Source organism: Dromiciops gliroides, chromosome 3, assembly GCF_019393635.1.
Source record: "Dromiciops gliroides isolate mDroGli1 chromosome 3, mDroGli1.pri, whole genome shotgun sequence".
NCBI lineage: Eukaryota > Metazoa > Chordata > Mammalia > Microbiotheria > Microbiotheriidae > Dromiciops > Dromiciops gliroides.
This window is the reverse complement of record NC_057863.1, coordinates 651,635,957-651,778,350: the sequence shown is the minus strand read 5'-3', so window position 1 is coordinate 651,778,350 and position 142,394 is coordinate 651,635,957. Positions and strand designations below refer to the sequence as shown.

The following is a 142,394-nucleotide window of genomic DNA, read 5'->3' as shown; positions in this document are numbered from 1 at the left end:
ACCAACCAGCTCCACAGGGTGTCTACATCCCCTTGCTTTGGACCTGCCAGGGTCACCCCAAATGGGGTGGTGGGGGGGAGGAGGTGGAGGAAGACTCCTACCAAAGGACCCACATGCCCCAGTGCTCTCATGCCATGCTGGCTCTAACCACCAGGCCTGGCTTCATTTCCTCTTCCAGTTCTCTTGTCACAGAGCCCACAGAAGAGGGGCTATCCATGCGGCAGAGTGGAGAGACTATGTGCAGGGTGTGTTGTTTAAAAATCTAAATGTGGGTTCTGATATGTCCCCCCCCCCAGTTTTGGGGAGTAACTGACTAAAATCACTGATAAATTCACCAAGAGTTTAGGCTTTTAAGGGTTTATTAAAAGATATAAGATAGTAAAGAGAGAGAAAGATTGAGAACAGATTTCTAATAGCATGGAAATCTTAGCCTTCCTAAACCTCCCACGTGAAGTCCTGCCACCAAGCTGACGTCTCAACCAAAAGAAGAAGAAGCCCTCTGCCAGGGTCTGCTTCCTACTTCATGTTTGCCTCCCAGCAATGGGAGACTTCTCAAGTTGATTGGCTGGTAGCTTTGATAGTATCCACGAGCAAACAGCACTTCCTGACTCCAAGGAAAAGCCGCATAGCTTGCCCTCAGACGCCTTCTCCTCATGGCGGAGCTTTCCTACAGTAACCCTCCATCAGGTGGTGTCACTCCAATAGTTACAAGGGTGAGAAAGGAACAACTAACTATTCCAGGGTAAGAGAGGAGCAGCTATTCCAGGCGTCAGAGAGAAGAAATTATCTCAGAAGCAAGAGATGAGGGTCCAGGGTCCCAGAGGAGGGGGCTACTCTAAAGGGTCAAAGGGGGGGCTCAGAGCTACAATGTTAGAGGAGGGATTTTCATGTGGGTCTGGGGGCAGTCCTTGGGTAGAGGTCACTGAAAGCAGTGCTCAGAAGCCCAGCTACAGTGACACCTGGCCGACCAGGGGCCTCCACCTGAGCCAGCCTCCTTCCCACTTACAGGCTTCCTTACCAGACATACTTTGGGGGTGTGACAGCACTGAGACCCACTCACTATGTGAAGATCAATGGCTTCCCCAATAACTACTGGGGCTGGGGACATGAGGATGATGATACTGCATCCCGGTGAGTAGTTCCTGCCTAGGTCTCATGGGGAGGAGGCTGGGAGCAGGGGAGAAGAGGCGATGGGGGCTCTCTATTCCATTCCTTCCCACAGACTTTTCCTGAATAAGCTGCTCATCTCCCGGCCTCCCGCAGTATTTGGCCACTACCACATGCTGAAGCACAGTCATGACAAAGGAAATGAGGCCAACCCCGAAAGGTGAGGGAGATGGAGGGGCCCAAGGGCGGGGCCACTGCCACACTCCCCATCCTTGACTGAGGGCTGAGCCCCACCCTTGGACCACCTCCAGAAGACGACCCCATTGTGGAGGACTCCTGCGCAGGAGAACACTCCGGTATCCTCAGTGTGACTCTCTGAGGTCGGTATCCTCAGTGTGACTCTCTTAGGTCCGCTTGGGCTCCTTCCCCATTGTCGGCATAGTGAGGGGCAGTGCCTTTGGAGAAGGATCTTGCCCAGTCATTTGTACTTGAAAGCAGAGGTTCATCCTAATGGGAGGGACAAAGCCTCAGAGGTCAATCTGGAGTCATTCTCCTGGAGGGAGGAGTGGTTGCCCCCTGGTCACTCTTAGAAGGGACTCTCGCATTTTCAGGGGTCTCATGCCCTGGTTATTCTCCTTGGGCCATGGCACAGAACCCTCTCTTAAGTGGGGGAGAGGGGGCAATACATGGCTGGTTGTGTGCATCCAAGCCCTCAGGATGCTGATCTATAAAATGGGCCTTGCAGGTGGCTGTGAGGAAGAAGCTTCAGGAACTGAAACCCCAAAGAAGTAGGCAGGATAAGAAGGGCAGTGAGGGGGGAAGGGCTGCAGGCCACCATAGGGCGCATCAGGACACACCTTCCTTCTCCTTGCCCCCTCAGGTTTAACCTCCTCTCCAGCACCCATCTGAGGTGGCATTACAACGGGATGAATACTCTGATCTACAGGTTGCTATCCAAGGAGCAGACCCCACTCTACACCAACCTCAATGACCATTAATTGCAGCCCTTCCCATAGGACCCCTGGTCCCACCTCTTCTGCCTAGAATGCTGGATCTCCTGCTGCTTCTCCCACCACATGCCTCATCTCTCCCATTCATTAAGCACCAAAGCCAGTCACTCAAGACAAAGAACAGAACGGGGAGAAAATGTGGAAGGAGGCAGAGAGGATTAGCTTTCTCCCTCACCCCAATTTCTAATTAAAGTGTAATTTGTTTTATATGATGCATGTGCCCTCCTGTACACCATGTGGGTCCCCTCTGGCTGCAGAAGGTCCCATCATCTAGATCTATATGGGGATGAGGGCTGGGAGAAAAGACCCCATCTGAGGCAGGAGACACCATTTCTGCCCTGGAGCCATTAATCTCTGAAGGAAACTTGGCTCTGCTTCTAGGGAGGTCTAAGGGGTAGCTGGTGTTTAAGCCCTTTTGCTCAAACACAGCCACAGGTGACCCCATTAAAAACAAACCAAAAACCCCACCTCATATCAAGCACAAATGTATTTCCAAGTGAGCATGTGATCTCTGGGCAAGAAGGGTCAGAGAAATGAGCTAGGATTCATCTCCCAAGGTATCCTGAGGGCGGAGAGAGATTTTGAGGTCCACTTGGAAGTATTCCCAAAGAAAAGGTTCCTGGATGGGTTGGGGAGATGTGAAATGTGACTGACATTCCTTAGAGACCCTGGCAGGGGACCCTTTGCTCCTATGATTCTATCATTGGAGAAAGCATAAATCACTGTTCTCCATTGGTGACTGGCTGAGTCCCAGACAGAAAGCCACCAGGGTCTGTTCCAGATGCTAGACTGAAAGTAGAGGCCCAGGGCCAGCTGCTGGACAGGGAAGAAGGGAGGATGGGGAGGGATGAATGAAAAGAGGGGAATGAGGATATGGACAAGGGGTGGGAGGATCAGGGGCCTTCATTCTGCATGTAAGGGACTGCCTTGTCTTTGAATAGAACACGGGTTCTTGGGGTCTTTCCCTATCTGAGAGAAATCAATGGACCAGTCCTCAAAATAAAAAGCCCTCCAGTCTGGGTAGTTGGGAGGGGAGGATGAAAGGGTCTGGGAGACTCAGACTCAGGGAAGCCCAGGGGAATATGCAGCCTAGGGTCCCGCAGCTGGTGTCACAGGGAGGATTTGAACCTGCCTTGGACTCAGGCTCCCACAGTTCCCTGAGTCACTCACTCGTAGCACACGTGTGATATGTTGCCACAGCTCTCACCTACAGCCCCTTCTGTCTAAGCATCAACCCCCCTAGGTCAATCACTGATGCAAAACCTCCCGGACTTGTCTCTCCCCACTCCATGCTCCACTCCTCGGCCAAAGACATTTTCCTCATGTCTAGGAACGACCACGCCCGCCGTCCTGTCTTCAGCGAAGTCCAGTGGCGCTCACTCACCTCTGGGATCACAGAAACTCCTGTTTGGCGTTTAAAGGTCCTCATACCCCGGCCTCTTCCTCCCTTGCCAGTCTTCTTACACTTCCCCTGCCTCCCCAAAGTCTTTAATAGTGCTCCCCCCTCCCCCCCACGGTCTCTTGCACTGGACTCTCCTTGTCCTGTCTTTGTCCCTCGGTGCCGGCTGCACCCCGCGCTGGGAACGCGGACTTCCCTGCCTTTCCCGGAGGTTCAGATCCCATCCCGGTTACGTCAGGGGGCCTTTCCTGCCCCCTCCCCCCCTGTAGTGGCCGCCCTTTCAGTTTATCTTTCACGTACCTGTGTCTTGTGTGCCTAGTGACATAGATAGCGTCTTCCCCTATAGAGGGGTAGCTTCCCTTTCTCTGTATTCTAGCGCTCGCCTGGGAGCCTGACATAGGTGTGCACGACCTCCTTATAAGCTCCCTTCTCTCCTGCCACACTGCCCTGCTCTAGGGCAGAGCCTCCCGATCTCACTCACGCCTGGACTATTGCAGGGGTCTGCTCGCAGGCCTCCTTGCCTCTGTTCCCTGCCCACGCAGACCGTCCTCCCCTCAGCGGTCAGAGTGGTCTTCCCGAAGCACAGGCGACCACATCAGCCCCCTATGCAAGAAACTGAGGGGCTGCTTCTTACCTGCAGGATCCAATAGGAAATCTGCGTTGAATGCCCTTTTTTGTTGGTGGTGGGTTTTTTTTTTGTTTTGTTTTGTTTGTTGTTGTTGTTGTTGTTGTTGTTGTTGTTTTTGGTGAGGCAATTGGCTTAAGTGACTTGCCCAAGGTCACACAGCTAGTAAGTGTCAAGTGTCTGAGGTGGTATTTGAAGTCAGGTCCTCCTGAATCCAGCGCCGGTGATCTATCCACTGCGCCACCTAGCTGCCCTGAATGCCTTTTGTAAGCTGGCGTCTGCCTAGCTTTGCAGCCTTAAGGTAGTGATAATAAATAGTAATAAGCTAGTAAGGTAATAAGGTAGGGAATGCCCTACCACACACTCTGTGATCAGGTATCATTGGCCTCTTCAAACCAGACCTGCCATGTCACATCCCTGGGCATGTTCACAAGTTGTCCTCCAGGGATGGAATAATCTCTCTCCTGCTCTGTCTCTTCTGTCTGTCTCTCTGCTCCCAGCCCCCCCCCCCTCTTCTTTCTCCTCCCCTCCCTTCCTTTCTCTGTCTCTCTGTCTTTCACTCTCCTCTCTTTCTCCTCTCCCCCCCCCCCACCAATCATTTTTGCCTCCTTTCTTCAAGGCCCTACTAAAATTCCATCTTCAACAAGAAGCCTTTCCCAGTCCTCCCACCACCCCTTTTTGGTAGTTCTAGCACTTAGCACAGTTCCAGACACATAGAAATGCTTGCTGACTGACTCAGGAGCACACACTCTACACTCATCATCTGGTGTCTTGCTAATAAAAGGGACTACCATGATAAATTCATTGAAGTCTTGTCAATCCCCCCCTTTTTTTCTCTCTTTTCTTTTCACTGTTGACCAATGTCCTCTCTTGGTTCTGTTTCCACCTGTTATAATATTGTTTTTTGGTCTCCTTTGCAGGTTCATCATTTGTGCTCTTATGTGTGGCTGTACCCAGGTTCTGCCCTTGGTCTCTTCTCTATACTGTCTTTTAGTGACCTCACCAATTACCATGCATTCAATTGGCACCTTTAACCTGATGATTCCCAGTCCTTTTCTGTTTCTGATCTGCATCTCTAACTGACTTCTCAATATCTCCACTGGAGCTCCTTGGGAACCTCAAACTCAGCATGTCCAAAACAACTCATTATGCCATTCTCCAAACTTGCCCTCTTCCCAACTTCCCAATTTGCATTCATGACTCTGTCATCCTTATAGCCTAGGAATCATCCTTGACCCTTTACTGTCTCTCACCCTTATATACAAGTCTATATTATATATATATATATATATATATATATGTATGTATGTTATTTCTATATCCTCAACACCTCTCAGACATGTTCCCTTCACACCTATGATGTAGTCACTTTCCTTGTTCAAGGCTGATTAAGCATTAACAACCAATTAATAACCATCATTCAATTTACACTCTAGCCAAGCTAGACTGCTGGCTGTTCCCCTTAAACAATAATTCATCTACTGTTCTTTGCCTTTTTACAACCTGAGCCCATGCCCAGAATGCTCTCCCATCTCACCTCTACCCCTTTGTAAAGAATTAATTATTATTTGAGGTTTTTATGACCCCATCTTTTGGCTAGAATTAAAAAACAAATCTTGTTGTGCGCATTGGCCTCTGGGGCTCCACAAACAGCACGGTGCTCCACCGACTGGTTGTAGCCATCGCCATGGTGCTGGCACCTCATGTCATCATTATTTGCCGACACCTACATGGGCCTGGTAAAATTATAATGATTGGAAGCCTAATGAGGGCAGTCATGTGACTGTCAGAGCAGCCAGCCAATTGGCTGGGGGCTGTGTGTGGTCAGACTGGGGTCTGCTGGGAAGAAGGGAGGAGATTCGCCATTTTAGCTTGAAGCTAGAAGATGACAGGACGCTGCTGTGTGTTCTCAGCTGATTCCTGGGCAGTAGTGTTATTCAGGTTGTATAATTTCCCTTTTCCCCATTTTATTTCCTTTCCCTTGATCCTACTAATCCTGTTTGTGTTTTTTTTTAAGTTTGTTCTTGTTAAATAAATCCTGCTCTGTTTTGAGGGAGGCTGCCAGTCTCCTTCCTTGCCCCAATATTGCAGTGAGCCACTTAGCTAACACTCCCCAATTAAAAATTGGTCCCTACACCTTGTAGCCCATAACTCCCCTCAAGGGTAAGCCTGAGAACAGGAGACCTTTAGGAGGCCTTTTTACTTTCCCTGGTTAGTGGTATCTCCCAAGTCATTGTGTTTTCATCTTGTATGTATCCAATGTAAGGAGGCAGTAGAAACAACTTCACCACCATTTTCTTTTTTCTTTTTTTTTTTATGTTACCAGACCTTTATTTTTTTCAAATTACATGTAAAGATAGTTTTTAACATTCACTTTTTAAAGATTTTAAGCTCCAATTTTTTCTTCCCCCTTACCTCCCCCTTTCTGAATCCAGCTAGCAATCTTATATAGGTTATACATTATAATCATGTTAAACATATTTCCACATTAGTCATGTCGTGAGAGAAAAATCAGAACAAAAGGGAAAAAACACAAGAAAGAAGAAACAAACAAAAAAATCCCAACAAAAGTGAAAATAGTATGCTTCAATCTGCATTCAGACTCCATACTTCTTTTTCTGGATCTTGAGAGCATTTTCCATCATGAGTCTTTTGGCATTGTCTTGGATCATTGTATTGCTGAGAAGAGCTAAGTCTATCACAGTTGATCATCACACAATGTAGTTGATACTGTGTACAATGTTCTCTTGGTTCTGCTCCTTTCACTCAGCATCAGTTCATGTAAGTCTTTCAAGGTTTTTCTGAAATCCATCTGCTTATCATTTCTTACAGTAGAGTGGTATTCCATTACATTCAAATATCACAACTTGTTTAACCATTCCACAGTTGATGGGCATCTCCTCAATTTCCAATTCTTTGCCAACACAAAAAAGTAGCTATAAATATTTTTGTATATTTGGGTCCTGTCCCTTTTTTTATGATCTCTTTTGGATATAGACCTAGTAGTGGTATTGCTGGGTCAAAGGATATGCACTATTTTATAGCCTTTTGTCCATGGTTCCAAATTACTCTCCAGAATGGTTGGATGAATTCACACCCACTACCATTTTAACCTTGATACCTTAACTAGCTAAGAATACATATCAATCAATTCGTAGGCCAAAAAACTAAGTTCAAAAATCTTTGAAAGTCATTTGATGAAATGAAATGATACCAGGCAAGATGTCTCTTCCAACTTGCTAGGGGGTTTTCCTTACATCCTGTATAAAAGCACTGAGTTAACTGGAAAAGAGAATTTCAGAAATCAAAAGATGTTGCTTCCCAGTACCTCCCTAAAGAGAAGTCATCTGAGGGGGAAGGAGAGGTCTGAACTCCAGCTTTGGTCAGGTCTCCTTCCCCCACATTCCCTTTTACTGGGGAAGGACTTTCCAGCTTTGAGGATATTGGATTTCCTACTGGGACTGGCAGAGAGTGGTATTTGCATCAGAAGCAAAGACAGCACTTCCCCATGCTTAAGGGGAACTACCTCAACATCCCACAAATGGAAGAAAAGGATTTCTAGCAATCAAAAGCTGTGAAATCCCTTTGTTGCTTGTGCTTTTTAAGCTTGAGCCCACTTTCTCTTGGATTCTCTATGTAATGGGGGAAGTGAGTTTCCCAGATAGGATATTTCGTACCAATTACTCTCATTGTATAAATGAAACAAACAAGATTCCCAATGATTGTGAAAAAATTGTAGCAAAGGAATGGAATGGAATGATTGTGAGAAATGACAAAAATGAAGAATTCGGAGGAATCCTTGAGGATTCCTGTGGAACCGAGCACGGAGATCAAAGGACAACAGACCCATGGAGCAGCTGCAGACCCACATCAAAGAGCTCACAGTTCCTTTCTTGTGACCTTTAACCTCTCTGTATCTGTTTCCACATCTGTAAAACTATGAGACTGGACCAGATAAAGTTTGAGGTTACCTCCTTCTCTACACCTATGAGGTGATGATATGAGACTTTTTATAGTTTGAATATATTTTTCCATTCCTATCTGTATACTTGTTCTATCTACCCCTGTGCCTTGCAAACTCCTTGAGGAGATTGTCCCTTCTTGTTTATGTCCCCCATCCCCGATCCTAGTATGAAGTAGGCACTTAATGTTTGTTCAGTTGAATTGAATGTAATTGAATAGAGTGGTAGACTGGGGAAGCATCACATCATATCAAGAACTCACAGGGGGCGGCTAGGTGGCGCAGTGGATAAAGCACTGGCCCTGGATTCAGGAGTACCTGAGTTCAAATACAGCCTCAGACAATTGACCCTTACTAGCTGTGTGACCCTGGGCAAGTCACTTAACCCCCATTGCCCGGCAAAAAAAAAAAATAATAATTCACAGGAATTTCAAGAGGTCACAGAATCAAGTAGCCCCATTGGGCCACTACAGAATGAAAGAATGAAAATCAATATGCAAAGCTTTTGTTTGGGGGAGAACAATTGTTCAGTAAATTTATGGACATGGGGGACAGCTAGGTGGCACAGTGGATAAAACACCGGCCCTGGATTCAGGAGTACCTGAGTTCAAATCTGGCCTCAGACACTTGACCCTTACTAGCTGTGTGACCCTGGGCAAGTCACTTAACCTCCATTGTCCTGCCAAAAAACTGAAAAAACAAAAAAACTGATAAAATTTATGGACATGCACAATTACTCAAAAGGCTATTTTGGTGTTTTTTTTTTGTCATTTTATCATACATTCTTTTGTTTGTTTGTTTGCTTGTTTTTGGTTTTTGGAGGGCAATGAGGGTTAAGTGACTTGCCCAGGGTCACACAGCTAGTAAGTGTCAAGTGTCTGAGGCCGGATTTGAACTCAGGTATTCCTGACTCCAGGGCCGGTGCTTTAACCACTGCGCCATCTAGCTGCCCCCCCTCCTGATCCATTCTTGACATTTTGTGTTGTAAGATCCTCCCCATGCCTGACATTCTAACTTCCTTCCCATTCCTGAAATTGTGTTCTAAGGTCCCTGTCAGCTTGGACAGGACACTCTGTCTTCTCCGGTCCCTCCCTGATATTCTTTGTTTAACTTCCCTCTCATCCCAGAAATTCCATGTACTAAGTTGTTTCTCAGTTCTGAAATTCTGTTTTCTAAGTTCCCTCCCAGTTCTCATATTCCATGTTCTAAGGGTCCTTCTAGCTCTGACATTCTGTGTCCTAAGTTCCTTCCCCTCTCTGATATTCCCTAATCTAAGGTTTCTCCCATGCCTGACATCTCCTGTTCTAAGGTCTCTTCATGTTCTGACATTCTGTGTTCCAAGGGCCCTTTTAGCTCTGACATTATGTATTCTAAGTTCCTTTCCATCTCTGATATTCCCTGATCTAAGGCCTCTCCCAGCTCTGACATTCCCTGTTCTGAGGTCTCCTCTGTGTTTCAAGGGCCCTCCCAACTCTGACATCCCATGTTGTCTTTTCTTTCCCAGCTCTGACATTATCTCTCCTAAGGGCCCTCCCAGCTCTGACAGTCTGTATTATGATCTTCTGTTTTCTGTTTTAAAAAAATAACATGAGCTTGTGAGAGTAAAGTTCTGTTCACACCGTATGTGGCTTTTCTTTCAGTAACAATACCATGCATCTCGTTCCTGTTCCACTCTCTTCCTCACAAAGGCTATTTCTGAAGTTTGATCTCAGCATACTCAGTGTCAGTATATGCAGACTCCTGGGGATTTCGGGGTTTCAGACTCTGGAAGTTGAGGTAGGCATAATGCAGCTCTGGTCCCTCCTCAGAGGTGGGGCACACTGTGTCATGGGTTTGAGGCCTCAGGGAACTTTTCAACTTCAAGATCTCATTTAAATTCTGTTGGGAGAAGGAATGGTGTCAGGGTGGGTAGTAGGGCTCTGGGGCAAGAGTGTGGTTGGAGAGATAGGAAGAGTTTGGGGAAGAAAAACTGGAAGATGGTTTCTGTTCTTGAATTGGCATTGACTGGCCTTTTCCCTCCTTACCACTAGATGGGACTGCCTTTTGCACATCTGAATTTAGGCCATCCTTTGAGATTTTTCATTCTTCCTCACAGGCCACATTAAGAACTCTTGAGGCATGACAGCTGACTTTCTAACCCTTCCACATTGTCAACTCTATACTGTCAGGCAAGAGAGGTCCAGTTCTACTATCTCAACTGCCAACTATGTATTTGATGGTTTCCTCCACTTTTTGTTTTTATTTTTGGTTTATTTATTTATTTTTGGTGAGGCAATTGGGGTTAAGTGACTTGTCCAGGGTCACTCAGCTGGTAAATGTTAAGTGTTTGAGGGGTTTCCTCCACTTTTAACCGGGCATGCTGGGGAGGGGGGGTTGGGGGTGGGGGTGGGTGGGGGGGTGGGGGTGGGTGGGGGGGTGGGTAGGGAAGGGGACTAGGGACAACCCTGTGGCTCTTCCTCTGATCCCATTCCTTCTATGACTGAGGAGGATTCCAAATCCTTGGTTGCTGTGATACTGACATGGGCAACTCTTTTCTTCTTTAGATCTCCATGTCACAGGTTAGATTTTTTTTTTCCCCAGAAAAGAACTTGACTAGTCATTAAGATAAAATAAAGCAAACTCACAATGTGCAGAATAATCATAACAACAATAACAAATTTCCACTGGAAATCATGGAAGGATTTCTTGAAGGCAGAGATGGCAACAGTTTTACCTGAGTTACTCACAATGAAGATGGTCTCTGAGGGATGGTGCCTATCATCCACACTGGCTTCAGACTCAGATGTTTTGGTCCTTAACTTTGCAGACTTCTTCTTAAGAGTCTTCACCCTGATTAGATGAATAAGATTAATTAGTGATCAGGGCTTAGGGCTTGTCCTCTATATACTCCCCCTTCCCCCCTCTTCATCCTACCTTTTGAGATCCCTGGTATGGCTGGGATTAAGACCATGATACTCACTTATGAGAAAAGATTGGGGGGGGGGGTAGCCAGATAATTAGTAAGTAGAAGGAAAGAGCTTTAGAAAGACTCTGAAGATAACCCCATTGAAAGTCAAAGTGGACTGAGAATTACGGAATTGGAGAATTGGAATGGATCTTCAGGTTGATCTAATCCAACTAATAGCTAAGCCAAAACCTTTCTCCCATATGCCCAAGAAAAGATCATTCAGCATTCAGTTGAAGATCCCAACGATGGGGAACTCACTCCCATACAAGGCAGTTCCTTCTACCTTTTTGAGAACCCCGATAATAAGGAAATTGCTTGTGATGTGAAGCTGAAATCAATCTCTTTGTTCTCCTTTATCTGGGGTCCAAATAGAATGAATCTAATTCCTTTCCTCCAGTGACAGACATCCCTTTAGATATTTGAAGACGGCTAATATGGACTCTCTATGTCTGTCTTTTATTCTTCAGGCTAAGCAGCCTCATTTCCTGGTGATTTCCTGGTTTCCAGGTCTGTCATCATTCTGATCCTCCTCCTCTAAACAGGCTCTAGCTTGCCACGGTCCCTCTTAAAATGTGGCAACCAAAATGGAATATAATACTCCAGCCGTGGGGCGACTGGGACTGAAGGAAAGGGGACTAGGATTTTCTTCATTCTGGATCCTGCTTCTGTTTATGTAGCCCTGAATCCCTTTAACTTTTCTAATGGCTATGTCACAATCTTAAATTTTAATGAGCTTAAAACTCCCTAAAAATCTCATGAGTTTTTTCCCAACACAAATTGCTGTCTAGTTTCTTCCCTCCCTGCCCCCTTAGGATGGACTGCTACAGTTGATTTTTTGGATCCATGCAGAACTTTACATTGATCATTATTCATTTTACTGTCACTGGACCAACTCATAACCCTTAGTGTTACCCATCTTAAAGTCTCAAAGCTCCTGATTGATGGACATAGCCCCAAGGAGATAAACCTTAGGGAAGAGGGGGACAACATTTGGCCTTGGAAAACATTCTCAAGAGATAAAACGATCTTTCTGTCATGTATTTTTTTTTTTTTTGGTGAGGCAATTGGGGTTAAGTGACTTGCCCAGGGTCACACAGCTAGTAAGTGTTAAGTGTCTGAGGTCGGATTTGAACTCAGGTACTCCTGACTTCAGTGCCACTGCACCACCTAGCTGCCCTTCATGTATTCTTTAGACTGGGAGTTCTTAACCTGGGAGTCTCTAGACAGATTTCAGGGGTCTAGAAATTTAGATGGGAAAAATAATATCTTTAATATAGAATTGTTTTCCTTAGTATTATATGCATTTAAAAACATTGCTCTAGGGGGCAGCTAGGTGGCACAATGGATAAAGCACCAGCCCTGGATTCAGGAGTATCTGAATTCAAATCCATCCTCAAACACTTGACACTTACTAGCTGTGTGACCCTGGGTAAGTCACTTAACCCTCATTGACCTACAAAAAACCAAACCAAACCCAAAACCAAAACAAACAAACAAACAGAAACATTGCTCTGAGAAGGGTCTTCACCAGATTATCAAAGGAATCAATGACACACAAAAAAGGTTAAGAATGCCTACTTTAAAACTGTTGATTGGCCAGTGAAGTCACATCAGTCACATAAGCTTTCATGGAGACAGAGACCCACAGTCATGGTCTTCCAGAAGCAAATAACTCATTACAGGGAACTCCTGAGCTATGGACTTTGAGGTTACAAATGCCCACTCTAACACTCCCATCATTCTTCAGCCCCAATACTCACACAATCATAAGGAGGCCAAGAGCCAAGAAGACAGTGACAGCAGCCCCACAGGCAGTTCCAATGATCAGCATTTTCATGCTCCTTTCAGTGTCTGGAGTAGTTTTATCTGAACACAGAGGGAGTTGGGTGGGGGGGTGTGAATTAATCAATAAACATATATTTGACACTTTCTAGGCACTGTTCGAGGCATAGGTCTTGCCTTCAAGAAACTTACACTCATTCTATCTGTGGAGCAACATGTTTACATATAAATAGATGCAAAATATCTGCAAAGTAAAGGCAAGGTTTTTTTTTTTTAATTCTTCTGTTTGTGGGGTTGATGGAAAGAGTTATTGTAGGGGGAGAGGTAGGGAAGTAGAGTGTGGGAAAAGTCATATGTAGAAGGTAATACCTAAACTGAGTTGTTTTTTTTGGGGGGGCGGGGTTTAAATATTTATTGGCAATGAATAATAATAATAATTAAAGACTGAATGGAGGTGTTAGAGTCAGTCTTGCCTCTGACACATTCTGGCTACATAATCCTGGGGAAATCTTTTTTTTTTTTTAGTAATAAACATTTTTATTTACAGTTTTGGGTTCCAATTATTTCCCTCCTTCCCTCCCTCCCCTTCCCCTTCCCTGAGGCAGTAAGCAATCAGATATGGGTTATACATGTATGATTATGTAAAATATTACTATATTAGTAATTTTGTATAAGAAAACTTGAAGAAAATAAAAAAGAATCAAAGAAATTAAAAAATAGCATGCTTCAGTCTGTGTACCATCAATATCAGTTCTTTCTTTGGAAATAGATAGTATGTTTCATCAATAGTCCTTCAGGCCCCAATTGAGAAATGGTCAAAGGATACGAACAGGCAATTTTCTGATAAAGAAATCAAAGCTATCTATTGCCATATGAAAAAAATGCTCCAAATCACTATTGATTAGAGAAATACAAATTAAAACAACTCTGAGGTACCACCTAAGATTGGCTAATATGACAAAAAAGGAAAATAATAAATGTTGGAGAAGCTGTGGAAAAATTGGAACACTAATGCATTGTTGGTGGAGCTGTGAACAGATCCAAACTTTCTGGAGAGCAATTTGGAACTATACCCAAAGGGCTATAAAGCTTTGCATACCCTTTGACCCAGAAAGACTATTAGGTCTTTTCCCCAAAGAGATCATAAAAAAGGGAAAGGGACCTACATGTACAAAAATATTTATAGCTGCTCATTTTGTGGTGGAAATTGAGGGGATGCCCATCAATTGGGGAATGGCTGAACAAGTTGTGGTATATGAATGTAATGGAATACTATTGTGCTGTAAGAAACGAGCAGGCAGATTTGAGAGAAACCTGGAAGGACTTACATGAAATGATGCTGTGAGTGAGAAGAACAGAACCAGGAGAACATTGTACACAGTATCAACAACATTGTGTGTTGATCAACTGTGGTAGACTTGACTCTTCTCAGCGATACAACGGTCTAAGATAGTTCCAAAAGACTCATGATGGAAAATGCTCTCCAAATCCAGAAAAAAAAAAAGAACTATGCAATCTAGATGCAAATTGAACCATCCTACTTTTACTTTTTTTGTTTTTGTTTTTTGAGACTTTTCCTTTTTGCTCTGATTCTTCTTTCAAAGCATGACTAATGCAGAAATATTTTAATGTGATTGTGTGTGTGTGTGTGTGTGTGTATATATATACACATATACATACACACGCGCACACACACACACACACACACATATATATATAAAACCTGTATCAGATTGCTTGCTGTCTTGGGGAGGGGGGAGGGAGGGAGAAAAATTTGAAATTAGAAATCATATAAAAACAAATGTTGAAAACTATCTCTATATGTAACTAGAATATAATAAAATACCTTTTTTTTTTTTTTTTTCAGGGCAATGGGGGTTAAGTGACTTGCCCAGAGTCACACAGCTAGTAAGTGTGAAGTGTCTGAGGCCGGATTTGAACTCAAGTACTCCTGAATCCAGGGCCAGTGCTTTATCCTCTTCACCACCTAGCTGCCTCAAAATACTTTCAAGATAAAATTAAAAAAAAAATAGTCCTTTGGGATTGTCTTGGATCATTGTGTTGTTGAGAATAGTTGTTATTCACAATTCTTCATCAAACAAAATTGCTGTCTCTGTGCACAATGTTCTCTTGGTTCTGCTCACTTCACTATACATCATTTCATACATGTCTTTCCAGGCCTTTCTGAAGCCATCCTGCTTGTCATTTCTTATAGCATGATAATATTCCATCACCCTCATATACCACAACTTGTTTAGTCATTCCCCAATTGATGGCCATTCCTTTGATTTCCAATTCTTTGAGCTGAGCTTTCTTAAGAAGCAGATCTGGGGAAGAAAGTGAATTCTCAAAATGGCAAACAGCCTGGCTAAAGACTTGGAGATAGAGATGGAATGTGGAATGTTAGTATGTAGGGCAGCTTGAATAGGTTGTGGGGTTTGGGACGGGGAGTGAGATGCAATAAGCCTGGAAAGGAAGACTGGAGTCAGATTGTGAAGAAGTGTCAGAACCAAAGAATAGGTTTTTGATTAAGATGATAGCTCAGACAAACAACTTGGAAAGAATTTAGAATTCTGTTCAGTGTAATGACTGGCCATGGTTGCAGAGAACTCACAATGAGGCATGCTTCCCACTTCCTGACTGAGGGGTGATTGTCTCAGAGAACAGATTGATACATTTCCCCCTTAGATATAGCCAATGAGGGAATTTGTTTTGATTGACTATACATGTCTATACCAGGAGTTTTGTTTTTCTTTCTCTTTCAATGGAAGGAGGAGATGGAAGAGAGAGAAGGTAGATTTTCATTTTTTAAAATGTAATTTAAAAACATTTGATTGCCTACTCTGAGGTGGTTGTAATCTTCCCCAACAATGATCTAAAAATACCACCAGACCAAATAATGACCAAGACGTTCAAAGAGAAACTTCTGGGAAAAATTTCTTCATCCAGCCTAGACCTGCATAAAAGAAAAGCCAGAAGCCCATGGGAAACAGGAAAAAGAACCTCACAGAAAAGCTAGCCTCATAGGGGATCTTAGAGACTGTCTCTGGGCACCTTAAACTTGCTTCACTCCATCTCCAGATATAGCAAGAGTAGAAGCCTTGTAATAAAAACAAAACAAAACCAAAAAAACCCCAAAACATAATAGTTAGAAATCCACATTCCTTTGACTTTGAAGTAGCCAAGAGTGGCAGACATCAATCCTTGATGGAAATATTTGGGTTTATGATAGCCCAGATCTAAGGACACTGGAGGCGAAAAGCCCTGCATATATAGCTTTATGAATCTCCCAGATCATTAAGTGAAGAAACACCCCAGAAGGTGGAGGTCAGTGCAGGAATACAAGTGATCCTGGTCAAGACCGCCATAGGTCAATTACCTCAATCAAAATTTTACCAGGGAACAGAGACTCATCCTGGCATGAAGCATCAATTCAGAAACTAAGGCTACAGCTATGAATAAGCAGAACACATTCACCACAATAAAGAAGTATGAATCCAGATATGGCCAAATATCCAGTTTAAAAGCAAAAAATAATTCCATACTGACTGCAAGCATAGACCCAAGGAAGAAAAATGGATTGTCCATGAGGTCTACAGGAGTCCCTCTAATAAATGAATCAAGCGATTTAAAAAAATGAAATAAGAGCTCAAGAGGGAAGAAATGGAAAGAGAAGAAAAGGTTTAGAACAGAAAACTGTATACCCCCCTTACATAATGGACTTCCTGAAAACTAGAATAGAACAAAATAACTCCATGAAACAACAAGTATCATAAAAGAAATAAAGATTGAACAATAGAAAAAAATGTAAGAGAAAAAATGCTGTAAAAAAACCAACTGACCTGGAAAATAGGTCAAGGAGAGATCACTTGAGAAAAATCAGGTTCCTTAAGAACATGACCCCCCTCCAACCAAAAAGAAGTTTATACACTATATTTCAAAAAATTATAAGCTTTCCAGATCCATTTGAACCATAAAGTGCAGTGAAAATAAAAAAAGAATCCACTCACCACTTCTTCATTTTTGTTTTGCGAGGCAATGGGGCTTAAGTGACTTGCCCAGAGTCACGCAACTAGTAAGTGTCAACTGTCTGAGGCTGGATTTGAACTCAGGTACTCCTGACTCCAGTGCCGGTGCTTTATCCACTGTGCCACCTAGCTGCCCCCACTCACCACTTCTTGAAAGAAATTCCAAGAGGAAAACCCCTAGGAATATCATAGTCCCAATGCAGAGATTAGAGATCAAAGAAAAAATATTGCAAACCCTCAAAGAATTCAGATACTAAAGAACTACAGTGAAAATCGCAGAAGCCTTGGAAGCTTCTGCCATGATTGAGAGCAGATCTTGTTATACAATACTCTAGAGGGCAAATGAGAAAGGTACATAAACCAGAATAATTTATCCCACAAAGCTAAGTGAATCAGATTATGGGGAGAAATAGAAAGCAAAATTATAATAACTGGAGACCTCAATGTATCTCTTTAAAAACTAGATATAATTAACTAAAACAAAAATAAAAGAGAAATTCAGATAACATATGGTGTGTGTGTTGGGGGGGGGGAAGGGAGTAAACTTTTAATGAGATAGAGGTTTTTCAAGTTTTCCTGATGACAAGACCAGAATTTTAGAGAAATTTTGAAGTGCAAATAAGAAAAATCTATAAAGGTAAATATGCAGCATATCCCAAAAGTCTTAGTGAAGTACCAAAATATATACAGGGACTGAATTGAAATATATAAGAAGGATCATTCCATAATAGATAATGTTCAAAGGATGCGAACAGGTAGTTCTCAAAGGAAGAATGAGATCAATGTCATCAATAGCCATATTTTAAAGTTTCAAATTACTAATATTAAGAAAAATGCAAATAAAAGCAATTCTGAGTCAACCCCAAATCCATCAAATTGGCAAAGATGACAGAAATCACCATTGTTGAAGGGAATATGGGAGGACAGGCACACTAATAATGCAAAATTGGTGGAGCTATAGATTGTGACCATCCATTTTGGAAGACAATTTAGAACTGTACCCCAAAGTCACTAGATGGTGCATACCTTGGACCCCATGATAATATCGCTAGGCTTATACACCTAAAAAGGGATCAAAGAAAGAGGGAAAGGTCCCAATAGCATTAAGAATATTCATAGCAGCTTTCCAGCATTCCAACACAGTATTGGAAACAGAGGAGGAAGAAACAGAATGGCTGAACAAATTATCGGCTAAGATTAATACAGTATGTGGGTAAACTCAAAGAAAGGACTTATTGATTGAATTACAACAGAAGTGACATTAGAAAAGAATCTGGTTGGTGGGTTGTTTTCCTTCTACAGGCAATTTGGACCCACAAGTCCTCCTGAACTGTCACAGAGTCAGGGGCATCCAGAATGATTCTTGCCTTCTCCTGGGAAGACTGGAGGGAAAGGGGAACTCGGTGCCCCCCAACTCCCTGCCCCGATCCTGAAGTCCTCAACTGTCAATGCTTGTCTACTGCGACTTATATTTCCTCTATCCACCAAACAGGGCTAGTAGAAGCAGGTAAACCAGCATCTCTGAAGAGGTGAGACTAGAGGAGAGATCCAGACTCTGGTCCAGGGCTTCCTGAAGCCCCAGCATCTTTGAATATGTCGGTCTCCCAGTGCAGGAAGAGAGAGGCCCAAGGAAACCACTATATGAGGAAAGAAGGGGTTTCTAAGAAACTTAATGGTCCTAGGAGTAGGGAAGGAAGTTTTTGGTGACTACTGCACCTGACTCAACTTTGGCAGACCCAGACACAGAGGGATAGGCATTGCAAAGCAGCCACATTGGGAAAGCTGGGGATGTTCTGACTTTGGGGAGGGAAACAAGGAGGAAGAAGTAAAATAATCAAGAAGGGCTGGCTTAGATTAGTGAGGGAGTTGTGTCTTAGACCTCCTACACAGACCAGGATGTATAGTATATGAATATGCCAAAAGAAATAAGAATATGATGGTAAAAGAGGATAAATGACTTCCCCAGGGTCACACAGCTAGTGTCTGGGTCTGGATTTGAATTCAGGTCTTCCTGATTCCTAGCACTCTATCCATTGTGCTGCCCCTTACAGAGGGACAGTGCACTCAAGATATGGAATGAGACACAAATATGTAGACAGGGGTGAGTATGTGGATTTCTTTTGGTGGACCATGCTTATTAATACAAAGTAATTTTTTGGACAGGCAATAGTAATATGTCCCCCAACTTCCCCTTCAAAAAAAAAAAGAGGGCACTTGAAGCCTTTTTTAGAATGTCAGGAAGAGAACAAAAAGGAAGAGAACAGATGGTCAGATAAGCAGAAAGGCTTTGAAAGTAACATGTTGAACTTATCATATTCTTTTTTTTTTTTTTTTAGTGAGGTGATTGGGGTTAGTGACTTGCCCAGGGTCACACAGCTGGTAAGTGTTAAGTATCTGAGGCTGGATTTGAACTCAGGTACTCCTGACTCCAGGGCCAGTGCTCTATCCACTGTGCCAACTAGCTGCCCCTATCATATTCTTTAAACAATCAAGGTGTAGGGAATAAAGATTTGTGCTTTTATATACTAGCCCTCTTTTTTGCAGTCTCCTACTCACACGGAAATGCTTTTTTAGGTGTCAATGAAGTTCATAATTAAAAAAAAATTAAGCACAAAATTTAAAGCCCACTTGAAAAAATAGTATTCTGTCCTTAAATGATAGGATGTCCTTGAAGCTTTTAAAGTAGGTGGTGACATGATCAGCCCAGAGATTTAGGAATATGTAGATTGGAGAGGAAAGAGATAGGGGCTGGGAGATGAATTAGGAGGCTCTAAATGAGGTCCTAGACTAGATGGTATCTGGGGACCCAGGTATCCAGCCTTCCAGCCCCATTCCTTGTCAGACCTAAGCCTCTTGATCAATTCCCTCTGCGAGAAATAATTATTAATGATCAATATCTTGGGGGACCCAGAGAGCTCCCTTTCTTTCTTAGCCCTCTCTTCCCTCCACTCAAAGGCAAGTTCTCCTTGAGAGATTTCATGAAATCTTTCCATTTGGGCCAAGCCAATGCCAAGCCCACAAAAGGAGCTTTGGGTGGAGACAGATTCTTTTGTCTAGATAAACTGAAGGGCTTTATTGATGAGATTTCGCCTGCATGAGCCAGTTCTAGATGGGCACCATTGTGCACCCATCACCTTGGGTGGGGGTCTCTACATTTTTCCCTGGTGTTATCTTTACTTTAATCAGTGTCCCCTGACTTCCCTTTAAGATAACACATCTCCAGTCAGGTCAGCCACTTAGATTTGAATAACACTTAGCAATTAGGTTTGAGTACTGTGGGATGGACCTCCTACAGGTGGGAGGATGTATTAACCAAGACCCAGCCACAAGGAAGAGGTCTTTTGGTCTGAGAGAGATAGCCATAGACCTGGTTTTATTAATAACCCTCCAGCCATATTAATAGAATGATTAAATTACCCAGAAGCTTTGTCTCATATTTTTAATCCTCATACCTCTCTGGGGTCCTACCTGGAACCAGCAAAATGCTGAGACTGTGGGTCCCGTGGAGGTTCTTCCCTTCAAAGCGAAGGCTGAGGACAGGATCTGGCTTTTGCCTCAAGATCAGGCTGCTGTTGGTCCAGACCCCTGAGGTAGTGGACACCACCAAGAGGCTACCATTGCTGCTGTTGCCATGCACAGGGTTCTCCCCCAACCACCATTGTAGGGAAGGGGCTGGTTCAGCCTGGACAGAACAGGTGCAGAGCAAGCCCTCCTCAGTCCAGGAGCAAGAGGAGCTCAGCAGCTTTGGGGGGTCTGTTAGGGAGGAGGGAAGAGAAGTGAGTTTGCTGTAGGATGCTCTTGCCCTCCTCACTTGCCCAGTTCCCAGTCCCACACCCATCTCCCAGCCAAGCCTTTCCTTCTCAGTCTCTCTCACTCACACTGCACGGAGAGCACTAGGGAGGCCTTCCTGGACATCAGTGGGTCCTGAGCTCTGCAGGTGTACTCTCCAGAGTCACTTAGTCCCACCTGCTGAAGCTGCAGGGTCACAACTCCGGCAGCAGCAAGTTTGGAAGAGGCTAGAGTTTGCTTCCCCTTGGTCCAATTCAGAGACACAACTGGATTACTGTCAACGGCACAGCTCAAATTCAAGGACTCACCCGCCAAGACTGGCAGATATGGCACATTTGTCAAGGACCATAAGCCTGGGGAGAAAGCAGCCCCAGAAAAGGTGATGACAGACATTGCATCCCCTGCATCTCTTCTCTCCAGGATGCACACTGCCCTCCTGCCCTGACTCCCAACACCTACCTGTCCTGTTTCCCTGGTGAACCATAATGGTTGGTTTCTTGGGAGGATCTGTAATGGAAAAATGTGACTCTGTCAAATGGTTAGATGTTGGCTAGAAAATAGAAGCCTTCTGTGTATACACCATGTTTCCTCCTCTGGGCGCTAGCCCTTGCCCCAGAACTTACAGGTGACATTGAGTTGGATAGTCTTCTCTGAGATCACGTTGGAGCTCTTAAAGGTTACTTGGCAAGTGATGTTGGTGCCATGGTCCTGGGGTTTGGGAGTGAAAGAGAGTTTTGAAGAGGTAAGGCTCTTGGTGCCAGAGCTCTGGGAGTAGAGGGCAGACCCTGTCCAGAGAAAGGTGAGGGAATGCCTGCTGTCACAGGCCCCCGGCATCTTGCAGATCAGGGTTTCTTGCTTCTCAGCTTTCAGGGTCTCTGGGCCTTGAATATCTGGTTTCTGTTTTAGGTCTGGAGGAAGAGAGAAGCAGTGAGTCCTACCCCAAGGGTGCAGTCTCTTAATGCCATCAGTGGGCCCTTCCTGTATTCACCTCCCTCTCCCCATCTCTGTACCTCCTTTTCTCTACATTCCCAGCTGCCCCCAAGCCTTGAGTCACTTACCTGACACATGGACAAATACCACCTTCTCAGACTTATGTGTTACATTTCCCTTCTTCACTTGGAGTATGTATTGCCCCGTATCGAATTTCTGAGCATTCTTGATGAACAGAGAACAATTATGAACACTGAAGCGGCTTTGATAGCTTCTATGTGTCTTTGAATGAGGATCATTGGTGGCCACTGGGTTTAATTCATTTTTGTTCTTCCGTAACCAAGAAAAAAAGATCGAGTTGTTGGCTTTGTCCTTCCTGGGGTAGGAGAAGGTACAAGGAACTTGTACACACAGGTTCTCCTGAACTGTGACATTTTCAGAGACTTTCAGACTGAATTCTGCCTCTTTTTGGAGAAGCCCTGTGGGGAGGGAGAAGCTTAGGGGTTTTCTCAGGCCCTGAGGACCCCCTCCCTCCATTATCCTATCTTCTGCCACCTTACTCACCCAATTTGAGCATCTGTCACTACTTACCCCCACAGGTGACCGGTAGCAGGAGCAGACATAACAGCATCCTTGAACAGGTAAGACTGGAGGAGGGATGCCAGCTCCATCCTGGGACCTCCTCCACTCCCAGCATCTGGGAAAATGTCAGTTTGCCTGTTCAGAAGGAAAGCCGCTGGATGAAAGGAGAAAGGGGCCCAGCTTCCAAGGAACCAAGCAGTTCTGAGAGCCAGGGAGGGGAGACTGCTGTATGAGGCTCATCTGTGACAGAGCCAGGGAAAGGGAATGGATTCCTCCAAGACAGCCACAAAGGGGAAGCTGGAGATGTTTTGCCTCCAGGATGACAAACAAGGAAGTAGAAGTAAATTGCTGATGTAGGCAATGCTGACCTAGACTGGTGAGGAGGCTCCATCTGGTCCTTGTTCATTGGTATGAACAAAATCCAAGTGCGTCTGGGGATGGCAATGAGAGAGACAAAAGATATCTTCAAGAAAAATGGAGATATCAAGGGAAAGTTTCATGCAAAAACAGGCACAGGAAAGACAAAATAGTAGAGATTTAACAAAAGAGGAAGAGATAAGAAGAGGAGGCAAGAATACACAGAAGAGCTATATGAGAAAGATCTTAACATTCCCAGGTAACACAATGGTGTAGTTACTGATCTAGAGCCAGACATCCTGGAGAATGAAGTCAAGTGGGCTTAGGAAGCATTGCTAACAATCAGGCTAGTAGAATTGATGGGATTCTCCTTGGAAGGAAATCTATGGCAAATATGGACAGAATACTAAAAAGCCAAGACATCACCTTGCTAAGGAAGGTCTGTATAGTCAGAACTGTGGTTTTTCCAGTAGGAAGGAAGTTTTTCTTTCCAGCAGCATCTGCAACTTCTTTTTAAAAAATAGTATTTTATTTAATTTTTCCAATTACATGTAAACAGTTTTCAATGTACATTTTTGTAAGATTTTGAGCTTCAAATTTTTCTCCCACTCTCCCTTCCTTCCCCACGAGGCCAGCTAGCAATCTGATGTAGGGTATACATTAAAATCATGTTAAACATTTCTCCACATTAGTTATGTTGTGAGAGAAGGATCAGAACAAAAGGGAAAAACCAAAAGAAAGAAGAAACAAAAAAAAAACCAACAAAAGTGAAAATATTATGTATGCTTTCATCTGCATTCAGACTCCATAGTTCTTTTTCTTGATGTGGAGAGCATTTTCCATCATGAGTCTTTTGGCATTGTCTTGGATCATTGTATTGCTGAGAAGAGCTAAGTCTATCATAGTTGATCATCACACAGTGTTGCTGTTACTGTGTACAGTGTTCTGGTTCTGCTCACTTCACTCAGCATCAGTCCACTTAGGTCTTCCCAGGTTTTTCTGAAATCTGCCTGCTCATCATTTCTTACAGCACAATAATATTCCATTACATTCACATATTGCAACTTGTTTAACCATTCCCCAATTGATGAGCATCCCTGTAATTTCTAAGTCTTTGTCACCATAAAGAGAGCTACTATAAATATTTTTGTACATGTGGGTCCTTTTCCCTTTTTCATCATCTCTTTGGGATATAGATAGTAGTGGCATTGCTGGGTCAAAGGGTATGCTCAGTTTTATAGCCTTTTGGTCTTGGTTCCAAATAACTCTCCAGAATGTTTGGATTAGTTCACAACTCCACCAATAATGCATTAGTGTTCCAATGTTTCCACATTTTCTACAACATTTATAATGTTCCTTTTTTGTCATATTAGTCAATTGGATAGGTGTGAGGTGGTACCTCAGAGTCATTTTAATTTGCATTTCTCTAATCAGTAGTGATTGAGAACATTTTTTCCATATGGTTGTAGATAGCTTTAATTTCTTCATCTGAAAACTACTTGTTTATATCCTTTGGCCATTTCTCAATTGGGGAATGACTTGTATTCTTATAAATTTGATTCAGTTCACTATACATTTGAGAAATGGGGTTTTGATCAGAGACACTGGCCATAAAAAAATATTTTCCAGCTTTCTGCTTTCCTTCTGATCTTGGTTGCATTTGTTTTGTTTGTGCAAAACCTTTTTTATTTAATGTAATCAAAACAATCCATTTTCTCTCTCTCTCTCTCTCTCTCTCTTTTTTTTGCAGGGCAATGGGGGTTAAGTAACTTGCCCAGGGTCACACAGCTAGTAAGTGTCAAGTATCTGAGACCGGATTTGAACTCAGGTACTCCTGAATCCAGGGCCGGTGCTTTATCCACTGCACCACCTAGCTGCCCCTCAGAACAATCCATTTTCATATCGTAATGTTCTTTATCTGATCTTTGGTCATAAATTCCTCTCCTCTCCATCTAGCTAACAAGTAAACTATTCCTTCCTTTTCTAGTTTGCCTATGGCATCATCCTTTATGCATCTTCGACTTTTACCCTCTGCCACAGAGCCATCCCTTTGGTTAAGAGATAGAAAAAAACGATGCTCTATGCAGTGTTCCTTACCCATAGACCCTCACCTCTGTGCAGAAGCAGAAAAGGAGGTTTATTCTGATACCTCCTCCTCAGGGCTAAAAATGTTTTTTATGATTTTCACAAGTTTCAGATATTATTATTTTGTGCCTATGGTTCTTAACATTTGCATTGAAAAGTGAGTCCTTTGCTAGGATGAAATTTAAGAATTTAAATGTTTCTTAGGCCAATCTTGTCCTTAAGTGAGCAAAGGAAGCAAGACTCTACCATCACTGTTACCCTTTCTAAATCTTCACTAATCATCCCTTGAATGGCATGAAAGAGATTTCCCCAGAAATTAAAGTCAAACTCTTTGAGCTATAGTTTACAGAATCTTTTGTGTGTGTGTGTGTGTGCATGAAAATTGGGACATTTACTTGTCTCAATCCTGGTATATGTTTCCCATTCTTGAAATTCATTAGGGAAATTGGTCTATAATTTTCTTTCTCTGTTTTGGCTCTGCCTAATTTAGGTATCAACACTGTATTTGTGTCATAAAAGGAATTTGGTAGAACTTCTTCACTTATTTTTACAAATAGTTTGCATAGTATTGGAATTAATTGTTCTTTATTTTTCCCATAAATATATTTTATTATTTTCTAGTTACATGTAGAGATAGTTTTCAACATTTTTAATAACATTTTTAGTTTCAAATTTTTCTCCCTCCCTCCCCTCCCTCCCCCCTCTCCAAGGCAGCAAGTAATCTGATATAGGTTATATATGTACAATCACATTATACATATTTCTACAATTAATTATTCTTTAAATGTTTGGTAGAATTCACTTGTAAACCCATCTGGTGCTGGAGATTTTTTTCTTAGGGAGTTCATTGGTAGCTTCTTCAATTTCTTTTTCTAAGATGGATTTATTTAAGGACATTATTTCCTCTTCTGTTAATTTGGGTAGTTTATATTTTTGTAAATATTGGTCCAATTCATTAAGATTGTCAAATTTATTGGCATACAGTTGAATAAAATAGCTCCTAATTATTGCTTTAATTTTCACTTTATTGGTGGTGAATTCACCCCTTTCATTTTTGATACTGGTAATCTGGTTTTCTTCTTTCTTTTTTAAAAATCAAATTAAACAAAGGTTTATCTATTGTAAGAAAACAATGGGCTTTTACTAATGCCTCAAAAGCCCCAGATTGATTTGGATTGATTGGATTGACTGAGAGCAATTGACTTTGCTGATTAACCTATTTAAAATTCTTTTCTTTTCTTTTCTTTTCTTTTTTTTTGTTGGGGGCAATGAGGGTTAAGTGACTTGCCCAAGGTCACACCGCTAGTAGGTGTCATATGTGTCTGAGGCCAGATTTGAACTCAGGTACTCCTGAATCCAGGGCCGGTGCTTTGTCCACTGCATCTGCCCCATTTTCTCTTTACTCTTTAATAAATGCTTAATGCCCCAAAACTGGTTCTAAAGCTTCTAATTTATAAGTAAAGCCTAGCTAGTTTTCCCTATGCTGGGGACAGGAATAAGGCAACCACACATTTAGTTTTACTCATCACACTATTTTATGGATTTTTTTCATAAAACAAGCTCTAAGTTTTATTAATTAATTCTATAGTTTTCTTACTTTCAATTTTCCTTTTTTCTTTTTCTTTCTCTTTTTTATTTGGGGGGGGCAGGGCAATGAGGGTTAAGTGACTTGCCCAGGGTCACACAGCTAGTAAGTGTCAAATGTCTGAGGCCAGATTTGAACTCAGGTCCTCCTGAATCCAGGGCCAGTACTTTCTCCACTGTGCCACTTAGCTGCCCACTACATTCAATTTTATTAATCTCCCCTTTGATTTTCAGGATTTCTAATTTAGTATTTAATTAGGTATTTTTTGTTTGTTTGTTTGTTTGTTTTGGTGAGGAAATGGGGATTAAGTGACTTGCCCAGGGTCACACAGCTAGTAAGTATCAAGTGTCTGAGGCTGGATTTGGACTCAGATCCTCCTGAATCTAAGGCCAGTGATTTATCCACTGTGCCACCTAGCTGACCCTAATTGGGAATTTTTAATTTGTTCTTTTTCTTGCTTTTTTTTAGTTGCATGCCCAATTCATTGATCTCCTTTTTCTCTATTTTATTCATGTAAACATTTAGAAATATGAAATTTCCCCTAAGAACTGCTTTGACTGCATCCCATAAGTTTTGGTATGTTGTGTCATTCTCTTGGATGAAGTTATTGATTGTTTCTATGATTTGTTGTTTGACCTATTCATTCTTTTTTTTTTTTTTTGCAGGGGAATGAGGGTTAAGTGACTTGCCCAGGGTCACACAGCTAGTAAGTGTCAAGTGTCTGAGGCTGGATCTGAACTCACATCCTCCTGAATCCAGAGATGGTGTTGTTTGTTTTTTTTTTTCCCAGAGATAGCTACTCCTGACCCACTCATTCTTTAGGATGAGATTGTTTAGTTTCCAATTAATTTTCAGTCTATCTTTCCATGAATTTTTATTACATGTAATTTGTACTGCATCATGATCTGAGAAGGGTGCATTTACTATTTTTGTATTTCTACATTTGACTGTGAGCTTTTTGTGCCCTAATACATGATCAATTTTGTGTATGTGCCATGTACTGCTGAGAAAAAGATATATTCCTTTCTATCCCCATTCAATTTTCTCCAGACAGCTATCATATGTAACTTTTCTAAAATTCTATTCACTTCTTTAACTTCTTATTTATTTTGTGGTTAGATTTATCTAGTTCTAAGAGGGTAAGGTTAAGATCCCCCACTAGTATACTTTTGCTATCAATTTCCTCTTGTAACTCATTTAACTTCTCTAAGAATTTGGATGCTATACCATTTGGTGCATATATGTTTAGTATTGGTATTGTTTCATTATTATCTCTGGTACCTTTTAGCAAGATGTAGTTTCCTTCCTTATCTCTTTTAATTGCATTTATCTTTGCTTTTGCTTTGTCTGAGATAAGGATTGCTACCCTTTTTTTTTTTTTACTTTAGCTGAAGCATAACATATTCTGCTCCAACCTTTTACCTTTACTCTGTGTATATCTGCTTCAAATGTATTTCTTGTAAACAACATATTGTAGAATCCTGGTTTTTAATCCACTCTGCTATCTGCTTCTGTTTTATGGGAGAGTTCATTCCATTCACATTCACAGTTATGATTACTAACTGTGTATTTCCCTCCATTCTCTTTTCCCCTTTGTTTATACTCTTTTTTTTTCTTCTTTCACCCTATTCTTCCTCACCAGCGTTTTGCTTCTGACCACTGCCTCCCTCAATCTGCCCTCCCTTTTCTTTTCCCTTTCCTCCCTGGCTTCTGCCCCCTTCAATCAGTACCAATCTTTTCCCCTTACCCTTTTACTTCCTTAAAGAATAAGTTAAGTTTTAGTATCCAAATGGGTGTTTATGTCATTCCCTCTTTGAACCAAATCTGATGAGAGTAAATAATACTCACACCTCCCTTCTTTCCCTCTATTGTAATAGGTTTTTTGTGTCTCTTCATATGATGTAATTAACCCCATTCCACCTCCCCTTCCCTCTCCTCCCCTATTCTCCTTAAGTTTCCCGTTCTCCATAGTCTTTTTTTTTTTTTTGGTGAGGCAATTGGGGTTAAGTGACTTGCCTAAGGTCACATAGACATGTCAAGTGTCTGAGGCCAGATTTGAACTCAGGTCCTTCTGATTCCAGGGCTGGTGCTCTATCCACTGCACCACCTAGCTGCCCCTCCAAAGTCTTTTTAAGATCATTGCAGCCCAGCAAGCAACTTGGTGGATCAGTGGTTACAGCACTCACTCTAGAGTCAGGAAGACCTGAGTTCAATTTTGACCTCAGACACTTCCTAGATTGATTGATTGATTGATTGATTGATTGATTTTTTAGTGAGGCAATTGGGGTTAAGTGACTTGCCCAGGGTCATACAGCTAGTAAGTGTTAAGTGTCTAAGGCCGGATTTGAACTCAGGTACTCCTGACTCCAGGGCCAGTGCTCTATCCACTGACTCCAGGGCCAGTGCTCTATCCACTGCGCCACCTAGCTGCCCCCACTTCCTAGATTTATGACTTTGGGCAAGTCACTTCACCCTTTTTGCTTTAGCTTCCCCATCTGTCAAATAACCTGAGAAGGGATGATGCAACACTCTAGTATCTTTGTTACAAAACCCCAATTGGTAAGAACCAGACAGGACTAATTGACTAAACAATAAGAATAATGGTGTTGCTCCCCAAATCACATTTCCTAGTCATTTCATTACTCTGGGTTGTAATTCATCTAGGTCCTGTAGACTAGAGTTCAGCAAAGGAAAATAAAAATAATAATAACAACAATAATAACTAACATTTATATAGCACTTTAAACATTTCATAGTACTTTGCATTCATTATCTCATTCTATTTCCTACAAAATCCTTGTGAATTAAGGGGTTATTATTATATTAAAAAAACACAGATGAAGAATCTGAGGTTAGGTGACTTGTCAGGATGACATAGTTAAGTATCAGAGGCAGGATTTGAACACACGTCTTTGTGACTTTAAGTCCAACACTCCGTCCACTACAACATTCAGCTTTTTATGTGCTTGCTTACTATCTCCCTACTTGTCTTTGGTTCTTAGCCCTATTATCTATTCTAGTTCTGTCCTTTCCAACCCAAAGATCATGGTTCTCTGGAGAGAAAACAGAAGTCAGAGGTGAGTGGTTGATCTGTCCATTATCATCATTGCCATTCCATCCACCTTGAGAAGAAGATCATCCTTTCTTTAATCTTCCTTCCCCCTCCTCCTCTGTTGTCTTTAGTTTTTATTTCCACCCTCGGTGTATCCCAAACTTCAGTACTTTCTACTATTCATGCAGGACTTTTTTTTTTTTTTTTTTTTTTTGCGGGGCAATGGGGGTTAAATGACTTGCCTAGGGTCACACAGCTAGTAAGTGTCTGAGGCCGGATTTGAACTCAGGTCCTCCTGAATCCAGGGCCGGTGCTTTATCCACTGCGCTACCTAGCCACCCCCCATGCAGGACTTTTGATATTACTCATATTCCTTTTGGTATTCTTGCAGATTTTTTGTTTTGTTTTGTTTTTTTAAGCCTATAGTACCCGGTATTCCCAGGCAGTCTCCCATCCAAGTACTAACCAGGCCTGACCCTGCTTAGCTTCCAAGATCAGAGACCTTGCAGATATTAAAACAACAACAACAACAACAACAACACATCAAAGTTGCTCAGACCTCCTTCCTTTTGGTAGAAAGGTGGGTCATACCTGTTGTTGTTTGGTTGATTAGTCACATGTATCCAGAATGTCAAATGCACTATCAAAGTTACTAGGGTTTTTTTTTCTTTTTCTTTTGGTATGTGAGAAAATAATGGGATTTGGCAGATACTCAAAGGTCCACCTGCAGATTAATCTAAACTGATTGAATTAAGTGAGAGTGATTGACTTTGCTGATTAGTCTACTTCAAGTTAATTGGATTGTAACCATACCTGGCTAGCCTTTAAGAAGGTATTGTTCTCAGAAGCTAAGGACTTTGAACTCAACACAAGACCACCTTCAAGTCCTGATGGATTTGGATGACACCAACCAATCAGCTTGAAGCAGTGTGTAAGGCCCGCCTCTGCTCCAGACCTATAAAAAGCTTCCACACTCAGTTTGAGGGGCAGTTCATGGTTGAAGCAGGCTCTTGAGGAAGAACCAGATAAGGCTGGAACTCTTGGCTAGATTGGCCTTTTCTTAACTTTCTGAACTCCATGTGTTTTCCTTTTTAATAATACCTAGTCTGCTTTAATAAATACTTAATGCCCAAAGACTGGTGCTAAAGCTTCTAATTTAAGGTGACCACACATTTAGATTTTAAACATCACAGGTAATAATAATAATAGCTAGCATTTATATAAATGTCTTAAAGTTTGCAAAGTTCTTCACAAGTATGATCTAATTTGATCCTCAAACAACCATAGGATGTGGGTGTTGTTATTATCCCCATTTTACAAGTGAGGTAACTGAGGCAGACACAGATTAAGTAAATTGCCCAGGATCACAAAGCTAGTCATGGTCTGAGACAGGATTTGAATTCAGGTCTTCCTGACATTGTAGGTCCAGCCCTCTATACATTGTACCATTGAACTGTCAGCAAGGCTCCATTGGGTAGGGAATCAGAATGAGGAAGTGAGAGGAGTAAATCCAGAAATAACTGATATAATAACAAAGACGTAAGAAATTTAAAAAAAAAAAATCTAAGCTAGTTTAAAAGTTCCTTCTCCTGCCCCATTGTTGTCTTTGAACAACTTCCCTTTTCTTCCCCTTCCTCTTTGCAATTGTTCCTCTTTCTGTTTTCAGAAAGTCATTCTTGAACACTTCTCTTTCTTTTTTTCTTTTTTTCTTTTTAAGTGAGGCAATTGGGGTTAAGTGACTTGCCCAGGGTCACACAACTAGTAAGTGTTAAGTGTCTGAGGTCAGATTTGAACTCAGGTACTCCTGAATCCAGGGCCGGAGCTCTATCCACTGTACCACCTGGCTGTCCCTTGAACACTTCTCAATCCTGCACTGACTTCTCTGGGAGGATCCTTCCTTTGAACCATTGGGAACCTACTCTCCCCAAATGAATGGCATTTGTCAGCCAGTGCCCAACCTGTCCTGTCCTCTCACAGACTCCAAGTTGGACTCATCACTATGTCTCACAGCTCCCAGTATTACTATTTTCATGATTCCTCTTTTGTTGAGGACAACCACATTTAGAACAGCAGCACCCCTTGCTGGTACCTCTCCCTTTGGAAGGGTAAGGGAGATCCTTCCTCTTCTCACTTCAATTAATGTCTCCTTAGAAAACTCAAAATGTAATCAGCTTAAAGGTAGGAGTTTTTCTCTCTACCTTAGTTGATATGCTCACAGAACCAATTAATAAATCAATCAGAATATCCTCACAAAATGTCAAGGATGTGTTAGGGACTTTCCTACAACAATGTGTGAATAACTCTCTCTCTCTCTCTCTCTCTCTCTCTCTCTCTCTCTCTCTCTCTTTCTCTCTCCCCCTCTCTCCCTTTCCCTCCCTCCCTTCCTCCCTATCTCTGTCCCTCCCCCTCTACAGGGGGGCCCTGGTTACAGGTTGAAGGAAAGAAAGACACTATTCTAGAAGAATCTTGTGATTGGCTGAATCATTCATGCCCCTTGGGACTATACATGGTATCACCAAGCAGACTATGTTTCTGAGGGCCTGGGAGTGGTGTGGGACTTTCTCTCCTTCTCTCCCTCCAATGGCCATGACTTTGAAATTACAGTACCCATAATAGGCAATGCATTCAGTCAAGAGCAGAGATATATTCCCAAGGATAGATATGGATTGTGAAAGCTAGTCACCTGAGGAATAAACTTCAAATTGCAAGTCCCCTCCCAGGAGAGAAGAGTTCCTGCTCTGGATTCAAGAAGTGAGTCCACTTAAGTAGCCCATCCAGTAGAGACCCTGCACCTAATTAGAGATGCATGAGAATGCTACAAAGAAAGAAAGTGCTTGTAGGCCTGGGAGTAGAGGGATTTTTGGGTCATACCTGTTGTTGTTTGGTTGATTAGTCACATCCAATTCTTTGTGACTCCATTTTGACTTTTTTGGGCAGAGATACTAGAATGGTTTGCTATTTCCTTGTCCAGCTCATTTTACAGATGTGAGAATCAGGGTGCTACCCCCTTGCTGAGAAAGACATTGTGAGGCTCAGCTAGGTTGTGAAGTGGATAAAGCACCAGCCCCGAATTCAGGAGAACCTGAGTTCAAATCCAGCCTCAGACACTTAGCTGTGTGACCCTGGGCAAGTCACTTAACCCTCATTGTCCCACCAAAAAAAAAAAAAAAGACATTGTGAGAACCAGAGCAATGCCCCCCTGAGGAGAAAGCATGTGACTAGCATCCGGAAGCTGCCTGACATCCGGAAGTTACATCTACTCATAGAACCGCCTGTAAGCCATGTCCATCAATGCTACCAGCCAATTAGCTTGGAGCTGTGTGTGGGGACCGCCCCTCTTATGGTCCCACAGGGAACTTCTGCTGGAAGAGACTGAGGATCTGCCCTTTCCTTTGGAGGTCTTGGCTGTGGTAGTGACAGGGCCAGGGTAGCTAGGCTTTTCCATTCTGAACTCCATGCGTTCTTCCTCTCTCTTTTGCTAACTTCTAATATAGTTTAATAAATGCTTAAGGCCCAAAGACTAGTGCTATAAGTTTCTAATTTAAGGCGACCACACATTAGATTTTTTTAGTCATAGCAGTTAGATTTTAACCATAACACAGATGAGGAAACTGAGGCAAACAAGGTGAAGTGACTTACCCAGGGCCACACTAAGTATTTGAGGCCAAATTTTAATTCAGATCCTCCTTACTACAGAGCAAGTGCTCTGAGCACTGGGCCACCTAGCTACCCATTTGGCCACACATCCTCATTTGCATATTGCCTTAATGTAGTTTCATTAATTATTTCTTGAACTAGAGCTCTGGAAAACCAGGCTTTGCTATCGCCCATTGGGATTCAAATAGAGCTACTTGACCATGTCTTTTTTTTTTTTTTTGCCTTCTCAACAAACATTTATTTTATTTTTTCCAGTTACATGTAAGGGTAGTTTTCAACATTCATTTTCATAAGATTTAGAGTTCCAAATTTTTCTCCCTCCCTTCCTCCCTTTCCTCCCCCCTCCACAAGATCGCAATCAGGTTATGTATGTACAATCCACAAGTGTTCTTTTTATCAGTTCTTTCTATAGGGGTGCATAGTATACTTCCTCATTAGTTCCTTGGGATTGTCCTGGACCATTGTACTGCTGAGAGTAGCTAAGTCATTCACAATTACTCATTAAACAATACTGCTGTCACTACACACAATGTCCTCTCAGCTCTGCTCACTTCACCATACATCGATGTTCATTAGTTTTTCAAGGTTTTTTGGGGATCATCCTGTTTGTCATTTCCTGTAGCACAAGTCCATTCCACTACAATCATATAACACAGCTTTTTCCATCATTCCTCAATTGATGGACATTCCTTTGATTCTCAATTCTTAGCCTCCACCAAGAGTTGCTATAAATATTTTTTGTACAATTTTTCCCCCTTTCCTCTTTTTCATAATTGCTATTGTTAACTCTTTCCCTTCCATCCTATTCCCTTCCCCATGATATTTATTCTATTATCCATCTTCTTTCATCCTATCACTCTTCAAAAGGGATTTGCTTCTGTCTGTCCCCTCCCCCACTCTGCCCTTCCTTCTTTTGCCCCTCTCTCTTTATCCCCTTCCCCTCCTATTTTCCTGCAGGGTTAGAGAGATTACTCTACCCAATTGAGTGTGTACATTAGTCCCTCCTTGAGCCAATTCTAATGAGATTGAGGTCTTTGAGCCAATTTTAATGAGTGTTAGGCTCATTTACTGCCCTGATTAAATAGATTACTCCACCCAGTTGGGTGTGTCTATTAGTCCCTCCTTGAGGCAGCTCTGATGAGTTTAAGGTCTTTGAACCTTTTCTGATGAGTGTAAAATTCATTTACTGCCCTGCTCTTCTTCCATCTCTTCCCCCACTCCATAAACCTTTTCCTGTTACTTTCATGTAGGATTTCGCTTCTGCCCTTCTCCCTCCCCCAGTGAATTCCCTTCACCCCTCAATTTAACTCTAAAGATGTTATCATCTAGCTAAGTGACACAGTGGACAAATCATCACCCCTGGACCCAGGGGGATCCCAGCCAAAACCTGGCCTCAGACACAAGACAGTTGCCCACTGTATGACCCCAGGTATGTCCCCCAGCTCCAATTATTTTTTTATGGTTCTGTAGGGTCTTGTATTTGAAAGTCAAATTTGCCATTCAGTTCAGGTCTTTTTATCAAAAATATCTGAAAGTCTTCTTTTTCATTAAAGTCCCATTTTTTTCCGCTGAAAGATAATGCTGAGTTTTGCTGGGTAGGTGATTCTTGGTTGTAATCCCATTTCTTTGCCCTTTGGAATATCATATTCCATGCCCTCCATTCCTTTAATGTAGAAGCTACTAGATCTTGTGCTATCCTGACTGGGACTCCACAGTACTTGAATTCTTTCTTTTTAGCAGCTTGCAATATTTTCTCCTTGACCTGAGAGCTCTGGAATTTGGCTATAATATTCCTAGGAGTTTTCTTTTTGGGATCTCTTTCTAGAGATGATTGGTGGATTCTTTCAATTTCTATTTTAGTTTCTTCTAGAATTTCAGGACAATTTTCCCTGAGAATATCTTGGAAGATGGTGTCTAAGCTCTTTCCTTGTTCATGGTTTTCAGGTAGACCAATAATTTTCAAATTATCTCTCCTGGACCTATTTTCCAGGTTGGCAGTTTTTCCCAGAAGATATTTCACATTGCCCTCTATTTTTTTATTCATTTGGGTTTGCTTTGTTGTGTCTTGGTTTCTCATAAAGTCACTGGCTTCCATTTGTTCAATTCTAATTCTTAGGCAATTATTTTCATCAGAGAGCTTTTGTACCTCCTTTTCCATTTGACTTTTCAAGCTGTTGACTTTTTTCTCACATCTTTCCTGCATCGCCCTCATTTTTCTTTCCATTTTTTACTCTACCTCTCTAATTTTATCTTCAAAGTCCTTTTTGAGCACCTCTATGGCCTGAGACCAATTCATATTTTTCTTGGAAGCTTTAGATATGGGGCCCTGATGTTGACATCTTCCTCTGAGGGTGCCCCTTGGTCTTCCTTGTTACTGAAGAAACTTTCTATGGTCTTCACCTTTCTCTGTTGGCTCATCTTGCCTTTCTTTTACTAGATTTTTAGCTCCTTAAAGTGGGGCACTGTTTCCAGGCTGCAGTATCCCAAGCTTAAGATGTCCCAGGTGGTATGATTTAAGGAGAATCAGCTTCTTCCCTAGCCTGGCCTGTTTCCTGGTCCTAGATGACCCCAGACCAACTTGCCAATCAACTAGCTTTGTGTGTTGTGGTTGTTAGCTCCGACGAGCCTGTGCCCCTTCCCCACCTGGGCCACTTCTACTTGAGCCTACCATGTGGTTCTCAGTAGGGGTGTAAAACTCAAGTTCTGCCTTAGCACCAGCACAGACCCCTGTAGTCTCTCCCCTGCCCAGGGCTCAGCCCACTCACCAGACTGTGAGCTTGGTTCCAGACGACAATGGTGCTTCAGCCGATTCAGAGGCTCTGGGGGTCTCCTTCTCTGGTGAGGACTTCTGAGACTGGATCTGTGTCAGGGTGACTGTGGGGTTGGGCCTGACTCCTGTATCAGCACAGTAGCTCCCTCCTTCTGACATTCCAAGCCATTCTTGATTAAAAGATGATTTCAGCACATTCTTCTGTGAGTTTTGCTGCTCCGGGCATTTTCCTATGACCTTATTTGGATATTTTTTGGAGCAATTGTGTCATGAGTTCAGGAGCTCACTGCTTTACCTCCACCATATTGGCTCCGACCCTGAAGTCCTGACAGTGTCTTAAACCCAAATCACTCTGGCTCTCACTGATTGGCCAATAATAACTTCCAGCCCAAGCCTCACTTGCTTATTGTTTGGGTTTTGTTGGCTCAGAGTTAGTGTGAACAACAATTGTTTCTGTTCTGGCCAGAAATCCTGTGTATTTTCCCCTCCCAGTTTTATTTTATTTTTTCAAGTAGGCAAATAAGTACATCTTTTGCCTCCATTTTTCTTCTTTTTTTTTTTTCTTTTTTTTTTTTAATGAGGCAATAGGGGTTAAGTGACTTGCCCAGGGTCACACAGCTAGTAAGTGTTAAGTGTCTGAGGCTGGATTTGAACTCAGGTACTCCTGACTCCAGGACCAGTGCTCTATTCACTGCACCATCTAGCTGCCCCTACCTCCATTCTTTTTTAAAAAATATATAATAACAATAAATTTATTTATTTAGAATTCTCCCCAAGTTACATGTAAATACAAATTTTCACATGAATTTTTAATGTAAAATTTTTTTTTTTAACGGGGCAATGGGGTTAAGTGACTTGCCCAGGGTCACACAGCTAGTAAGTGTCAAGTGTCTGAGGCCAGATTTGAACTCAGGAACTCCTGAATCCAGGGCCGGTACTTTATCCACTGCGCCACCTAGCCGCCCCCACATGAATTTTTTAAAACTTTGCGATCCAAATTCTCTTCCTCCCTCCCCAACCCTCCCTAAGAAATCAAGCAATTCAATATAAATTATACATGTGCAGTCATTTTTGCCTCCATTCTTTTTTCTTTTTCTTTTTTTTTTTGGTGATGCCATTGGTATTAAGTGACTTGTCCAAGGTCACACAGCTAGTAATTGTCAAGTATCTGAGGCCAGATTCCATTCTTAACTAGACTTAAATCACTGAATGGCCATTGCCTCAAAGAAACAGACTTGGGAAAGACTGAACTTAAAAAAGGCCGAGGTGAGGGGCAGCTAGGTGGCGCAGTGGATAAAGCACCGGCCTTGAATTCAGAAGCTCCTGAGTTCAAATCCAGCCTCAGACACTTGACACTTACTAGCTGTGTGACCCTGGGCAAGTCACTTAACCCCCATTGCCTCGACCAAAAAAAAAAAAGGCCAAGGTGTTTCACTGCGTCTGAGGTCATCTTCAATCATCCTGACCTCTGTCTCGCCACTGGACTCAGATGATGCTGGAGGAAAGAGTGAGGTTGATGACTTTATACAGTCCTGCCTCTCTTAAATCCAATTCACTTGCAAGTCAAGACATTACCCTCCTGATGTTATCGGTCCTCTTTGAGGATGAAGGACAGAAAACAAACAACCGTGCCATATTACTTTACATTTATGTTCACCCTTCTCATGGGCAAGGTGTGTATTAATGGGAGAGTCCATCCCAGGTGATGGGTAGGGGGAGGGTGTTTTTTGGTAAAAACCATTTGTGGTCAAATTTAATAAAGAGCTTTACAGCCTCTGTTCCACAGATGTTTTATTAGGGAGAATAAAGTAAACAGCAAAGGTGAAATTAATAAAATCAAAGACAAGGAAATAGGGAAAAAGCAATATGGTTAACCCTCCTAGCTCTAACCTAAATCTATTCAAAAGAGCAGAGTACCTTCCCACCTGGAGCTTGTAGCTTCCATGGAAAGCACAACTTACAGCCAGGCTTGAATGACTCGGCTGCTGCTGCTCCTGTTCACGCCACCTCCAGGGAGGAAGAGGGAAGAAGAGAGCGAGCTCTGGAAGAGACTCTGCCTCCCCTTAGCGAGCATCCAATTTTCCTCCCCCAAAAGGGGGGTCCTTCGAAAACTGCCTATGGAGAGAGGCTTCTCCTTCTGACCTCAGTAGCATAGGTAACTCCAGGGAGGGACAGGTGTGGCCCCTCCCAAATGAGTCAGCCGAATTCTAATTTTACCACACATTCCTACCATACCAGTTTTTTTTTTTTTTTTGCTGGGCAGTGGGGGTTAAGTGACTTGCCCAGGGTCACACAGCTAGTAAGTCAATTGTCTGAGGCCGGATTTGAACTCAGGTACTCCTGAATCCAAGGCCGGTTCTTTATCCACTGCGCCACCTAGCCGCCCCCCCTACCATACCAGTTTAATAAATTACTTTGATAATACTGGCTGATTTTCAATGGGAAGAACACTGAAGAGAGACTCTGGTTTGGAGTAGCTACCCACAGGGTTATCCCTACAGTAGTTCTTTCCCTCTGGGGACCCAAATGGTAAATATGGGAGCAAGAAAGGGGAATAACTTATATGAGGTGCTACAGAAGCAAGAAATAATTATTAACTGTTCCACTTAGAGAGAAAGGGAGGAGACAGACAGAGAGAGAATGTCTATGGAGCTGTTAGATTTTTGGATAATTGAAGTCCCTTCTACACACACACACACACATACACATACACATACACACACACACACACACACAATTTAGCCCCATTGAATTGCTTATTAAATCTAGCACCCCACAGTCATCAAAATTATTTTGTACTGGCTAAGAAATAGAGTGGTGGATCAATGGAATAGGTTAGGTACAGGAGACATAGTAGTAAATGATTATGGTAATCTACTGTTTAATAAACCCAAAGACTCCAGCTTCTAGGATAAGAATTAGCTATTTGACAAAAAACTACTAGGAAAACTGGAAGATAGTATGGCAGAAACTAGGTGTAGACTAACATCTTACACCATATACCAAAATAAGGTCAAAATGGATACATGATTTAGACATAAAGGGTGGTATCATAGGTAAATTCGGAGTGGAAGAATAGTTTACCTCTCAGATCTATGGAGAAGAGAAGAATTTATGACCAAACAAGAGATAGAGAATATTATGAAATACAAAATGGATGATTTTGATTACATTAAATAAAAAGGTTTTGCACAAACAGAAGCAATGTAGCCAAAATTAGAAGGGAATCAATTTTTACAGTGTTTCTGAGAAGGGCCTCATTTCTACAATACATATGGAACTAAATAAAATTTATAAGACTGCAAGTCATTCCGCAATTAAGAATGGTCAAAAGATATGAACAGGGGCAGCTGGGTGGCTCAGTGGATAAAGCACCCGCCCTGGATTCAGGAGGACCTGAGTTCAAATCTGGCCTCAGACACTTGACACTTACTAGCTGTGTGACCCTGGGCAAGTCACTTAACCCTCATTGCCCAACCAAAAATTAAAAAAAATAAATTAAAAAAAAGATATGAACAGGAAGTTTTCAAATGAAGAAATTAAAGCTATCTATTGCCATGTGAAAAGTGCTCTAAATCACTATTATTTTACTTTTTTTTTCTAAATCATTATTGATTAGAAAAATGCAAATTAAAACAACTCTGAAGTGCCACCTTACACCTATCAGATTGGCTAATATGACAAAAAGGGAAAATAATAAATGTTGGAGAAGCTGTGGAAAAATTGTTGGTGGAGTTGTGAACTGATCCAAATATTCTGGAGAGCAATTTGAAACTATTCCCAAAGGGCTATGGAACTATGCATACCCTTTACCCAGTAATATCTCTACTAGGTTTGTATCCCAAAAAGATCATAAAAAGGGAAAAGGACTGGCATGTACAAAAATATTTATAGCAGCTCTCTTTATGGTGGCAAAGAATTGGAAATTGAGGGAATGCCCATCAATTGGGGAATGGCAACTTGTGGTATATGAATGTAATGGAATAATATTGTGCTATAAGAAATGATGAACAGGAAGATTTCAGAAAAAACCTGGAAAACTTAAGTGGACTGATGAGGAGTGAAGTGAGTAGAACCAGGAGAAAATTGTACACAGTAACAGCAACATCCTGTGATGATCAACTGTGATAGACTTAACTCTTCTCAGCAATACAATGATCCAAGACAATTTCGAAGGACTCGTGATGGAAAATTCTCTCCACATCCAGAAAAAAGAACTGTGGAATCTGGATGCAGATTGAACAATACTGTTTCTACTTTTTTCTTTTTTGAGGTTTTCCCTTTTTGTTCTGATTCTCCTTTCACATGACTAATGCAGAAATATGTTTAATGTGATTGTACATACAAAATTTCTTTCTGTCTTGGGGAGGGAAGGAGGGAGAAAAATTTGGAACTTGGAATCATATAAAAACAAACATTGAAAACTATTTTTACATGTAACTGGAAAATAATAAAATACTTTTATGATTTAAAAACAAAACAAAGGGGGCAGCTAGGTGGTGCAGTGAATAGAGCACTGGCCCTGGATTCAGGAGGACCTGAGTTCAAATTTGGCCTCAGACACTTGACACTTACTAGCTGTGTGATCCTGGGCAGATCACTTAATCCCCATTGCCCCAAAAAAACAAACAAACAAATAAATAAATACAAAAAATCTAGCCCCTGTGTTCTACAATCAAGGAGTCAAGGTGGTCAAGATTCTTTGTGATCCTGACTTGGTCACCCACTGCATTGCCCATTTCTCTAGGTTTGAGTGATCTGTGGATCCAAGGTTATGATTTAGACATAAAGGGTCTTTGCCTTTATCCAAGTCACTGATAAAAATGTTAGCCAGTAGAAGGCCACACCTAGATCCCTGAGGCACTCCACTGGAGACTTCCTGACTCATGAACATTGAACCACTGATGACTCTTTTTGCTTGTTCAACTCTTCAATCAGTTCCATTAAATTGTATTGTCCTCTAGTCAATGCCTTCAATATCACCACAAGACTAGTACGACAATGGTGGTACCAACTCACAGTTCCACCAACAATGCCCAAGTGTGCATGGCCCCCCAAAAGCCCTTCCAAGATTCTTTCCATCTTGTATCATCTTTGGGAATTTGATTTTTGCATAAGGAAACTTGAAGGCTATTTATTATTAGTGGTACTTTGCTTATCCTTGGTAATTTGGAGCATTTAAAAAAATGTAGTTGTGGGTAGTTTGTAGTTCTTTTGGAAGCTTCCTATTCATTCACTACTGTTTGTTGTTGTTGTTGTTGGGGGTGTGGTATGTATTTATGTCAATTCTCTACATCTTGGTTTGGTAGTGCAGTGAGGCAGCTGTATATTCAGGGACTGTCTCAGGGAATTGCAGCCCATACTTGGCTTATTGCATTGCTTTCTGCTGCCTACACAAAAGCAAGTTTTTGATTGATGTATTAACCAGCCAGAGAATGTTGTACATAATTCATCCACCAGGGAGTGCCACATTCAAATATGCTGACCAAGTGCTTCCTCAGAGAGGATCCCATGTACATACATACAGTAAGAAAAAAGATAGGAAATGTGTTTATGAAGTGCTTATGGTGTGTGTGCTAAGTGCTTTACAAATGTAATCTCATGTGATCCTCCCAATAGCCCTGTCATTCTTCCCATTTTACATATGAGGAAACTGAGGGAGAGCTTAAGCTCTCCCAGTGTCACATAGCTAAGAAGGGTCTGAGGCCAGATTTGAACTGAAATCTTGACTCCAGGCCCAGCACTCAATCTACTGTCCCACCTAGATGCATATATAGCATGGATTGTAGAACACAGGGGCTAGATTTTTTGTATTTATTTATTTGTTTGTTTGTTCTTGCAGGGCAATGGGGGGGTTAAGTGATTTGCCCAGGGTCACACAACTAATAAGTGTCAAGTGTCTGAGGCCAGATTTGAACTCAGGTCCTCCTGAATCCAGGGCCAGTGCTCTATCCACTGCACCACCTAGCTGCCCCCTTTGTTTTGTTTTTAAATCATAAAAGTATTTTATTATTTTCCAGTTACATGTAAAAATAGTTTTCAATGTTTGTTTTTATACAATTTTGATTTGGTCCCCTCTGACCTGTCTGACCACTCCTTGCCAGTATCCTGTCTAGAATCTCCATCCAGGCTGTTATCAGGACTCTGCTCACCACCACAACCCCCAAGGCCATGTCCTAGATCCTCTTCCCTTCTCCCCTGTAGCATTTCCTTGGTGATCTCATCAATTCAATGGTTCAAGTATCATCTCTATGCAGATGGCTCTCAGGTCTCTTTGTCCAGTTCTAACTTTTCCCTTGACCTTCAGTCATATCACCAGCTACCTGTTGAACACCTCAAACTGGATGTCCCAAGGACATCTTCACCTCAACATGTCCAAAACTGGATGCACTATCTTTCTCCCCCAGACCCTCCCCTCTTCCTAACTTCCCTATTAATGTTGAGGTTCTCCTCCCATCACTCAGGTTCAAAACCCAACTGTCTCCTTCAGCTCCTCCCTCCACATCCAATTTGTCATTAAGTCCTCCCCACCCCACCTCAGTGACGCCCCTCCAATACCCCACCCTTTTCCCCTCTGACACTGCCCCCACTCTAGTCCAGAGCCTCATAACCCTATGCCTGGACTATTGCTGCTGCGTCTCCCAGTCCCAAATCTCTCTCCATTCCTGTCCATGCTCCACTCATCTGTCACACTGATCTTCCTTAAGTGCAGGTCTGACCATGTCAACATTACTCAATAAATTCCAGGGGTTCCCTATTCCTTCCAGCTCCAAAAATGCGTAATGAGGGTCTGCTGCGTGGGCGCCATCTACATGAAAGACCCTAGGAGAATTGTCAGAACCAGGAACATGTGTGGACATTACCGAACTGGTCCTGGTTGGCTTACCACATGGTTGGGAGGGGCCTTTTTCTACTGGCTGTGTAGTCAGAGTTGTTAGCCTCTTAAAAATGACCCAGGATTCGGGGCAGCTAGGTGGTGCAGTGGATAGAGCACTGGCCCTGGAGTCAGGAGGACCTGAGTTCAAATCTGGCCTCAGACACTTAACACTTGCTAGCTGTGTGACCCTGGGCAAGTCACTTAACCTCAATTGCCTCACTAAAAAAAAAAAAAAATGACCCAGGATGACTTCAAAATGAGTCAGTATGAGCCCAGACTTTCTATGGCATTCCAGGCTGAGGGAGCAAAGTGACTCCTTCCATGATAACTTCCTGTGAGAGAACCATGCTCTATTACCACCAGCACCAGCTCCAGCTCCAGCAGTACTGTTACTAACACTACCATCACCACTACTATCACTACCTGTAACGATTGGAATGACACCACCTGCTGGAGACTTACTGTAGGAAAGCTCCAACATGAGGAGAGGGCCTCTGAGGGCAGGACCGTGCGGCTTTCTTTGGTGTCAGGAAGTGACGTTTGCTTGTGGGAGGAAGAAGGGGGAGGCTGGTGCTCTGACTCACTCTCTTTCCTGAGGACTCTGGTGGAGAAGGAAGCTAGAAATGCTCTCTCCCTTTAATCGATAGATGAATGTAGGCCTTTCTCTCTCTCTTTACCAAATTCTTATTCTCCTTAATAAATGCTTAAAAGCCTAACTCTTGCTAAAGCTTATAATTTATTGGTGACCACTCATTAGATATTTTAGACAGTTTAGCTAGAATTTTAGCCCTTACACTACCACCACCACTACTACTACTAGTACCACTACCATTACTGCAATCATTATCACTACTACCACCACCACCACTACTATGATTATTACTACCACCCCCACTACTATTACTACTATTAGTACTACTACTACTACTACTATTTTTTTTTTTTTTTAGTGAGGCAGTTGGGGTTAAGTGACCTGCCCAGGGTCACACAGCTAAGTAAGTGTTAAGTGTCTGAGGCCGGATCTGAACTCAGGTACTCCTGAATCCAGGGCCGGCACTTATCCACTGCACCACCTAGCTGCCCCACTACTACTACTATTACTACTATTAACCAAAAGAAGGATCCCCGTTCTCCTTGAGCGGAAGCTCCCTGTTGGACCGCAAGAGGGGCAGTCGCCACACACAGCTCCAAGCTAATTGGATGGTAGCATTGATTGACATGACTTACAGATGGTTCTATGAATAGATGTAACTTCTGGGCACTAGTCACATGCTTTCTCCTCAGGGTGGCACTGCCCTGGTTGTCACAATGTCTTTCTCAGCAGGGGGGTGGCACTCTGATTCTCACATTGCTTTTACTGTGTACAGTGTTCTCCTGATTCTGTTTGAAAGACAGACAAAGAGAGAGACAGACAGAGAGAAGAGGAAGTGGGGGTCTGGTCGACAATTATGAACTCCATCTCTCCAACCTCACCCCCTCCTGGATGCAGGTGTCTTACCACCATCCCCCTCCTACTCACTCTGTACATAGGGGTTCAGGTAGTCATGTTGTGTCCCAAATGGGTGCTGGACTTGGCAGGAGTATTCCCTACTGTCCCTTACTCTCAGACTGGACAACTTCAGAAGCAGAGCCTGGAATTCTGGGGCTGGAGAGCTTTTCATAATTTGACCCTCCCAAGCCCAACTGAATGTGGCAGATAAGTTGTTGTCAACAGCACATACTAGAAGGAGGGTCTCTCTCTCTCTGGGAGAAGCAGGTAAGAGCCAGTTACTGGGTTCACTACTGAAAAGGTCACCAGCATTAGAACTGAGAAACCAAGGTCTGGGAAGAAGAGACTTGTCCAAGGTCCCATAGAGAAAATTAATGTAAAGCAATGGGACTTAGTCGCAAAGGAAGTTGCCCAGCTCCAGTCCCACCTAGAGGCCTCTCTTTTTCTGATTTTGATTCCAGTCCTCCCCCCAGCAGTGGGGGTGAGACAATGCCTTCTGTCACCCTCTGTCTGTCTGCCAATAGTCCATGTCCCTAGCTGGCATCCACTTTACCTACAGACACTGATTGGGTTTTTGCAAAAGCCTTCTTTGGCAACTAAGGGAAAGATTGTATGAGAAATATCAAGATCCCAGGGCACAGAATTACCCAGGGCCCGCCAGCCCTGCTCTCAAGGGAGCTGTGGTGGGTCATAGGTCCGGACCCAGCTTCCTGGGGTAACCAACTCTGTTGCCACCAAGTTCACAAATGCACCCAAATGGATGAGCCCCAGGTAAGCTCCTCTAACAGGAAAACCTTGACCAGGATTCACCCTTTTTTGGTTCACAGACTCACTGGGCAGTTTGATGATGAAACTACTGAATCCTTTCGCAGAATCATGTTTTTAAATAATTGAAAGAAATGCTCAATTCTAGTTAGTGGTTAGTGAAAATAAGAATGTCAATTTTTCCCATCCAATTCACAGTGAAATCTATCCACAGAGGCCTCAGGGTCCATGGACCTCAGGTTAAGAACCCATGATGGCAGTGAGGAGTGTGAGAGTACCACCCCTGATTTCTAGAGTACTATGTTTGAATCTCAGCTCTGACATCTATCTGACATCTCATCTATGCCTGCTATTGTGGAAATTCAAGTCAAGGAGCATTTATTACACACACACACACACACACACACACACACACACACACACACACACACACACACACGCTCTGCCTGACTCCTCATCACCTACTAGGGGTGAGGTTCTGCACAAAGCTGGACAAAGTCAAGATGAGAAACATCCTTCCATGGATGGTGCCTGAGGAATGTGCCATACATGAAGTGAAGTGAATGACAGCTCTTTTGAGAAGAGAAGGACCATGACCAGAGGTGATCCAGGAAGGTTTCCTGGAGGAGGGAGTACATGACCTCAGCCCTTGAGACAAAGGGCAGATTCTCAAATATTTGGGGCCCTAGACTTGACTTCAGAAGACCAAGGTTGCAATTGAGACTCTTCTACTTAGTACGCACAAGACCTCGGGCAAGCTCATAGACTCCGAGCCTCAGTATCCTCATCTTTCTGACCTAAAGATCTAAAAAGATCTTGACAGGGGGCAGCTAGATGGTGCAGTGGATAAAGCACCGGCCCTGGAGTCAGGAGGACCTGGGTTCAAATCCGGCCTCAGACACTTGACACTTACTAGCTGTGTGACCCTGGGCAAGTCACTTAACCCCCATTGCCTGCAAAAAAAAAATAATAATAATAAATAAAAAGATCTTGACAGGGTAGAAAAACGAGACAAATCTAATAAAATGAAAATAAAAGGGACTTGATGCCAACTCTTATTCTTGGGTACAAAAATCAACCTCAGAAGCACACAAAGGAGGAATCATGGCCAGATCATAGCTCTTCTGAAAAACATCTGGATACTGTATCATAAACACCTGGGGGGGTGTTGTAGGGTCCTGCCAATTCAGTACAGTTCAACAGGGTGACAAAGTAATTTTAGACTGCCTGAAGAGAATGGGTCTATCCAAAGCCAGAGGTGAGAATTCCAGGGTATTCTACCCTTGAATAGAATTCCAAATGTGGCACCTCCTCAGGGATGTGGGATAGAAGGGTCATTATCCTCCCTTCCCCCTCCCTCCTATCCCAGCCTCTTAATTAGCCACTGAGCTTGAGCCACACCTCAAGGAATGATCCCAAGCACCTCTGTTCAATTCTCCCTTCCACCTCTGCTCTGTGGAGGGGAAGCAGAGCTTTCTGGGGCAACCACCTCTCTGGGTCTTCTTTTCCTTGGCACAAGGCCTTGGGAGATCTCAAAAGGCAGCTGGCATCTTCCAATTGCTAGGTACTTGAGCAGCAGGGTGGTGTCTATTAGAGGAGCTGAGGCAGCAACAGCAGGAGAGGCAATCTGGGAAAGGGAAAAGAGTCACCCAGAGAGAGAGGGAGACCCCTTGAAAGTGAGACCCTGCATGGTAGTGACTAGGCTCAATTCAGAGCTGCTAAGGTGCAGGTGAAAGGCTACTAATAAGAAGTCCATTAATAAGAAACCATTTGAAAATATCCCATTAAGGTTCTGGAATATTGGTTTTCCAACCAGCTGTTATCACTCTAAGATTCCTTATTTGCTTAGCATTCCTTTGCTCTGTGTGGGAATGAAATCACCTCTTCCATACCTGACTCCACCTGGTCAACAGACCTTCAGATGAACTACGACTTGGGCTTGGAAAACTTGGTCAGTGAAATCTGATGACAGCCTGTGCATGACCTTTGGAACACACCCAAGAATGGGAAGGACTTCTCAGCTGTGGCTTGAACTCTGGGTATTTTAAAAAATTTCTTCCCTTTCTTGGGAAGACTCTTTAGACTATTGGTAAGAATAGAATTGTTCCTCTGGAATCTGAGGCAGAGCTCAAATAGAAATATGGGGACCTCATTTCCCCTACTGAAGATACAGAGAATTCCAGAATGGTGAACTCAGGGCAAATCAGTTGGGAAGGTCCAAGGGCTGGTATCAGTAAAGAGCACCATCCCTAGGAGTCCTGGCTAGTTACTGTGCTAGGCATGACATCAGGTAGGAAATTAAATGGGAGGAGCAGTGAAGAGGTTGGGTATCAAGTATTAGGAGGATCGATTGAAGGAACGGAGGAGGAGAATAGACGTTGGAGGATGTGACACCTCTTCTCAAGGCTGTAATATGGAGAAGGAGGTATCAATGGGTCAAAATTACAAAGAGGTTGATTTTGGATCAAGGTAACGAGCATCCTCACAAATCGGAGCTATGTAAATTTGGAAGAAGCTGCTCCTGAAGATAGCAGGTCCTCCCTTACTGTAACTTTGGAGTGGACAGTCATCACCTGGCATCAGGAAGCCTTGAGTTCCTAGCCCACTTCAGAGGGCTACTAACCATGTGACCCTGAGAAAGTCACTTAACTTTTGCCTGTTTCCTCCTCTGTAAAATGAGAACATGAATAGGGCAGCTAGATGGCGCAGTGGATAGAGCACCAGTCCTGGAGTCAGGAGTGCCTAAGTTCAAATCCGGCCTCAGACACTTAACACTTACTAGCTGTGTGACCCTGGGCAAGTCACTTAACCCTAATTGCCTCACTAAAAAAAAATGAGAACATGAATAAAACCTACCTCTTGGAGTTATGTGGGAAAATGAGATAATACATAGAAAGCCCTTTGCAAACCATAAAGCCATATAAATTTAGATATTTTTGTTATTATTGTTGTTTAAGCAAAGGCTGATGGATGCATTAGCAGGTAAGTCATGGAGGTGACCCCTGGTCAGATGTGTACTGGCCTAGATGGCTGCTGAGGCTCCTTCTGGCTCTGAGATGTCTTGCTTCATTCCTTCTTTGTAACTGGGCACCCATCACCCCTTTGGTGAAGGGCTCTTGAGTTTTTCCAAAAGCAGAAGTCAGACTCATTGTCTTGCAATTTAGAAACTTCACTTTTTTCCCTTTTTGGGAGCTGACCTTCAGATCTGCCTCTATCGGGAGCTCTTCCAAATTTCTGATGGCCTTCAAGAGTCATGGACAGGCTGTCTTCAATCTCATTTGTTAGTTCTTTCCATGCCCAAACTGTGGTTTGTCCCAGTCTATTGACTTGAACTCATTAAGAGTGACTGGATGGGGGGCAGCTAGGTGGCGCAGTGGATAAAGCACCGGCCCTGGATTCAGGAGGACCTGAGTTCAAATCCTGCCTCAGACACTTGACACTTACTAGCTGTGTGACCCTGGGCAAGTCACTTAACCCCAATTGCCCCCACCAAAAAAAAAAAAAAGTGACTGGATGTCTTCTCTCTTGATGTCTGCCCACTTAACTTCCCATCTTGACTTCCTGTTGGGCAATCTTGTTCTATCCACTTCAGTCACTTCTCTCCTGGACAAACCCACAAACCTTCTGAACCTAATAACAGGCTCCAGTCTGACCTGCCAACAGCCCACATGGACAGATGATTATCAGTGATGGAGAAGATGAAGGATGGTTTTACTTTGGAATTAGCTTTAGATGAAGAAAAGATGTGGGTGGGGTTTGGGTCGGACCTCCAAGGGTCCCTGCACCACACGTTGAGAATGGATGCTAATGATAGGTATCTATTAAATGTTTCATTGACTTAATGAAAAGGTATTTTTAGGAGAAGGGGGAGCTGACTATGGTTATAGAAACCAGGGAAGGATTCAGTGGGGGACTATAGAATTAGGACTTTAGGCCTGTCCAATTATATTTTATTTTTATACAGCTTGAAATACTGCAAAGGGCTGTGGACTGTCCAGATATTGCTAAACTGCAGGGGGATAAGCCATTGCCTTTCCTTTTCCTCTTTTTTTTTTTTTTTTGGCTTGTTTTTTTTTGGTGGGGCAATGAGGGTTAAATGACTTGCTCAGGGTCACACAACTAGTAAGTGTCAAGTAAGTGTCTGAGGCTGGATTTGAATTCAGGTCCTCCTGAATTCAGGGCCTGTGCTTTATCCACTGCGCCACCTAGCTGCCCCAAAGACATTGCCTTTCCTATGAGACACTGCTGCCTCCAGTCAGAATAAAAAAATTTCTGTCCAGGGTGCTGTAATCACCTTTCCTCTCAATAGATTATTCATTCAGAGGATGCTCTTTGCTATCCCCCATCTGTTTTTTAATTCTGCACTACTTTCAGTTATCCTTTGTCTTTGTAATTATGATGAAAATGGAGTGATTTCCTGATCTCTGTGAAGAAGAGAGCTCAGGTACTGAGAGAGGGATAAGGAGGGGCTGGTGAGGGAAGAGGAGGACTGGAGCAGAATCTATGCTGAGTGATAGGGAGTGGATAAGAAGTAAACTTGGATTCCTTGACATCAGGTCCTCTCTTTTCTGTCCCAAGCCCTTGGACAAAAGGAGGAGTAGTCCAGCATAGATCCCTCTGTTGGTTTTCTCGGGTACTTCCTCTCACCCTCCTACCCTCTCTTTGTCTGAACATTGATAAGTAGTTTAGCTGATTGACTTAAAAATGAATTTATTGGGGGCAGCCAGGTGGTGCAATGGATAAAGCACTGGCCCTGGATTTAGGAGGACCAGAGTTCAAATATGGTCTCAGACACTTGACACTTACTAGTTGTGTGACCCTGGGCAAATCACTTAACCCCCATTGCCCCCCCCCAAAAAATTGAATTTGTTTCTCATTGTGCAAAAATTTGGAAATCCCAGTTATATGCTGATTCCTCAAATAGCTTTGGCTCATATTTATTTCCATGTACCATCTGGTAAATCTAATTATTTAGTTAGTAATTGTCTCCCCTCTAGAGCCTTTCTCCTCAGTGTTCCTTCTCAAATCACACCCACATTCCATCCATACTCCTTAATATGCACTCACTTCACACCACAAGAGATAACCTTGTTCCTTATACTCTCCATGGAAGACACAGAGTCCCTGGGGTTCCAAGTTTATAGGCAAAGAGTTTTCTGAGGTAGCTCTTATGTTACTGGCAAGGTGATGGGGTCAGGAACCCTAGACCGATAGCCAAAGGCGGAGTTTCTCAAAATTAACCAGGAGAGCTCACTTGGAATGAAGAAGAAGCTATAACTCTTTCATACCACTAACCTTGATGGACAGTTTTAGCAGCCAGTTCTAATCAAAGGAGGCAATGTTATAGGAGAGAGGGCAGGTAGGTGTCTCAGTCAATAGAGCTGGGCCTGGAGTCAGGAAGACTCATCTTTCTGAGTTAAGATCCAGATCCAGATACTTCCTACCTGTATGACCCTGGGCAAGTCACTTAACCCCGTTTGCCTGAGTTTTCTCATCTGTAAAATGAGCTGGAGAAGGAAATAGCAAACCACTCCAGTATCTCTGCCAAGAAAACTCCAAAAGGGGTCATGAAGAGTCAGACATGACTAAAGAAATGACTAAAAAACAGTCTTAATGTCTAAACTAAAGAGAAACAAAGAACACAGAATATTATAGGTCAATATTCGACATATTGATGCAAAATTTAAACCAATTGGTTCAAACCAAAGTTTTAAGCTATTTTGTAGCCAATGGACTACAATATATTAACAACATGCACTATGACCAGATTATATTTATGCTAGAAATAGGGAGGTTGATTCAATGAAAAAGATGATAAAAACCTGATAAATCATATTAACAGCATAAATAATAACCACATGATAATAGTTGTTGAAAAAGCTTTTGATGAAATCTAACACCTGTTTCTGTTTTTCAATTTTTTTTTTTTTTGCAGGGCAGTGAGGGTTAAGTGACTTGCCCAGGGTTACACAGCTGGTGTCAAGTGTCTGAGCCTGGGTTTGAACTCAGGTCCTCCTGAATCCAAGGCCTGTGCTTTATCCACTGCAGCGCCACCTAGCTGCCCCTGTTTCTGTTTTTTAAAACCTAAATGATAGAAAGTAGAGGAATCAATGGACTTTTCTTTAATCTAGTAAATCATATCATAAATCTAAAACCAAGAGAAAGCATTATATGTAATGTGGAAGCATTAGCAGCCTTTCCAATAGAACCACAGTCAAAGCAAGGTTGTTGGTTATAATCATCATTATTTACCATAGTGCTAGAAAGGCTGGCTTATTAGAAGAAGGCTAAAAACAGAAATCCGTGGAATAAACACAGGCAAATAGAAAACAAAATGATTGATTTTAATGGATGACATGGTGATTTATCTAGAGAACCCTAAAAAAAATAAATTGAACCAAAAAATTCAGCAAAGTTGCAGGACATAATATAAATCCATGTGAATCATTAGCATTCCTATATATTACCAACAAAACCCAGCTAGAAGAGACTAAAATAAATGAAATTCTATTAAAAATAAATATAAAATGTGTAAAGTATTTGGAAGTCCACCTACCAAGATACATCCAGGAGTTATATGAATAATACTACATGACAATTTTTACAAAAGTAAAGTCAGACCCAGAGAGAAATATTAATTCCTTATAGGTAGGCTAAGTCAATATGATAAAATGACAATATTACCTAAATTAATTTACTTATTCACTGCCATTCCAATCAAACTACCAAAGGACATCTTTATATTGCTAGACAAAAACAATAATAAAATTCATCTGGAGGAACAAAAGATAAGAAATTTTAATTATTAAAAATAGGGAGGAAGGGGGATTTAACAGAACTCAATCTCACTATGCTGCAATGTAGTAGTCATCAAAATGATTTGTTACTGGTAAAAAAAATAAAGATAAATAGAACAGCTTAGCTACACAATATTTAAAAAAGCAAATGTATACAATAGCTTAGCATTTGATAAACCCAAAGACCCCAATGACTTGAGAAAGGACTTACTATTTAACCTCAAACTGCTAGGAAAAGTAGAAAGAAGTCAGGCAGAAATTAGGTAAAGACCCAAACCTCATACCAGAATAAACTCCAAATGGATACATGACTTGGACATAAATGGTGACATGATGCACAAATTAGAGGACCAAGGACAAAATAATTTTTTTGTATGTATGCATAGAGGACGTTTTATGATCAAAGTGATAGAAAGGATCATACAAGATGAAATGAACAATTTTAATTATGTACAATTTTAATAAGTTTTTGCACAAACAAAATAAATGCAGTTAAAATTAGAAGGGAAATAGAAAAAAATCTTTGCAGCAAATTTCTCTTACAAAGGTCTTGCATCTAATATATGTGAGGAACATATTCAAATTATGACTAAGAACCATTTCCCAATATCAAAGGATATGAACAGGCAGTTTTAAAAAAAAAGTCAAAAGCTATCAACAACCACATGAAATATTCTAAATTACTACTAATAAGAAAAATACACATTATAGAAATTCTGAGGTTCTGTCTCATACTCATCATATTGGGAAAGATGATAAAAAAGGAAAAGAACAAATGCTGGAGAGGCTGTGAGAAAATGGGCATGCAAATATTATTTTGACAGAACTGTGAAGTAGTCCAGCCATTCTGGAAAGCCATTTGGAACTATTCCCCCAAAGTCACTAAAATGTGAATCCTCTTTGACTCAGGAAACCTATTACTACTCCAAAGAGATCAAGAAAGAAACAAAGGACCCGTATTTCCAAAACAATTATAGTAGCCCTTTTTGAAGCAGCAAAACCTTTGAAAACTAACAGATTCCCATGAATTGAGGAATGAGTAAACAAATTATGGTGCACAGAAGTAATGGAAGATTATTACCTCATAAGAAATAATGGAGAGGTCATTTGGGGAGAAAAACTGGGCAGACCTAGATGAACTCTTGAAGAGTGAAGCAAACAGATCCAGAAGAACAATTTACATAACAGCAGAATTATAAAGACAAACAACTTTGGAAGAATTTAGAACTTGGATCAATGCAATGACAAAGCATGATTCTAGAGATCCAAAGTTGAAGTCCACTAACGACCTCTTGAGAGAGAGATGATAGACTCATAATTAAGATTGAAACTCGCTTCACTTTTTGGAGATTGCCAATGAGGGAACCATTTTTGTGAGTTTTTTTTTTTCTTTTTCCTTTTTTGTTTAATTGGGAGAGGAATAAGAGGGATCTCTTATTTTCCAATTATCCAGAGGAAGACTTATAAGCCTTTCATCAGTGTTGTAGTAGCACCCTGAGATCAGTTGGTGGCCCTGTCTGCACTGGGAGCCAAGGACAAGATTGGAGTCAAGGCTTTATGAGGAACTATACCATGTCTAAGGGGAATGCCACTTTCAACTTCTCTGACTATTTTTTTTACCTCCTTCCCAGCATCCTGGAGATACCTCAATCCCTCTGACCCTCTCTTCTTATTGATGAGTCTCTGTTTTGAACTACTGTTTCATGAGGTGCTGAGGCCATCCAAGTACACTTCTCTCCTGAAATAACACTTGCTTTCTCCCTTCTTATTCTTCCCAGCTTTCTAACTCCATCAAATGTATAATCTTCCCCTTTATTAGAATATAAGCTTCTTGGGGCAGCTAGGTGGCGCAGTGGATAGAGCACCGGCCCTGGAATCAGGAGTACCTGAGTTCAAATCGGGCCTCAGACACTTAACACTTACTAGCTGTGTGACCTTGGGCAAGTCACTTAACCCCAATTGCCTCACTCAAAAAAAAAAAAGAATATAAGCTTCTTGAGGGTAGGGATTGTCATTTTTTGGTTTGTGTTTGATTGTGTGTGTATATATATATATATATATATATATATATATATATATATCCAGGGCTGGTCCTTTATCCACTGCTCTTTATATATATATATATATATATATATATATATATATATAAATATAAACAGACATACATATATACATATACATACACATAGTGTTATTTAAAATATTGTGGGACTAGTTGTTTTGGTTTAAATTATTGGGGAACTAGGCTGCGGTTTCTAAAATATTGCTACTTATAAATTAATAGCTATTGCACCGGTTTAGCAGTAAGCATTTATTATTAATTAATATCACATATCAATTAATTGGGGCAGCTAGGTGGCGCAGTGGATAAAGTACCGGCCCTGGATTCAGGAGGACCTGAGTTCAAACCCGGCCTCAGACACTTGACACTTACTAGCTGTGTGACCCTGGGCAAGTCACTTAACCCTCATTGCCCTGCAAAAAAAACAAAACCGAAAACAAACATATTAATTAATTGACCACGTGTCTCCCTGATTTCCCCATGCTTTATAGGCCTAAACCATTCCATACCCAGCTTGAAGAGTCCCAAGAAGGAGGCTTGAGAGAGGGACAGGAGTAAGAGTGAGAGCCAGGGAGCGAGAGAGCACATGGCCTCAAGCCCTACATTAGCTAATGAGGAGAGAGAGTGACCCTCCTGTCCCCAGGGATTTTTAATCCTCTTTTTGGTGGAGGCAGATCACCACACATTGATTTAAGATAATTGGTTAGCATCATTCAGCTCTACTGATTGACATGACTCAGGTGCTGGTCTAGAGATCAAATGCGAACCATCCAGGTGTGCTTCTTTCCCTAGCTAATCAGAAGAATCAATTTGTGTTCCTTTTGTTAAGCTGAAGGAGGGGGAGAGAGCAGCTATCACTAACATGTCTGGGTTTCTCCTAGAAATTCATTATTTGTAAATTTTTAAATTTAAAAAAAAATTTTTTTTTGGCAGGGCAATGAGGTTTAAGTGACTTGCCCAGGATCACACAGCTAGTGTCAAGTGCTTGAGGCTGGATATGAACTCAGGTCCTCCTGAATTCAGGGCCAGTGTTTTATCTACTAAGCCAGCTAGCTGCCCCCTAGAAATTAATTATTAATAGTTATTTTCTCACAACATATACACAATACACATACGCACGCACACACACACACACACACACACATATATGTTCCCATTGCTTAACATAGTACCTGGCACCACATAGTAAGTACTTAATATCTGATTTGTGAATCTATTTATCATCTAGCGATCCTTGTAAATGGAAAAAAATGTGATAAGACAGATCTCTCTTTTTTTGTTCTTGTTGCTTTTTGTTTTGTTTTGTTTGAGAAGAAATAAAAGTCGGGGCAGTGGATAAAGCACCTGCCCTGAAGTCAGGAGGGCCTGAGTTCAAATCCAGCTTCAGACATTTAACATTTACTAGCTGTGTGACTTTGGGAAAGTCACTTATCCCTGATTACCACTCCAAAAAAAAAAAGCTACCTCTCCATATAATTTGACCCTCCATCTATGCCCCATTTGTCACAGGTTCTCCTGGAATCCATCTACCTACACCTCCTACATAGGGAGCTTGCAGCTGCTGAGCAAGCTGAGAGTGTCTGTGCATGCAGGGCAGACCCCCAATGCCCACATTCTAGAATATTGCCAGAAGGCAAAGTCAAGCTTTGGTTGGTTTAGTTGGTCCAAGGCCTGCAAAGTCCATTATCTTTCCTTTAGTTTTGTTTTTTTTTTGCTGGGCAATGAGGGTTAAGTGACTCTCCCAGGGTCACACAGCTAGTCAATATCAAGTGTCTGAGGCTGGATTTGAATTCAGGTCCTCCTGAATCCAGGGCTGGTCCTTTATCCACTGCTCTACCTAGCTGCCCTCCTCTCTTTAATTTTTAAAAAGGATATGAGCCTTTCATCACTGTATCACTCCCATTCTTCATGGTAATGAAGGAGAGAAGAAGTATTTCCCAAGCACTTACCACAAGCCATGTACAATCCCAAGCACTGGGCAATGAAATCCTGAAGTGATGCAGCTTCAAGGAACTGATGTTCTAAGCCGGGGGGGGGGGGGGGGGGGGGGCAGGGAGCACTTACTGGGTGTGGTGAGAGATAAAGGGTGATTGCATCCAGGGAGACACAAGGCATGGAGAGTGGAGTCATCAGATGGATGCTTAACACCCTCTTTGCAGAAGTAGCTGCAATATTAATTTGATACACAGAGCAGGATGAAGGAAAGGGGTAAAAAGTTTCACATGTAGTGAAAGAAAAGATGGCAAGATGACCCTGGCTGTGGTAGCTGTTGGATGGGCTGTGGGCCATGATCTGGTAGGTGGCTAGGGAAATCTGCCCTCATTCTCCAGTCAAGAGAGCTCAGGGGACAGCTAGGTGGCACAGTGGATAGAGCACTGGCCCTGGATTCAGGAGGACCTGGGTTCAAATCTGGCCTCAGACACTTGACACTTACTAGCTGTGTGACCTTGGGAAAGTCACTTAACCTTCATTGCCCTGTCAAAAAAAAAAAAAACAAAAACAAAAAAACAAAACCCTTAACAGAAGAGAGCTCAGTCCCAGAGTGAGAGGGCTAAGACAGAGCTGATGAGCTCTCCCAGGATGTGAGGGGGCCTGTTACAGGTGGAGGAGGAGTTCAATCATCACAGCTGCCGTTTCTTTTAGCACTAGACGAATGGGTTCATCTGGATGCTGTCTGTGGCTTATAAAGATGTTCACAGTGGAAAGATCACTGGGCCTGGAGTCAAAAGGACCTAGGTTCAAATTCAGCCTCAAACACTTTCTAGCTGTGTGACCCGGGGAAGTCACTTCCCTGTTGTTTGCCTCAGTTTCTTTACCTATAAAATGAGGTCACAATAGCACCTACCTCCCAGGGTTTTTGTGAGGACCAAATGAGTTAATATTTGTAAGGATTTGTATAATGCTTGGCATATAGTCATTGTTCAGTTATGTCTGATTCTTTGTGACTGCATTTTCGTGTTTTCTTTGCAAAGTTCACCATTTGCTTTTCCAGTTTACTTTACAGATGAGGAAGTGAGACAAACAGGGGTAAGTGACTTGCCCAGGGTCACCCAGCTAGTAAGTGTCTCATGTCTGATTTAAACTCACAAAGATGAGTCTTCCTGATTCCAAGCCCAGTGCTCTATCTATTGTGCCACCTAGCTGCCCTAGCACATTGTAGGCACTTAATAAATGCTTATTTCCTCCCTCCCTCCCTCCCTCCCTCCCTCCCTCCCTCCCTCCCTTCCTTCCTTCCTTCCTTCCTTCCTTCCTTCCTTCCTTCCTTCCTTCCTTCCTTCCTTCCTTCCTTCCTTCCTTCCTTCCTTCCTTCCTTCCTTCCTTCCTTCCTTCCTTCCTTCCTTCCTTCCTTCCTTCCTTCCTTCCTTCTGAGATTTAGATGTTTATTCCAGCGCTCCCTCTGGTGTCAGGGCTTGCTCATGACAGGTGCAGCCCACCTGTGGTCCTGGCATTGCCCACTTTACCCCATCTGTTATATAAATATGCTATTCTCCAAAATATCCACAACCCCAGGCTTTGTAGGAGATCTGTCATCCCAGAGCAGATGAATTTTAAATGTCCTTTGAACTGGCCTAAGACAGAATACTCCTCCTTACTGAGCCCAGGCCAGTGTGGGCTGGAGCAAATTTGTTCACAGGCTGGTTGTTCCTCTTATGATAATAGGAAGGTCCCTATTACCACACACCAGTTTCCTGTTTCAGCTTCCCCTTTGCTCTGACAACTGGGACAGCTGGACAGAGGAAGTTGTGTGGTAGGTGGACGTGTCTGATACTGGGCTCTCCCCCATGCTAGGGATGCTGCTACTGTTGGTCTTAATCTGGGAGGGTGAGTGGGGCTGGAGCACAGAGGGGGCAGGGTGGGAAGGAGAAGTTGGAGATGCTGATCCAGGGTCCTTCTGCCCTCAGGGTCTCTGTGCCAGATCATAAAATATGAGACCCAGAAGCACAAAGCTGGACAAAGTCAAGATGAGAAACATCCTTCCATGGATGGTGCCTGAGGAATGTGCCATACATGAAGTGAAGTGAATGACAGCTCTTTTGAGAAGAGAAGGACCATGACCAGAGGTGATCCAGGAAGGTTTCCTGGAGGAGGGAGTACATGACCTCAGCCCTTGAGACAAAGGGCAGATTCTCAAATATTTGGGGCCCTAGACTTGACTTCAGAAGACCAAGGTTGCAATTGAGACTCTTCTACTTAGTACGCACAAGACCTCGGGCAAGCTCATAGACTCCGAGCCTCAGTATCCTCATCTTTCTGACCTAAAGATCTAAAAAGATCTTGACAGGGGGCAGCTAGATGGTGCAGTGGATAAAGCACCGGCCCTGGAGTCAGGAGGACCTGGGTTCAAATCCGGCCTCAGACACTTGACACTTACTAGCTGTGTGACCCTGGGCAAGTCACTTAACCCCCATTGCCTGCAAAAAAAAAATAATAATAATAAATAAAAAGATCTTGACAGGGTAGAAAAACGAGACAAATCTAATAAAATGAAAATAAAAGGGACTTGATGCCAACTCTTATTCTTGGGTACAAAAATCAACCTCAGAAGCACACAAAGGAGGAATCATGGCCAGATCATAGCTCTTCTGAAAAACATCTGGATACTGTATCATAAACACCTGGGGGGGGTGTTGTAGGGTCCTGCCAATTCAGTACAGTTCAACAGGGTGACAAAGTAATTTTAGACTGCCTGAAGAGAATGGGTCTATCCAAAGCCAGAGGTGAGAATTCCAGGGTATTCTACCCTTGAATAGAATTCCAAATGTGGCACCTCCTCAGGGATGTGGGATAGAAGGGTCATTATCCTCCCTTCCCCCTCCCTCCTATCCCAGCCTCTTAATTAGCCACTGAGCTTGAGCCACACCTCAAGGAATGATCCCAAGCACCTCTGTTCAATTCTCCCTTCCACCTCTGCTCTGTGGAGGGGAAGCAGAGCTTTCTGGGGCAACCACCTCTCTGGGTCTTCTTTTCCTTGGCACAAGGCCTTGGGAGATCTCAAAAGGCAGCTGGCATCTTCCAATTGCTAGGTACTTGAGCAGCAGGGTGGTGTCTATTAGAGGAGCTGAGGCAGCAACAGCAGGAGAGGCAATCTGGGAAAGGGAAAAGAGTCACCCAGAGAGAGAGGGAGACCCCTTGAAAGTGAGACCCTGCATGGTAGTGACTAGGCTCAATTCAGAGCTGCTAAGGTGCAGGTGAAAGGCTACTAATAAGAAGTCCATTAATAAGAAACCATTTGAAAATATCCCATTAAGGTTCTGGAATATTGGTTTTCCAACCAGCTGTTATCACTCTAAGATTCCTTATTTGCTTAGCATTCCTTTGCTCTGTGTGGGAATGAAATCACCTCTTCCATACCTGACTCCACCTGGTCAACAGACCTTCAGATGAACTACGACTTGGGCTTGGAAAACTTGGTCAGTGAAATCTGATGACAGCCTGTGCATGACCTTTGGAACACACCCAAGAATGGGAAGGACTTCTCAGCTGTGGCTTGAACTCTGGGTATTTTAAAAAATTTCTTCCCTTTCTTGGGAAGACTCTTTAGACTATTGGTAAGAATAGAATTGTTCCTCTGGAATCTGAGGCAGAGCTCAAATAGAAATATGGGGACCTCATTTCCCCTACTGAAGATACAGAGAATTCCAGAATGGTGAACTCAGGGCAAATCAGTTGGGAAGGTCCAAGGGCTGGTATCAGTAAAGAGCACCATCCCTAGGAGTCCTGGCTAGTTACTGTGCTAGGCATGACATCAGGTAGGAAATTAAATGGGAGGAGCAGTGAAGAGGTTGGGTATCAGGTATTAGGAGGATCGATTGAAGGAACGGAGGAGGAGAATAGACGTTGGAGGATGTGACACCTCTTCTCAAGGCTGTAATATGGAGAAGGAGGTATCAATGGGTCAAAATTACAAAGAGGTTGATTTTGGATCAAGGTAACGAGCATCCTCACAAATCGGAGCTATGTAAATTTGGAAGAAGCTGCTCCTGAAGATAGCAGGTCCTCCCTTACTGTAACTTTGGAGTGGACAGTCATCACCTGGCATCAGGAAGCCTTGAGTTCCTAGCCCACTTCAGAGGGCTACTAACCATGTGACCCTGAGAAAGTCACTTAACTTTTGCCTGTTTCCTCCTCTGTAAAATGAGAACATGAATAGGGCAGCTAGATGGCGCAGTGGATAGAGCACCAGTCCTGGAGTCAGGAGTGCCTAAGTTCAAATCCGGCCTCAGACACTTAACACTTACTAGCTGTGTGACCCTGGGCAAGTCACTTAACCCTAATTGCCTCACTAAAAAAAAATGAGAACATGAATAAAACCTACCTCTTGGAGTTATGTGGGAAAATGAGATAATACATAGAAAGCCCTTTGCAAACCATAAAGCCATATAAATTTAGATATTTTTGTTATTATTGTTGTTTAAGCAAAGGCTGATGGATGCATTAGCAGGTAAGTCATGGAGGTGACCCCTGGTCAGATGTGTACTGGCCTAGATGGCTGCTGAGGCTCCTTCTGGCTCTGAGATGTCTTGCTTCATTCCTTCTTTGTAACTGGGCACCCATCACCCCTTTGGTGAAGGGCTCTTGAGTTTTTCCAAAAGCAGAAGTCAGACTCATTGTCTTGCAATTTAGAAACTTCACTTTTTTCCCTTTTTGGGAGCTGACCTTCAGATCTGCCTCTATCGGGAGCTCTTCCAAATTTCTGATGGCCTTCAAGAGTCATGGACAGGCTGTCTTCAATCTCATTTGTTAGTTCTTTCCATGCCCAAACTGTGGTTTGTCCCAGTCTATTGACTTGAACTCATTAAGAGTGACTGGATGGGGGGCAGCTAGGTGGCGCAGTGGATAAAGCACCGGCCCTGGATTCAGGAGGACCTGAGTTCAAATCCTGCCTCAGACACTTGACACTTACTAGCTGTGTGACCCTGGGCAAGTCACTTAACCCCAATTGCCCCCACCAAAAAAAAAAAAAAGTGACTGGATGTCTTCTCTCTTGATGTCTGCCCACTTAACTTCCCATCTTGACTTCCTGTTGGGCAATCTTGTTCTATCCACTTCAGTCACTTCTCTCCTGGACAAACCCACAAACCTTCTGAACCTAATAACAGGCTCCAGTCTGACCTGCCAACAGCCCACATGGACAGATGATTATCAGTGATGGAGAAGATGAAGGATGGTTTTACTTTGGAATTAGCTTTAGATGAAGAAAAGATGTGGGTGGGGTTTGGGTCGGACCTCCAAGGGTCCCTGCACCACACGTTGAGAATGGATGCTAATGATAGGTATCTATTAAATGTTTCATTGACTTAATGAAAAGGTATTTTTAGGAGAAGGGGGAGCTGACTATGGTTATAGAAACCAGGGAAGGATTCAGTGGGGGACTGTAGAATTAGGACTTTAGGCCTGTCCAATTATATTTTATTTTTATACAGCTTGAAACACTGCAAAGGGCTGTGGACTGTCCAGATATTGCTAAACTGCAGGGGGATAAGCCATTGCCTTTCCTTTTCCTCTCTTTTTTTTTTTTGGCTTGTTTTTTTTTGGTGGGGCAATGAGGGTTAAATGACTTGCTCAGGGTCACACAACTAGTAAGTGTCAAGTAAGTGTCTGAGGCTGGATTTGAATTCAGGTCCTCCTGAATTCAGGGCCTGTGCTTTATCCACTGCGCCACCTAGCTGCCCCAAAGACATTGCCTTTCCTATGAGACACTGCTGCCTCCAGTCAGAATAAAAAAATTTCTGTCCAGGGTGCTGTAATCACCTTTCCTCTCAATAGATTATTCATTCAGAGGATGCTCTTTGCTATCCCCCATCTGTTTTTTAATTCTGCACTACTTTCAGTTATCCTTTGTCTTTGTAATTATGATGAAAATGGAGTGATTTCCTGATCTCTGTGAAGAAGAGAGCTCAGGTACTGAGAGAGGGATAAGGAGGGGCTGGTGAGGGAAGAGGAGGACTGGAGCAGAATCTATGCTGAGTGATAGGGAGTGGATAAGAAGTAAACTTGGATTCCTTGACATCAGGTCCTCTCTTTTCTGTCCCAAGCCCTTGGACAAAAGGAGGAGTAGTCCAGCATAGATCCCTCTGTTGGTTTTCTCGGGTACTTCCTCTCACCCTCCTACCCTCTCTTTGTCTGAACATTGATAAGTAGTTTAGCTGATTGACTTAAAAATGAATTTATTGGGGGCAGCCAGGTGGTGCAATGGATAAAGCACTGGCCCTGGATTTAGGAGGACCAGAGTTCAAATATGGTCTCAGACACTTGACACTTACTAGTTGTGTGACCCTGGGCAAATCACTTAACCCCCATTGCCCCCCCCCAAAAAAATTGAATTTGTTTCTCATTGTGCAAAAATTTGGAAATCCCAGTTATATGCTGATTCCTCAAATAGCTTTGGCTCATATTTATTTCCATGTACCATCTGGTAAATCTAATTATTTAGTTAGTAATTGTCTCCCCTCTAGAGCCTTTCTCCTCAGTGTTCCTTCTCAAATCACACCCACATTCCATCCATACTCCTTAATATGCACTCACTTCACACCACAAGAGATAACCTTGTTCCTTATACTCTCCATGGAAGACACAGAGTCCCTGGGGTTCCAAGTTTATAGGCAAAGAGTTTTCTGAGGTAGCTCTTATGTTACTGGCAAGGTGATGGGGTCAGGAACCCTAGACCGATAGCCAAAGGCGGAGTTTCTCAAAATTAACCAGGAGAGCTCACTTGGAATGAAGAAGAAGCTATAACTCTTTCATACCACTAACCTTGATGGACAGTTTTAGCAGCCAGTTCTAATCAAAGGAGGCAATGTTATAGGAGAGAGGGCAGGTAGGTGTCTCAGTCAATAGAGCTGGGCCTGGAGTCAGGAAGACTCATCTTTCTGAGTTAAGATCCAGATCCAGATACTTCCTACCTGTATGACCCTGGGCAAGTCACTTAACCCCGTTTGCCTGAGTTTTCTCATCTGTAAAATGAGCTGGAGAAGGAAATAGCAAACCACTCCAGTATCTCTGCCAAGAAAACTCCAAAAGGGGTCATGAAGAGTCAGACATGACTAAAGAAATGACTAAAAAACAGTCTTAATGTCTAAACTAAAGAGAAACAAAGAACACAGAATATTATAGGTCAATATTCGACATATTGATGCAAAATTTAAACCAATTGGTTCAAACCAAAGTTTTAAGCTATTTTGTAGCCAATGGACTACAATATATTAACAACATGCACTATGACCAGATTATATTTATGCTAGAAATAGGGAGGTTGATTCAATGAAAAAGATGATAAAAACCTGATAAATCATATTAACAGCATAAATAATAACCACATGATAATAGTTGTTGAAAAAGCTTTTGATGAAATCTAACACCTGTTTCTGTTTTTCAATTTTTTTTTTTTTTGCAGGGCAGTGAGGGTTAAGTGACTTGCCCAGGGTTACACAGCTGGTGTCAAGTGTCTGAGCCTGGGTTTGAACTCAGGTCCTCCTGAATCCAAGGCCTGTGCTTTATCCACTGCAGCGCCACCTAGCTGCCCCTGTTTCTGTTTTTTAAAACCTAAATGATAGAAAGTAGAGGAATCAATGGACTTTTCTTTAATCTAGTAAATCATATCATAAATCTAAAACCAAGAGAAAGCATTATATGTAATGTGGAAGCATTAGCAGCCTTTCCAATAGAACCACAGTCAAAGCAAGGTTGTTGGTTATAATCATCATTATTTACCATAGTGCTAGAAAGGCTGGCTTATTAGAAGAAGGCTAAAAACAGAAATCCGTGGAATAAACACAGGCAAATAGAAAACAAAATGATTGATTTTAATGGATGACATGGTGATTTATCTAGAGAACCCTAAAAAAAATAAATTGAACCAAAAAATTCAGCAAAGTTGCAGGACATAATATAAATCCATGTGAATCATTAGCATTCCTATATATTACCAACAAAACCCAGCTAGAAGAGACTAAAATAAATGAAATTCTATTAAAAATAAATATAAAATGTGTAAAGTATTTGGAAGTCCACCTACCAAGATACATCCAGGAGTTATATGAATAATACTACATGACAATTTTTACAAAAGTAAAGTCAGACCCAGAGAGAAATATTAATTCCTTATAGGTAGGCTAAGTCAATATGATAAAATGACAATATTACCTAAATTAATTTACTTATTCACTGCCATTCCAATCAAACTACCAAAGGACATCTTTATATTGCTAGACAAAAACAATAATAAAATTCATCTGGAGGAACAAAAGATAAGAAATTTTAATTATTAAAAATAGGGAGGAAGGGGGATTTAACAGAACTCAATCTCACTATGCTGCAATGTAGTAGTCATCAAAATGATTTGTTACTGGTAAAAAAAATAAAGATAAATAGAACAGCTTAGCTACACAATATTTAAAAAAGCAAATGTATACAATAGCTTAGCATTTGATAAACCCAAAGACCCCAATGACTTGAGAAAGGACTTACTATTTAACCTCAAACTGCTAGGAAAAGTAGAAAGAAGTCAGGCAGAAATTAGGTAAAGACCCAAACCTCATACCAGAATAAACTCCAAATGGATACATGACTTGGACATAAATGGTGACATGATGCACAAATTAGAGGACCAAGGACAAAATAATTTTTTTGTATGTATGCATAGAGGACGTTTTATGATCAAAGTGATAGAAAGGATCATACAAGATGAAATGAACAATTTTAATTATGTACAATTTTAATAAGTTTTTGCACAAACAAAATAAATGCAGTTAAAATTAGAAGGGAAATAGAAAAAAATCTTTGCAGCAAATTTCTCTTACAAAGGTCTTGCATCTAATATATGTGAGGAACATATTCAAATTATGACTAAGAACCATTTCCCAATATCAAAGGATATGAACAGGCAGTTTTAAAAAAAAAGTCAAAAGCTATCAACAACCACATGAAATATTCTAAATTACTACTAATAAGAAAAATACACATTATAGAAATTCTGAGGTTCTGTCTCATACTCATCATATTGGGAAAGATGATAAAAAAGGAAAAGAACAAATGCTGGAGAGGCTGTGAGAAAATGGGCATGCAAATATTATTTTGACAGAACTGTGAAGTAGTCCAGCCATTCTGGAAAGCCATTTGGAACTATTCCCCCAAAGTCACTAAAATGTGAATCCTCTTTGACTCAGGAAACCTATTACTACTCCAAAGAGATCAAGAAAGAAACAAAGGACCCGTATTTCCAAAACAATTATAGTAGCCCTTTTTGAAGCAGCAAAACCTTTGAAAACTAACAGATTCCCATGAATTGAGGAATGAGTAAACAAATTATGGTGCACAGAAGTAATGGAAGATTATTACCTCATAAGAAATAATGGAGAGGTCATTTGGGGAGAAAAACTGGGCAGACCTAGATGAACTCTTGAAGAGTGAAGCAAACAGATCCAGAAGAACAATTTACATAACAGCAGAATTATAAAGACAAACAACTTTGGAAGAATTTAGAACTTGGATCAATGCAATGACAAAGCATGATTCTAGAGATCCAAAGTTGAAGTCCACTAACGACCTCTTGAGAGAGAGATGATAGACTCATAATTAAGATTGAAACTCGCTTCACTTTTTGGAGATTGCCAATGAGGGAACCATTTTTGTGAGTTTTTTTTTTTCTTTTTCCTTTTTTGTTTAATTGGGAGAGGAATAAGAGGGATCTCTTATTTTCCAATTATCCAGAGGAAGACTTATAAGCCTTTCATCAGTGTTGTAGTAGCACCCTGAGATCAGTTGGTGGCCCTGTCTGCACTGGGAGCCAAGGACAAGATTGGAGTCAAGGCTTTATGAGGAACTATACCATGTCTAAGGGGAATGCCACTTTCAACTTCTCTGACTATTTTTTTTACCTCCTTCCCAGCATCCTGGAGATACCTCAATCCCTCTGACCCTCTCTTCTTATTGATGAGTCTCTGTTTTGAACTACTGTTTCATGAGGTGCTGAGGCCATCCAAGTACACTTCTCTCCTGAAATAACACTTGCTTTCTCCCTTCTTATTCTTCCCAGCTTTCTAACTCCATCAAATGTATAATCTTCCCCTTTATTAGAATATAAGCTTCTTGGGGCAGCTAGGTGGCGCAGTGGATAGAGCACCGGCCCTGGAATCAGGAGTACCTGAGTTCAAATCGGGCCTCAGACACTTAACACTTACTAGCTGTGTGACCTTGGGCAAGTCACTTAACCCCAATTGCCTCACTCAAAAAAAAAAAAGAATATAAGCTTCTTGAGGGTAGGGATTGTCATTTTTTGGTTTGTGTTTGATTGTGTGTGTATATATATATATATATATATATATATATATATATATATATATATATCCAGGGCTGGTCCTTTATCCACTGCTCTTTATATATATATATATATATATATATATATATATAAATATAAACAGACATACATATATACATATACATACACATAGTGTTATTTAAAATATTGTGGGACTAGTTGTTTTGGTTTAAATTATTGGGGAACTAGGCTGCGGTTTCTAAAATATTGCTACTTATAAATTAATAGCTATTGCACCGGTTTAGCAGTAAGCATTTATTATTAATTAATATCACATATCAATTAATTGGGGCAGCTAGGTGGCGCAGTGGATAAAGTACCGGCCCTGGATTCAGGAGGACCTGAGTTCAAACCCGGCCTCAGACACTTGACACTTACTAGCTGTGTGACCCTGGGCAAGTCACTTAACCCTCATTGCCCTGCAAAAAAAACAAAACCGAAAACAAACATATTAATTAATTGACCACGTGTCTCCCTGATTTCCCCATGCTTTATAGGCCTAAACCATTCCATACCCAGCTTGAAGAGTCCCAAGAAGGAGGCTTGAGAGAGGGACAGGAGTAAGAGTGAGAGCCAGGGAGCGAGAGAGCACATGGCCTCAAGCCCTACATTAGCTAATGAGGAGAGAGAGTGACCCTCCTGTCCCCAGGGATTTTTAATCCTCTTTTTGGTGGAGGCAGATCACCACACATTGATTTAAGATAATTGGTTAGCATCATTCAGCTCTACTGATTGACATGACTCAGGTGCTGGTCTAGAGATCAAATGCAAACCATCCAGGTGTGCTTCTTTCCCTAGCTAATCAGAAGAATCAATTTGTGTTCCTTTTGTTAAGCTGAAGGAGGGGGAGAGAGCAGCTATCACTAACATGTCTGGGTTTCTCCTAGAAATTCATTATTTGTAAATTTTTAAATTTAAAAAAAAATTTTTTTTTGGCAGGGCAATGAGGTTTAAGTGACTTGCCCAGGATCACACAGCTAGTGTCAAGTGCTTGAGGCTGGATATGAACTCAGGTCCTCCTGAATTCAGGGCCAGTGTTTTATCTACTAAGCCAGCTAGCTGCCCCCTAGAAATTAATTATTAATAGTTATTTTCTCACAACATATACACAATACACATACGCGCGCACACACACACACACACACACACATATATGTTCCCATTGCTTAACATAGTACCTGGCACCACATAGTAAGTACTTAATATCTGATTTGTGAATCTATTTATCATCTAGCGATCCTTGTAAATGGAAAAAAATGTGATAAGACAGATCTCTCTTTTTTTGTTCTTGTTGCTTTTTGTTTTGTTTTGTTTGAGAAGAAATAAAAGTCGGGGCAGTGGATAAAGCACCTGCCCTGAAGTCAGGAGGGCCTGAGTTCAAATCCAGCTTCAGACATTTAACATTTACTAGCTGTGTGACTTTGGGAAAGTCACTTATCCCTGATTACCACTCCAAAAAAAAAAAGCTACCTCTCCATATAATTTGACCCTCCATCTATGCCCCATTTGTCACAGGTTCTCCTGGAATCCATCTACCTACACCTCCTACATAGGGAGCTTGCAGCTGCTGAGCAAGCTGAGAGTGTCTGTGCATGCAGGGCAGACCCCCAATGCCCACATTCTAGAATATTGCCAGAAGGCAAAGTCAAGCTTTGGTTGGTTTAGTTGGTCCAAGGCCTGCAAAGTCCATTATCTTTCCTTTAGTTTTGTTTTTTTTTTGCTGGGCAATGAGGGTTAAGTGACTCTCCCAGGGTCACACAGCTAGTCAATATCAAGTGTCTGAGGCTGGATTTGAATTCAGGTCCTCCTGAATCCAGGGCTGGTCCTTTATCCACTGCTCTACCTAGCTGCCCTCCTCTCTTTAATTTTTAAAAAGGATATGAGCCTTTCATCACTGTATCACTCCCATTCTTCATGGTAATGAAGGAGAGAAGAAGTATTTCCCAAGCACTTACCACAAGCCATGTACAATCCCAAGCACTGGGCAATGAAATCCTGAAGTGATGCAGCTTCAAGGAACTGATGTTCTAAGCCGGGGGGGGGGGGGGGGGGCAGGGAGCACTTACTGGGTGTGGTGAGAGATAAAGGGTGATTGCATCCAGGGAGACACAAGGCATGGAGAGTGGAGTCATCAGATGGATGCTTAACACCCTCTTTGCAGAAGTAGCTGCAATATTAATTTGATACACAGAGCAGGATGAAGGAAAGGGGTAAAAAGTTTCACATGTAGTGAAAGAAAAGATGGCAAGATGACCCTGGCTGTGGTAGCTGTTGGATGGGCTGTGGGCCATGATCTGGTAGGTGGCTAGGGAAATCTGCCCTCATTCTCCAGTCAAGAGAGCTCAGGGGACAGCTAGGTGGCACAGTGGATAGAGCACTGGCCCTGGATTCAGGAGGACCTGGGTTCAAATCTGGCCTCAGACACTTGACACTTACTAGCTGTGTGACCTTGGGAAAGTCACTTAACCTTCATTGCCCTGTCAAAAAAAAAAAAACAAAAACAAAAAAACAAAACCCTTAACAGAAGAGAGCTCAGTCCCAGAGTGAGAGGGCTAAGACAGAGCTGATGAGCTCTCCCAGGATGTGAGGGGGCCTGTTACAGGTGGAGGAGGAGTTCAATCATCACAGCTGCCGTTTCTTTTAGCACTAGACGAATGGGTTCATCTGGATGCTGTCTGTGGCTTATAAAGATGTTCACAGTGGAAAGATCACTGGGCCTGGAGTCAAAAGGACCTAGGTTCAAATTCAGCCTCAAACACTTTCTAGCTGTGTGACCCGGGGAAGTCACTTCCCTGTTGTTTGCCTCAGTTTCTTTACCTATAAAATGAGGTCACAATAGCACCTACCTCCCAGGGTTTTTGTGAGGACCAAATGAGTTAATATTTGTAAGGATTTGTATAATGCTTGGCATATAGTCATTGTTCAGTTATGTCTGATTCTTTGTGACTGCATTTTCGTGTTTTCTTTGCAAAGTTCACCATTTGCTTTTCCAGTTTACTTTACAGATGAGGAAGTGAGACAAACAGGGGTAAGTGACTTGCCCAGGGTCACCCAGCTAGTAAGTGTCTCATGTCTGATTTAAACTCACAAAGATGAGTCTTCCTGATTCCAAGCCCAGTGCTCTATCTATTGTGCCACCTAGCTGCCCTAGCACATTGTAGGCACTTAATAAATGCTTATTTCCTCCCTCCCTCCTTCCCTTCCTTCCTTCCTTCCTTCCTTCCTTCCTTCCTTCCTTCCTTCCTTCCTTCCTTCCTTCCTTCCTTCCTTCCTTCCTTCCTTCCTTCCTTCCTTCCTTCCTTCCTTCCTTCCTTCCTTCCTTCCTTCCTTCCTTCCTTCCTTCCTTCCTTCCTTCCTTCCTTCCTTCCTTCCTTCTGAGATTTAGATGTTTATTCCAGCGCTCCCTCTGGTGTCAGGGCTTGCTCATGACAGGTGCAGCCCACCTGTGGTCCTGGCATTGCCCACTTTACCCCATCTGTTATATAAATATGCTATTCTCCAAAATATCCACAACCCCAGGCTTTGTAGGAGATCTGTCTTCCCAGAGCAGATGAATTTTAAATGTCCTCTGAACTGGCCTAAGACAGAATACTCGTCCTTACTGAGCCCAGGCCAGTGTGGGCTGGAGCAAATTTGTTCACAGGCTGGTTGTTCCTCTTATGATAATAGGAAGGTCCCTATTACCACACACCAGTTTCCTGTTTCAGCTTCCCCTTTGCTCTGACAACTGGGACAGCTGGACAGAGGAAGTTGTGTGGTAGGTGGACGTGTCTGATACTGGGCTCTCCCCCATGCTAGGGATGCTGCTACTGTTGGTCTTAATCTGGGAGGGTGAGTGGGGCTGGAGCACAGAGGGGGCAGGGTGGGAAGGAGAAGTTGGAGATGCTGATCCAGGGTCCTTCTGCCCTCAGGGTCTCTGTGCCAGATCATAAGATATGAGACCCAGAAGCGGCCTGCGGTGACTGTGATGGAGGGGATGTGTGCCCGGGTACCCTGCAACATCTCCTCCCCTCCAGAATATATCCCCAAGGTCTCCCCAGGGTATGGCTACTGGTTTAGGGAAGGGGCTTATAAAAAATATGACAAGCTTGTGGCCACAAACGACCCAGATCGGGAGGTGGAAGCAGAAGTGGAGGGCCGATTCCACCTTCTAGGGAATCCCGGGATGGACAACTGTTCCCTGAGCATCACCGAGACCCGGAAAGCTGACAGTGGGCAATATTACTTCTGGATGAAGAGAGAGGGACAAGCGAACAGCACTCACCTGAAACTGGTGGTTTATGTGACCGTAACAGGTTAGGAACCACCTGTCAGGGGATGGCCCAGGGCAGGAGGAAAGGGGGCTTGAGGTCCTATGTGGAGGAAACAAGGGGAGAGGGGAACATGTGGGGGAACACTCTCAGGGAGGATGACAAAGGCAGAAGAGGATGTGGAAGCTATGTGCTGGATACCATAGATCGGTATGTAAGGGAAGATGGCGGGCTCCTCTCTGTGAGGAAGCAGTAACCCAGGTAAGGCTAAGAAGGGCAGGGCATGGGCTAGAAATAGCAATACATTTACAGCTCCCAGATGGGCTGGATTCGAATCCCTGATTGACGCCTTGGGGCCTGTGGGACAATTAGCACACAACTCCCTGCACTTCTCTGAGCCTTAATTGCTCTGTCCCTAATGTCTGAGGGTTGGACTACATTATCTCTAATGTGTTTTCTTTTTAAACTCATGCTGAATGAAGAAGTCAGGTCCTAAAAATGGCACGGGATGCCCAAGGGCCAGTGTGGAATAGGGGCAAGAATGGAGTGATACTGTGAGGGGAAGACACTAGGAACCTGAGGGATAGTCTGGGTACTAGAGTCTGGAAGGACAGCATCTGGAGGTCTACTTCCTCTCCTCAGGCCATGACTCACTGTCTGTCTCCTTTCCAGATTTGATCCAGAAGCCATACTCCTTTATTCCAGAGATTCTAGAGTCAGGGAACCCAGTGTCTATGAACTGTACATTTCCTTGGGTCTTTGGGGAAAATAGGGCCTTTAAATTCTTCTAGACAGGGGCTGCCCTCCCAGCCAGAAAGGTCTGGGACTTCCCACTCCTCAGAGTGCTCCTTCATCCCTGGGCACCAGCTTCACCTGTCAGGTGACCTTGCCTGGAGGCCGTTTGAGCCCAGAGAGAAACATCCGACTCAATGTGTCCTGTGAATGCTGGGGCAGGAGGTCTGCTTCCCCCAAGGGAGGGGGACTAGGGAGGGCTGCATCAAGATGCCAGGGTCCTGGCCCAGCCCTGGGAAGCCAGATAGATGACCCTTTCCTGGACCAGGGCAGGGAAAGCTTCTTCCTAGCAGAGACACAGTCTGGGTTTTCCTAACTTTTCTCTCTGTTTCTGTGTTTTCATGGACCAAAGTCAGTCAGATCGGGATTAGCCCAGACAGTCTCTGAGCTCTCTTCCCACTCTGGTATTCTGCAATTCTGGAATTTCTTCTCTTCCATGTATGATGCTGGGATGGACAGAGAGCCCCTGACCCCATCCAGCCTCCTCCTTCTCTTGCAGATGCTGTGAAGAGTGTGCCCACCACCACCTCCCAGGATAACAGGACAATAGGTGGGAGCAGAGCCCCAGGGTGAGGGCAGGGAGGGGACCCCAGGTGCTCCAGCTTTTAGTCTCAGGGAGATGAGAGAGACAAGGACTTTCACTCCCCACACCCAGTTTCCCTTTGTACTGGACTTCTCCACCTCTTGCAATTATATCGGCTCATGTTAACTTATGGCTTTTAGGGTTAGAACTTACTTTTCTCCCGACAATGCTATGGGTTAAGGAGTAAGAGTTCTTATTCCTATTTCCCATATGGGAAAGTTGAGGCTCAAAGTTATGAGACAAACCTCACCTAGTTCACTCAGGTATCCAATAGCAGAGAGATGTGAACTCTGTCTACATGTAGAATCTAAAGGTAGTGACCTGTCCACTAAAGAAAGCATAGCTTGAGAGATACAAATCCCACCCAGGTGTCCAGTGCCCAGGACAGACCCTCTCTTGAGGGCATGCCTATGGTGATGGTGATGTTGGTGTTGGGCACATTTGCCCTGCCTTCTTCTGTTCCTGATCTGAGCAGACAGCAGCCCCTAGAATGCTTTAGGAAAATATGATGAATGCAGAGAATGCAGCTCACTTGGCTGAGCTCTGTCTCCCAACCCTAGAGAAGGAACTGGCAGGCCTGGCCCTTGGGAATTCAAGGTTGGGACTGGAAGCCTGAGAGGGAGTGAAGGAGGAGGGGAAGACCTGAGACCTCAGGGACAATAAGCCCCCTCTAAACGCCCCCTCCCTCACTTTTTTTTTTTTTTTTGCGGGGCAATGGGGGTTAAGTGACTTGCCCAGGGTCACACAGCTAGTAAGTGTCAAGTGTCTGAGGCTGGATTTGAACTCAGGTACTCCTGAATCTAGGGCCAACGCTTTAACCACTGCGCCATCTAGCTGCCCCTACCTCCCTCACTTTTCCACAGTCTTCTCTGCCCAGGAGAACAGCTCCTGGCCACTGATGTTCACCCTGCTGAGGGGAGCACTCATGGGGGCCGGCTTCTTCCTCACCTATGGCCTGACATGGCTCTATTACACCCGGTGAGTGTGTCTGCTCTCTGACCCCAAGACCATGGCATCCCCTGCCCCTCCCTCCCTGCCCCAACTCCCTCCTCACTCTGCTTCCCAGAATCAGTCCCTGTGCTCATTCCTGCCCCCACTGCCCTAAAGCCCCTGGCTCTTCCCCCTGTGACTCCAGCACTGGGCCTGTTTCTCCCACAGGAAGCCCCCAGGGAAGTGCACCCACTAGCACCTGAAGCAGCCCCCTCGTCTGTGGGACAGCCCTGCTTCTGGCCTTGGACCCAGCCAAGACCTGCCTCCTGCACCTGCCACTCAGGGGCCCCAGTTGTGCCCTCAGGGACCAAGCAAGGCCAGCCTGACCCACCAGCTTCAGGCCCACCCTCCAGTACTAAAGAGAGTTCTCTGGTCTCCCCTGGGCCTTCTCTCCTCCCTCTGAACAGCCCCAGGCCCTTCCCCTCATTGGCCTATGGCATGACCTCCAGGCCTTTGTCCAGCCTGCTCCCCCTCCTCTCATTGCTCCCCAGGTGATCACTGTCCCTCCTGAATCCTGGTGCCCAGAAGGGAACACAGCTGTCCAGCTGTGCTGGATCAGATCCAGGACAAGGGGACCCCCCCCCCTTCAGTCCAGGCACAGGCCTCTTTGAATGCAGCCTGGGACTGAGGGAGCCTGGGGCTGCCATGTTTCTCAGCTGAGTCTTCCTGGGCTTGGAGTCTCCCCAACCTGCCCCAGCTGGGCTGGACTCCCCATTGTCTGCCCCCTCAGCCTCCTCTCTCCCAGCTCAGGGCCTTGGGCCCTCAGACCCTTTAGGTCTAGATGGTCCTCCCCAGGCCTGCTGAGCTGCTGAGTGGTCACTTGTCCTGCTCAGGGGAAGCAGTGTGGTTTGGGGCTAGAGGCCTGGTCCTGAGCCAGGAAGGCCAAGGGTGGAACCCTCCAGGGAGGTGACAATAGGCAAATACATTGTTCAATCTCTCTGAGCCTTGTTTTTTTTTTTTCATCTATGAAATGGAAAGAGAAACCCCCTAAGTGCCCCCCTCCCTTCCCGGGTGTGTGTGAAGCTCCCAGGAGATGATGCCTGTTCAGGGCTTTCTCAGCCTTAGCTAGAGAAATGTCAGTTGTCATGACATAGGGTTCAGCCAAGCCCCCTCCTCCAGGCAGCCTTCTGGGCTCCCCCTGACCAGCACACACTGCCATCTCTCCCCCCTCCCAGGGCCCTTCATCTGCCCCTTTCTGATACATTTGTCACCCTGGGAGTTTGCCTGTCTCAGTGATCTGTGTGAGAGGCTAACTCCCATCCAGAGTGTAAGCCCCCTGAGGGCAGAACCTGCCTCATATCCAAACCCTGGGGCTGAGAATTAGTCTTGTATCCAGTAGGTCCTCAGTGTAGGGCTGTGCAATGATGCTGAGGCTGGGCCAGCACCATCTTCCTGCCCCACAGCCCAGCCCCAGCCCAGACTCCAAGCTTCCCCTCTAATCCCCAGGTGAAAAGTCCAAGTCAAGGCCCTCCCCCTGCCTCTGAAGCCTGGCCCTCCCCCTACAGACACTTCAAAGGAGGAGCCCCTGGGAGCCCCTAGCCCAACTCTGTCCCTTCTCCTGAGCCTCCTCCACTCCCTCCCCCCCCCCGCTTTCCCCACAGCCCTGGGTGGGGTGGGTAGCAGCATCCCTGAGGAAGAAGGAAGGGCAGGGCTCCCTGGGGGCTGTGCTCCCCCCCCCAGCCCAGGCCTCAGACTCTCTCTGTCCATCCATTCTGGGCTTGGGGTGAGGGAAGATGGAAGAGGAAATCAGTGTTTGGAGACCACCCAAGAAGGTGAGTGTGTACAGAGAGGGACCATGTCTGCTGCTTCTGAGAGCAGGCTGGGCTCCCCTGGGGACTCTGGGTATGGGTCAGGAGCCAGGTTCTCAGGCCAGCTTGGGGCATGTCAGGGGACACAACCCCTCTGGCTGGACAGACTTGCCCAGCTCTCATGGGGGACCCTGCTCTCACGGCCCCACCCCTGGGGGAAGGAGAGGACATCCCTGAAGGTGAAGGGATGGAGGGAAGAAATCTGTGTGTCATGTCCTGATACCCAGGACAGGACAAAGCCCCAGCAGTCCTGGCCTTGGGCCTGAGGGAGCACCCTCAGCTGTCTCCAGAGTACCCTGGGCCACAAGAGACATGAGGAGGCTTTTTTAGAGCTTTTTCTCCTGGGCTGAGTTTGGGCAAGTTCCTGGGCCTCAGCTTCATTTTATGAAATGAGAAGGTTGCACTCAATAACCTCTCTGTTCCCTCCTGGAGGACACCCGGACACCCAAGGGAAGATGCCCAGTTTTCTGAGCTCTGCCTCCTCCATCTCTCTTCTGTCTCCAACAAATGTGGCTTCTTCTGGGGTACCTGGAGTGGGGAGGTCCAGGTCCCTCGAGGACCCACCTGCTGTTTTCTCTCTCTGCTATAGGGTGATCACAGCCCTCTCTTGTTCAGCCTGGGGTCAGTTTCCCCCAACCCCCACCCCCATCACTTGTTGTGAAACCCCAGAACTTCCCCAAGGTCACTTCCCAGAGATGGCACTTGGGGGAGGTCCCTCCCTTATGCAAAGAGTCCCCCCACTCGTGGGGAAGAAGCCTAGAATCCCTCTTGCTTCAGTCAGGGGTTCCCAGCCCATCCACAGCAGGCTCAGTCACAGGGGTCCCTGGAGCAGGGGTGTCCTGTTCTCTGGATAAAACCAGGCAGGGCAGCAGATGCAGAGTGAGCTGAGAGTCCAGCTTCTGCCCTCTCTGTAGGACTGCTTTAGGGGGAGTTGGGGACTCCAGCCTCCAAAGAGGAGAAGAGACTGATAGAACCTCTTGAATCTCCCAGCCCACAACCCTAAGCTCTGAATGGATAAAGACCAACTTCAGGCCTGGGGAATCTGCTCCCCAGTCACTGTTTTGCATCTTTTATCTCCATGAAAATTTCACTGAGAAGCCCAGAATTAGCTCATTTCTAGGCCCCTGAAAATGGTAGTAAAAGATCAACAATGGGGGGCAGCTAGGTGGTGCAGTGGATAGAGCACCTGCCCTGGAGTCAGGAGTACTTGAGTTCAAATCAGACCTCAGACACTTAACACTTACTAGCTGTGTGACCCTGGGCAAGTCACTTAACCCCAATTGCCTCACTAAAAAAAAAAAAAAAATCAACATTGGCTCTTGTGCAAGCACTAAAGGTGCAGCATAGAATACTTGATACAGGACAGCCTCCATTTCACCCCACACACAACGCCAAAATGACAAGAAAACATGAAAAATCCCCAAACTCATGATCATAGTAGAGGGCCAAGTCCTGATTTCATCCTCTTCATCAACACTCATTCCATGGCTCTTCCTCAAGCCTCAGAGCTGGAAGATGCTGAGAATATCATTTTCAGAACTTAAAGACCCCTCCCCTCCTTCTCCTCACTCTGAGAATTGGCAGTGCTCACCCTATTTTTACATTATGGTGAGCACTCATCTATTCTCTTTCCTGGACTTGCTTATTATTATTTCTTTTGTAATTATTGCAATTTATTTTTTATCTCAAATTGCTTGTTCCTTTGTCTTTTCCAATAAATCCCATTTTCCTCCCTTTTGGTGTTTTCAAAAATTTATTCTGAAACATCCTCGTGTTTCCTGCCTGTGCCAATCCATGACATGGGACCCCACCTGTCCTTCCTCTGAACCCTTTGAAGTCTTCCATGCCAGTATCTGGAGTGCATGTCACATTCTGTTCAGATGTCCTTGCTTCTCTATCACAAACTCTAGGATGGAATGGTGACTTTCCTCTGGGGTTATCTCCATTTTCATCTCAGCAAAAAGGTTCAAACCTTTTTGGTGAATCCACTCCAGAATAGGGTTTCTCCTTATTGATTCTTCCATGCTTTGAAAGAGGAAACCAGAACTAATGTAGATCAGTAATTTCTTACATTCTCTTCTTTCATGTGCGTCCATGTGTGTGTGTGTGTGTGTGTGTGTGTGTGTGTGTGTGTGTGTTAAAAAGAAATGAGTGAAAGGAGAAACAGAGAAAATGAAGGAGAAAAGTGAGAGAATGAGAAGGAAGAGAGATGAGAGAGGAAAGAGACAGAGAAGAAATGGAGAGACAGAGAGATGGGGGGAGAAAGTAAAAGGGAGAGAGAGAGCAAGACAGAGACAATGAGGAGAAAGGGAGATAGAGACAAATATATCTAAATATATTTATATAGATTATGAATATATCAATATAGAAACAGAGACTGAGACAAGTAAAGATACAGAGGAGGGATAGAGACAGAGACAGAGACAGAGAAAGAGAGAGAGAGATTGAGAGAGAGACAGAGATCCTGCAAGTGTATATACCTGAAATCCTTCATTACAACCATATCATGCCTTTGTGTCAGACTTGTGATCAAATTGACAAACTCCATATCTCTGTTGCCTCTTATATCTCCATAGTCTGTAGCATGGGGGAGAAATACTTTTGTTTCTTCCTCCTTTGGCCTTCTTCCAAATACTCCATTTCCTACCTTTGCCCAACTGGTTCCCCAATTTCCTTCTTATGAGCAAACTGAATCAATATACCATGCTCCTCCCTTCTTGATTTTGCTTACTCAATTAACTGGATTAACATCTGAGGAAAACACAAAATTAAAAATTATAACCTTAAATGTAAGTCTCCCCAATTTTGGAAAAAGAATGGATGGAGGGCTTCAATAAAAGCAATAATATTTGGCCCAATGGCATCATATATATGTATATACACACACACATATATGTATATATTATATTTAGTTACAATAAAGGGGCAGCAAAATGGTTTTTTGCTTCCCATAATCCCCCAAAGCATTGTCTGTCATATGGCTTTTGAACATGAATACAAAAAGAGCGAATTAAATGACCACTTACACTGCTCTTTTCCTCACACATGCATGTTTCTCTCTTGGTACAGTTTTTCTTGTTGAATTCAATAAAACTTTGTCATGTCAAGAGAGAGAATGAGGGAAATCACCCGGGGCCTGCAGACATGGCACAAAATAATATCAGCACCATTTGAATAAGTAAAACAGGCAGTAGAACAGGACTGTGAAGCATGACTGCATGACCTGGGATGGCATCTTCCACATTGATGCCTCCACCTTATGTTATCTGAGCAGCATCAGATCTCCACATTTACATGGATATCTTTGGTGTATGGGTGGGGATCCAGCCTCACACCAGGTAATCTAAGGAGGCCTGAAGTGAATCAATTAATCAATCACTTAATATCAGTTTAAAGTAGGTATTAAGGGACTTCCCCTTAAACTCCCCACAATGTGTGAAAAAGCTTTGGTCAATTTGAAGGCATTCTAGTACATTTCGCCATTGGATGAAAGCAGATATCCACAAGGGAAGCATCATGGGAGTGAGTGAAAGAAGCAGAGGCACCACAGAGCAGATGCACCAGGAGGGCAGCCCAGGGCTGGCAGACTCCCAGCTTGGGAGGGCCTTGAGGAGGCCTACCTTGGTGCATAAAGCAGGGGATGGTGGCGGGTCGGGGAGGCCCAGAGGAGAGCCCTGGGGGAGTGTTCCACTTCTCCCCACCCACAGCCCAAACTGTCAGCATGATGAGTGGGAGCTGGAAGAATGAGATAAGGGGAGCTTTGGACTGACTAGTCTGTGCATGAGCTTATCCTCCCCTTGCCCTGACTTGACAGTAAGATCCTTGAGGGCACACAGATCATCCTTGTTTTCTTTCACTCAGCAGCACTTTGCCCAGTACCTGCCACAGGGCAGCCCTTCACATGTCCTGGCAGAGTCTATAATCAATAGCTTGGAGGATGGGGCCTCAGCTGCCTCAATGGCTCATATTAAGGGCTGCTAAAAGAGTCCAGCAGTTCCCAAGGGAAAAGAATGGGGCTTTGGCCATCTCCTTGCTGCTGACGCTGTGGTTGGTGCTCTTGTCTTTTCCCCACCTTGGCTGCATTGTTCCTCCTCCAATGTCAAGCGTCTTCCTGGGATCCTGTCTTTCCGTTGTCCTCTTTGATGAAAATGTAAACTTCCCTAAAGACTGGGAACCCTTTGGGTTCCACATGCATGTTCATTTCTCTCATAATAACCCTGGTTTGCACATGTCTCATGACCTTGTGATTGCCTCCTGACACTTGGCTATTGTTTTTACTGATACTGAATCCTAAGAAGGTGAAAGAGAAGACAGAAAGGTGCTATGACTATCAGAATATTCATGACAAAATTGTAGTGGCAAAAATACTATAATCAGCACAAAGAAATGGGAAAGGGTCTATGCAAGGTGGTGGGAAGTCTAACTAAGTTATGTCACATGAAAATACTGGAATATGGTGGTATAAAATTGAAGTGTGAGGGGGCAGCTAGGTGGTGCAGTGGATAAAACACCAGCCCTGGATTCAGGGGGACCTGAGTTCAAAATCGGCCTCAGACCCTTGACACTTACTAGCTGTGTGACCCTGGGTAAGTCACTTAACCCTCATTGCCCTGGAAAAAAGAAAGAAAGAAAGTGTGGATATATGAATGCAGAGAAACATAGGAAGATCAGTATGAACTGTGAGCAAAGACCACAGGAATCCCCACACAAAGAACTGGCCTTCTGTTAAGAGTCACCAGGCATTTATTAAGCCCTTACTGTGTGTCAGCCACTGTGCTAATCAGGGAGGATGCCAAGAAAGGCAGAACCAGCCCCCATCTATGAGGAATCGTCATTCTCATGGGAAAACACGATGTCAACAGTCGGGCATGTAGAAGAGAGATGGAGAGCAGAGGAGACAAACAGGAAGGGGAAGTAGCACAGCCCCTGGAGCTGAGACTGGATAGAAGCCTGGACTTAGGAGAAGAGGGTGACAAGCCTTCCAGGCCTGGCCCAAAGGCCTGGGGATGGGAGATGGAATGCCAGGCCTGAGGAGCAGGCAGGGGGCCAGTGGAGCTGGATTGGAGAGTTCTTGGAGGGGAGTAAAGTCGTAATAATGAACGTCACCGTTTGTGTAGCCCTTCAAGGTCTGCAAAGCACTTCAGAAATATCACATTGACTCCTCCCCACAGGCAGGGAGGGAGGTGCTGTTATTAGCCCCATTTTACAGGGAGGAAACCTGAGGCTCACCCAGGGGAAAGGCCCTGCAGGAAAAGCCTGGGGCAGGATTTCACCTCAGGTCTTGCTGATCCCAGCTCAGTTACACAGGACAGGGGCAGCTGTGTGTGATGGGCGGCCCCTGCTCTGGCCCAAGCACTGGTCTCTGCACCCCTACATACCCTCACTTCCAGACAACATCCCTGGCCACAGGCTGTGCACCAGCTCTGTCCTCCCCCAGCCCTTGAGTCCTGAATATCCCTGGAGCTGCCCCAGGACAGGAGACCCCACCCTGCTGAGCTCAGCTAAGGAGGACAGGAGCCCATTGGGGAAGACCACAGGGCTTCCTCTTCTGAGGACAGGCCTCCCTCTCTGTCCACCCAGGGGCTTCCTCTTTTAGCTTCCTCTTTCCCCTGAGCCTGACAGAGATGACCAGAGGGACCCTTGGTGTTGGGAGAGTGACACTGTGGCCCCCAGAACCTGGCTCTCTGCTGCCCCAGAGATGCTGCTGCTGCTGCTGCTGCTGCCCCTGCTCTGGGAGGGTGAGTGGGGCTGGGGCAGAGGGAGACTGGGCTGAGGGGTGTGTGAAGAGTTATAAGTGCTGACCAGGCCTCTGTCTGCCCTCAGGGTCCTTGTCTCAGAGACTGTATGTGCAGCCCTCCGTGAGTGTGCAGGAGGGGCTGTGTGCCCGAGTCCCCTGCACCTTCTACTACCCCTCACCCTTTAACAGCAACCCAGTTTATGGCTATTGGTTCAGTGAAAGGAATAATGTTTACCATGGGACTCCTGTGGCCACAAATGACCCATTTCGCATGGTTGAGGGGACAGCCCAGGGGAGATTCCATCTCCTTGGGGATCCCAGGATGAACAACTGCTCTCTGAGCATCACAGATGCTCAGTTCTCAGACCGTGGGAGATACTTCTTCCGTGTTGAAAATGGACATGAAAAATACACATGGAAGCCACTTTATGTGACTGTGAAAGGTAGGAGGCTCCTGTCATGGGAGGTTGTCAGGGTGTGGGGCAGGGAGGTCTGGGGAAACGACTGGCTTTGGTGTCCCCTCAAGTTCCATGTGAGTGGGGGGGGGTTTAGAGACCATGGAGCACAGTTGGGGACCACACTTAGGGAGGGAGCAAACCCAGGGCAGGGTCTGAAGAACAAGCCTGAAGCTCCAGAGCTACAAAGGGCTAGAACCTGGTGGGCTCTTTTTTGGTAGCCACTAGGCCCCAGGCAAGGCTGGGAGGGGCCTGGTTTGTGCTGGAAAGAAGCCTGTATCTGCTGCAAAAGGAATTAGGTTCACATCCCAGATTTCCCCACTCCTTCTTCTTTTACCATGTGAATTCCCCCCTCCCTCTATGACTCAGTTTCCTCTTATGTAAAATGAAGGCGTTGTTCTCTCTTGCTTTTAATGGAACTTCCTCTTAACCTCTAATCTCTGAGTGTCTCAGGCCCTGAGGATGGCAGGGGAGGTTCCTGGTAAGGATTAGGGGCACCAAGGGTGTCATACTATGAGGGGACACCTGAGGGACTTAGGGGATGGTGCAGGTACCAGCATCTGCAAGGACACTTGAGTCCTCATTCCCCTCCCCCTCCCCTGGCTCACTGTCTCTCTCCTCTCCAGGCTTGATCCAGAAGCCAGACATCAGCGTTCCAGAGGTGCTAGAGTCAGGGAAATCAGTGACTCTGAAGTGCACATTTCCCTCGGACTGTGGGGGAAATAGGGCCTTCAAGTTCTCCTGGAGGGGGGCTGCCCTCTCCTCCCAGCCAGGAACCTCTGGGACCTCCCACTCCTCAGAGGTCTCCTTCATCCCTGGGCACCAGCATCATGGCACCAGCCTCACCTGTCAGGTGACCTTGCCTGGAGGTCGTTTGAGCCCAGAGAGAACCATCCAGCTCAATGTGTCCTGTGAGTGCTGGGGCAGGAGGTCTGCTTCCCACAGGGGAGCGGGGCTGGGGAGGGCTGCATCAAGATGCCAGGGTCCTGGCCCAGCCCTGGGAAGCCAGATCCTTTTTCCTGGGCCAGGGCAGGAAAAGCTGTATCTCAGCAGATCCCTGTCTTTTCTCTCTCTCAGTTTCTGTGCTGTCATGTACCAATGTCAGTCAGGCAGGGATTCGCTCAGATAGCTCCCAAGCTCCCTTCCCACCCTGATATTCTGTGGTTCTGGAATTTCCTGTCTTCTCTGCTTGATGCTGGTTTGGACAAAGAGCACCCCCCCCGCCCCCCTCCCCAACCAGCCAGCCTCCTCCTTCTCTTGCAGATGCTGTGCAGAATGTGACCATCACCATCTCCCAGGACAACAGGACAACAGGTGAGAGCAGAAGCCCAGGTGAGGACAGGGAGGAGACCCCTGGGGCTTCAGCTTTTAGACTGAGGGTGAGCCTGGATGTCAGGGAGATGGGGGAGACAGGAGACGCCCCTCCTCTCTGAATTACATCAGCTCCTATTTAAACATGACTTTGAGGGTTAGAAAGCATATTCCTTCCTTCAACCCTATGAGATAAGGAGGGGGGAGAGCTCACATCCCCATTCCTAGATGAGAAAGCTGAGGGTCAGAGCTATGGGGAGGGCCTGGCAGAGTTCACACCTAGCAGCAGAGAGATGTGAACTCTAAATGTAGAGTCTAAAGGTAGTGTGACCTGTCCACTAAACCAGGCTGGGGCTGAGAGGGACAAGCCCCACCCAGATGTTCCAGGTCCCAGGGCAGTGCTCAGTCCACTGTCCCTATCAATGTCTCCCTCTTGGGGAAGCTGAGCTGGGATGGAACAGTCCAGGCCACATGGGAGGCTTTGCTAACTTGCTGCATTCACTGTGGTTTCAGGACTGATCTGGGGAGGTCGAGGGGCTTGTACAGGAAGAGGCCATGGGGGGAATGGGTTTAGGAGTGAAAAGCTAAAAGGATGGGGCCTGAACTTTGGCCCTCCAGGCTGAATTTTAGACATTCAGTCAGAACACTGTAGTTTTTGCTTTGAGGCCACAAGGTGTTGGATGTGAGGAAACTGGCTCCCGCTTTTGATCACATTGGGCTCTTATGTTTAATTTTTTTTTTTTTTTTGCAGGGCAATGGGGGTTAAGTGACTTGCCCAGGGTCACACAGCTAGTAAGTGTCAAGTGTCTGAGGCCAGATTTGAACTCAGGTCTTCCTGAATCCAGGCCCAGTGCTTTATCCACTGTGCTACCTAGCTGCCCCCACATTGGGCTCTTGTGAAACTAGATTCCCAGCCTCACGGTGTAGACATTTCAGTCCCCTGAGAGCTTTCTTTGTTTCTTTGTTTCTTTTCTTTTCTTTTTTTTTTTTGTGGGGCAATGAGGGTTGTGACTTGCCTAGGGTCACACAGCTAGTAAGTGTCAAGTGTCTGAGGCCAGATTTGAACTCAAGTCCTCCTGAATCCAGGTCCAGTGTTTTATCCACTGTGCCACCTAGCTGCCCCCTCATTTTTTAAAAAATATTTCTCCACTAACTCATACAGTAAAGAAAGAGAGATAATAAAAGAAAGGAAGGAAGGAAAAAAGAAAGAGAAGATAAATTAAGAAGACCTGAGGGAAAGTCTGGGAAGGTGACCCAGGCTGAGTGAGTGCTGGTAGCAGAAAGAGAAACAGGTGAGGACTCCATTTTCTGGCTCTGGGCATCAGCCGGGTAGGATGGAGGGGAGTGAGAAGGGGGCAGGAAGTCCGGGCTGAGTTGGTCCTCTTCCAGTTTCCCCTTCCTTGTGTGACCTTGGGGAAGTCACATCAGCTTTCTAGCTCCCAGTTCCCTGATGGATACAGTGAAGGTGGTGACTGTGTGATCTCTGAAGTCCCTCCAGGTTCTCACTGGGACGTCCTGATCTTTTTCAGTTTGGGTCCCACGAGAGAGCTCACCTCTTGTGGTGCAGGAGGGAGGGTCCCTTCACCTGCTCTGTGCTGCCCACAGCAATCCCCCAGCTACACTGAGCTGGATGCTGGGGGACCAGACCCTGGCCTCTTCCCAGCCCTCACATGATGGAATCCTACCCTTGGATCTGCCCCACCTGAGGCCAGCAGATGAAGGGAACTACACCTGCCATGCCCAGCATCCTTTGGGCTCCAAGCAGGTCTCCCTGAGATTCTCTGTGCACTGTGAGTGTGAGGGGGCTGGGGACCACAGGGTGCTTGGGTCCTGGTGGGGAAAGGAGAGTGTCACACACTAAAAAGCAGGTCTCCTTTGTTTTCCCACAGATCCCCCAAAGATGCTCAACCTCTCTTGTTCCTGGTTCAAGGGTGTCTTACTCTGTACCTGTTCTGTCCAAGCAGAGCCAGCCCCCTCCCTGCACTGGCAGGTGGGGGGGAAGCTTGTGGAGGGCAATAGTAGCAGTAACACCTTCCAGGTGATATCGTCCAGGTCTGGGCCATGGGCCAACAGCTCCCTGAGTGTGAAGATGGACAGGGTCCCCAACATTGACATCAGCTGTGAGGGGAAGAACCTACAAGGGACCCACACCCTTCTCTTCCAGCTAGTGCCAGGTGAGGGACCGAGGAGGGAGGCTCTTGGGGCAGAGGGCAGTGAGGCAGAGGGCCCACCATGGCCACCTCCACGTTCACCCCAAATTTCCCTTTTGTGCAGATAGGAGCACTCTGTCCCATGCGTTCCAAAAAGGTATCATCACCGGGGTCCTCTGTGGAGCTGGTGTCTCAAGTCTGCTGGCCCTCTGCCTCCTCCTCCTCCTGTGAGTGCCGGGGCTGGGATGGGCAGGGGCTTGGGGGCGGGGGTGGGGGGGATTCAGGAAATTACAACCTGCTCTGAGGTCGCAGAAATGCTCAGATATTGATGAGCCCCTGAGTTCAGGCACAGATTTCCTAGGACTGTGAGATATAAGATTGGAAGGGAAGTTTCCATGCCCTTCCTTCTGCAGATAAAAAATCCAAACAAGCTGAGATTCATGGAGCAGAAGTGACTTGCTCAAGATCACACATATGACCTGGTATGTTGTCAAATCATCACTTCAAACAATCCAGGCCCCTGATTCCAGATCCAGTGGAGCTTGATGATCAAAGGGGGAGCCCGTGGTACTGCTACATCTATGTATATATGTGTCTCTATCGATCTATAGATAGAGTAAAAGGACTAGAGCTATGAAGATCTGAGTTCAAATCCTGCCTCAGGCATTTAGGAACTATGTGAACTGGGCAAGACACTTACACTCTTTGCCTCAGTTTCCTCATTTGTAAAATGGTGATTGATAATAATAGCAACTCACTTGCAGGGCACTATATAAATGTTAGCTTTCAGAATTCAATGGATCAGATCTATAAAGTGCTTGGTACAGAGTCTAGCACATAATAAGTGATGCATAAATGTTAGATATCACTTTTATTATTAATATTAAATGGGGTCCTATCCATTTGTAAATTGCTTAGTAAAATGCCTAGCATGTAGTAAATGTTATACAAATGTCAGCTATCATTATAATTATTATAGAATGGGGTCCTATCTTTAAAGTCACTGACACAGTGCCTGGAACATAGTAGGTACTTTATCAATTCTTGTTTCGTTTTCTTGTCCCTTCCCCCTTTCAAGTCACCAAGCTGAGTGATGGGCTCAGTGTCTCTCATCATATGTAGTAGAGCTCTACCCCACACCATGCAGTGCCCTTCACACAAAGCAATGAGATGAAGATGAGGTGGACTTTTGAATGGGCCTGCATATTCCTCAAAACAGGCCTTTATATTATCCTGGACACGAGGAGGGAAGATTTCCTGGGAAAGAGGCTAAAAATTCTGCTCTTTAAGAAATTAGGACACTTGCCTTTCTCCATTTTGTGGAACTTCTGCTATTTAAAAACGTTTTGTTTTGTTTTGTTTTGTTTTTTCAGTAGAAGAATATTTCTCTCACAAAGAGAAAAAGAAATGCTCATATCCTTTTTAGAAAGATTTCTAGTCCAATAAAACTCCAAATTGACATTGTGATATGGTTTCTTTAGTCCCTTTGTTGCTTTCATCACATCCTTTTCTCTCCATCGGTTGTTTCCCGCCATGGAGAAAGCAGATACAAGATCAGAATCTACATTTTGTTTTCAGTGAATGATCGTTTTCCCCATCTACAGCGAGCAGTGGTCCTGTGTCTTTTTCTACATTTCTTCTATTTAAAAATCTTTTTTATTTTCCTTAGATTCTTTCCTCAGCTTCAGTCCCTGCCCATCTTGAATATACCTGATCACACCTTTCCAGAGCCTTGGTCCACTTGCATTTATTCATCCTCATTGCCTGTTTTTGTTTTTGTTTTTTTAAAACCAAGTTGGTTGGTGAGCTAATCCTACAACCGCACATGTTTTTTTTTTATATTATTTTTCACTTTTTATTTTCATTTTTAAAATTACAACCTTTATTTTCAGTTCTGAATTTTTCCTTACTCCTATTCATTGAGAAGGAAAGAAATACAATGTTCTTTATACATATGAAGTCATCAGAAACACATTTCTATATTAGCCATATAGCCAAAAAAAGAAGAATAAGAATAAGAATAAGAATGTGCAAAAATGCTTCAATCTTCACTCAGAGTTTATCTTTTCTCTCTCTGCAGGTAGATAGAGTTTTGCTCATGACCATTGAAATTTTTTGGATCATTTTCTTGATCAGAAGAGCTAAATCTTTCATGGTTGATCATCCTGCATGTTGTTACTGTGTACAAGGTTCTCTTGGTTCTGCTCACTTCATTTGCTGTTAGTTCACATAGGTCTTCTCAGGCTTTTCTGAACTCATGCACTTTTTCATTTCTTATAGCACAATAATATAATAGTATTCTATAACTTCTTCAGCCATTCCCCAATGATGGGTATCCTCTCAATTTCCAATTGTTTTGCCCCCACCAAAAGAGTGGGAGCAAGAATTTTAGACATATGTCTTTTTCCTTTTTCTTTGTTCTCTTTGGAGTATAGACCTAGTAGCAGGATTGCAGGGTCAAAGGGTATGCACATTTATAGCCCATTGGGCAGGATTCCAAATATTCTCCAGAACAGCTGGACCAATTCACAGCTCCACCAAATGTGCATCAGTATCTGTATTTTTCCACATCCCCACCAGCAGTTGACATTTTCATTTTCTGTCATGTTAGCAGTATAATGGGCATGAGGTGGTACCTCAGAGCTGTTTTCATGTGCATTTCTTTCATTATTAGTGACAGAGTATTTTTTCATGACTCTCAAAAGCTTTGATTTCCTGTTCTGAAAACTGCCTTTTTTATATGCTTTGCCCATTTCTCAATGGAAACATGTCTCTTCTTTTTATACATTTGGCTCAGTTCCCTAGATATTTGAGAAATGAGACTTATCAAAGAAACATGATGTAATTTTTTCTGTTTCCTGCTTTCTTTCTAATATTGGCTTCCTTTTTCTGTGTGTGTGTGAAAACACTTTTCCATTTCATGTAATCAAAAATATCCATTTTGCCTCCTGTTATACTCTCTAGCTCTTCCAGAGGTTCCTCCCATATCTATAGATCTGACTAGTAATTTTTTCCAAGTTCCTCTATTATACTTCGGATATCATCCTTTGCATCTAAATCATGTTTCCCTTTGAGCTTATCTCCATCTGTGGGGTGAGATATGGTCTATACTTTGTTTCTGCCAGACGGGTTTCCAGTTTTCCCAGCTGTGTTTGCTGATCCAATAGCTTGGGTCTTTGAGTTTGTCTGTGGGTGACACTAGGTCCTGTGGTCATTCACTTTGGAATATTGTGTGCTTAATCCATTAATGAACCTTCTTGAGACTCTTCTAATGATTACTGCTTTGTGGCACTGCTAGGCTTCCTTCCCTTCCTACTTTCTGTTGGGTAAGATGAATTTCTAAACCTGATTCTGTGTGTGTGTGTGAGTGTTGTTTCCTCAATGAGCCAGTTCTTTTTTTTTCTTTTTTTTTTTTTTAAGTGAGGCAATTGGGGTTAAGTGACTTGCCCAAGGTCACACAGGTAGTAAGTGTTAAGTGTCTGAGGCCGGATTTAAACTCAGGTATTCCTGACTCCAGGGCCAGTGCTCTATCCACTGCACCACCTAGCCGCCCCAATGAGCCAGTTCTAATTAGAATGAGGTTAAAGTGATTCCCTCTCCCCTGCCTCTATTTGCCCCTCCATTGTAAAAGCTCTTCCTTCCATCTATTTTTTATGTGACAATTTCCCTTATTTCTTTCCTCCCTTTCCCCTTTGCCCAGTGAATTCCTCTTTCTCCCTCTTACATTCTTTTTGGACCTCATCTCAATATGATAAAATTATACCTGTGCCCCCCTATGTACACAGCTTCTACCTGCTCCAATAATGACAAAGTTCTTCAGAGTTATATGTATCATCTTCCCAAATAGGAATGTAAACAGTTTAACTTACAGAGTCCCTTAGGGTTTCTCTTTCATGTTTACCTTTATATACTACTGTTGTATCTTCTGTTGAAATGTCAGATTTCCAATTCAGCTCTGGTCTTTTCATCAGGAATGCTTAAAAATCTTCTATTTCATTAATTTTAAATATTTCCTTTGTAAGATTAAACTCAGTGTTGCCAGTTAGCTTCTTCTTGATTGCAATAAGGTTGCTTTGCCTTCTGGGACATCGTATTCTAAACCCTCCACTCCTTTACAAGTGGTTGTTCCAGTATTTCAGTTGGGTCTGACACTTCATGACTCCATTTGGGGTTTTCCTAGCAAGGATACTAGAATGGTTTGCTATTTCCTTCTCCAGTTCATTTTAGAGGTGAAGAACCCGGAACAAACAGGGTGAAATGACTTTCCCAGGTTCACACAGCTATTAAGCTTCTGAGGCTGGATTTGAACTCATGAAGATGAGTCTTCCTGACTTCGGGTCTGGTGCCCTATCTACTGTCCTATCTAACTGCCCCTTATAATACCTAATGCTAAATCTCATGTGATCCTGACTGTGGTGTCACTCTATTTAAATGATTTCTGGTTGCTCCCAATGTTTTCTCATTGATGTCAGAGCTCTGGAATTTGGCTGTAATATTCCTGGGAGTTTTCATTTTAGGATCTCTTTCAGGAAGTGATCAGTGATTTTCATTTCTTAAGGATGGAGACAACAGGGAAATGTTTATTGATGGGGGTGAGGAGTCAGGAGATAGGCAGAGATTTAAGACAACAGAGAGTGGATGAGGTCATGAGAGCATCTGATGCAGAAAGAGATGGGGTCAGGGACACAGATATAGGCTTTAGCCTTGAATATAAGGAGGACCTCTTTTTCATCTACAATCAGAGTAAAGGAGGAGGTGAGGTAGACAGACATCTCGTGATATGTCTCAGTGATGTGAGGAGAGGAAAAGGCAAGAAGAAGGAATTCTCAGCAAATGGACTCAGTCTTTTTGGTGAAGTCTGAGGCACAGTCCTCGGCTGAGCAAGTAAGGGGTAAGGTGCCAGGAGAGATGAGAAGGTTTGGGATTAATTACTACTCTGGCTAGTGGGATGGAGAATTGATTAAGCAGGGGTAGAAGGATTGCCTTGCTCCAGTGAAGACCCATTTGGGAAGCACAGTGGAAAATGCCTTCATTTCCTGATGATAGAAAACAGTGTTATCCCATTGGGTCACAGGATTTAGAACCAGAAAAGACCTTTTTTTTTTGTTTTCTGTTTTTAGTGAGGCAGCTTCTATCCTCTTCTATCATGAGTTCCCTGGAACTCTTCTGTACCATTGCATTGGTGAGAAGAATATAGTCCATCACAGTAGATCAACACTCAATGTTGATGATACTGTGTACAATGTTCTTCTGCTTCTGCTCATCTCACTCATCATCAGCTCACATAAGACCCTCCAGGTTTCTCTGAACTCCTCCTGCTCATCATTTCTTACAGCATAATAGTATTCCATTGTATTCATATACCACAACTTGTTCAGCCATTCCCCAATTGATGGGCACCCCCTCAACTTCCAATTCCTTGCTACCACATAAAGAGCAGCTATAAATATTTTTGTACATGTGGGTCCCTTTCCCCTTTCCATGATTTCTTTGGGAAAAAGACCTAAAAGTGGTATTGTTGGGTCAAAGGGTATGCACAGCTTTGTCGCCCTTTGGGCATAATTCCAAATTGCTCTCCAGAATGGTTGGATCAGTTCACAGCTCCACCAACAATGAATTAGTGTTCCAATTTTCCCACAGCTTCTCCAACATTTATTATTTTCTTTTTTTGTCATTTTAGCCAATCTGATAGGTGTCAGGTGGTACCTCAGAGTTGTTTTCATTTGTATCTCTCTAATCATTAGAGATTTAGAGCATTTTTTCATATGGGAATAGATAGCTTTGGTTTCTTCATCAGAAAACTGCCTGTTCATATCCTTTGACCATTTCTCAATTGGGGAATGACTTGGATTCTTAAAAATTTGATTTAGTTCCCTATATATTTTAGAGATGAGGCCTTTATCAGAAGTACTGGCCTCAAAAATTGTTTCCCAGCTTTCTGCCTTCCTTCTAATTTTGGATGCATTGCTTCTGTTTGTACAAAAATTTTTTAATTTAATGGAATCAAAATCATCCATTTTGCATTTTATAATATACTCTATCTCTTGTTTGGTCAAATACTGTTTTCCTTTCCAAAGATCTGATAGGTAGACTATTCCTTTTTCTCCTAATTTACCTATGGTATCACCTCTTACGTCTAAATCGTGTATCCATTTTGACCTTATTTTAATATAAGGTGTAAGATGTTGGTCTATGCCTAATTTCTGCCATACTATCTTCCAGTTTTCCCAGCAGTTTTTGTCAAATACTGAGTTCCTATCCCAGAAGCTGGAGTCTTTGGGTTTATCAAACACTACGTTAGTAGTGTCATTTACTACTGCCTTTCCTGAGCCTAGCCTATGCCATTGATCTACCACTCTATTTTTTAGCCAGTACCAGATAGTTTTGATGACTGCGCTTTATATTAAAGCTCCAGGTTTGGTACCGCTAACCTACCTTCCTGTGAATTTTTTTTTTCAATATTTCCCTGGAGATTCTTGATTTTTTGTTTTTCCAGATGAATTTTGTTATTATTTTTCCTAGCTCTATAAAATAATTTTTAGGTAGTCTGATTGATATGGCACCAAGTCCATGTCTCTTGATCCTCAGTCCCGTGGTCTCTCCTACACACTCCTGTGATTCGTGGGTTCATGGAAGATGGAGCTTGGAAGTCAGTAGAATGTCACAACTGGAAGGGACATCAGAGACCCTAGAGTCTGATTGCCTCATTTTACCAATGAGGAAGAGGAGACCACTGAAGGAAATGACATGTCCAGGGTCAGGCAGAGATTAAGTGACAGGATCCACATCTAAGGCTCTCTGCACTGCACCAACTCTGCCTTTCTTCCTCCCCAGAGTAAAGATGCTCAGGAAGAAGTCACTGGGAGCAGAAGCATCCAGCAGGAGAGCAGAGGTCGAGTATGCCAACCCCCAGCCCCCAACTGTTCACCCAACTCTGTCCCAAGGCCATCTACCCCCACATTCTCTTCCTTCTTTCAGGATGCTGGGGAGCTGCTTTGCCTAAACTCCCCTTTGCCCTTATTCCAGGATCCCAAGAGGCCGGCCCAGGAGGGGCAGTCCCTGCATCCCATTTCATCAGCTGCAGATGCAGCCTCAACCCCAGCAGCTCCTGAGGATGCACCAGATGAGTTGCATTATGCCTGCCTCAGCTTCCAAGGAAAGAAAGCAAGGGAAGACCATGGATCCACAGACCCCCTCACTGAGTACTCAGAGATTAAGTTCCACTGAGCAGCTGGTGAGGCCTCAGCCTTGGGTCTACATTGGATGGTTTGCTAGTCAGTTTCTCTCTTCCATTATCATTCATTCCACAAACATTTATTAGACACCGTCTCCATACCTATTTGGATAAGATACAGCCCCAGACTCACGGGGGAGTAAAGTCTTGTCAAGGGATAAAACACAAGCCCCTGCCCAAACTGACACTTCTCTTCACATGTTGGGATCCCCTGAGAGTCATCTACTGCCTCAGGCTTCAGGGGTAATGTTTATGGGCCACTGTCTATCCAATACTGTAGCTCCTGAGCCCCCATCAGTGTGATTCCCAATAACATTCCAATGGCATAACAAGAACAATCCATCCAAGCATCCCTCATATAAATCTGACACCCACTTTCCCACCAATGCACACAGTGTATGTCTGTATGAGGGGGGAGAGCGAGCACAAAATTGTAGTTAATGACAATGACGCACTTGTACAGGGAACACGTGTGGCCAAGGCCACTTACCGCTCTGGGACTGCAGGGCCTCCTGACATGTCCTTGTGAAGTTTGCTGATGAGTGTGGTGTCTGTGCTAGACTGGTGGCCCTGTGCTAGGCTAGTCCAATCCACTGCTAGGCTGGGGCACCCTACCACTGAGCTGGGTTAGCTCTTCACAGGGCAGAGCATCTCGCCTGGATGCGTCAGTCCATTGGGCTCACTTGGCTGAGCATCTTTACTATTCCTTTGCTCAGCTGGGCTGGCTCCATCATTAGAGCCACAGTCTCCAGAATATCCCATGTCGTTCTATGCACTGGGGGAGACAAAGGAGACAAAGGCCCTGCCCCCCCCCTGCAGCTTCCAGTCTAGCAAGGAGATAAGACGCAGACTCAACAAATGCTAATCTTTCATGAAATAAAAGAGCATCAGAGAGAACAAAGTGTGGAGTAAGTCCAGCAGTGAGGTCATTTATCCAACATTTTAACTTAGCATTTACTAAGAGCCTTTTCAGCCCCACTTCACTCATGGGGAAACTCAGACTCAACAAGAGGCATCACAGATTTTGACACATAATGGACCTTTGAAGATACTGAGCCAATCCCCTCATTTACAAATCAGGAAATTGAAGCCAAGAGAGATTAAGTGACTTGCTCAAGTGATATACCTAAGGAAATTTCAAACTCAGTTGTTCCCATCTCTGAGCCCAGAACTTTATCCTCCACAGAGCACTGCACAAAATAACAGAACCAGGAAGGGTTAAAGGTAGAACTCCAATTCCCATTTCTTACATTCTTCCTTCCCCCTCCCTCTGTCTCTACCTTCCTTTCTTTCTTCTCCTCTTTTTTTTTACTTCCCTCCTTTCTTTTTTCTTTCCTTCTTTTCTTTTATTCTGTCTGTCTTTATTTTTATTTCTATCTATTTTTCTAGTGGCTATCTCTCCTGTGATTTTATTGGCATTGGGAACTCTATCTACCAGGGCATATTGGTACTTTTAACCTTGGAAAGTAACCTGAATGGCCTAGGGTAGTGAGGTTAATGACATGCCCAGAATCACAACATCAGTTGGGTCAGGAGACAGAGGACAACACTGGCTCTGGAGTTAAAGGATCTGGTTTAAATCCCTCCTTTGTCAGCTCTTACCCTTGTGATCTTGCACAAATCTCTTATCCTGAGTGGCTTGAATTTCCTTATCTCTAAAATGAGGTGATCGGACTAGATCACCTTGAAGGTAACTTGCGGCTTCAAATCTCTGATCCCAAGATTTGAATCTATATCTTCCTGGTGGGAAGGCTAATTCTACAGCAGACTTACCTTGCAAGGACTTAACTGTGTATATACTGTATCTCCTCTTCCCTACACCCTAGGGAAATGTAAGCCTCTTGAGGACAGGCCCTGCTTGCCTCCCTTTGTCTCCCCACTGCCTTTCCCACATTTCATACTTAATAAACCTTTGCTTAATTGAATTCTTTCTCCATGTCCACCATTCCTCCCACTATTGCACATTGCCTCAGAGCTGCCTAGGGAATGGAATGAAGGAGTTGGTCAGCTGGGTTGAGGAGACATACAGAAACTAAAATGGGACTCCCTTGACTTTAGGCAGGGAGCAACCCAGGTCAAGTTGAACCTGAATTCTACTCTACCCTGTGCTTTATGGGCCACTCCCAAGGGCTGCCAGGCCATCAGAAACACTGGTCCCATAAGGTCTTAAATACAAGTTCCAATAATCAGTGTTTTAGGGAAATTTGCCTCTCAAGGATCACCTATTCTAGACAAGTATTGAGCATAATCTCACATTGGTAACAGTGAGAATTCCATTCCAGAAAAATCACATCTTATCTTGATAAGCAGCACTTGTGCTAAGTAGATGCTTTTTCATCTTTCAATTAAATATTACTCAAATAATTTTGTTTCAAGATGCTTAATAACAAACAATGAAAGTCTTGGGATGTGGTGGGTAAGTTCTATTCTTTAGCGTACCCAAATGTTTGAGAGAAATTCTCAATGCAACCATCTCTGTGTCTCCCTGAAGGTATTATTTGCTTATGATCTCAGCAAATTTCAGGGGTGTATTTTAGTTCAATTGGATTTAATTGAACTCAAATAGGCGATGGCCTATTTGAATTATGTTTTAGAGGATATAGTGTTAGTTTTTGATATTACATAAAGATGATCTTGTTGAAAACTCTAATGAGGATTTTTGAATATACAAAACTAGATGTTGGAGTTGATATTTTAAATATTCTAATTAGTCTCTGGGATGCATTATTATATTTGAAAGAGTTTTTACTCCAAAGAGTTTTTACTCCAAATTCTTGATCAAGAAGAATATAACACCATTGCCCTGTAAAGAGGGATAAGGTAATAATTTAATTTAATTTAATAATTTGATGGGAATGAGAATGAGAATTCAATTTTGACTTCAGTTTTTGAGAAATTTCAATTTTTAATTTTTTGAGAATTTTGCTTTTGACTGGTGCACGTATACAGCAACCTCTTGCTTCTAGACATAGCAGGTGAACCTTTGATTTGTGTATTTTTCTATTAGTCTTAGTTCATTTAATTTTTGTGCTGCTTGGGCATTTTTCATTGTTGTGCTTCCTGGAGAAGAATTGTCCCAATTCCAAAAAATAATTAGGAAGTTTCTAATATGGTATTGTAAAAAAAATTATTTGCTAGCTAATCTAATCTTGAAAAATTATATAATTGGACTTATGAAAAATTATAAGTTTAGAAAAATTATAATTGGGCCATGAGTCCTGCCCCAGTCGCCTTTCAAATGTGAAAATATTTTGTTAACTAGGGCTAATTTGGGGGGCTAATCTGACTGGAGGACTAATCTGGGGACTTTTGACTGTTTGGCCATCTGACTGCTGTTAATTTAATGTGGGCCGTTAATAAAGTCCCACCACACTGCTCCACTCCCAAAATTGATAAGCAAAAGATAAAGAAGAGTCTTAATTAAATAATCAAAACAGAGTTTATTGATGAGATACTATTTAAAATTAAGAATACAGGGAAATAAAACGTAGAACCTGACTGCATTGCGGTGGGTCTCTTTCCCCTGAGTCTCTTTCCCACCTGCTGACCTTAGCCGCCTCTCGCCTCAGGGTATGTTATACTTCTCCTGGTCAGCTACTTTCCTCTAACTCCTCTTAATCTTTCCTTCCTCCAGCCTGTATCCTGTGCTGACCCTTCTGTGCTCTCCGCTGCCTCCTGGTCAGTCAGTCTGTCTGTCTGTCTGCTCCATCAGTCTGCCCTCTGCCGCCTTTCTTGTCCGCCTCTCTTAATCTTGTCTGCCAGCCTTTCCTCCTTGCTCCTAGTCCTGCGTTACCGTTCCTCTCGTCCCCCGTCTCTCGTCTGACCAACCTTTGCTGTCTCGTCAGCCTCCCCTTGACCTCTTCTCCTCCTCTCTATCTCCAACCTTTCTAATCTCATCAGCCGCCTCCAGTCCTCTTCTCAGCCCCCTGTCTCCCTGTCCGAACCCCTGCTGTCTAATTCCCAGGTCTATATATATCTTTCTTATCTCCATGCAAATCTTGGGGCTTTTTGCACCCACACAAACCAAGCTAATCTTCCAGTCAGGGCTGCGGCTGGTGGTGGTGGTGGTGGGCGGATGCGCTTGAGCCTCAAGTGCCTCAGCACAGGCTCCCCCAGAGCCCAGTATCTTTCAGATACCTCCGCTCAGGTCGGAGGGAGCTGGGGGCTTTTTCCCCCCAGTTGTCTGACCTGGCATCTTGTACAGCCCATGAGGCTTTTTGGCTCAGCTGAAGAGGAGGGGGAAGGGCACCAGCTCTTCCCACACAGAAGAGACCCTGAGGGCCTAAGGCTTTCTAATCTCAGCCTAAAGGTAGGGTCCCCAAATTAAAATAAATTTCCACAGTATTCATTGATTTTATAGAACTCTTATGTAAAAAGAGAATTTTTAAAATAAACATCAGATTAGTGAACAGAAGCAAGAAACCTATTGTGATTCTAGAAGATTTCTAGGTGTTACAACTCAGATTAGTGATTCTCGAGAAACACTGAAAGGTATATATGATTGTTCTGATGAGAACATATATCAGCATATGACACATGAGAGAAAGGTAATAGAATTACTTTCAAGTGTTTCTATACTAAAGAGATCTTCCATACCTCTTTATTACAAAGATGATCAATGGTATCTGTAAGTTAAGGAAAATTATATTTTGGCCCATTTACACTATTTGTTTATGCAGTATATATTCTTTCTATAAAAACCCTAAGCAAAAGTTTTGTATAATCAATTGATTTTAGAGCTTTTCACCATAAGTCTATGTTCTAATTGATCAATTATTAATGGATGGAAATTATGCATGAATTAATGTGTCAATAATTATTGTTATATACTTTATCGTCAAGTTGTAATTATATATTCATAGTAATATTTAGAATTATTGTATGCTATATCCTGAGCTAAGAACCAAGTACACATTCTTTGTTATCATTATTGTCCTTAACATTTAAATCCATATGAGACTTTCATTATTGGAAGTTATGATTTAGAATATTTTGGGGCTCTAAATTTTATTATTCTGAGTTTAACTCCAGGTATGTTCATCAAGGACTACTGTTGAGCCAATGAGTCATGGTGCCAACAATCTTAAGGGGTTCTACATCTATAAATTACAGGTGGTGGAACTGTCATGGGAAAGGTTGGGAGAATAACTCTTAACAATGGCTGAGGTAGGATTCTTCTGACTTGATTTCCAAGATGTGACACATGGAGCAGAAATATCCCACCTAGCTAAATTTGAGCCTGACTCAATGCCCTTGGCTATATGCACAACTTTTGCTGTAATTGTCCTGGATATTAGGAAAGAATACCTTCCCTACTGTATAGTTTATTTCCCTAATCTTTTATGGTAACTTCCATTAGTCATGTCAGATGTCATATGATGAACACACTATTGGCTTTAGCCTTGACATCTGTTACTAGCTATTTAATATTCTTTAATTTCTTATAATGGTATGAGGATGGTTAGGAAAATGATACAGAGTGGTGAAATCAGGGTATGAATCTTTTGTTAGTTAATATCACACCTGTGTAAGTCCTGTGTTAAAAGAAGATATATCATCATAACTTTAATTTATTATGCCTTAACAATATCCATTCTTGGGCAGCTAGGTGGCCCAGTGGATAAAGAGCCAGCCCTGGAGTCAGGAGTACCTGAGTTGAAATCCGGCCTCAGACACTTAACACTTACTAGCTGTGTGACCCTGGGCAAGTCACTTAACCCCACTTGCCTCACTAAAAAAAAAAAGTCCATTCTTCTTAGAGGTTATTTACATATGGCCTAAAGTTAAAATTGTTTCAATAACTTAATTGAGAAACACTATTGTAGAACTGATTACTTTGTTTTTTTGAAATCATTTTACAATTGAAGTTAATCTGATAACTTTTATATGATCTTGTTCTGTGTATTGAAGCCTGTGCTATTATTGATCAATCCTGTTGTTCTTATGTAAACTATTCAGATGATAATTATGAATGATGTTGAAGAAATATAAAAATTATTAAATAATACATTACAAAGAGCACAGCATACACTTTCTAAATGTTCATTTGTCCATCAGTTGTATGTGATAGATGTTTTCTAAATGTATTTCTGTAGGCATGAACACATATTCTGGATCCTATTTATTTTCCTGATGTGCCATCTTCTGCAAGTATATATCTGCAACCTGTTGTTTTTGACATCCATAACGATCAGTTTCTTTATTATCTGGTATCTAATTTAATATCAGTGGACTTTATCTCACCTATGATGTTTGGATTTTTGTTGACACTTGTACTGTTTGGACTTGATTCTTTCTTCTGGTGAGGACAACACACCGACCAAACATGGACAAGTAGCTGATTCTTCTGCTTCTGGTAAAGAAGGACCTGCAGTTAACATTTTTGCTACTGGATCATCTGAATTTACTACAATCTGAACGACTGTTCCTGAAGGAAATAATGCTCAATCTTCAAACACCATTGCAACTGCTGTAGTTAATACTATGTCGATGTGTATGATTTGTAGCAGGGAAGCAGGTATATTTGTTAATGGAATACCATCCTGTAGTAGCTGTTACACATTCCTTAGGAAGAAAGTAAGATTAACCCTCTCAGGAAGATGTGTTACTGGCAAGAACTGTCCCATATCTGCGAGATTAATGAGAATCCACGATGTTTACTTAATTATAGTACTTGCAGATTTAAGAAATATGTTCAGGTTAACTTGCAGTTAACACATTCTACAGTAATGAATTATCAAGCTAATCCTTTCAATGGTCAATCATGTAAAAACTGTTTGGGACCATCATTTTATGGAAATATTGCCTATCCTTACTGTACTTCTTGTCACTGTTCTAATAAGTAATAGATATTGAGTTTGAGCTTTGCTCTGTTTCTGATTTTTTAAATTGTAACTGTTAACTGAATCAATGCCCCTGTACTAATGTAAGTTGTACCCATTCACCTTATTTTGATTGTGTTCTTGCGCCTCAGTAGGGGATTGCCCCCTCTGGAATTTGTGCTGCCTATAAAGGACTTCTCTCTATGCACTGAATTGTATACATCTTTTAGACTGCTAATGATCCAAGAGACAAATATTAGTATTTGTCTTTGGATCTGTGGTGAGTAAAACTATATGTGTGATCACCTTATTTCTGTCCCAAGTTTGGGGTAAAATTTGCTTAATGCCCAGTTTGGGGCATTAAGCATTTATTAAAGTCTATTAAATATTAGTAAAGACAGCACACATGGCTCTGAAAGATAGGAAAACCTAGCTAGGATCTAGGGGAAGAGAGAGAAAAAGGCACACCACCTATGAGTCTCAGGCCAAAAAGGAAGTCCCTACGTCTCTGTGAGCGGAAACTTCCTGTGGGTCAGACAAGAGTCAGTCCCTAAATGATGCTCCAAGGAAATTGGCCAACATCACACCAATCCATTGGTTCATTGGACTTCAGGGCGGTCCATGAGCAGAGCGTGCTGAGGTCAGAGCTCAGAAAATACCCCTCTGAGGGCCGGGCCCTCAGGTAGGCGTGGTTTCAATCAAGTCAACTTGAAGTGAGTTATTCAGCAAAGTCAATGCAATCAATCTCAAAACCCATTATTTTCTCACAATTGCTCAGTCTTTCCCATCCACTGTAACTTGGTGTATTGGTTTCCAACCAACTATTAGCTTTTCAAGCCATAACATTTTTGTTCTCAATCTTTCTACTTAAAACAAAGTCAAACTTCCTCACACCCTCTCAACATGTTTAAACCATTTGAAGTTGGCACAAGGGCACCCAGAGCAACTATCCAGGGAAAAGAGGGTCTTGGGGCATGTTGGCCCATTGCCAACCACCTGCAGTGTGCAGGGTGTGTGTCCCTCATTTATCCTCAATCATTTTTGTACCTACCATATTATCCCTCAAGCTTTCACTTCTCTTCCCAAATCCTTCAAACTCATTACACAAACTACCCTTCTTTCCTTTCTATTTCAAACATATTCTATTTAGCCAGTGTCTTACTTTCCCAAGTTATGGAGTTTATTTCAACTCAGGATTCTGTCTGTCACAAAATTCAGGTGTTCTGTAGGAAATCCTTGATTGCCTAATTATCAGTTTTGAAAATTAAAAAAAATATATATGTATATATGTATATGTATGTATGTGTTTGTATATACACACATATATATACACACATACATACATTTTATATATATATATATATATATTTGATATATATTTGTGGGAGGGGCAAAGATAGTTTTCTAGATTGAACATAATCTACAAACTTTAATTTGGGGATCTAATTAAACCTGAATTTATCTATCTTTGTTGTGCCAAAAACTCTCTTAGGTTTCCCTTATCAGCCTTTGGTCTAGATCTTATCACCTTGGAGCTGCAAATTAAGCCTCACCAAAGGAAAAAAAACAACAACCATGGAGCTTTTACTCTGAGAGTAATCTTTTCTCTTGATTTCACCTTCCAAAACTAACTCCTTGGGAGAACTTGATGCCGTCTTTTTTTCCAGTTCCTTTACTTAAGCTAATCTTAGAAACCTCACAGAGACAGACAAAAAAGACAAATACTGCATTAGTGACCTTAAAAGCAAAACGTTGAAATCCAAAGTACTTTTTTCCTTGCTTTAATATCTCATACTTCACTTTACCTGTTTTAATATCTCACTTTACTCACTTTGACACACTTCTTTCTCATGGGCAGGTCTTCTTTCTGCCTCCTGGGTAGGCTGAACTTTACTCTCCCTGCACACGTACCCCTTAAAATTTAAGTACCCCCAAAACTTGAAAGCAAGGATTGTAGCTTTAGAGATCTTCTCACATAGTATTAGATGATTGTGTCCCTGTGAGAGTGAGAATTAAGAAATGCTACTACAGAATGAACACTAGACCAGACCTATTCAAACACTAAAAACATTAAATGGGCAGATATATGCTTACCAGAAATAGTCAAGGGGCAGCTAGATGGTGAAGTGGTTAAAGCACTGGCCCTGGATTCAGGAGTACCTGAGTTCAAATCCGGCCTCAGACACTTGACACTTACTAGCTGTGTGACCCTGGGCAAGTCACTTAACCCCCATTGCCCCACAAAAAAAAAAAAAAAAGAAATGGTCAAAGGTTAGAATCAGAAGATTTTTTTTTTTTTTTTTTTTTGCGGGGCAATGGGGGTTAAGTGACTTGCCCAGGGTCACACAGCTAGTAAGTGTCAAGTGTCTGAGGCCGGATTTGAACTCAGGTATTCCTGAATCCAGGGCCGGTGCTTTATCCACTACGCCACCTAGCCGCCCCCAATTAACTTCTTTTTTTTTTTTTTAGTGAGGCAATTGGGGTTAAGTGACTTGCCCAGGGTCACACAGCTAGTAAGTGTTAAGTGTCTGAGGCCGGATTTGAACTCAGGTCCTCCTGACTCCATGGCTGGTGCTCTATCGACTGCGCCATCTAGCTGCCCCTAGAATCAGAAGATTTTAAGCTGGGCAGAGCCAAAATCTCATCTTCAAGTCCCTCAGGAAAGGGCTTCTCTTTAGGTGAAGAAATCTCACCATGAGCACTCAATTTAGAGAGCAATTTTCTGGGACACCCTAAGCAAGACAAGTCTCTTTTCCTCAAGTATATCTTTGTTGTAATTTATAACTGTGATGATTAAAAATAAGGAAGACATAGTTTCTGGGTAATATAATCAAGTTTATCCATCATGACCTGTAAGAGATTGATAAAAATGGATCCTTAACCTCTCGTACTTCAAAGAGACCTGCTTAGCTCCTCCTTCCAGTTTTTAATGCCTTTTGAACAAAATGTAGCCCATTAAACAGCCATCAGATCTAATTGGTTAACATAACCAAATATGGATCGCATTAAGGGGAAGGCCAGAGAGTCCCCTGGAAGGCAACTAGTTCAAAGAATGTAGACAGTACCCAAGCTGAGTGGAGCACTCTGGCTTCCATGTGGGAGTGGTCTGGTGCAGGACAAGTGACGGTAAATCTGTCAGTAACAAAGGTGAAGACTAAGTTAGAGCACCACTTAAAAGAGAGGATTGATGGGGGGAGAGCTGAATCTCCCCATGACCCTGGTTATTAATAAAAAATTCTCATAGTATGAAGTTCCCAGTGTCTACCAGGGCCCTTTGAGTCAGGATAGAGCCTTTCCAAACAAATATGGGGAGAATGGTCAATAGGCGGTAAATGACCGAATAGCTCTCAGCATCATGAAATGATTCAGTGACATAGGATAATAACAGGAGGAACATGAAGACATTTGGAAATACTCATATGAAGTAATGTGAAAGGGGGAAAAGGGACCCCTAACAGTAAAAACCCTAAGATCTGCATAAGAAAAAGTAGGGTATTGCTAATACAGAGATAAATGAAGACAGACCGTGGAGACAAAACAGAGGCAATAACCAGTCAGATTCAGGGACATTTTTCACACAGAAATGAACCTTTAAGTGCAAAATCGTTGTAACTTGATTTTTATTTTTTTTTAAAGTACATAATCAATTCTTAATTTAAAGTTTAATTCATGGAACAACTTAGGTGCACAATGTACAGAAACACTGTTGTGGTGGTGGTCATTTTTCAGTCATGTCTGACTCTCCATGACCCCATTGGGGGTTTCCTTGGCAGATACTGGAGTGGTTTGCCATTTCCTGCTCCAGCTCATTTTACAGATAAGGAAACTGAGGCAAACAGGATTAAGTGACTTACCCAGGGTCACACAACTAGTAAGTGCCTGAGGCTGATTTGAACTCAGGAAAATGAATTTTCCTGACTCCAAGCCCAGGCACTCTGCACTATGGAGCCACCTAGCGGCATAGTGTCTCATAAACACAAAGACCTCAGTTATTGGGGGAATCACTATGGAAGAAAAACATTTGGACATCAAACATTTTGGAAATCAAAAAATTGGACATCAATTTGAATGAAATCAGTTTTAAGCTAACACCTTTTTCTGATACATCTAGTTAAGCTTCTCAAGATTCTTAGTATCCTTAAGATAAGAATACAGGACTTACATATACACAGGTCAGATGATAAAGGAATTAGAAAGCAAGGGAGAAATGACCTTTCAGCTCTACGGAGAGGGGAAGAACTCAGCATGAAATAGGTGACAGAATCATACAAGGTAAAACAGCTCATTCCGATGTCTAGAAAATTTAGAAGTTTTTACACTAACAAATGTCATCAAAATTGAAGGGAAATAGGTAACTGAAGAAAATGGTTTCATGCACTTCCTTTGCTAATGTCTCTGACCTCTATTGCTTCTGAGAACAGGCTGGGCTCCCCTGGGGACTCTGAGGTATCTATGGGTCAGGAGCTGGGTTCTGAGGCCAGCTCGGAGCACGTCAGGGGACATAAGGCACGACATACTTTCCCCACTCCCATGGGGGACCCTGCTCTCATGGCTCCGACCCTGGGGGGAGGGGATATTCCTGAAGGTGAGGGGATGGAGGGAGGAAGTCCGAATCCCATGACCACAGGTCAAAGCCCCAGCAATCCTGGCCCCGGCCTGGGAGAGCCCCCTCAGCTGTCCTCAGAGTACCCAGGGCCACATAAGACGGGAGGATGCTTTTTTGGAGATATCTTCTTCCAGGGTGACTTTGGGCAAGTCTTTTGGCAAATTCTTCGGACTCAGTTTCCTTTTCTGAAAGAGAAGGTGGCACTTAATACCCTCTGCTCCTTCCAGGAGGATACCTGGATGCCCAAGGAATGATGTCCAGCTTTCTGAGCACTGCCTCCCCGTCCTCTTTCAGCCTTGGACAGATGCGTCTTCTACTGGGGTGCCTGGAGTGGGGAGGTCCGCGTCCTTCCTGGACCCACCTGCTGTTCTCCTGCTTGGTCACTAGATGGAGGCAGGCCTCCTCGGTTTTGTGTGGGGTCAGTTTCCTCCCACCCTGACCCACCTCCCTTATTGTGAAACCCCAGAACTTAGCCAAAGTCACTTCCCAGAGATGTCACTTGGGGGAGGCCCCTCCCTCATGCAGAGATTTCTCACCCTCATGGGGAAGCAGCCTAGAACCCCTTTTGTCTCAGTGTTTACCAGAACCTGGCTCTCTACTGTCTCAGAGATGCTGCTGCTGCTGCTGCTGCTGCTGGCCCTGCTCTGGGAGGGTGAGTGGGGCTGGGGCAGAGGGAGACTGGGCTGAGGGGGGTGGGAAGAGTTGCAGGTGCTGACCAGGCCTCTGTCTGCCCCCAGGGTCCTCATCCCAGACACTGGATGTGCAGGCCCAGGTGAGTGTGCAGGAGGGGCTGTGTGTCCAAGTCCCCTGCACCTTCCACCATCCCTCGCCCAATTACAGCGGTGCCTTTTATGGCTACTGGTTCAGAAGAAAGTATTATCTTTTCCAAGGGTCTCTTATGGCCACAAATGACCCATCTCAGATGGTGGAGGAGCAAGCCCGGGGGAGATTCCATCTCCTTGGGGATCCCATGATGAACAACTGCTCTCTAAGCATCACAGACGCCCAGTTCTCAGACAGTGGGAGTTACTTCTTCCATGTTGAAAATGGAGATGAAAAATACAGTTACATATGGAAGCCACTTTATGTGGATGTGACAGGTAGGAGGCTCCTGTCAGTGTGTGGGGCAGGGAGGTCTGGGGGAGCGACTGGCCTTGGAGAATCCATGAGGGGGGTGGGGAGACCATGGAGCACAGGTGGGGACCCCACTTGGGGAGGGGGCAGACCCAGGGCAGGGCCTGAAGAACTTGCCTAAAGCTCCAGACCTATAAAGGGGAGGCAGCTTGGGGGGACCCTCTTTGTGAGGAACTAGGACCTCGACAAGGCTGAGAGGGGCCAGGTTTGTGCTGGAGAGAAGTCTGGATCTGCTATGAAAGGAACTAGAGTCAAATCCCAGATTTCCAACTGAGTCTCTTTGTACCATATAAATTTCCCCTGCCTCTCTGGGACTCAGTTTCCTCTTCTGTAAATTTAAGGGGTTGTTCTCTATTGGTTTTTAATTTTTTTAACTCTTTTTTTTGTGGGCCAATGGGGGTTAAGTGACTTGCCCAGGGTCATACAGCTAGTACATGTCTAGTGTCTGAGGCCAGATTTGAACTCAGGTCCTCCTGAATCCAGGGCCGGTACTTTATCCACTGTGCCACCTAGCTGCCCCATCTATTGTTTTTAATGGAACTTTCTCTTGACCTCTAATCTCTAAGGGTCTCAGGGCCTGAGGATGGCAGGGGAGGCTCCCGGTAAGGATCAGGGACATGAGGGATGGTGTAGGTACCAGCCTCTGGAAGGACACTTGGGACCGAATTCCTCTCCCCCATACAAGGCCGACTGTCTCTCTCCTCTCCAGACTTGATCCAGAAGCCAGACATGGATATTCCAGAGGTGCTAGAGTCAGGGAAATCAGTGACTCTGAAGTGCACATTTTCTTGGGCCTGTGGAGAAAATAGGCCCTTGAAGTTCTCTTGGATGGGGGCTGCCATCTCCTCCCAGTCAGGAAGCTCTGGGGCCTCCCACTCCTCAGAGTTCTCCTTCATCCCTGGGCACCAGCATCATGGGACCAACCTCACCTGTCAAGTGACCTTGCCTGGAGGACATCTGAGCAGAGAGAGAACCGTTCACCTCAATGTGTCTTGTGAGTGCTGGCTCAGGAGGTGGGCTTCCCCAGAGGAGGGCTGCATCAAGATGCCAGCGTCCTGGCCCAGCCCTGGGAAGCCAGATGCCTTTTGGCTGGACCTGGGCAGGGAAAGCTGCATCGCATCAGAGACCTCGTCTGGGTTTTCCTGTCTTTTCTCTCCCTCAGTTCCTATGTTTTCATGTACCACAGTCAGGCAGGCTGGGATTAGCCCAGACAGTCCCTGAGCACCCTTCCTACCCTGATGTTCTCTGAGTCTCCAATTTCATCTCTTACCTGCCTGATGCTGGGCTGGACAGAGAGCCCCTGCCCCCAGCCAGCCTCCCCCTTCTGTTGCAGATGCTGTGCAGAATGTGACCATCACCATCTCCCAGGACAACAGGACAACAGGTGAGAGCAGAGCCCCAGGGTGAGGTCAGGGAGGGGACCCCTGGTGCTTCAGGCTTTATTCTGAGGGTGGACCTGGATGTAAGGGAGATGGGGGAGACAGGAGAGACAAGGATTCTCAGGTTCCCTTTGTCCTGGACTGTCCCTCCTTTCTGAATTCTATCAGCTCACATGTACTCATAACTTGAAGGGTAAGAATCCATTTTCCTCCCAGTAGCCTCAGGAGATAAGGAGTGGGGGAGTTCTTATCCCCCTTTCCCACATGAGGAAGCTGACGCTCAGAGCTGTGAGGAGGGCCTGACCTAGTTCAGACCATGCACCACAGAGATGTCAACTCTAAATGTAGAGTCCAAAGATAACGACTTGTCCACCAAATGAGGCTTAGGCTGAATGGTACAAGTCCCACCCAGGTGTTCCAGTTCCCAGGCACTGCTCTGTCCACTGTCTCTATTGATGTTTCCCTGTTGGGGAAGCTGAGCTGGGCCTCAGCAGGTCAGACTGAATGGGAGGCTTTGCTCCTTGGGGGTTTCAGGGCTGATCTGGGAGTTTGAGGAGCTCCTACAGAAAGAGGCCATGGGGAAGGGCTCTAGGAGCTGTCTCAGACAGGGCCAGCCAGGCTGAGCCTTGAGTCTTCAGTCCTGGAAGTGCAGGATTTTTCTTGAGACCACAAGGCTGCAGGTTATATGAAACTAGGCCCTGCTGGGGATCACTTTGGGCTCATAGGAAACATGATTCTTGGGTTCAATGTGTGGACATTTCAGTCCCCTGAGAGTGTGTGGGGGGGGTCTGTTTGATTTTTCTGTTTATCATGTTATTTTCCTCTTACTTGTTCAACTGGAGAGGGAGAGAAATAAAAAAAGGAAGGAAGGAGATAAAAAGACAGCTAGGAACAAAGGAAGGAAGGGAAGAAAAAGAAAAACCAGATCATAGGGAAAGGCAGGGAACACAACCCAAGCTGAGTGTGGGCTGGTCGTTGAAAGAGAAACAGGTGAGGACTCCATTTCCTTGCCCTGGGGACCACCCAGGTAAGATGGAGTGGAGTGAGAAGGGGACAGGAAGTCTAGGCTGGGCTGGGCCTGGGGCATTTCCTTTCTGCCTGAGCTTCTGTCCTCTCCCAGTTTCCCCTTCTTTGTCTGACCTTGGGGAAGTCACATCAGCTTTCTAGCTCCCAGTTTCCTCCTGGGTACAATGAAGGTAGTGACTGTGTGAGCTCTGAAGTCCCTCCAGGTTCTCACTGGAACATCCTGATTTTTTTCAGTTTGGGTCCCAGGAAAGAGCTCACCTCTTGTGGTGCAGGAGGGAGGGTCCCTTCACCTGCTCTGTGCTGCCCACAGCAATCCCCCAGCTACACTGAGCTGGATGCTGGGGGACCAGACCCTGGCCTCTTCCCAGCCCTCAGAGGATGGAGTCCTGCCCCTGGATCTGCCCCACCTGAGACAGGGAGATGGAGGGAAATACACCTGCCATGCCCAGCATCCTCTGGGCTCCAAGCAGGTCTCCCTCATCTTCCCTGTTCATTGTAAGTGTAAGCGGGTTGGATACCATGGGGTGCTTTGATCCTGGTGGTGAAGGAAATTGTCACCCAGGATGAGTTGGGGGGTCTCCTGTATCTTCCCACATCTCCCAAGGATGCTCAGGCCTTCCTATGCCTGGTTCAAGGGGGGCTTATTCTGTACCTGTACTGTCCAAGCAGAGCCAGCCCCTTCTTGCCCTGGAGGGTAGGGGGGAAGTTTGTGGAGGGCAATGGTTGCAGTGACAACTTTTGGGAGCTTCCCACCTCATCTGGGCCCTGGGTGAACAGCAGCCTGAGTGGGAAGGTGGAGCCCAGCTACAACCTCAGTCCCTACTGTGAGGTGAGGACCCACCATGGAAAGGACAGTCTCAGGATCTGGCTAATGCCAGGTGAGAAGTCTGGGCCTCCTGGAGGAAGGCAGAGCTGTGAGGGGGCTGATTCAGGGGGCAGGTGGGGCCCAGAGGAGAGAGCTGAGGCTGAGGGATGGCAGGGGCTTCCTCGACAGACCCGTGAGGTGTTCTAGGCAGAGCCCAGAACAGGAGTCAGGGAGCTGAGCCAGGAGGCTTGGATTTCAATCGGCCCCCAATCTACTAACCTGGTCTGGGGGGATTTGGGATCCATACCTCAGATGGGAAACACCCCCCAGCATGTGAACTGACACCTGCCCAGAGGAATTAGTTATGGCTTGTCCTTCCTTCTGGAAGAGGACCATGACGTCAGGGTGATGTCATGACTCGTACTGAATTGGATTTAAGGGAGGGAGGGCTGTGCGAGGTCACCAGTCTCACTGTCTCCTCCAGAGCCATCTGGGTCCAGTCACAGGATATACATCGGGACAACTGCAGATGGCCCTGGATGTTTAAGGCAAATGAGGTTTAGTGACTTGCCCAGGCTCACAGAGCTAGTAAGTCTGAGGTGACATTTGAATTCAGGTCCTCCAACTTCAGTGCCAGGGCTCTGTCCACTGCGTCACTTAGCTGCCCCTAGAGGAACGTGTTCACTAAAATAATGGACAGGCATGATTGCTGAGCCTCTGTCCATAACAAACAAAAGATCATGGATTATGGGAGAGGAGCAATACGATTGGAGATGGGCAAGTGTCCTGAGTTGTTTTTAAAGGGGAAAAGAACAGAACATATAGACTATAGGCCAGGGACCTTGACCTCCATATTTGTAAAGTCTGAGGATGGAATAGTAAAGGGGTGGGTGATGAACAGTGAGAAAGGGGAACTGTGACTGCAAAGCCTCCATGAGCTTCACCAAGAGCAGGCCAGGATTCCCCAAGCTCATGAGTTGGATCTGGTACTAACCTGGCAGGGGGGAGGAATGCCCGGGATAAAGTGCACCTCGATTTCAGCCCAGCATTGGGGAGAGCATTCAGGGTCTTCTTGTGGAGAAGGAGAACTGGGGATTGATGCCAGCGGAACTGGTCATGGACAAAGCAGGCAAGCTCACTGGGCTGGAGTTCATGGAGGCCCTGCCCTTCCACATGCCCCACTCCTCCACCAGTGCTTCCCTTTTCCTTGCTTTAGATCCAGGGCTTCATTGGGCCCTGCCAGCCTGCGGCATCTCTCTCAATCTCTAATATGGTTCAAAGATGACCCCAAGAAGCAGTCATGAGTCCTCTGTGCTGCTTCCTTCATTCCTTGGGGATCCAAGATCAACTGCCAGGAGTTAGGACTCACATCCTTGAGGGCAGACATATGCTGGCTTTTCATCTATGTCCTCACTTGTCTTATGTGAAGTCAAGACAGCAGGCATTTATTAAACCCTTAGTAGGTGTCTGGGGGCCTGCATGTATGATTTGGGGTGGTTTCTGTGCTCGAGAGGACTAGCACCTCTAGGCTGAGGGCAGCTGAACACTTTTCAGGGCTGCTCATCCACCTATGGTGCCTACCTCATTCACCCAATGTCACCTGTGGCTCCAAGAAGCTGTAGCCTCCTGGGGGCCACACCCTGGGGAAACCTTCTTGGCAGATGGATAAATGAGATAGAGAGTGAAAGGCCTCAAACCCCTCAGGGATTTATGGGGGTGTCCACCCTAAGCATGGGGAGACTTCCCCAGGCAGGATGGGAAGGTGAGAAGGGTGTTTTCTGGTGGCCATGAAGGTGGCTGAAGCAGGAGATGGGGAGTGCACAGAGCTTGGTCAGACACCACAGATGCCAAGGTCATCTATCACCTCCTGGGTCACCTCCAGTGGTCCTGACTTCTGTCCTGCCACTGGACTTGGAGGACTGGCAGAGAGAGGGAGGCTGTGACTCTGGGCAGCTCTGCCTCACATCCAATTCATGCACAAGTCAGGACATGCCCTGGGATGTCATTGGCCTTCGAAGAGATAAAGAGACAACCAGGAGCAATCACAGGGCTAAGAGTTGGGGAGAAAAAGAGGCAAAGGACAGTCCCTGTGTCAAGAGTGTCCCAGTCTGCTGGAGGAGATGACACGCAGACAACTGGGTCTGACAGACGCTCCATATGGAAACATTGGAAGAATTTCCCAGGGATGACACTGACATGAATGTTCATTTCCCTGTTAATTGTTTTTATTCTGTTCTTCCCTGGTGAAGAATCAGTGTCTTTGAAGAGAAAACAGAAGCAAAATCACAGCTGAGAGAAACTACAATTTATGATGATAGAGCTAAGGTTTCTCTCTAAGGAATCAATCTAGAACAGGGGATGTCAGAGCTGGGAGGGGCCTTAGAACACAGAATAGAATATTAGAGGTCATTGGGGACTTAGAACATTAGAGCTGGAGGGACCTTAGAACATGAGGCATCAGGACTGTCACTTCCAGACAACATCCCTGGCCACAGGCTGTGCACCAGCTCTGTCCTCCCCCAGCCCCTGAGTCCTGAATATCCCTGGAGCTGCCCCAGGACAGGAGACCCCACCCTGCTGAGCCCAGCTAAGGACGACAGGAGCCCATTGGGGAAGACCACAGGGCTTCCTCTTCTGAGGACAGGCCTCCCTCTCTGTCCACCCAGGGGCTTCCTCTTTTAGCTTCCTCTTTGCCCTGAGCCTGACAGAGATGACCAGAGGGACCCTTGGTGTTGGGAGAGTGACATTGTGGCCCCAGAACCTGGCTCTCTGCTGCCCCAGAGATGCTGCTGCTGCTGCTGCCCCTGCTCTGGGAGGGTAAGTGGGGCTGGGGCAGAGGGAGACTGGGCTGAGGGGGGTGGGAAGAGTTGCAGGTGCTGACCAGGCCTCTGTATGCCCTCAGGGTCCTCGTCTCAGACACTGGATGTGCAGCCCTCCGTGAGTGTGCAGGAGGGGCTGTGTGCCCGAATCCCCTGCACCTTCTACTACCCCTCACGCTTTAACACCAACCCAGTTTATGGCTATTGGTCCAGTGAAAGGAATAATGTTTACCATGGGACTCCTGTGGCCACAAATGACCCATCTCAGATGGTGGAGGAGCAAGCCCAGGGGAGATTCCATCTCCTTGGGGATCCCAGGATGAACAACTGCTCTCTGAGCATCACAGATGCCCAGTTCTCAGACCGTGGGAGATACTTCTTCCGTGTTGAAAATGGACATGAAAAATACAGTTACACATGGAAGCCACTTTATGTGACTGTGAAAGGTAGGAGGCTCCTGTCATGGGAGGTTGTCAGGGTGTGGGGCAGGGAGGTCTGGGGAAACGACTGGCTTTGGTGACCCCTCAAGTTCCATGTGAGTGTGGGGGGGTTTAGAGACCATGGAGCACAGTTGGGGACCACACTTAGGGAGGGAGCAAACCCAGGGCAGGGTCTGAAGAACAAGCCTGAAGCTCCAGAGCTACAAAGGGCTAGAACCTGGTGGGCTCTTTTTTGGTAGCCACTAGGCCCCAGGCAAGGCTGAGAGGGGCCAGGTTTGTGCTGGAAAGAAGCCTGTATCTGCTGCAAAAGGAACTAGGTTCACATCCCAGATTTCCCCACTCCTTCTTCTTTTACCATGTGAATTCCCCCTCCCTCTATGACTCAGTTTCCTCTTATGTCAAATGAAGGCGTTGTTCTCTCTTGCTTTTAATGGAACTTCCTCTTAACCTCTAATCTCTGAGTGTCTCAGGCCCTGAGGATGGCAGGGGAGGTTCCTGGTAAGGATTAGAGGCACCAAGGGTGTCATACTATGAGGGGACACCTGAGGGACTTAGGGGATGGTGCAGGTACCAGCATCTGCAAGGACACTTGAGCCCTCATTCCCCTCCCCCTCCCCTGGCTCACTGTCTCTCTCCTCTCCAGGCTTGATCCAGAAGCCAGACATCAGCGTTCCAGAGGTGCTAGAGTCAAGGAAATCAGTGACTCTGAAGTGCACATTTCCCTCGGCCTGTGGGGAAAATAGGGCCTTCAAGTTCTCCTGGAGGGGGGCTGCCCTCTCCTCCCAGCCAGGAACCTCTGGGACCTCCCACTCCTCAGAGGTCTCCTTCATCCCTGGGCACCAGCATCATGGCACCAGCCTCACCTGTCAGGTGACCTTGCCTGGAGGTCGTTTGAGCACAGAGAGAACCATCCAGCTCAATGTGTCCTGTGAGTGCTGGGGCAGGAGGTCTGCTTCCCACAGGGGAGCGGGGCTGGGGAGGGCTGCATCAAGATGCCAGGGTCCTGGCCCAGCCCTGGGAAGCCAGATCCTTTTTCCTGGGCCAGGGCAGGAAAAGCTGTATCTCAGCAGATCCCTGTCTTTTCTCTCTCTCAGTTTCTGTGCTGTCATGTACCAATGTCAGTCAGGCAGGGATTCGCTCAGATAGCTCCCAAGCTCCCTTCCCACCCTGATATTCTGTGGTTCTGGAATTTCCTGTCTTCTCTGCTTGATGCTGGTTTGGACAAAGAGCCCCTCCACCCCCAACCAGCCAGCCTCCTTCTTCTCTTGCAGATGCTGTGCAGAATGTGACCATCACCATCTCCCAGGACAACAGGACAACAGGTGAGAGCAGAAGCCCAGGTGAGGACGGGGAGGAGACCCCTGGGGCTTCAGCTTTTAGACTGAGGGTGAGCCTGGATGTAAGGGAAATGGGGGAGACAGGAGAGACAAGGACTCTTACTTCCCAGGCCCAGGTGCCCTTTGTCCTCGACAGCTCCTCCTCTCTGAATTACATCAGCTCCTATTTAAACATGACTTTGAGGGTGAGAAACCATATTCCTTCCTTCAGTGCTATGAGATAAGGAGGGGGGAAGCTCACATCCCCATTCCTAGATGAGAAAGCTGAGGGTCAGAGCTATGGGGAGGGCCTGGCAGAGTTCACACCTAGCAGCAGAGAGATGTGAACTCTAAATGTAGAGTCTAAAGGTAGTGTGACCTGTCCACTAAACCAGGCTGGGGCTGAGAGGGACAAGCCCCACCCAGATGTTCCAGGTCCCAGGGCAGTGCTCAGTCCACTGTCCCTATCAATGTCTCCCTCTTGGGGAAGCTGAGCTGGGATGGAACAGTCCAGGCCACATGGGAGGCTTTGCTAACTTGCTGCATTCACTGTGGTTTCAGGACTGATCTGGGGAGGTCGAGGGGCTTGTACAGGAAGAGGCCATGGGGGGAATGGGTTTAGGAGTGAAAAGCTAAAAGGATGGGGCCTGAACTTTGGCCCTCCAGGCTGACTTTTAGACATTCAGTCAGAACAGTGTAGTTTTTGCTTTGAGGCCACAAGGTGTTGGATGTGAGGAAACTGGCTCCCACTTTTGATCACATTGGGCTCTTAGGTTTAATTTTTTTTTTTTTGCGGGGCAATGGAGGTTAAGTGACTTGCCCAGGGTCACACAGCTAGTAAGTGTCAAGTGTCTGAGGCCAGATTTGAACTCAGGTCTTCCTGAATCTAGGCCCAGTGCTTTATCCACTGTGCTACCTAGCTGCCCCCACATTGGGCTTTTATGATACTAGATTCCCAGCCTCATGGTGTAGACATTTCAGTCCCCTGAGAGCTTTCTTTTGTTTTTTTCTTGTTTTTTTTTTTTTTTTTTGGCAGGGCAATGAGGGTTGTGACTTACCTAGGGTCACACAGCTCGTAACTGAGGCCAGATATGAACTCAAGTCCTCCTGAATCCAGGTCCAGTGTTTTATCCACTGTGCCACCTAGCTGCCCCCTCATTTTTTAAAAAATATTTCTCCACTAACTCATACAGTAAAAAAAGGGAGATAATAAGAGAAAGGAAGGAAGGAAAAAAGAAAGAGAAGATAAATTAAGAAGACCTGAGGGAAAGTCTGGGAAGGTGACCCAGGCTGAGTGAGTGCTGGTAGCAGAAAGAGAAACAGGTGAGGACTCCATTTTCTGACTCTGGGCATCAGCCGGGTAGGATGGAGGGGAGTGAGAAGGGGGCAGGAAGTACGGGCTGAGTTGGTCCTCTCCCAGTTTCCCCTTCCTTGTGTGACCTTGGGGAAGTCACATCAGCTTTTTAGCTCCCAGTTCCCTGATGGATACAGTGAAGGTGGTGACTGTGTGATCTCTGAAGTCCCTCCAGGTTCTCACTGGGACATCCTGATCTTTTTCAGTTTGGGTCCCAGGAAAGCGCTCACCTCTTGTGGTGCAGGAGGGAGGGTCCCTTCACCTGCTCTGTGCTGCCCACAGCAATCCCCCAGCTACACTGAGCTGGATGCTGGGGGAACAGACCCTGGCCTCTTCCCAGCCCTCAGAGGATGGAATCCTGCCCCTGGATCTGCCCCACCTGAGGCCAGCAGATGGAGGGAACTACACCTGCCATGCCCAGCATCCTTTGGGCTCCAAGCAGGTCTCCCTGAGCCTCTCTGTGCAGTGTGAGTGTGAGGGGGCTGGAGACCATGGGGTGCTTTGGTCCTGGTGGGGAAGGAAATTGTCACCCAGGACAAGTTGGGGGGTCTCCTGTATCTTCCCACATCTCCCAAGGATGCTCAGGCCTTCCTATGCCTGGTTCAAGGGTGTCTTACTCTGTACCTGTTCTGTCCAAGCAAAGCCAGCCCCTTCTTCCCCTGGTGGGTAGGGGGGTGGTTTGTGGAGGGCATTGGTTGCAGTGACAACATTGGGGAGCTTCCCACTTCATCTGAGCCCTGGGTGAACAGCAGCCTGAGTAGGAAGGTAGAGCACAGCTACAAACTCAGTCCCTACTGTGAGGTGAGGACCCACCATGGAAAGGACAGTCTCAGGATCTGGCTAATGCCAGGTGAGAAGTCTGGGCCTCCTGGAGGAAGGCAGAGCTGTGAGGGGGCTGATTCAGGGGGCAGGTGGGGCCCAGAGGAGAGAGCTGAGGCTGAGGGATAGCAGGGGCTGCCTTGAGAGACCTGTGAGGGGTCCTGGGCAGAGCCCAGAACAGGAGTCAGGGAGCTGAGCCAGGAGGCTTGGATTTCAATCGGCCCCCAATCTACTAACCTGGTCTGGGGGGATTTGGGATCCATACCTCAGTTGGGAAACACCCCCCAGCATGTGAACTGACACCTGCCCAGAGGAATTAGTTATTGCTTGTCCTTCCTTCTGGAAGAGGACCATGACATCAGGGTGATGTCATGACTCATACTGAATTGGATTTAAGGGAGGGAGGGCTGTGCGAGGTCACCAGTCTCCCTGTCTCCTCCAGAGCCATCTGGGTCCAGTCACAGGATATACATCGGGACAACTGCAGATGGCCCTGGATGTTTAAGGCAAATGAGGTTTAGTGACTTGCCCAGGGTCACAGAACTAGTAAGTCTGAGGTGACATTTGAATTCAGGTCCTCCAACTTCAGTGCCAGGGCTCTGTCCACTGCGTCACTTAGCTGCCCCTAGAGGAACGTGTTCACTAAAATAATGGACAGGCATGATTGCTGAGCCTCTCTCCATAACAAACAAAAGATCATGGATTATGGGAGAGGAGCAATAGGATTGGAGATGGGCAAGTGTCCTGAGTTGTTTTTAAAGGGGAAAAGAACAGAACATATAGACTATAGGCCAGGGACCTTGACCTCCATATTTGTAAAGTCTGAGGATGGAATAGTAAAGGGGTGGCTGATGAACAGTGAGAAAAGGGAACTGTGACTGCAAAGCCTCCATGAGCTTCACCAAGAGCAGGCCAGGACTCCCCAAGCTCATGAGTTGGATCTGGTACTAACCTGGCAGGGGGGAGGAATGCCCGGGATAAAGTGCACCTCGATTTCAGCCCAGCATTGGGCAGAACATTCAGGGTCTTCTTGTGGAGAAAGAGAACTGGGGATTGATGCCAGCAGAACTGGCCATGGACAAAGCAGGCAAGCTCACTGGGCTGGAGTTCATGGAGGCCCTGCCCTTCCACATGCCCCACTCCTCCACCAGTGCTTCCCTTTTTCTTGCTTTAGATCCAGGACTTCATTAGGCCCTGCCAGCCTGTGGCATCTCTCTCAATCTCCAATATGGTTCAAAGACGAGCCCAAGAAGCATTCATGAGTCCTCTGTGCTGCTTCCTTCATCCCTTGGGGATCCAAGATCAACTGCCAGGGGTTAGGACTCACATCCTTGAGGGCAGACATGTGCTGGCTTTTCATCTATGTCCTCACTTGTCTTATGTGAAGTCAAGACAGCAAGCATTTATTGAACCCTTACTAGGTGTCTGGGGCCTGCATGTATGATTTGGGGTGGTTTCTGTGCTCGAGAGGACTAGCACCTCTAGGCTGAGGGCAGCTGAACACTTTTCAGGGCTGCTCATCCACCTATGGTGCCTACCTCATTCACCCAATGTCACCTGTGGCTCCAAGAAGCTGTAGCCTCCTGGGGGCTTGGCAGATGGATAAATGAGATAGAGAGTGAAAGGCCTCAAACCCCTCAGGGATTTATGGGGGTGTCCACCCTAAGCATGGGGAGACTTCCCCAGGCAGGATGGGAAGGTGAGAAGGGTGTTTTCTGGTGGCCATGAAGGTGGCTGAAGCAGGAGATGGGGAGTGCACAGAGCTTGGTCAGACACCACAGATGCCAAGGTCATCTATCACCTCCTGGGTCACCTCCAGTGGTCCTGACTTCTGTCCTGCCACTGGACTTGGAGGACTGGCAGAGAAAGGGAGGCTGTGACTCTGGGCAGCTCTGCCTCACATCCAATTCATGCACAAGTCAGGACATGCCCTGTGATGTCATTGGCCTTCTAAGAGATAAAGAGACAACCAGGAGCAATCACAGGGCTAAGAGTTGGGGAGAAAAAGAGGCAAAGGACAGTCCCTGTGTCAAGAGTGTCCCAGTCAGGGGGCGGCTAGGTGGCGCAGTGGGTAGAGCACCAAACCTGGATTCAGGAGTACCTGAGTTCAAATCCGGCCTCAGACACTTGGCACTTACTAGCTGTGTGACCCTGGGCAAGTCACTTGACCCCCATTGCCCTGAAAAAAAAAAAAAGAGTGTCCCAGTCTCTTGAGGGAGATGACACGCAGAAGGCTGTGTCTGACAAACGCTCCATATGGAAACATTGGAAGAATTTCCCAGGGATGACACTGGCATGAATGTTCATTTCCCTGTTAATTGTTTTTATTCTGTTCTTCCCTGGTGAAGAATCAGTGTCTTTGAAGAGAAAACAGAAGCAAAATCACAGCGGAGAGAAACTACAATTTATGATGATAGAGCTAAGGTTTCCCTCTAAGGAATCAATCTAGAACAGGGGATATCAGAGCTAGGAGGGGCCTTAGAACACAGAATAGAATATTAGAGGTCATTGGGGACTTAGAACATAGCCTACAGAACATCAGAGCTGGAGGGACCTTAGAACATGAGGCATCAGGACTGTCAGGAGCCTTGAGCTGAGAACACAAACTGTGCCTAGGACTGCGTTCCTGCTGGTGGTGGAGGGCCAGTCCCTTCCTCAATCTCCCTTCAGAGGGCTGAGCTGGGCCCACAGACATGCCTTCCTCCCAGGCCTCTGATGCCAGAAGCTCTGCCCCTAGGGCAGCTAATGAAGGGGCACCCACTTGCCAAGCCCAGCCCAGTCCCCTGAGTGTCTCTGTGTGCCCAGAGAAAGGGAGGGGGAGGGGGCTAGATAAGTGGACACTGTCAGGCTTGGGGGAGAGGAAGCAGTGCTGTGGGGCCCTTGGGGCAGAGATCCCTCTCCTGTGTTCCCCACTGGGTGACCAGCTGAGAGGGAGCAATGACTTGTTAGTCATTTGTGGCAGAGACACAGTGCCAGGGGCAGCCAGGACAGGGGTGCTTAGATGGAGGCATAGAGGTAGAGGACACATGAGAATGTCTGGGGGTCAGTCTGTAGGGGGTGCAGCAGCAGAGTGAGTGATGGGGAGGGGCTGGCAAAGGCAGGTGCTGGGGGGAAGCCCCTAAAATATTTGGGCTGCAGACCCTCTCTTTTTTCCCTATTTATTTAGAATTTCAGACCTTCCTAAATTACTTGTAAAAGCAAATTTTAACATCAGGTTTTTTTTTTTTAGTGAGGCAATTGGGATTAATTGACTTGCCCAGGGTCACACAGCTAGTAAGTGTCAAGTGACTCCTGATTCCAGGGCCAGTGCTCTATCCACTGCACCACCTAGCTGCCCCTTAACATCAATTTTTAAACCTTTGTGTTCCAAATTCTCTTCCTCCCTCCGTACTCCTCCTTAAGAACTCAAGCAAGTCAATATAGTTATTCATGTGTAGTCATCTGAAACATTTCCACATTGGTCAGGTTGTGAAAGAAAACAGACCAAAAAAAACTTTAGAAAGAGGAACTAAAAAATCATGTTTCAATCTCTATTCAGACACCATCAGTTCTTTCTCTGGAGATGGATTGCCAGTCTCTGTTCTAGGTTTTAGGAAACTTAAGCTGAGGTTTCTAATATATTGCTACTCATAAATTAGAGGCTACTGCACCAGTTTGGATCATTAAGCATTTATTAAAGCATATTAAATGTTAGTAAAGAGAGAGAGCACATGACTCTGGAAGTTCAGAAAGCCTACATTCCTGGGATAGAGGGAAGATGGAAGAGAGCATCAAGACTCCTCTTGAAGGGTTTTTATCCTCCTGCAGGTAGAGGTGTGTCATTGCACATTGGTCCAATCTAATTGGCCAGAAACATTCAAGTCCATTGAGTGGCATGACTTGAGGGTAATCTTGGTAAGTTAACTTCCTTTAGGTAGTCAGGAAGGGCAATCTACATTTCCTTTGCAATTCTCCTGACTGAGCTGGCCTGAAAAAAAGTCAGGCAAGGCTCCTTCGAGTGAAGGCTCCCCCCAAACCCATTATTTTCTCACACATTTTCATAATTCCTTCAGAGTTGTCTTGGATCATTGTACTGCTGAAAATAACTAAGTCATACACAGAAGATCATCTTACAACATTGCTGTTATTTTCTAGACAGCACATTTTACTTTTTATCAGCTCATGTATGTCCTTTCAGGCTTTTCTGATAGCATCCTGCTCATCATTTCTTAGAGCACAATAGTGTTCTATTAAAATCTATTCCTACAATTTCTTCAACCATTCACCACTTGATGGGCACCTCCTCAATTTTGCATTAACTTTTTGTTTTTTATCTCTTTTTGGATAGTAGTATAGTAGTGGTATTACTAGGTCAATGAATATGCATGGTTTTATAGCCCTTTAGCCATAGTTCCAAACTGTTCTATAGAATGTTTGAATCAGTTTACAACTTTACCAAAGGTATATTAATATCTCATTTTCCCCATATCTCCTACATTTGTCATTTTCCTCTGCTGTCCTATTATCCAATCTAATAGGTATGAAGTAGTACCCCAGAATTGTTTTGACCTGCATCTCTCCAATCAATAGTGAGTTAGTGTATGTTTTTTTTTCATATGGCTATAGGTAGTTTTGATTACTTCCTACCTTTTGATCATCTATCAATTGGGTAATGGCTCTTGTTTTAGCAAATTTGACTTGGTTCTTCACTGCCCATGACATTCACTGTCTTTTCTATCTTCTCTCACCCTATCCCTCCTCAAAAGTGTTTTGTTTCTGACAGACCCCTCCCTCAACTGGCCCTCCCTGCTTTCACCCTCACCCCCATATCCTTCTACTCCTACTTTTCCTGCAGGGTAAGATAGATTACTATACCCAGTTGAGTGTGTCTGTTATTCCCTCTTTGAGCCAATTCTGATGAGAGTAAGGTTCACTCACTCCCCAACACCTCCCCCATCTTCCCCTCCACTTTATAAGCTTTTTTTCGTTTCTTTTCTGTGAGATACTTTATCCCATTACATCTCTCCCTTTCCCTATTCCCCAGTGCATTCCTCTCACCTTTTAGTTTTATTTTTTAAAGATATCATCCCTTAATATTTAACTTGTACCTGTGCCTGCTGTATAAATATAGTCCACCTAGCTGCACTAATAATGAGAAAGTTCTTATGAGGTACAAGTATAATATTCCCATGTAGGAGTAGAAACAACTTACCATTTTAATATCCCTAATGATTTATTTTTCCTGATTCTATTTTTATGCTTCATTTGAGTCTTGTATTTGAAAGTCAAGATTTCTATTTAGCTCAGGTCTTTTCATCAAGATTGCCAGAAAGTCCTCTCTTTCATTGAATTCCCATTTTTTCCCCTGAAGGATTATGGTCATTCTTGTTGGGTAGGTGATTCTTGGTTGTGAATACTTCGTGGTCACCATCTTGTGAAAATATTTTGTTAACTAGGGCTAATTTTGGGGGTCTAAACTATGGATGACTAGAGGACTAAAGATAGACGGACTAGGAGAGAGGCTGACTAGAAGGGAGGGCAGACAAGGAGGGAGGAAAGTTCTGTTTGGGAAAGGAGAGACGGGTCTGATTAGGTTACAGGCCTTAATACAAACCAGGGAAAGTGTAACGTGCCCTGAGGCCCGGAGGTGGCTAAGGCCCTTATTGCATTCAAGACGTCTGAGGCGCAGCAGGTGGGAAAGAGATGCAGTGGAAAGAGACCGCAGGAAAGTAGTCAGGTTGTACATTTATTTTCCTGTATTCTTAATTTTAAATAGTATCTCTTAAATAAACTCTGCTTTGATTATTTAGTGAAGAGGCTTCTTAATCTTTAGTCTATCAGTTTGGGAGGCGTGTGGTGGACCTTTATAAACAACCCATATTAAATTAACGAAGTCAGATAGCCAAATAGTCAAAAGTCCCCAGATTAGTCCTCCAGTCAGATTAGCCCCCCAAATTAGGCTAGTCAGTAAAAATATTTCTACATTTTAATGGCAACCAGCAAGGGACCTATGGCCCAATTATAATTTTTCTAAATTTATCATTTTTCATATAATCATAATTTTTCATAAATCCACTTATATATAATTTTTCCAGGTTAGTTATAGTTATTACTAATTAGGTTTTTTTAAATAATATTTAATGGCGAGCCAGCCAGGATTTTCTAACCTACTAACCTAGTAAATCTTTTAATAATAATAATAATAATAATAATAATAATAATAATAATAAATTAAAAGGGTCACTAGGAAATTTTTTTTATTAAAAGAAAGAAAAATGTTTTTCCATCCACTGCCTCATTTAATTTTTTTGAAAGCCTCTTAAGCCTTATAGATTTTTTCTAGCAGAGAACAGCCTTAGCATTTATAGGGAACCATGATTGAATATTTGTTTTACCTGTTGCCTTTTTTCATTGGGGTTTTCTAGGACAACATATTGTCTCCCTTTAAAAGAATGACTAGCTCAGTATTTTCTTATGGCCTTACAGGCCTTTCCCTCATCCATAGTATAAAAAATTTTTGGAATGATGGGATGAGCGAGTCTATTTTCCCCACTGATCCCATGGTTAATATGACTGGAGACATTTTCACTAATTTTGACCCTTATTATGCTAATATAGTAATAGCTCTAGCAATTGTAATTTTTTTCTCTCCATTACTAATATTGTAGCATGGTGTTTTCTTGTACAACTCTGGAGAGAGAAAAAGAATTGTACCCATAGTGAGCCATGTATTAAGAGGGATGCCAGAGCTCCCCCTACTAAAAATGCCCTGAAGTTAAAAGAAGATATTGACCATTCTCTAAAAGCAGGTCAGCAGAAGCCTCCTATGCAGGATGCTGCAAAGCCTAAAAGCAGAAGCATCCTAGCACCTGCACTCTCAGGTCAAACAGTTAAAAATCAGTATAAAAACCCTAAAGTGTGTCAGTACTGTGAGAAGCAAGGACACTTGTTGAGAGAATTAGAACCAGAAGGTATGAATTGAGATAGGTAATGACTGAAACCCTTAAAGATTTTTTTAGGGGCAATAGAAATAATCAAAGAAACTTTTACCAAAGAGGGAGCAACCAAGTCAATTACAGGTCTTATTATCAACAAAATCAGAATAACTTTAGAAGACCCTATCAGGAAGGTACAGAAGGACAGAATCAGGGCAATTATAGGCCTTATTATAAGCAAAATCAAAATAAATATAGACCTTGTGAGGGAGATACAGACAAGCAGAGTCAAACCAGTTATAGGCCTTTTCAGAAAGTTATAAAGGAGCAAAATGAGAACAGTCAATTCAAAAATATTTTTACAATCTGCATGCTTGCTGTCTGAAAGGTAGCTAAAATTCGAGGTATACTTTCTAAAAATGTAATGAGTGGTTGCCAATAAATTTGAAGCTTTAGCAAGAGTTTAGACTTTTAAGCATTTATTAAGGAGCATAAGAATTTGTTGAGGAGAGAGAAAAAGGCCTAGATGCCTTCATCTATCTACCTAAGGGAGCCAGCATTTCTAGGTCCACTGTCCCCGAGGTCCCCGGCAAAAGAGAGAGAGAGAGAGAGAGAGAGAGAGAGAGAGAGAGAGAGAGAGAAACAGAGAGAGAGAGAGAGAGAGCCTCACCCCTTCTTCTTCCCAGAATTGTCCTTTGAAAACAGGAAACATCCCGTCCACCCACACACAGATCTAAGCTAATTGGTAGCTTTGATCAGCAGTACCCATGAGAAAATGTCACTTCCTGATACCAAGAAACTGACTGTCCAAACCACATGGCTAGCCCTCAGATGCCTTCTCCTCATGGTGGAGCATTTCTGTATCTCTCCAGCAGTAGGCATCATTCCATTTCTCACAGTTGTAATCCCAGTTCTTTTGCCCTCCAATATATCATATTCCAAGCCCTCTGATCCTTTAAGGTAGAAGAAGTTGCTAGATCTTGTGTTATCCTGACTGTGGCTACACAATACTTGAATTGTTTCTTTCCAGCTGCTTGCAATATTTTCTCCTTGACTGGGAGCTCTCGAATGTGGCTATAATATTCCTGGGAGTTTTCGTTTTGGGATCTGTTTCAAGAGGTGATCAGTGGATTTTTTCAATTTCTATTTTACCTTCTGCTTCTAGAATATCAGGGCAGTTTTCCCTGACAATTTCTTGGAATATAATGTCTAAACTCTCTCTCTTTTTTTTTATTTTTTTTTTGATCATTGCTTTCAGGTAATCCAACATTTTCAAATGATCTCTCCTGGATCTGTTTTCCAGGCCAATTATTTTTCCAATGAGATATTTCACATTGCTTTCTATTTTTTTCATTCTTTTGGTTTTACTTTATTGTTTCTTGATTCCTCATAAAGTCATTAGCTTCCATTTGCTCAATCCTAATTTTTAAGCAATTCTTTTCCCTTTTTTCTTTTCTTTCTTTCTTTCTTTTCTTTTTTCTTTTGTTGTTCAGGGCAATGAGGGTTAAGTGACTTACCCAGGGTTGCACAGGTATTAAGTCTCAAGTGTATGAGGCCAGATTTTAACTCAGGTCCTCCTGAATCCAGAGCCGGTACTTTATCCACTGAACCACCTAGTTGCCCCTTAAGCAATTATTTTCTTCAGAGAGCTTTTGTACCTCCTTTGACACCTTGGCAATTCGCCTTCTCAAGCTGTTGACTTTTTTTGATAATTTTCTTGCATCCCTCTCATTTCTCTTTCCATTCTTTCCTCAACCTCTCTTACCTTATTTTCAAAGTCCTTTTTGAACTTTTCTATGGCCTGAGACTAATTCACATTTTTCTTGGAACCTTTGGATGTCGGACCTTTGACTTTCTTATCTTCTTCTGAGGGTGTATTTTGGTCTTCCTTGTCACCATAGAAACTTTCTAGGGTCAGCATTTTTTCTGTTTGCTCATTTTCCCAGCCTATTTCTTGATTTTTAACTCTTTCTTTAAGTAGGGCACTGCTTCCGGGGTGGAGGGCTCACTGGGCCAAGCTTCAGGGTGTTTGAGCAGCTGTTCTCCAAGATACTTCTAAGAATCTGTAAATCCTTAGTTCTTCCAAGGTGCTATGATTTCAGGAGTGGTCTATTTACCAGTCTCCTGGCCTGTGCTCTGGTCTGCAATCTGCTTCTCTGCCCTGGAACTATGAACAGAGTCCTGCTTCAATGTGTTTGTGGCTGCAGGCTCTTGTGTGCTTCTACTCCTCCCCTTCCTGGGAGAGCCACCCAAGACTGTGGCCTGGATGTGAGAGGGGCAAAACAACAGAGTCCAGACTCAGCGCCAGCAAAGAGACCCTTGTAATCTCCCCCTGACCAATGTCTTCACCCCCTCACTGTCTGGGAGCTGAGTTCCAGAAGCAGCTGTTGCTCCTGCTGATTCAGAGGCCCCCAAGGCCTGGTTCATTGAGGCTGGGATTAAGCTGGCACTGGATCTATGGGCCTGTGCTGGGCTGGGCTCTACTCTTACCCTAGTACAACAAACCTTTCCTTCCTGCCTTCTAAGATGTCTTTGGCTGGAAAATGACCTCACCCCATCCTTCTGTGGGTTCTGCTGCTCCAGGACTTGTCTTAGGGCATTATTTGAAGTTATTTGGAGGGATCTAGGGGGGAGCTCAGGGAAGTCACTGCCTTTCCTCTACCATCTTGGCTCTGCCCCTGCAGCCCCTCCCTTGAGGGCATGCCTGTGGTAATTGTGCTGGTCACATGTCCCCTGCCTTGTTCTGTCCCTGATCTGAGCACACAGCAGCCCCAAGAACCAGGCCAGAAGAGCTGATGAAAGCAGGGATCAGAGCCTGGACCCCTGCCCTGTGCCCACTGGGCTGGGCTCTGTCTCCCACCCTAGAGAAAGACCTCACAACCCTGGGGCTTGGCAATTTAAGCTTGGCACCAGGACTGAGAAAGGGAGTGAAGGAGGAGGGGAACACCTGAGGCCTCAGGGACAATAAGCCCTATCTAAACACCCCCTCACTCCCTCTCCCACAGTCTTCTCTGCCCAGGACAACAGCTCCTGGCCACTGATGTTCACCCTGCTGAGGGGAGCACTCATGGGGGCCGGCTTCATCCTCACCTATGGCCTGACTTGGCTCTATTACACCTGGTGAGTGTGTCTGCTCTCTGACCCCAAGACCATGGCATCCCCTGCCCCTCCCTCCCTGCCCCAAGCCCCTCCTTACTCTGCTTCCCAGAATCAGTCCCTGTGCTCACCCCTCATCCCTGCCCCCACTGGCCTAAAGACCCTGGCTCTCCCCCCTGGAACTCCAGCACTGGGCCTGTTTCTCCCACAGGAAGCCCCCAGGGAAGTGCACCCACTAGCACCTGAAGCAGCCCCCTCGTCTGTGGGACAGCCCTGCTTCTGGCCTTGGACCCAGCCAAGACCTGCCTCCTGCACCTGCCACTCAGGGGCCCCAGTTGTGCCCTCAGGGACCAAGCAAGGCCAGCCTGACCCACCAGCTTCAGGCCCACCCTCCAGTACTAAAGAGAGTTCTCTGGTCTCCCCTGGGCCTTCTCTCCTCCCTCTGAACAGCCCCAAGCCCTTCCCCTCATTGGCCTATGGCATGACCTCCAGGCCTTTGTCCAGCCTGGTCCCCCTCCTCTCATTGCTCCCCAGGTGATCACTGTCCCTCCTGAATCCTGGTGCCCAGAAGGGAACACAGTTGTCCAGCTGTGCTGCATCAGAGCCAGGACAAGGGGACCCCACCCCTTCAGTCCAGGCACAGGCCTCTTTGGATGCAGGCTGGGACTGAGGGAGCCTGGGGCTGTCATGTTTCTTAGCTGAGTCTTCCTGGGCTTGGAGTCTCCCCAACCTGCCCCAGCTGGGCTGGACTCCCCATTGTCTGACCCCTCAGCCTCCTCTCTCCCAGCTCAGGGCCTTGGGCCCTCAGACCCTTTAGGTCTAGATGGTCCTCCCCAGGCCTGCTGAGCTGCTGAGTGGTCACTTGTCCTGCTCAGGGGAAGCAGTGTGGTTTGGGGCTAGAGGCCTGGTCCTGAGCCAGGAAGGCCAAGGGTGGGACCCTCCAGGGAGGTGACAATAGGCAAATACATTGTTCAATCTCTCTGAGCCTTGTTTTCTTCATCTATGAAATGGAAAGAGAAACCCCCTAAGTCCCCCCCTCCTTTCCCGGGTGTGTGTGAAGCTCCCATGAGATGATGCCTGTTCAGGGCTTTCTCAGCCTTAGCTAGAGAAATGTCAGTTGTCATGACTTAGGCTTCAGCCAAGCCCCCTCCTCCAGGCAGCCTTCTGGGCTCCCCCTCCCCAGCACACACTGCCATCTCTCCCCCCTCCCAGGGCCCTTCATCTGCCCCTTTCTGATACATTTGTCACCCTGGGAGTTTGCCTGTCTCAGTGATCTGTGTGAAAGGCTAACTCCCCTGCCACAGTGTAAGCCCCTGAGGGGCCTGCAGACATGGCACAAAATAATATCAGCACCATTTGAATAAGTAAAACAGGCAGTAGAACAGGACTGTGAAGCATGACTGCATGACCTGGGATGGCATCTTCCACATTGATGCCTCCATCTTATGTTATCTGAGCAGCATCAGATCTCCACATTTACATGGATATCTTTGGTGTATGGGTGGGGATCCAGCCTCACACCAGGTAATCTAAGGAAGTCTGAAGTGAATCAACTAATCAATCACTTAATATCAGTTTAAAGTAGGTATTAAGGGACTTTCCTTTAAACTCCCCACAATGTGTGAAAAAGCTTTGGTCAATTTGAAGGCATTCTAGTACATTTCGCCATTGGATGAAAGCAGATGTCCACAAGGGAAGCATCATGGGAGTGAGTGAAAGAAGCAGATGCACCAGGAGGGCAGCCCAGGGCCGGCAGACTCCCAGCTTGGGAGGGCCTTGAGGAGGCCTACCTTGGTACATAAAGCAGAGGATGGTGGGGGCCCCAGAGGAGAGCCCTGGGGGAGTGTTCTACTTCTCCCACCCACAGCCCAAACTGTCAGCATGATGAGTGGGAGCTGGAAGAATGAGATAAGGGGAGCTTTGGACTGACTAGTCTGTGCATGAGCTTATCCTCCCCTTGCCCTGACTTGACAGTAAGATCCTTGAGGGCACACAGATCATCCTTGTTTTCTTTCACTCAGCAGCACTTTGCCCAGTACCTGCCACAGGGCAGCCCTTCACATGTCCTGGCAGAGCCTATAATCAATAGCTTGGAGGACGGGGCCTCAGCTGCCTCAATGACCCATATTAAGGGCTGCTAAAAGAGTCCAGCAGTTCCCAAGGGAAAAGAATGGGGCTTTGGCCATCTCCTTGCTGCTGACGCTGTGGTTGGTGCTCTTGTCTTTTCCCCACCTTGGCTGCATTGTTCCTCCTCCAATGTCAAGCATCTTCCTGGGATCCTGTCTTTCCGTTGTCCTCTTTGATAAAAATGTAAACTTCCATAAAGAGTGGGAATCCTTTGGGTTCCACATGCATGTTCATTTCTCTCATAATAAACCTGGTTTGAACATGTCTCATGACCTTGTGATTGCCTACTGACACTTGGCTATTGTTTTTATTGATACTGAATCCTAAGAAGGTGAAAGAGAAGACAGAAATGTCCCATGATAATCAGAATATTCATGACAAAATTGTGGTGGCAAAAATACCATGATGAGCACAAAGAAATGGGAAAGGGTCTATGTAAGGTGATGGGAAGTCTGACTAAGTTATGTCAGATGAAAATACTGGAATATGGTGGTATAAAATTGAAGTGTGAGGGGGCAGCTAGGTGGTGCAGTGGATAAAACACCAGCCCTGGATTCAGGGGGACCTGAGTTCAAAATCGGCCTCAGACACTTGACACTTACTAGCTGTGTGACCATGGGTAAGTCACTTAACCCTCATTGCCCTGGAAAAAAAGAAAGAAAGAAAGTGTGGATATATGAATGCAGAGAAACATAGGAAGATCAGTATGAACTGTGAGCAAAGACCACAGGAATCCCCACACAAAGAACTGGCCTTCTGTTAAGAGTCACCAGGCATTTATTAAGCCCTTACTGTGTGTCAGCCACTGTGCTAATCAGGGAGGATGCCAAGAAAGGCAGAACCAGCCCCCATCTATGAGGAATCGTCATTCTCATGGGAAAACACGATTGGAGAGTTCTTGGAGGGGAGTAAAGTCGTAATAATGAATGTCACCGTTTGTGTAGCCCTTCAAGGTCTGCAAAGCACTTCAGAAATATCACATTGACTCCTCCCCACAGGCAGGGAGGAAGGTGCTGTTATTAGCCCCATTTTACAGAGAGGAAAACTGAGGCTCACCCAGGGGAAAGGCCCTGCAGGAAATGCCTGGGGCAGGATTTCACCTCAGGTGTTGCTGATCCCAGCTCAGTTACACAGGACAGGGGCAGCTGTGTGTGATGGGCGGCCCCTGCTCTGGCCCAGGCACTGGTCTCTGCACCCCTACATACCCTCTCTTCCAGACAACATCCCTGGCCACAGGCTGTGCACCAGCTCTGTCCTCCCCCAGCCCTTGAGTCCTGAATATCCCTGGAGCTGCCCCAGGACAGGAGGCCCCTCCCCACTGAGCCCAGCTAAGGAGGACAGGAGCCCATTGGGGAAGACCACAGGGCTTCCTCTTCTGAGGACAGGCCTCCCTCTCTGTCCACCCAGGGGCTTCCTCTTTTATCTTCCTCTTTGCCCTGAGCCTGACAGAGATGACCAGAGGGACCCTTGGTGTTGGGAGAGTGACACCGTGCCCCAAGAACTTGGTTCTCTGCTGCCCCAGAGATGCTGCTGCTGCTGCTGCTGCTGCCCCTGCTCTGGGAGGGTGAGTGGGGCTGGGGCAGAGGGAGACTGGGCTGAGGGGGGTGTGAAGAGTTATAAGTGCTGACCAGGCCTCTGTCTGCCCTCAGGGTCCTCGCCCCAGACACTGGATATGCAGCCCTGGGTGAGTGTGCAGGAGGGGCTGTGTGCCCAAGTCCCCTGCACCTTCAACTACTCCTCATCCTTTAACAGCAACCCAGTTTATGGCTATTGGTTCAGTGAAAGGACTGATCTTTACCGTGGGACTCCTGTGGCCACAAATGACCCATTTCGGATGGTGGAGGGGACAGCCCAGGGGAGATTCCATCTCCTTGGGGATCCCAGGAAGAACAACTGCTCTCTCAGCATCACAGACGCCCACTTCTCAGACAGTGGCAGATACTACTTCCGTGTTGAAAATGGACATGAAAAATACAGTTACACATGGGAGCCACTTTCTGTGACTGTGACAGGTAGGAGGCTCCTGTCATTGAGGTTCTCAGGGTGTGGGACAGGAAGGTCTGGGGAAAGGACTGGCTTTGGTGACCTCTCAAACTCCATGTGGGGAGGGTGAGAGACCATGGAGCACAGTTGGGGACCCCACTTAGGGAGGGAGCAAACGCAGGGCAGGGTCTGAAGAACAAGCCTGAAGCTCCAGAGCTACAAAGGGCTAGAACGTGGTGGGCTCTTTTTTGGTAGCCACTAGGCCCTGGGCAAGGCTGAGAGGGGCCAGGTTTGTGCTGGAAAGAAGCCTGTATCTGCTGCAAAAGGAACTAGGTTCACATCCCAGATTTCCCCACTCCTTCTCCTTTTACCATGTGAATTCCCCCTCCCTCTATGACTCAGTTTCCTCTTATGTCAAATGAAGGCGTTGTTCTCTCTTGTTTTTAATGGAACTTCCTCTTGCCCTCTAATCTCTGAGTGTCTCAGGCCCTGAAGATGGCAGGGGAGGCTCCTGGCAAGGATTAGGGGCACCAAGGGTGTCATACTATGAGGGGACACCTGAGGGACCTGGGGGATGGTGCAGGTACCAGCATCTGCAAGGACACTTGTGCTCTCATTCCCCTCCCCCTCTCCTGGCTCACTGTCTCTCTCCTCTCCAGGCTTGATCCAGAAGCCAGACATCAGCGTTCCAGAGGTGCTAGAGTCAGGGAAATCAGTGACTCTGAAGTGCACATTTCCCTCGGACTGTGGGGAAAATAGGGCCTTCAAGTTCTCCTGGAGGGGGGCTGCCCTCTCCTCCCAGCCAGGAAGCTCTGGGACCTCCCACTCCTCAGAGGTCTCCTTCATCCCTGGGCACCAGCATCATGGCACCAGCCTCACCTGTCAGCTGACCTTGCCTGGAGGCCGTTTGAGAACAGAGAGAACCGTCCAACTCAATATGTCTTGTGAGTGCTGGGGCAGGAGGTCTGCTTCCTCCAAGGAAGGGGGGCTAGGGAGGGCTGCATCAAGATGCCAGGGTCCTGGTGCAGCCCTGGGAAGCCAGATGACTTTTATCTAGATCAGGACAGGAAAAGCTGCTTCCCAGCAGAGACAAAGCCCCTTCTTGGCCTGGGGGGTAGGGGGGAAGTTTGTGGAGGGCAATAGTTGCAGTGACAACTTTTGGGGGCTTCCCACCTCATCTGGGCCCTGGGTGAAAAGCAGCCTGAGTGAGAAGGTAGATCCCAGCTACAACCTCAGTCCCTACTGTGAGGTGAGGACCCTCTATGGAAAGGACAGACTCAGGGTCTGGCTGATGCCAGGTAAGAAGTCTGGGCCTCCTGGAAGAAGGCAGAGCTTTGAGGGGGCTGATTCAGGGGGCAGGTGGGTCCCAGAGGAGAGAGCTGAGGCTGAGGGATGGCAGGGGCTGCCTCAAGAGACCAGTGAGGGGTCCTGGGCAGAGCCCAGAACAGGAGTCAGGGAGCTGAGCCAGGAGACCTCTGTTTGAAGCACACTAGCCTTCATCTCTCCATCTTTTGCCCAAGAAGACAGCAGACTGTGATTGCCACAAGCTTTGCTAAAATCCCAGGAGGCTTGGTTTTCAATCGGCCCCCAATCTACTAACCTGGTCTGGGGGGATTTAGGATCCATACCTCAGTTGGGAAACACCCCCCAGCATGTGAACTGACACCTGCCCAGAGGAATTAGTTATGGCTTGTCCTTCCTTCTGGAAGAGGACCATGACATCAGGGTGATGTCATGACTCGTACTGAATTGGATTTAAGGGAGGGTGGGCTGTGCGAGGTCACCAGTCTCCCTGTCTCCTCCAGAGGCATCTGGGTCCAGTCACAGGATATGCATCGGGACAACTGCAGATGGCCCTGGATGTTTAAGGCAAATGAGGTTTAGTCACTTGCCCAGGGTCACAGAGCTAGTAAGTCTGAGGTGACATTTGAATTCAGGTCCTCCAACTTCAGTGCCAGTGCTCTGTCCACTTCGTCACTTAGCTGCCCCTAGAGGAACGTGGTCATTTAAATAATGGGCAGACATGATTGCTGAGCCTCTCTCCATAACATACAAAATATCATGGATTATGGGAGAGGACCAATAGTATTAGAGATGGGCAAGTGTCCTGAGTTGTTTTTAAAGGGGAAAAGAACAGAACATACAAACTATATTCCAGGGACCTTGACTTCCATATTTGTAAAGTCTGAGGAAGGAATAGTAAATGGGTGGTTGATGAACAGTGAGAAAGGGGAACTGTGATGGCAAAGCCTCAGTGAGATTCACCAAGAGCAGGCCAGGACTTCCCAAACTCATAATTTGGATCTGGTCCTAACCTGGCAGAGGGGAGGAATACCCGAGATAAAGTCTACCTTGATTTCAGCCCAGCACTGGGGAGAGCATTTATGACCTTCTTGTGGAGAAGGAAAACTGGGGATTGATGCCAGCAGAACTGGCCATGGACAAGCAGGCAAGCTCACTGGGCTGGAGTTCATGGAGGCCGTGCCCTTCCACATGCCCCGTCCCTCCACAAGTGCTTCCCTTGTTCCTTGCTTTGGAACCAGGGCTTCCTTTGTGTCTCGCCATCCTGTAGCCTCTGCCTCATGCTCCAATATACTTCAAAGATGACCCCAAGCAGCAGTCATGAGTCCCCTGTGCTGCTTCCTTCATTACCTGAGCATCCAAGATTAACTTTGTCAGGGTTAGGACTCACATCCTTGAGGACAGACAGATGCGGGCTTTTCATCTTTCTCCCCATGTGTCTTATGTGAAGTCAAGTCAGCAAACATTTATTAAACCTCTACTAGGTACCTGGGGCCTGTGTATCTGTGTAGGGATGGTTGGAGTGTTCTGGAAGGTCAGACCTCTGGGGGAAGGCTGCTCATCCACCTTGGGTGTCCTCCTGAGTCACCCAATGTCACCTGTGGCTCCAAGAAGCTGTAGCCTCCTGGGGGCCACACTCTGGTGAAACCTTCTTGGAAGAAGGAATAAATGAGGGAAAGGGTAACTGAGAGTCCTCAAACCCCTCACTGACTTATGTGGGTGTTGACCCTAAGCATGGGGAGTCTGCCCCAGGCAGGATGGGAAGGTGAGAACAGGGTTTTCTGGTGGCCATGAAGGCAGCTAAAGCAGGAGATGGGGGGGGGGTGGTGTGCAGAGGTTGGTCAGACACCACAGATGCCAAGGTCATCTATCACCTCCTGGGTCACCTCCAGTGGTCCTGACTTCTGTCCTGCCACTGGACTTGGAGGACTGGCAGAGAGAGGGAGGCTGTGACTCTGGGCAGCTCTGCCTCACATCCAATTCATGCACAAGTCAGGACATGCCCTGTGATGTCATTGACCTTCTAAGAGATAAAGAGACGACCAGGAGCAATCACAGGGCTAAGAGTTGGGGAGAAAAAGAGGCAAAGGACAGTCCCTGTGTCAAGAGTGTCCCAGTCTGCTGGGGGAGATGACACGCAGACGGCTGGGTCTGACAAACGCTCCATATGGAAACATTGGAAGAATTTCCCAGGGATGACACTGACATGAATGCTCATTTCCCTGTTAATTGTTTTTATTCTGTTATTCCCTGGTGAAGAATCAGTGTCTTTGAAGAGAAAACAGAAGCAAAATCACAGCTGAGAGAAACTGCAATTTATGATGATAGAGCTAAGGTTTCCCTCTAAGGAATAAATCTAGAACATGGGATTTCAGAGCTGGGAGGGGTCTTAGAACATGGACTAGAATATTAGAGGCCAAAGGGGACTTAGAACATAGCCTATAGAATGTTTGGGCTGGAGGGACCTTAGAACATGAGGCATCAGGACTGTCAGGAGCCTTGAGCTGAGAACATAAACTGTGCCTAGGACTGCGTTTCTGCTGGTCATGGAGGGCCAGTCCCTCCCTCAGTCTCCCTTCAGAGGGCTGAGCTGGGCCCACAGACATGCCTTCCTCCCAGGCCTCTGATGCCAGAAGCTCTGCCCCCAGGGCAGCTGATGAAGGGGCACCCACTTGCCAAGCCCATCCCAGCCCCCTGAGTGTCTCTGTGTGCCCAGAGAAAGGGAGGGGGAGGGGGCTAGATAAGTGGACACTGTCAGGCTTGGGGGAGAGGGGGCAGTGCTGTGGGCCCCTTGGGGCAGAGATCCCTCTCCTGTGCTCCCCACTGGGAGACCAGCTGAGAGGGAGCAATGACTTGTTAGTCATTTGTGGCAGAGACACAGTGCCAGGGGCAGCCAGGACTGGGGTGCTTGGATGAGGGCATAGATGCCGAGGACAGATGAGAATGTCTGGGGGTCAGTTTGTGGGGGCAGCAGCAGAGAGATTTTTTTTTAAAAAAAGGAAAACATCCTCATTTCAATAAAAAAAAATTACTGTGAAAATTGGAAAGTAGTCTGGCAGAAATTGGTCCTCGACCAACATCTTCTACCATGTTCTCTAAACGAATGTTAACTTAATATTAATGATCAGAATATTTTTTTTTAAATTGAAAAGAAGCTGGTCACATGCTTTTCACATTTACATGTAGCAGATGTACTCTTTTTTTTTTTTTTTTGCAGGGCAATGAGGGTTAAGTGACTTGCCCAGGGTCACACAGCTAGTGTCAAGTGTCTGAGGCCGGATTTGAACTCAGGTTGTCCTGAATCCAGGGCCAGAGCTTTAACCACTGCGCCATCTAGCTGCCCCCAAGCAGATGTACTCTTAACCAAACAAGAGATATAGGCAATTAGAAAATATAACTTTGAGTACATGAATAGGAAAAGCTTTTGCACATGTTCTTTTTTTCAGACAAAATATACAAAAGTACGTTGATGCTTTTACCTTTGTGAAAAATCAGAACCTATTTTAATACAGGTTAAACACAATTTGAAGACAATGACAATCTCTTTGAAATAAAAACCCATACAATTAATTTCAAAATGTAGATACAATGGCATAAAAAGAAACCTTTATGCAGCATTTGAACTGAAATTATTTCTCTGGGGGAATCTAGAACATTTCTGGTTTCAATATCTCAAATCCCCAAATGTCATATTAATATCTTGCTGCCTAATTCTACATTCTTGCAAAATGTGTCCCCGTTTATGGAAATAGAAACAGGTTCTTGAAGTCTGATGATGCCTGTCTTGCATATCTTTATTTGACCTGAGCTTCTCTTGTTTGATATCTAACTTTTCTTTGGTACTTGCGGAACAAGCTTCTCTTGTTTTTCTTTAACCCCTTTGTTTTCTCTGTTGGTCCTTTCATAATAATGCAAATACTTTATAAGGTTTTTAATTAAAGACAAAAGCAGATGAACAAAATGATTGTAAATGAAATTTCAATTTAAAGGATTTTCCTCTAAGGAAAGGTTGGCTAATAGGAAATACAGCTAAGGTTGGCTAATAGGAAATAGGGGGAGAGTTAGAGCAGGCAGCGTCAGAATTATGGGATGGCTCTGCCACAGGAGCTGGCGAAGTGGGGATAGAGGGCTCAGCCCTAGCACTGAGTGGCCCTCTGCTAGGCCAGGCAACAGGTGGGGTGGCTAGAGTGGTGGCAGGCTGCTGCTGGCCCAGCCACAGGTGGGGAGACAAAAGGTTACTCTGGCAACAGAGCAGAAGCTAGAATGGCTGGCAGGGGGGCAGGCCCCTGTATAAGGATCTCTTGAAGGGAGAGAATTGGGGGCTTTTCTGTCTCCTCTGAAAGCAGGTTTTCATCTGCGGTTGGTGTAGAAGAAAAAGAGGGAGAGCTAGAGCCTAAAGCATCTGGAGTCAAAGACAGTCTTTTGGTAGGGGCCAAAGGGAGGCTGGGAGAGGAATTCACAGGAGGAGAAGAAGAATCCCGCTTCTCCTTCTGAGCTACATGAGTAGCTTTCCTAAGGGAGACCCCTGGGGAATATAATAGGGTTTGGTATTTTTAATCCCCATATTGCAATTCGAAATTTACCTGAAATGCACATACACCCACAAATCTAACAGGGTCTTATAAAGGAACAGTCTAAAATTGTCTCCAAAAAACCCTTTCCCTCATATATCCCTGTTTGTCTAATTAACTAGATTAAAGTCTGAGAAAAGAAACCAGGTACTTGGGGGAGGGGGGGTCGCTGGAAAAGGCACCTGGAGATTTAAAGACAAAGGCACATAAAATCTGCAAGAATAGGTGAGACATAGAAATGTAGAATTGCTTACCCAGCTTGCTTGAAGAGAAGATCAGAAGATTTCAGGGTCTGAAATGCCCTTCCTGGTGAGTCAACTGTGTCCTTTGAAATTAGATGGGGGTGCCTGTCTCTATTCTAGGTTTTAGAAAACTTAAGCTGGGGTTTCTAATATATTGCTACTTATAACATAGAGGCTACTACACCAATTTTGGGCATTAAGCCTTTATTAAAGCATATTAAATGTTAGTAAAGAGAGAGAGCACATGGTTCTGGAAGTTCAGAAGCCCTACATACCTAGGATAGAGGGGAGAGAAAAGAGAGCATCAAGGGAGCCTGAGATCCTCCTCTCTAAGGGATTTTATCCTCCTGCAGGTAGAGGTGGGTCAATGCACATTAATCCAAGCTAATTGGCCAGTAACATTCAAGTCCATTGATTGGCATCACTTGAGGGTGGTCTTGGCAAGTTAACTTCCTTTAGGTAGTCAGGAAGGTCAATCTACATTTCCTTTTCAATTCTCTTGACTCTGGACTGGCCTTAAAAAATTCAGGCAAGGCTCTCTCAAGTGGGGAGCCCTCTGGGCTCCCCCCAAAACCATTATTTTCTAACCCATTTTTCACAATTCCTTCAGAGTTGTCTTGGATCATTGTATTGTTGAAAATAACTGTCATTCACAGAAGATCATCTTACAATATTGCTGTTATTTTGTATACAGTACATTTTACTTTGCATCAGCTGATGGAAGTCCTTCCAAACTTCTGTGATAGCATCATGCTCATCATTTCTTATAGCACAATAGTGTTCCATTACAATCTAATCCCACAGTTTGTTCAGCCATTCTCCAATTGATGGGCACCTCCTCAATTTGCATTCAACGTTTTGTTTTTTATCTCTTTTTGCATAGTGACCTGGTATAGTAGTGGTATTACTAGGTCCAAGAGTATGCATAGTTTATAGCCCTTTGGCCATAGTTCCAACCTGTTCTACAGAATGTTTGAATCGGTTTACAACTTCATCAAAGGTATATTAATGTCTCATTTCACCCATATCTTCTACATCTGTTATTTTCCTCTGCTGTCCTATTATCCAATCTAATAGGTATGAGGCAGTATCCCAGAATTGTTTTGACCTGCATCTCTCCAATCAATAGTGAGTTAGAGCATAGTTTTTTGTTTTTGTTTTTGATATAGCTATAGGTAGCATTGACTACTTCATCTGAATACTTCATATCCTTTGATCAACTATCAATTGGTTAATGGCTCTTATTTTCACAAATTTGACTTGGTTCTCTATGTGTTTGAGAACTGAGTCCTGTCAAACAAACTTGCTTCAATTTTTTTTTCACCATTACTATTGCTAACTGTATTTCCCTCCATCCTAGGACCTCCCCATGTCATTCACTCTATTTTCTATCTCCTTTCACCCTATCCCTCCTCAAAAGTGTTTTGTTTCTGACAGACCCCTCCCTCAACCTGCCCTCCCTGCTTTCACCCTCCCCCCTGCCATCTCCTTCTCCTCCTACTTTTCCTGCAGGGTAAGATAGATTACTATACCCTATTGAGTGTTTATGTTATACCCTCTTTGAGCCAATTCTGATGAGAGTAAGGTTCACTCACTCCCCAACACCTTCCCCATCTTCTCCTCCACTGTATAAGCTTTTTTTTTTTTTTGGTTTCTTTTATGTGAGATATTTTATCCCATTAGATCTCTCCCTTTCCTGTTTCCCCAGTGCACTCCACTCACCCCTTAATTTTATTTTTTAAAGATATCATCCCTTCATATTCAACTCATACCTGCGCCCACTGTCTAAATATACTCCACCCAGCTGCCCTAATAATGAGAAAGTTCTTATGAGGTACAAGTATAATATTCCCATGTAAGAATAGAAACAATTTACCATTTTAATATCCCTTATGATTTATTTGTCCTGATTCTATTTTTATGCTTCTCTAGAGTCTTCTATTTGAAATTCAAAATTTCTATTTAGCTCAGGTCTTTTCATCAAGAAAGCCAGAAAGTCCTCTCTTTCATTGAATTCCCATTTTTCCCCCTGAAGGATTATGATCATTTTTGCTGGGAAGGTGATTCTTGGTTGTTATCTCAGTTTCTTTGCCCTCCAGAATATCATATTCCAAGCCCTCTGATCCTTTAAGGTAGAAGTTGCTAGATCTTGTTTTATCCTGACTGTGGCTACACAATACTTGAATTGTTTCTTTCTGACTGCTTGCAATATTTTCTCCCTAACTGGGAGCTCTGTGATTTGGCTATAATATTCCTGGGAGTTTTCATTTTGAGATCTGTTTCAGGAGGAGATTGGTGGATTTTTTCAGTTTGTATTTTACCTTCTGCTTCTAAAATATCAGGGAAATTTTCCCTGGCAATTTCTTGGAAGATGATGTCTAAGCTCTTTTATTTTGATCATCGCTTTCTGGTACTCCAAAAATTTTCAGATTATCTCTCCTGGATCTATTTTCCAGATCAGTTGTTTTTCCAATAAGATATTTCACATTGCTTGTCCATTCTTTTGGTTTTACTTTATTGTTTCTTGATTTCTCAATTTCTCAGTCCTAACTTTTAAGCAAATTTTAAGCAATTATTTTCCATTTTTTCTTTTCTTTTCTTCCTCCCTCCATCCCTCCATTCCTTTCTTCCTTCCTTCCTTCTTTCCTTTTCCTAGTCTATTTCTTGACTCTTTGTTTAAGTGCAGGCACTGCTTCCAGGGTGGAGGGCTCACTGGGCCAAGCTTCAGGGTGTTTGAGCAGCTGTTCTCCAAGATACTCCTAAGAATCTGTAACTCTTTCGTTCTTCCAAGGTGCTATGATTTCAGGAGTGGTCTATTTACCAGTCTCCTGGCCTATGCTCTGGTCTGCAATCTGCTTCTCTGTCCTGGAACTATGAACAGAGTCCTGCTTCAATGTGGTTGTGGCTGCAGGCTCTTGTGTGCTTCTACTCCTCCCCTTCCTGGGACTGCCACCAAAGACTGTGGCCTGGATGTGAGGGGGGCAAAACAACAGAGTCCAGACTCAGTGCCAGCAAAGAGACCCTTGTAATCTCCCCCTGACCTATGTCTTTACCCCCTCACTGTCTGTGAGCTGCCCCTGCATACCCTCTCTTCAGGGCATACCTGTGGTGATTGTGGAGGTGGTGGTCACATTTCCCCTACCTTGTTCTGTTCCTGATCTGAGCACACAGCAACCCCAAGAACCAAGCAGGAAGAGATGATTAAAGCAGGGATCAGAGCATGGACCCTTGCCCTGTGCCCACTGGGACAATAAGCCCTCTCTAAACACCTCCTCTCTCCCTCTCCCACAGCCCAGGATAACAGCTCCTGGCCATTGATGTTCACCCTACTGAGGGGAGCACTCATGTGTGCCGGCTTCCTCCTCACTTATGGCCTGACGTGGCTCTATTACACCTGGTGAGTGTGTCTGCCCTCTGACCCCAAGACCATGGCATCCTATGCCCCTCCCTCACTGCCCCAACCCCCTCCTCACTCTGCTTCCCAGAATCATTCCTTGTGCTCAATTCTCACCCCTGCACCCTGCCCCTGGGCTTAAGCCCCTGGCTCTATCCCCTGTGACTCCAACATTGGGGTCATTTCTACCACAGGAAGCCCCCAGAGAAGGAGCACCCACTAGCTCCTGAAGCAGCCCACTCATCTGCGTGACATCCTTTCTTCTGGCCTTGAACCCAGCCAAGACCTGCCTCCTGCACCATATATTTATGAAGGAAATGAGAGAGAAGAAAGAAACAGACAGGACATTTTAGCTCCAGTACAGGAAACAACGAGGCAGCGCGACCAGACAGTTGAAAATTGCTATCAACCCCCTAGATTTTGTGAGTACTGCATGCAAGAAACAAGGGCACTGGTTGAGGGAATGTTGTACTAGAAATCAAGAACTTAATAGGGCAGTGGCCAAGAGCCTTGAGGAATTTTTGGGGGAAAATCAGGATAATTATGGAAACTTTCATCAGAAAAGGAACAATATACTTAAATTTCCTCATGAATACAAAAAGGTACTTAGCAAACATTTTGCTTTTTTGTTTTTGTTTTGCTTTTGACTTTTGTTTCTTTTGGGTTTTTTTTTGTTTGTTTTTTAAATTCAATTTTGTAAACTAAGTGAATTTTCAAAGATATTTTAAGTATATGCTGTGGGTCCATTGGGCCTCAGAAGCTATCACAATTTTTCTTTTTTGAGAGAAGTAAAGGTTTGATGAGCTTGTTTATGGGATTATGTTTTTTTTTTTAAAAAAGAGTTATCGAAACCTGTTGCTTGATTTATCAATGAACATATTGAATATTGAGTCTTGCTGATTGAATTTTTATTTCTTTTTGATAAATTGATTATCACTGTAAGTATCTGTTATTGTCATATTAGATTCATGTAGAAGATGATGTGGTTTACTTGCTAAAAGAAGATTATGTAATAATGCCTAATATTATCAGTCATTAATATTCATTTATCATTTATATGTCATTGTGGTTTTGTATACTCTGGGTATGGTTTGGAATTATTGTATATATTACAAATATATCCTCAGTTATACAGTATAGCACACATTTTTATCATCATATCATCTTTGGTCAAATTAACATGAGATTTATGAATTATGGAAACTTATCATTTCAGAGACTAATTCCTTTTATAATGAGATTGATGCAGGCCCTGGAGAGAATATATGTACAACAGGAGGAGAGATGGGTACACATAAGTCCATGGTTTGCTTATGATGGCGACTATGTAGACCACAATTGCTGGACATAGTCCAGTTTCTTCCTCTCTCCCTCCTAAAATAGCCTGGTGTCATGGAAGCTCCAACACATGAACCTAGTTTAACTCAACTTGTTTTCTTTTTCTTTCCTTCAGTCTGATGGCATGGTCAGAATCCATCCATCTATGGCCTAGCACAATTGCTGGATGTCCTGGAACCATGAAATGTGATATGGTAACCTTTCCACAACATTTTCAGGTGTCATGGACACATTACTAAATTTGGCCTTGATCCAGACACATGGTGGTAAGAAGTGTTATAGACTGTATAACTGCCTCAACTCTGTATTATATGGGTATAAATCCTCCAAAAGGGGGGAATGTAATATAATATATATATATCAAGTTTGAGTATGAGTTATAATGTGAAGAACTCTCACTGTTTAATTTGATCATTGACAATGCTATGCCAAGAATTAGTGAAAATCCAGCAGTTCAACAGCTAAAGAAGTGAGTCCAGAGACAACCAGAGTCTAGACCAGAGTCCAGTTTTCTGGATGACATCCCACCACTCCAAGAAGACAAGATCTCAAAGACTTTGAATGAACAGTTTCATTTTGTTGTTTTTCTTTTTCCCTTCTGTTATTATATACACCATTTGTAATATGTATTCTCTGCAGAGGCCCTCTCTCTTCAAGCCAGTATCAAAGTGCTGGTTCATGATGGACTGCCCCTCTGGACAAAACTTTCCTCTCTCCTTTTTCTATATTGTTATTAATATATTGTTTGTTAGCACAGGGTGTGTTTCATCAAGAAACACCCTGTTCCTCAAAGAAACAAAGAGGGGAATGTGTCAAGATAATGGAACTCAGGGGTTCACCTGGAGGTTGCTCTAAACTGATTGAATTGGGACTGACTGCTGAATGGCTTACTAGATTGTAAGCACATCTGGCGGGTACTTGAGGGTACTTAAGAAAGGCATTGTTCTCAGAAACTAAAAACTTTGAACTTTACATGGAGACCACCTTCGGGTCCAGTGAACCAATGAATTTGAATGATGCTAGCCAATCAGCTTGAAGAACCTCCCAATTCTGGGAGGGGAAGATGAAGGAGGGAGCAGATGCTGGAGAGAGGCTTCTTCTTCTTTTGGTGTGAGACATCGGCGTGGTGGTAGAGAACTTCAAGAGTGGGAGGTTTAGGAAGGTGAGGATCGCCAGGGCACTATATAAATGCTAGCTATAATAATTCAATGGATCATATCTGTAAAGTGCTTGGTAAACTGCCTAGCATGTAATAAGTGATATATAAATATTATAAATTATTATTATTAACTTTGGTTCTGTCTACCTGTAAAGTGCTTAGTGTAGTACCTAGCAAATAGTAAGTGCTATATAAATGTTAGTTGCTGTTGTTATTATTATTATTATTATTATTGAATGGGGTCCTATCTTAGTAAAACCCTGGCACAGTGCCTGGAACATCGTTTTATTAAATGTAGATTTTTTTCTTCTGAAAGGTTATACTCAGGTTGTTTTTGTTTGTTTGTTTGTTTGGGTTTTTTGCAGGTCAACGAGGGTTAAGTGACTTGCCCAGGATCACACAGCTAGTAAGTGTCAAGTGTCTGAGGCTGGATTTGAATTCACGTCCTCCTGAATCCAGGACCAGTGGTTTATCCACTGCCACCTAGCTGCCCCCAGAATGGCTTTTTAAAAATATTGCTACTTATAAATTAGTTGTTATTGTGCCAGTTTAGGTAGTAAACATTTATTATGAAAGTATATTACATATTAGTAAACAATTGACCACATAACATTTCCCTAACTTCTTCACTGGTCCCAGGTTTATGCTCCTAAAAATTACATACCCAACACATTTGGCCAAGAGGGAGAGGAGAGGGTGTGTGTCTAGTTCAATAGCAGCCTAGGAGTGAGAGAGTAACCCTCTTGCAGTCCAAGCCCTTTCCTCCTTCAATAGAGGTGGCTCCTAGACACTGATCAAAGCATCCCTCAATTTTGTTGGTGGACGTGACCCCTGTGGTCCATATTAAAATGAGCTCGACTGTGATGTCATCTGGCAGGTCTAGTACAAAGACAGACCCCCTGAGGGCAAAGGTGAATTCAAATAGATGTGTTTTTAATCTCCTTATTTCACTGAGCTATTCAGCCAGTGAAACCCACATACTTGGGTTCTCTCCAAACACTGATTTCCTCTTCCATCCTCCCTCACCCCAAGCCCAGAATGGATGGACAGAGAGAGTCTGAGGCCTGGGGGGCACAGTCTCCAGGGAGCTCTGCCCTCCCATCTTCCTCAGGGGTGCTGCTACCCACCCCACCCAGGGCTGTGCAGAGTGTGGGGAGGGAGGCAGTGGAGGAGGTTCGGGAGGGGGGACAGAGCTGGGCTGAGGGACCCCAGGGGCTCCTCCTTTGAAGTGCCTGTAGGGGGAGAAAGGGCCAGGCTTCAGAGGTAGGGGGAGGGCCTTGACTTGGGCTTTTCACCTGGGGATTAGAGGGGAAGCTTGGAGTCTGGGCTGGGGCTGGGGCTGGGCTGCGGGGCAGGAAGATGGTGCTGGCCCAGCCTCACCTTCATTGCACAGCCCTACACTGAGGACCTACTGGATACAAGACTAATTCTCAGCCCCAGGGTTTGGATATGAGGCAGGTTCTGCCCTCAGGGGGCTTACACTCTGGATGGGAGTTAGCCTCTCACACAGATCACTGAGACAGGCAAACTCCCAGGGTGACAAATGTATCAGAAAGGGGCAGATGAAGGGCCCTGGGAGAGATGACAGTGTGTGCTGGGCAGGGGGAGCCCAGAAGGCTGCCTGGAGGAGGGGGCTTGGCTGAAGCCTAAGTCATGACAACTGACATTTCTCTAGCTAAGGCTGAGAAAGCCCTGAATAGACATCATCTCATGGGAGCTTCACAGAAAGTGAGGGAGGGAGGGGGGATTTAGGGAGTTTCTCTTTCCATTTCATAGATGAAGAAAACAAGGCTCAGAGAGATTGAACAATGTATTTGCCTATTGTCACCTCCCTGGAGGGTCCCACCCTTGGCCTTCCTGGCTCAGGACCAGGCCTCTAGCCCGAAACCACACTGCTTCCCCTGAGCAGGACAAGTGACCACTCAGCAGCTCAGTAGGCCTGGGGAGGACCATCTAGACCTAAAGGGTCTGAGGGCCCAAGGCCCTGAGCTGGGAGAGAGGAGGCTGAGGGGTCAGACAATGGGGAGTCCAGCCCAGCTGGGGCAGGTTGGGGAGACTCCAAACCCAGGAAGACTCAGCTGAGAAACATGACAGCCCCAGGATTCCTCAGTCCCAGCCTGCATCCAAAGAGGCCTGTGCCTGGACTGAAGGGGTGGGGTCCCCTTGTCCTGGCTCTGATGCAGCACAGCTGGACAACTGTGTTCCCTTCTGGGCACCAGGACTCAGGAGGGACAGTGATCACTTGGGGAGCAATGAGAGGAGGGGAACCAGGCTGGACAAAGGCCTGGAGGTCATGCCATAGGCCAATGAGGGGAAGGGCCTGGGGCTGTTCAGAGGGAGGAGAGAAGGCCCAGGGGAGACCAGAGAACTCTCTTTAGTACTGGAGGGTGGGCCTGAAGCTGGTGGGTCAGTCTGGCCTTGTTTGTTTCCTGAGGGCACAACTGGGGCCCCTGAGTGGCAGGTGCAG

The 142,394-nt window shown here is 44.7% G+C and overlaps 5 protein-coding genes across 5 annotated transcripts; 4 read left to right on the top strand and 1 right to left on the bottom strand.

Annotated features, from left to right (window-relative positions):
- Positions 1-9,791: 9,791 nt before the first annotated feature.
- LOC122750396 (sialic acid-binding Ig-like lectin 5) lies at positions 9,792-22,275 on the bottom strand. The gene is made up of 9 exons (XM_043997118.1): positions 22,170-22,275; positions 21,707-22,057; positions 21,272-21,556; positions 21,108-21,155; positions 20,738-21,001; positions 20,328-20,612; positions 12,810-12,915; positions 10,829-10,931; positions 9,792-9,980 (listed from the first exon to the last, which is right to left on the bottom strand). Exons 1-9 carry the CDS (start codon positions 22,273-22,275, stop codon positions 9,792-9,794), a joined length of 1,737 nt encoding a protein of 578 aa, XP_043853053.1.
- Positions 22,276-69,749: 47,474 nt separating this feature from the next.
- Positions 69,750-73,499, top strand: LOC122750398 (myeloid cell surface antigen CD33-like). The gene is made up of 5 exons (XM_043997120.1): positions 69,750-69,803; positions 69,884-70,267; positions 71,514-71,564; positions 72,461-72,575; positions 72,756-73,499. Exons 1-5 carry the CDS (start codon positions 69,764-69,766, stop codon positions 72,781-72,783), a joined length of 618 nt encoding a protein of 205 aa, XP_043853055.1. The 5' UTR covers positions 69,750-69,763; the 3' UTR covers positions 72,784-73,499.
- Positions 73,500-74,320: 821 nt separating this feature from the next.
- Positions 74,321-98,311, top strand: LOC122748287 (sialic acid-binding Ig-like lectin 11). Its single transcript, XM_043993951.1, has 11 exons — positions 74,321-74,359; positions 79,992-80,133; positions 80,219-80,575; positions 81,214-81,498; positions 81,851-81,901; positions 83,428-83,688; positions 83,788-84,072; positions 84,173-84,275; positions 90,883-90,940; positions 91,075-91,282; positions 97,378-98,311. The coding sequence occupies exons 1-10, from the start codon at positions 74,321-74,323 to the stop codon at positions 91,273-91,275; spliced, it is 1,782 nt and encodes a 593-aa protein (XP_043849886.1). The 3' UTR covers positions 91,276-91,282; positions 97,378-98,311.
- Positions 98,312-102,555: 4,244 nt separating this feature from the next.
- LOC122748286 (sialic acid-binding Ig-like lectin 14) lies at positions 102,556-124,513 on the top strand. Its single transcript, XM_043993950.1, has 12 exons — positions 102,556-102,688; positions 103,004-103,127; positions 103,294-103,361; positions 103,447-103,809; positions 104,553-104,837; positions 105,177-105,227; positions 106,483-106,718; positions 113,425-113,492; positions 113,621-113,832; positions 123,721-123,835; positions 124,083-124,206; positions 124,346-124,513. Exons 1-12 carry the CDS (start codon positions 102,556-102,558, stop codon positions 124,511-124,513), a joined length of 1,947 nt encoding a protein of 648 aa, XP_043849885.1.
- Positions 124,514-126,860: 2,347 nt separating this feature from the next.
- On the top strand, positions 126,861-141,845 carry LOC122748285 (sialic acid-binding Ig-like lectin 14). The gene is made up of 7 exons (XM_043993949.1): positions 126,861-126,891; positions 127,461-127,502; positions 127,588-127,950; positions 128,581-128,860; positions 130,994-131,007; positions 137,328-137,433; positions 141,794-141,845. Exons 1-7 carry the CDS (start codon positions 126,861-126,863, stop codon positions 141,843-141,845), a joined length of 888 nt encoding a protein of 295 aa, XP_043849884.1.
- The last annotated feature ends 549 nt before the right edge of the window (positions 141,846-142,394 follow it).

Bases quoted from the DNA above. Each gene is read 5' to 3' on its own strand.
- LOC122748287 (XM_043993951.1), top strand. From the start codon at position 74,321: ATGGAAGAGGAAATCAGTGTTTGGAGACCACCCAAGAAG. The intron at 80,576-81,213 runs GTAGGAGGCTCC...TCTCCTCTCCAG, and splicing joins ACTTTATGTGACTGTGAAAG to GCTTGATCCAGAAGCCAGAC. The intron at 81,499-81,850 runs GTGAGTGCTGGG...CTTCTCTTGCAG, and splicing joins CATCCAGCTCAATGTGTCCT to ATGCTGTGCAGAATGTGACC.
- LOC122750396 (XM_043997118.1), bottom strand. From the start codon at position 22,275: ATGCTGGGAGTGGAGGAGGTCCCAGGATGGAGCTGGCATCCCTCCTCC. The intron at 21,156-21,271 runs GTAAGTTCTGGG...TTTCCATTACAG, and splicing joins TATCCAACTCAATGTCACCT to ATCCTCCCAAGAAACCAACC. The intron at 21,002-21,107 runs GTAGGTGTTGGG...CTTTCTCCCCAG, and splicing joins TCACCAGGGAAACAGGACAG to GCTTATGGTCCTTGACAAAT.
- LOC122748285 (XM_043993949.1), top strand. From the start codon at position 126,861: ATGAATGTCACCGTTTGTGTAGCCCTTCAAG. The intron at 127,503-127,587 runs GTGAGTGGGGCT...GTCTGCCCTCAG, and splicing joins GCTGCCCCTGCTCTGGGAGG to GGTCCTCGCCCCAGACACTG. The intron at 137,434-141,793 runs GTGAGTGTGTCT...TTCCTGGCTCAG, and splicing joins ACGTGGCTCTATTACACCTG to GACCAGGCCTCTAGCCCGAA.
- LOC122748286 (XM_043993950.1), top strand. From the start codon at position 102,556: ATGGGTCAGGAGCTGGGTTCTGAGGCCAGCTCGGAGCACGTCAGGGGA. The intron at 113,493-113,620 runs GTGGGGAAGGAA...GTTCTGTCCAAG, and splicing joins CATGGGGTGCTTTGGTCCTG to CAAAGCCAGCCCCTTCTTCC. The intron at 124,207-124,345 runs GTACTAAAGAGA...ATTGCTCCCCAG, and splicing joins AGCTTCAGGCCCACCCTCCA to GTGATCACTGTCCCTCCTGA.
- LOC122750398 (XM_043997120.1), top strand. From the start codon at position 69,764: ATGCTAGGGATGCTGCTACTGTTGGTCTTAATCTGGGAGG. The intron at 71,565-72,460 runs GTGGGAGCAGAG...ACTTTTCCACAG, and splicing joins CCAGGATAACAGGACAATAG to TCTTCTCTGCCCAGGAGAAC. The intron at 72,576-72,755 runs GTGAGTGTGTCT...TTTCTCCCACAG, and splicing joins ACATGGCTCTATTACACCCG to GAAGCCCCCAGGGAAGTGCA.